The 144,179-nt window shown below is 46.2% G+C and overlaps 2 protein-coding genes across 8 annotated transcripts in view; both read left to right on the top strand.

The window, feature by feature from the left end:
* The first annotated feature begins 6,929 nt into the window (after positions 1 to 6,929).
* Positions 6,930 to 83,789, top strand: MFSD2B (MFSD2 lysolipid transporter B, sphingolipid). The gene is made up of 14 exons (XM_073674060.1): positions 6,930 to 7,062; positions 10,963 to 11,085; positions 32,528 to 32,652; positions 40,640 to 40,763; positions 44,200 to 44,278; positions 47,782 to 47,969; positions 48,169 to 48,259; positions 48,563 to 48,684; positions 49,637 to 49,723; positions 67,219 to 67,299; positions 68,681 to 68,790; positions 78,062 to 78,205; positions 78,858 to 79,034; positions 82,437 to 83,789. Exons 1-14 carry the CDS (start codon positions 6,994 to 6,996, stop codon positions 82,471 to 82,473), a joined length of 1,557 nt encoding a protein of 518 aa, XP_073530161.1. The 5' UTR covers positions 6,930 to 6,993; the 3' UTR covers positions 82,474 to 83,789.
* A 30,077-nt stretch (positions 83,790 to 113,866) lies between these two features.
* ITSN2 (intersectin 2) overlaps positions 113,867 to 144,179 on the top strand; it is a 122,171-nt gene continuing 91,858 nt past the window's right edge. For 2 of the 7 annotated variants that reach the window (XM_073674061.1, XM_073674065.1), the window contains exons 1-5: positions 113,868 to 114,008; positions 129,974 to 130,037; positions 135,183 to 135,275; positions 138,884 to 138,947; positions 141,369 to 141,532. In XM_073674061.1, coding sequence (XP_073530162.1) covers positions 129,995 to 130,037; positions 135,183 to 135,275; positions 138,884 to 138,947; positions 141,369 to 141,532 — 364 coding nt within the window. In that variant the 5' untranslated portion in view covers positions 113,868 to 114,008; positions 129,974 to 129,994. The other 5 variants (XM_073674069.1, XM_073674066.1, XM_073674068.1 and 2 more) reach the window with 5 other exon arrangements.

The following is a 144,179-nucleotide window of genomic DNA, read 5'->3' on the forward strand; positions in this document are numbered from 1 at the left end:
AGCAATTTACTACCCATGGCACTGTAGCTAATCTCCCTGGATGTGGATGGCAGAGAAAAAATTGATGAAATGTTGCAACACAGGTGTCACGACTGCTAGAGCACATTCACACGGGTAGTGTACTAATCAGGGGGACACATACCTGAACCTGACAGGTACCTGTTCAGACTAGGAAAAGCCCTTCTCTGACCCTGGTCATTCCCTGCCTGACCGTAGAGGTTGGCACTCTAAAATAACGCAATGGCGCCTCCACTTGACCCTGAAGGTCCTTAGCAGCTCCTACAATCGCTAGAGTAGCAATTCGCTAAAGAATAAAGGAATCAAACACGAAACAACTGCAACCAAGTTAAGCTATAGCAAAGTGATTGAATCCAACAAGGACTATCACCAGCAGGAAATTAAACAGAGTAAATGAAAAAAACATGTAACCCAAAATCGACAGAAACAAACCTAACAGAACTAAAACACCCAAAGAAAAGGTGTATCTGCTGTGGCTCAGCGGAAAGAGATGCCGACCACAGAACACGGGATCAAGGGTTTGAATCCAAATACATGACAGCAGGATAATCCAGATGGTGGATAAGCATCAAGTTCCAAAGAAATTCAAGCTGTCCTGCAGGCTCAGGGTGCATCAGTGTCAGCGCAAACTATGCGTCAACCTTTGAATGAAAGGAAACGCTATGGCAGAAGACCCAGGAGGACCACACTGCTGAGACACAGATATAAAAGAGCTAGACTGCAGTTTGCCAAAAGATACTTGAGTAATCCTTCTGTGATAGCATCTTGTGGACCGATGAGACCAAGATAGAGCTTTTTGGTAAAGCACATCATTCTACTGTTTACCGAAAATGGAATGAGGCCTCCAAAGGAAAGGACATAGTACCTATGTAAAGTGATCGCGAGCGTTGGCCATGACTGAGCTGCTGCTTTACATCGCCCTAGCAGTTTAGAGGAAAATTGTGTCCCAGTATGAATGTGCTGCCCGTGTGGGTGCATCACACTCACGTGTAGGCCACAGGCCTCCTCGGTTTCCAGGCATACATCTTCTGAAGTCGCCGCACATAACTCAGGGGACACAGTATTCGTATTAACCAACAACAGTTTACTAGACTAGTTCAAGTTCATTAGATTGTAACACACAGTATCAGGCACACAGGTTTCCTTCATGCAGTCTGTTTCCAGCATTACTATCCTTTCCTTCTGGATTATCCCTACGTTTGCTATTCCTATCTGCCACTGGGATTTCCTGTCCGGTCCCGAAGTGCACCCGGGATCCGTTACCTTCACTTCTCGCGGTTCCGCGTCCATAGTCCCCTGTACGCCAGAGGATAAGGAATTCCTCCTAGTACCCATACTGAGACCTGATATCGGGACATTGCAGGAATGACCACAAGGGATTCTAGTAAGGCCTCCCACTGCCATGAACGATAGATCTTTCCTGCCGCCGGCAGCTCACTGCACATGAACTTGACCTTGGTTACTGCACGTCCCTATCTGACTGACCATCAGCCTGCTTTTCACTAGCACTAGTCCCCTCCCATTGTGGGCTAGTCCCAAATATTAACTATCTTATCCTATACTTTCAGCTAACTACAGTTACTATCCTATAACAGTATATACTAAGCCTATTGCCTTTCTCTTATGTCCTAGATCCTAATCTATATCTTACCCTATGCTGTATACTACCATAACACAGTATACATGTTACACTTATGTATAACCTCTACATTACTCATGCAAAATACATTATCGAATCACAATACATTACACAAGATATAGAAAAGATGCATAACACTATATAGATGACGCGATTGGAACGCGTTAGTACAGTCCACCACTCTTAGACCTACAGTCAAATATAGTGGAGGTTCAAAGATGTTTTGACTGTGTGGAAGGCATCACGAAATCTGAAGATTACCAAAGGATTTTGGGTCGCAATGTAGTGCCCAGTGTCAGAAAGCTGGGTTTGTGTCCTAGGTCATGGGTCTTCCAGCAGGACAATGACCCCAAACATAATTCAAGAAGCCGCCAGAAATGGATGGAAACAAAGAGCTGGAGAGTTCTGAAGTGGCAGCAATGAGTCCGGATCTAAATCCCATTGAGCACCTGTGGAGAGATCCTAAAATTGCTGTTGGGAGAAGATGCCTTCAAATATGAGGGACCTGGAGCAGTTTACAAAAGAAGAGTCCAAAATTCCAGCTGAGAGGTGTAAGAAGCTGATGGTTATAGGAAGAGATTGATTGCAGGTATTTATTCCAAAGGGTGTGCAACCAAATATTACGCTGAGGGTGCCAACAATTTTTCCGACCCATTTTTGGGGTTTTGTGTGAACTTATGTCAAATTTGCCCTTTTTTTCTCTGTGTTTTTTTTTTCTTGTGTTGTTCCAATACACACAATGGAAATAAACATGCGTATAACAAAACATGTACTTTGCAATAATTTTCTGGGAGAAATACTTCATTTTTTAGAACAATTTCAAGGGTGCCAACATTTTCGGCCATGACGACTGTATGTGACTGAACGTGTGAATGTGGCCTTAGAGGAACTTTGGATCATCTTACACTCGGACCCAGTCCTGCATGACTGAGCCTGCTCCATGCAGCGTGGTGCCGGCTGCGTTATACAGCTGGCACCTTAGTCTATTTGCTCTGATCATAGAAGTTTAACCTCTTAGGTTACGTTCCCACAATGAGTTTTTGGTGATTTTTGATGTTGCAGATTTTCTGCACCCTTTACATAAAATAAGTTACTTGCATTTTTTTAAAAAATATGCGGGGTAAAAAAACTCACCAAAAAACTCATCCTGGGAACGTAGCCTTAGATGCTGCTGTCAATTGTGGCAGAGGTATTTAACAAGTTGGAAATGGTGGAATGAGTCCCTTCATAGGAGTTTTAATTGGTGGAGAATGGGAGTGATAGTCTGCGTGTAATGCACACGCCCGGGCTGAGTGGCATGTGTGTGTATATGTAGTGATTCCACTGGACCGTGCCGGAGAGTGAATGCCTGGAGGGGCGTAACTAAGTATCCACCCGATCCGACCAGGGTCGCACGACGGCATACGACGCCAGTGCACCAAGGAGGAACCGAGCAGAGGGACCAGGTGCTACTCCAGGACAGACCCCGGACACGGCTGTTGACCCACACAGGGGAATACAGGAACAGGCCGGTTAGGCTGGCACACAGACTGCTGGGTATAGGCAGACATGGCTGGTATGCAGACTGGCGGATGCTGGTAAGCACGACTGGTATGTGACGCGCCCCCTGGGCCTGTGTTGTGTAGCGTTGCGCACGCGGGGAATACCCGGAGCCGGATCTGTCGGAGTTAGTAGTCCTCGTGGCGGTGACCCGGTCCGTGCCCAGGGTGTCAAACTAAGTGGCGGAATTTAACAGAAGATGTTATAGTGTTCGACTACGCCACCCGTTGAATGCGGTTATGAAGCCGCCGCTGCAGGGCAGACCGCTGAGGCCGGTGGTACAGTTGTGCAGCGTGGGTAGTATAACCCCCAACGGGAGGGGTATGGCCTCAGGGCAGCAGACGTGGATGATGGGGATAGCAGAATTGCACGCAGGCACCAGGAACCACTCAGAGACGGTGCGGTGTAGTTCAGGGTCTTTACTGGTGGCAAAGGTAGACCCTCCCGGGAGTACTGGCTAGCGATCGGGGCCTGGTCAGTCCGTGAGCAGATAGGATCTCCCCCGGCCAGGCGGAGTTGTAGGCCTCCCCAACTAATTGTACTCTTCCTGGCTACCTTGCTAGAAGCGGGTAAAAGTAGCCCACGTCCCTGAGTGTACCGTGTGGTGCTCACCCGTATGGCCGGTGACTCGGGGCCTTCTGGTAGCCTCCGCTCCACGACGGCGGTGCTGGTCCCTTGCGTGTGACCGTGCCTTCGGGTTTCTTGGCCAGAGGACCTGAAATCCCCTGCCGGACGGTTTCTGCTGCTGGGTATGGAACAGTCCCCACAGCCTCGGACTCCGTGTCCGGTGAGATCTCTTCAGTCAGGACGAGCTCTACAGCTTCCAGTCCTGGACCCCTTTTATCACTGCTCCCACAGAGCTCCTGATCTTGCTCTCCCTGCATCTGCTCCACTCCAGACCAGACTGTGTCTCTGTCTGGGACTCCTCTTCTTCTCTTCTTTTTTCTCTCTAACCCCACCTCAGCCCCAGTTTATATAGGGGAAGTTCTTCCCCTCCCAGGACTGGGCAGGAGGTGTGGCATGCTTAGGGTTCCTGACCAGGAGACCTCCCACCTGCTCACAGACGTAATATTGCTATTACTGTGGTAACCAGAACCCTGGGGTGCCACATATGCAGGCAGGGAGGTACTGGCAGGTACGACAGGTTGGAGCACCGAGTGGATAGGACCCAGTACAGACTGGGACACAGGAACAGAACCGCAGATGCGGTGGACAAACACAGCAGAGTGAGGCCGCCCAGAGCGGCGAGCAAGAGCAGAACAAGACGAGACCGCCTGGAGCGGTGAGCTAGAGAAGAGCAGGACAAGGTCGCCTGGTGCGGTGAGCGAGAGGAGCAGGACGAGACTGCCGGAGCAGCGAGCAAAGGGTCAGAGCAGAGCGAGACTGCCGGAGCGGCGAGCAAAGGGTCAGAGCAGAGCGAGACTGCCGGAGCGGCGAGCAAAGGGTCAGAGCAGAGCGAGACTGCTGGAGCGGCGAGCAAAGGGTCAGAGCAGAGCGAGACTGCCGGAGCGGCGAGCAAAGGGTCAGAGCAGAGCGAGACTGCCGGAGCTGCGAGCAAAGGGTCAGAGCAGAGCGAGACTGCCGGAGCGGCGAGCAAAGGGTCAGAGCAGAGTGAGACTGCCGGAGCGGCGAGCAAAGGGTCAGAGCAGAGCGAGACTGCCGGAGCGGCGAGCAAAGGGTCAGAGCAGATCGAGAGTGCCGGAGCGGCGAGCAAAGGGTCAGAGCAGATCGAGACTGCCGGAGCGGCGAGCAAAGGGTCAGAGCAGATCGAGACTGCCGGAGCGGCGAGCAAAGGGTCAGAGCAGATCGAGACCGCCGGAGCGGCGAGCAAAGGGTCAGAGCAGAGCGAGACCGCCGGAGCGGCGAGCAAAGGGTCAGAGCAGAGCGAGACCGCCGGAGCGGCGAGCAAAGGGTCAGAGCAGAGCGAGACTGCCGGAGCAGCGAGCAAAGGGTCAGAGCAGAGCGGAAACCGCAGGAGCAGTGAGCAAGACAGAGCAGAGCGGAAACCGCAGGAGCGGTGAGCAAGGCAGTGCAGGCAAGAACCGCCGGAGCGGTGAGCAAGGCAGAGCAGAGGGAACAGGGCTCTGTTCACACGGAACAGACTGGAAGGGAGAGGCAGAACCTGGTACACACAAGATACTTGAAATGAAGTAGTGAGTAGACTCTAAACTCACAAACGGGAGTACAGGGACAACGAGTAGGAGTTAGGTACGGGATCAGATTCTGCAGGAAAAGGGAAGGTACGGACATAGAGAAAAACAGGTAACAGGCTAGGAGAGTATTCAGACAAGAACAGACACAGCAGCAAGATACAGGAGCGGTTCTAGGTATGCGGCCCCTAGAAGGTGGAACGAACAGGCTAGGAGCGTGTTCAGACAGGAACAGGCAAGATACAGGAACGGGTCTAGGTATGCGGCCCCTAGAAGGCGGAAAGAACAGGCTAGGAGCAAGTTCACACTGGCCTGGAAATACAGCCTCCAGGATAGGCAGAAGACAACAGGCTAGAAGATAGTTCAGACAGGACACAGTTCAGACACGGGAACTGATACCGCAAGGCAGGAAACATAGACAGGACCTGGCACATTAGTGACTAGAAGCCAACTGACAGAACACAATGCTCAGGCAAGGATTCCAGGAAAGAGCTGGGTTAAATACCAGGTGACAGACAGCAATAGGCTGAGGACGCACAAGGGGTGTGCCCGCAGCAGCTACAAGAAGCAGGAAGTGATCGGGCGCCGCCCTTAAGCAGAAGAAACAGAGGAAAGCAGACAGCATGGAGGAAAGCCAGAGTGATAGTCTGGACTGGAAATCAAGTGCGCCCTCTTGCAGAGTGGGAGATGGACCACTATGCAAGGACGCCGCCAGGTATGTTACACTGCGCTGTTGTGCCAGATTCAAGAAATCCAGAAGATGTGATAAGGTATTAGATCATGCGGTTTATTCCCAACGCGTTTCGAAGTTTAACCATCTTTTTCATCAGGAGAACTACAATGTACTTTACCTCTCCCCTAGACAAATTTCTCCACCAGATAAGACCCTATGGTGCGTGTTGTCTCCCCCTCTTTCATAGGAGTTATGTAATTTTACAATACCCTGCAATAATACAGTATTGGAAGGCCTAATACATGGGATTGTGTGTTCAAATCACTTATTATTATTATTGTTATTATTATTACTTAGGATGATTAATAAAAAATAATAAAGTAAATGTAGTAATTTTTTTTTTAATTGATAAAAGATCATACGGCATCACCACCCTTTTTCTGAAAAATAAATAAAATCTAAAAGAAAAAAAAAATACATATGTGGTTTCGCTACGTGCGTAACTGTCTGATATATTAAAATTATATTTAGCTCATATGATGAATGTTAAAATGGGTTTTGGTCCATCCCAAACCATTAAAAAAGTAATAAAGTTGAATAAAAAATGCATTTGTTAGTAGTATGCAGCCATTGTAAACCGGGTTGGGATCCTTTAAAAAATAAACCAAAAAATAAACAAAAAACTTGTAAATTATGAATAGGAGACAACAGAAGGTGTAAATGCAGCAGAAGTGTTTATATTGTGTGCACATGCAGCAGCAAGGGCATAATTCCTATATAGCTATATGCAAGTGATAAGATTGTTATATACAGAATATATTGCATGTGATGTCTCCTGTGATCCCAGCAGTGTGTGCAGCTGTCAATCATCACAGCCCTGCACAGGAGCAGCAGCTTCTAGAGAAAGCGCCTCCTCCCCGCCGTCTGGTGGCTGCAGGGCGCACTGCACCTGTCCTGCTCACTTCGCTCCTGACATGGAAGAGAGAGCCCCTGATCTGAGTGCACTGACCCCCAACACCAAGAGGCTGCTGCCCCGGAGACAGGTGAGTGTCACATCTTCCCTCTATGTCCTCACACCTGGGTAAAAGAGTGAGGTGCAAGCAGAGGTCATAAAAATGTTAAAAAGTTGTAAAAGTTGCAGAACTTTTTGCAGGAGCCTTCTCTTGTTCTGTAGGACTAGATGTTTTCATATATGGTCACTTAATTTATTTCGATGCAAGAAGCCCCTAAAAAAAATTGAAGTGCACCCCCAGTGATCCACCTGATCACTTAAAGGGATAGTCTAGTTTTATTCTCTGACTAATAAAAAAATGACAAGTTTCCAATATACTTTAAAAAAAAAAAAAAAATCTTTTTCCATCATGGTTTATTCTTCTTCCTAATTTGCTCCATTTTTTGTATTTGCCTGTTGCTGTTTTTTTTTTTTTTTTTATGTTCGCCATTGTGGGCAGAATTTGGGGTTTCCAGAATTTTTTTCAACTGATTCGTCAATTGCTACTTTTTTTTTAAAAAAAAATCACCAAATTTTGGTGCAAATATGCCCCACTCCCCCCACCTGGAGTGATTTTATGAATGCCTGAATTTTTTTTTTTGCACAAATCGTGAGACATTTTGTAGCAGAAACATGTGACTTTATGCTCTAAAAAGGCACAAAGCAAAAGGTAAAATACAAAAATAAAAGAGCATTTTATTTTAAAAGTCATGAACATCGGGCGCAATTTTCAAGAATTTGGCATAAAAAAAACCTGCAATAAATACCTAGGCAAAAAAAGGGAAAGTGATTATTAATAATAATAATAATAATAATAACAATAAAAAATGCAATTGATGAATTTGGTCCATTGGCTCCAACTCATCACATTTTGGCAGAGTTTTGGAGTAATTCTGTTTGACATGTCGCCAGACTTTTGCAGAAAAAAAATAGCGACTTTTGGCATTTTTATGCAAATTTCAACAACTTTTTAGAAAAGTGAGTGCAACTCAGCCAGAGGGGGGCGACTGGCAAATTCATCATAATTTACAGCACAAAAGTGGCATAAATTACAAAAGAAATATATGCTGGTCTCTGTCTTACGTTTCTGACGCTTGCACCCCCTTCATTAACCCATTATCTACCAATGTCCTTTTTTTGGGACGCCTAATTTTTTGCTTCTAGCAACTAAGATTTTCTAATTAGGTCCAATTAGGTCCAAAAAATGAAAATTGCTAATTTGGCAAGTAATGGGTTAAGACTGGTGCGAAGAACGACCTTCTATGGATCTGTACATCACTCCCTCCACTCTCTCACAAGAGTTGATTAGAATCCAAGGGGACCAGCCATGTGGGGTGATATTATGGAAAGGGGCAATGTGGGGGGATATTTTGGAAAGGGGCAGTGTGGGGTGATATTATGGAAAGGGGCAATGTGGGGGGATATTTTGGAAAGGGGCAGTGTGGGGGGATATTATGAAAAGGGGCAATGTGGGGGGATATGATGAAAAGGGGCAGTGTGGGGGGATATTATGGAAATGGGAAATGTAGGGGGATATTATGGAAAGGGGCAATGTGGGGGGATATATGAAAAGGGGCAGTGTGGGGGGATATTATGGAAAGGGGCAGTGTGGGGTGATATGGAAAGGGGCAGTGTGCGGGGATATTATGGAAAGGGGCAGTGTAGGGGGATAATATGGAAAGGGAAAATGTGGGGGATATTATGGAAAGGGGCAATGTGGGGGGATATTATGGAAAGGGGCAGTGTGGGGGGTTATTATGAAAAGGGGCAATGTGGGGGGATATTATGGAAAGGGGCAGTGTAGGGTGATATTATAGAAAGGGGCAGTGTGGGGGGATATTATGAAAAGGGGCAATGTGGGGGGATATTATGGAAAGGGGCAGTGTGGGGTGATATTATAGAAAGGGGCAGTGTGGGGGGATATTATGAAAAGGGGCAGTGTGGGGGGATATTATGGAGAGGGGCAGTGTGGGGGGATATTATGGAAAGGGGCAGTGTGGGGTGATATTATGGAAAGGGGCAGTGTGGGGGGATATTATGGAAAGGGGCAGTGTGGGGGGATATTATGGGGAGGGGCAGTGGGGGAGATAATATGGGGAGGGGCAGTGTGTGGGGGAGATGATATGGAGAGGGGCAGGGTAGGGTAGATAATATGGAGAGGGGGAGTGTGTCGGCAATGTTACGGAGAGGGGCAGTATGGAGGGACACGCAGTTTTTATTTGCACCGTTTTCAGTGATACAGAAAATATTGACACAGGAAAAAAAATAATAGACACTTTTTTTTTTCTACAACATACACTCTAAAGTCTAAATAATAGAACTTTATTCTTTCCTTTGTATATTTTATTAAATACGGTAGATTAGCCAACTTTTTAAAACTTTTTAACTTTTCTAAAACTCTTTTAATTAGTCTGCAAATGTTAAAAAAATCAATAAAAGTAAACAATACTTACCTCTTCGCTCATCCAGTTCTTGATGCTTCCAACTGGACTTAGTTTACAAGCAGCAAGCGTGTGACCCCTGCAGACAGTCGCCCTATGGGAGTTTTGTGCTGTAGCACTGGCATCACTATTCAGCATTAGGAACCATGATGGCAGTAATATTTATTTATTTTACTCAATTATTTAGTACCATTAATTCCACAGCCCTTTACATATATAATCAGCACTGTCTCCATTGGGACTCACAACCTATATTCCCTATCAGTATGTCTTTGGAGTGTGGGAGGAAACCGGAGAACCCGGAGGAAACCCACGAGAACACGGGGAGAACATACAAACTCCTTGCAGATATTGTCTTTGGTGGGATTTGAACCTAGGACCCCAGAGCTGCAGTGCTAACCACTGAGCCACCGTGCTGCCCTAATATGCCACATTACTGCTTAGGCCATTGATTGGCTGCAGCGGTAAAATTACTTTATAGTTATTATTTTATTTTAGTTTTCTAACATTTGTAGAAGTTTAAAAAGTATTTTACAAGTTGGACCCCTAGTAGCCTCCATTTTTTTAATGCCTGGTGGAGCACTAGCTGCTACGTCACATGGAGTAAGCGGTAATGTGACCGGCCGCGCTGCTGACCCCCATGTGGGTATGTAGTGACTTTGCTTACTAAACACCATTACTATATATTCGGGGAAGCGCAGGCAGCAGATATGTCGCGTCCTCCTCTTATCTGTCTTCTGCACCTTCCCATACGCTGACCTCGAGAGGAAATCTTCCCGTCTCTTTCTGTGAATTGACTCCATGGGGCAGACAGATAACGGCATCACCCCCACAGCTCCTCCTGGTCCCAGAGCTGGCGTGGTCATGCTACTGTCACGTAAAGAGCACAGGACGCTTTAAATTACTGTCTTCATAATAGCCGCAGTGGGTATTTTTTTCATTATTTTTGGGTAGATGCTTGTGTATATGTTAGTGCCCCTTCCAAAAAAAAATAAAAAATTGTCAGGTTTACATTGAAAGGGTATGACCAATGTCACTGGATAAGTATAAACTAGCCTACATTGCCCATAGACAGTCATGATAAAAAAAAGTTTATAGTTATGTTTCCGATTCATTGCACAAACAATCCAATAATTTTTAACATTTTTCCCATGGAATTGATTACTCACTGCTCCATTATTCGCTTTCTTTCCATCATCTGTGCTGGAGGTAGAATATCAAATATTGCTATTTGGACTAATCCATAAACTTTATTGCTACTAAAAGTGGATCAAATATATTGGGTTCTTTACACTTCCAGCATTGTTTTGCCATTCTTTTCTTCTTTTCTTCTTTTTTTTTGTTCCCATAGTCTCTGATTTGGCCCTTCAGATCTGTACCTAGATTACGCTGCCTCTTCTACTGATTTTTTATCCATTACTACTTTTATGGATTTGCGCCATTTGACTTCTCTTACTGTAAAGAACTCTTTCCTATATCTTTTCTTCTATTTTTACTTTTTTAACTTCCAGGTCAAGCACTACAAACTCTCCATCTTCAGGAAGGTTTCTTATGCCATAGGCGGAGCCCCCAACCAGGTAGCAGGGAGTGCAGCAGCGTTTTTCCTGCAGATTTACCTCTTGGATGTAGCTCAGGTAAGATATTAACCAGTTTAAGACTAGGCTATTTTCCGCCATTCTTGACCCAGCACATTATAGTCTTTTTTTTCCCCTCATGCAGCTATTTTTCTCATTCATTCAACTCTTATTTGTGTCTTTTTTCCATGATACGCTCGGCCTAATTTTTATATTAGGGGTTTTTTTGTGCTAATATTGGGGGTAAATGTAAAGATAAAAAAGGGAAAAACATGTATTTTTCACAGTTTTTTAACACCCACCACAGAGGACTATTAAAATTCATTTTAAATTATGCTCCCCTTTCCATAAAAATCATTTTTATATATTGAATATATGTTTTCATTTTTATCAGGCTAGAAATAGTGGCTCAGACTGGCAGTAGATTTTTTTCATTTATTTAACACCCCCCCCCCCCAACAAATAAGGTAATTAAAATCTTTTGGGGGGCATTTCAATAATAAAATACACATATATTAATTTCTGATATCTGAAATATATGAGCCCCAGTTACAGGGCAAATTCAGCCTCCTCCCTGCACTGCATATCTGATTTGTGTCTGCTAAGACCCCACAGCTACTACTCTCTCCCTACACCCGGCAATTACATGATCGCTTGTTCAGTGCTGTGTACACAGCAGGGGTGCATAACACTTTTTGGTCCAAGGGCCACTTTGCCATACTGAACCAATCCCAAGGGCTGCAATTTTTTTTTAAAGGGGTATTTACATGAATATATCACTAGAACCATCATCAGTACATTACTACATCACCAGAACCAAGTTTTGAGTATTTGAGGAAAATTTGAAGAGTTCTAAAAAACTGCTCCAAAAAAAAGAACAGCATGAACATACGCTAACTTAAACTGAGTTTTTGGAGCAGAAACACACCAAATCCTCCTCATAATCTCACATCTCTAATTTTTGAGGATTTGTAAGTTTTAACATAGCCATGATCACATTATATATTGCTACATGTGTACAAGATCAGAACCACTGTCAGCACATGAATGTAGCACCAGAACCACGTCAGTACATGAATGCAGCGCCAGAACCACCATCAGTACATGAATTCAGTGCCAGAACCACCGTAGGTACATGAATGCAGTGCTAGAACCACCGTCAGTACATAAATGCAGTACTAAAACCATCGTTCGCATATGATTGTAGCGCCAGGATCAGCGTCAGTACATGTATACAGCACCAAGATCAGTACTGTGAGTAATTGTAATGTTAGGTTAGCCCTATATATAATTATATTGCCTGAACCTACCATTCCCGGTATGTCCTTAACAATGGTAAGGAGATCCTGGGAATTGTTGTTACACGCCATCATCAAACTGCGGACCATGCATAAAGCACAGTACTGATGAGACGTAGTCAGTATTACAAATAAACATTGTAATGCAGCGACTTGCTGGCATTACGGTAATGGTCTAGGATGTGTTTTACCTGACCATATACCTTTCCCCTCAGGTGACTGGTCACATGACTGTGACATCACACAGGTCCTGTATGCACAGTAAAGGTCTGTACACATGACTGGGACAGCACACAGGACCTATACACACAGCTGACTGATCACATGACTGTGACATCAGCAAGGTCCTGTCAGTATGTGTGTGTGTGTGCACAGGATATATAAACCCTGGTAATTTGAGACAGGTGTGTTCGGTGTGAGGCGTGAGGCCTGTGCTCCGTGTGTGTGGGACACCGTTTGTGAGAGGCCTAGGGAGGCCGAGAGTGAAGCCTGGCAGCCTGAAAGGCGGAGCCTGGATCCTGTGCGTGGATGTCAGTGGCCTTTGAGGGAGAGCCGGCTTGGTGAAGAATCCTGAAAGGCGCAGGCTGGATGTCAAGAGTGGAAGACATACCAGTAGCCTACGAGGGGACGACGGCTAGAGACCCCCACCTGGGAAAGCCGCAAAGCCACAGTGGTGGCGGAATAAACGGACTGTAGCAGCCAAAACCCGCTAAAGGTAAAATGCTGCGTTATATGGACATTTATGTTGTTGCCTAGCCGAGGGCTATAACGGGAGTCAAGTGGACGTATCTGTCACTGGAAAGGCTCCCGAGTGTGATGTGTGTAATATGCCGGTCTGCCACTTGAGAAGCTCCCGGAGGTGATGGGTGTAAACATGCCGGGCGTATACTAAGATGGACTGTGTGATTAGCGGTTTATGACGAAATAATAAACTGCATTGTGAAATATCGGAAGGACATTGTTTATGTGCCTTAATTGACCCGGTGCAGCGAGTATCCCCCATTATGATGACTAGCGCTGCCTTACAACATTTACATCCAGTTACCTTATAGTTGAAATCTTCTCTGATTGGAGTCGTTCCCCTGATGCCATGATGAGATTTCATGGCCAGAGTTCATCTCTGCAGATTTCCCTCTTCCCTGTCTTCAGCAGCACATCGTGACATGTTGCCATTACAAATAAAAGTATCATTGTACTGCCCCATAAATAAAAATATCTCCCATGCTGTGCCCCTGAATAAATAATTGCCCCTTCACTGTGCTTCCTGCTCAAAACCCCCCTAAACTGCCCATCTCCATAGTGTCCCCCACACACTGCCCCTCTCTGTAATGTCCCCTCACACTGCCCCTCTCTGTAGTGTCCCCCCACACTGCTCCCACACTGCCCCCACACTGCCCCTCTTCATAATATCCCTCTACAATGCCCCTCTCTGTAACATGCCCCACACACTACTCCTCCCTGTAACGTCCCCCACACACTGCCCCTCTCCTTAATGTCCCCCACACAGCCCTTATCCATATTATCTCCCCAACACTGTCCATCTCTATAATATCTCCATTACACACCTCCCTTCTCCATAATAACTCCCCTACACACTGCTCCTCTCCATAATATCTCCCCCACACACTGCCCCTCTCCATAATATCTCCCCTACACACTGCCCCTCTCCATAATATCTCCCCCACACACTGCCCCTTTCCATAATATCTCCCCTACACACTGACCCTCTCGATATTATCTCCCCCACAAACTGCCCCTATCCATAATTTCTCATCCACACACTGCCCTTCTCAATAATACCTCCCCCACACACTGCCCCTCTCCATAATATCTCCCTCACACACACTGCCCTTTTCCATAATGTCCCCTGCCATAATATCTCCCCCACATTGTCTCTCTGCATAAAGTCTACCCACCTACACTATACTATGCCCCCTTTCACAATCCCCCCTAATTGCCCCATAATGTTCCTATAATGTCCCCCATTGCTCCATATTGTGCCTCATAATGTCCCCTATTGCTCCATAATGTCTCCCATAATGGCCTACATTACTCCATAATGTTACCTCAAACTTACCAGTAATCCTGAAAAACATTTCACCTTCGGCTCCTCCTAGAGCACTTACCATCATCCGCCGCTTTCTCACCACCTTTATGGCCCGGCAGCTGCAGTAGTGTGATGAGGTCTGGAGTATTCTGATCTCATCATGCTGATGCACGTCGGGGCGGGGGTTAACTATCTCTGCTCTGCTTCAGTCCCGGCACCACACTGTTCAAATGTATTCGCATCTGTAAGGCACAAATACAGTTGAATATAGGAAGAAAGGAGCGGTATCTCCTGGACAGCGCCACCGGCCGCAGCGAACCATTTGGCGGGCCGCATGCGGCCCATGTACCATATGCTGTGCAGGCCTGGTATACAGTGATCAGGAAGGCAGAATTGGTAAGAAACTATCTCTGCCTTCCACATGGGGAGTTCAGCTGTGTCTTGACAGCCAAATTCCCGCTCCTACAGCTATATGATCTGTGTGCGGACTGCAGACTCTGCAATACGTTCTAAGACGTTCTGGCATTGTCATGTTGAAAAATGGCTCCCAGGACACTTTGGAGAAATTTCCGCACCACTGGTTCCATAACTGAGCTATTTTGTACTGCAAGTGAAATCAGACGTCACATACCGAGCCTAAGGCATCACACCTTGTCTACAAAAACCATCAGAAGGCATCTGCTCAACATTGGGCTATGAGCCAGACGTTCGGCTACAGGTGCTCCATTGACCTCACACCACCACTTTCAAAAGCGCTCAAGGGGCAGAGAAAGACAGCAATGGAGGTCAGAATGGAGGTCTATCCTCATCAGCGATAATTCTTGATTTTGTCTTGGACACAATGATAGCTGGAGATTGGTCTGAAGGCCACATGGGCAACGCCATGAAGAGGCCTTCATAAGGGAACGTCACACCAGTCCTACTCCTGGGATTATGATATGTCGTGGCATAGTGTATGGTAGTCTGATCCCTCTAGTCTTCATTCCAGGTACCCTAACAGCTCGGCGTTATATTGATTTGGTGGTGGAACCTGTTACGCTCACGCCCGGACTGACTGGTGCGAGCGTGATTAGTGATCCCACTGTACCATGAACCGAGGAGTGCCTGGAGGGGCGTAACTAAGTATCAACCCGATCTGACCAAGGTTGCACGGCGGCTTAGTCGACTCCGTGAACCAAGGAGGAACCGAGCAGAGGGACCAGGTGCCACTCCAGGTCAGACCCCGGTCACAGTTGTTGACCCACACCGGGGAATGCAGGAACAGGCAGGTTAGACTGGCATACAGGCAGGTGGGTATTGGCAGGCACGGCTGGTATGCAGACAGGTGGATACTGGTAAGCATGGCCGGTATGCAGACAGGTGGGTACTGGCAAGTACGGCTGGTATGCAGACAGGTGGGTACTAGCAAGTACGGCTGGTATGCAGACAGGTGGGCACTGGCAAGCACGGCTGGTATGCAGACAGGTGGGTACTGGCAAGCACGGCTGGAGTGCAGACAGGGAGATACTGGCAAGCACGGCTGGAGTGCAGACAGGGAGATACTGGCAAGCACGGCTGGAGTGCAGACAGGGAGGTACTAGCAGGTTGGAGCGCAGGCTGGATAGGGTCCAGTACAGACTGGGAGACAGGAACAGAGCTGCAGATGCGGTAGACAAGCAGAGTAAAGCGAAACCGCCGGAGGACAAGGCAGAGCAGAGAGGAACCGCCGGTGCGGTGGGCAAGGCAGAGCAGAGCGGAACGGCTGGAGCAGTGGTCAAGGCAGAGCAGAGAGGAACCGCCGGAGCGGTGGTCAAGGCAGAGCAGAGAGGAACTGCCGGAGCAGTGGTCAAGGCAGAGCAGAGAGGAACCGCCGGAGCGGTGGTCAAGGCAGAGCAGAGCGGAACCGCCGGAGCGGTGGTCAAGGCAGAGCAGAGCGAAACCGCCGGTGCGGTGGACAAGGCAGAGCAGAGCGAAACCGCAGGTGCGGTGGACAAGGCAGAGCAGAGCGGAACCGCCGGAGCGGTGGGCAAGGCAGAGCAGAGGGAAACCGCTGGCGCGGTGACCAAGCAGAGCCGAACAGTGCTGAAGGTGCAGGCAGAGAGGACAGGACTCTGTTCACATGGAACAGACTGGAAAATACAGGAAGATGGCTAGAACACAGGAGGTAGATACGGAGGAAGGGAAAAGGGACAAGCAGAACCAGATACACACAAGGTACTTACTATGAAGCTGGGGACGCATTAGGAGTGCGCCCACAGCAGCTATAAGAATCAGGAAGTAACCGGGCCGCCGCCCTAAACAATCAGACAAGAGACATGCACACAGCATGAACTGGAGCAAGGTTTGCTTGCTGGACTGACAGGTAAGATTGCGGTCTTGCATAGTGGGAGGTGGTGCACTATGCAAGCACACCGCCAGGGATGTTACAGAACCATTGGTGCGGCCATTTATCCAAAGTATCCCTAGAGCCGTTTTCATGGTCTGCAGCATCTCCAGACTTGTTTCACCTCGAGCACATCTGGGACATCATTGGTCGGCAATTGCACAAGGAGCTGCCAGCCGCGGATCTTTATGATTTGCCCAAATGCATTCAGTGTGGCAGAACATTCCTCAGACGACCATTAATATCCTCACTGATAGCAGCCGAGATGTGTAAGTGCGGAGAATTCTGCACGTGGCCCATACTCCATACTGAATAAATCGAGATGTTTTGAAAATATTTCCATTTTTTCCATCATTTGCAGATCAGTAACATTTCTATCCATCCTGTGATTTCCATCATTCCATGACCTTTCTTTCTTGGTGTTGCGATTTCAATGTTAAAGAGTTTATGTACCTTAAACTCGTCATCAAAACCCTCTTGTAGAAAACCTGACGATGCCATTTTTGCAAAACAATCTAAAAACAAAAGGCAAAAAAAATAAAAAATTTTTTTTGGCCAAAAATAAGCAAAAAGGCAATAAAACTATTTGCGTGTGATGGAAAAGAATAAAAATAAGAATCTGGATAAATATTATTAAGATTATGACAACAATTAAAAACAATTCTCGGTATGACGCTTCTGCTGTAAGTCACAGGGAAATTTTTTTATATTTGGACAAACTTTCCAGAGAGATAACTCAGCAAATTATCCAAACATTGGAGAAGTCACAGCCAAAACTAAAGTTTTCTACGTTCGTACAATTAAAGGATTCAAAATACTTTACATTAAAGTTACGCAGGATCGGACAATGATCTGAAGTATATTGGTGGTCTGCGGCTCCCCCTATTCCGCCGACAGATGATGTAAGAAGGACCAGGCATTGATGAACCGAACATTCATGTGTAGGAGGGTAGTCAAGAGACATACAATGTATGGATAAAAGTATGTGCCCCCTCTAAATTCTACGTACAGGAGCTTTTATAAACCTCAATTACAAATGCATAGACATTAATATTGAATCGCCCGTTCTGCAGTTAACACATCTTCCTCTCTTCTCGGAAGACTTTTTCCAAGATTTTGGAGGTGTCTTTGGGAATTTTTGCCCCTTCATCCAGAAGAGCATTTGTGAGGTCAGACCCTGATGTTGGGGAGAGGCCAGGCTCACAATCTCCGTAATACTTCATCCCAAAGGTGTTGGATGGGTTGAGCTCGGGGCTCTGAGTGGATCCTATTTTTCCCGCCAAACTCCCTCGAACAATGTCTTTATGGACCTCGTGTATTGGGCACAGTCATGGGGAACAGAAAAGTTTTTCCTTAGCTGGAACTAAGCTGCCGAAGCCGACCCCTGAAATTCAAGCCCATAGTATTATCCCTCCTCCACCTAACTGTACAGCAGGCACAATGTGGACAGCCGGGTAACATTCTCCTTCGCCAGACTCGTCCATCAGACGCCAGTTAGAAAATTGCGATCAATCACTGCACAGAACATGTTTCCTCCAGAGTCCAGTGTTGGCTTTACACCACTCCATCCGACGCTCGGCATTGTGCTTGGTGATGTACGGCTGCATGCAGTTGCTCGGCCATGAAGCTCCCGACGGGGGCGCAGTGTTTGTGCTGATGTTAATACCAGAGGAGGACTGGACTCTGCAGTTATGGAGTCAGCAGAGCATTGATTACTTTTCTGCCCTCTACTCCTCTGCACTCGGCCCCCCGCTCTGTAATGTTACAGGGTCTTCCCTTCGTGGCTGAGTTGCTGCAGTTCCTTCCATTTCTAAATCTTCCCCATCACCTGTGAGCAATATTGTTGAGGAGGGAAGAAATGCCATGAACAGACTTGTTCCCTCGGTGGCTCCTATTACAGGACGGCGCTGGTATCAGGGAGCTCTGCACCGACGGCCGATCTGTCACCTTAGTAAATAAAGATGGCATGGGGGTGGGCATAACCTATGAGAGTTATGCGCTAGTGGCGAGGGGTCAGAGGCTATCCACCGGGGAAGATGGGGCCAGATGTCATACACTGTGAGCGAGAGGGCCTGATGTCACACAGTTGGTGTGACTATGGGACTAAAAGAAAAACCTTAAAACTGATCAAGATGTCTGTCCCAATACTTTTCTCCATACAGTGTGGCTGTCGACCATACAAGCCAAGGGCAATCTAAGGTGTATGCGCAACTTTACTTTTGCGAGAAAACTCAGACACTGAAAATTTAGGATCAAGGCTGGTTCTAGTTGGTAGTAATATGCTCATCGAAAAAATGTACCATATCAAAAATAACTTTTATTCTCAAAATTTAAAAAAGTCTATATCAAACATTTACAGATATTTTTCCTCTGATTGTTCCACTCCTGATTTTGGCTTATAAATACTGATGTAAAATACTGAACATGTGAATGTGGTCCATACAGTCATTATGGGTAAAAGTGTTGGCATCCTTGCAGTTGTTCCAGAAAATGAAGTATTTCGCCCAGAAAATTATTGCAATTACAGGATTTGTTATGCATAGGTTTATTTCCTTCATGTGTATTGGACCAACACAAAAAAAACTGAGAAAAAGAGGCAAATTGGACATAATTTTACACAAAACCCCAAAAATGGGCTGGACAAAATCGTTGACACCAACTTAATATTTGGTTGCACACCCATTGGAATAAATAACTGCAATCAGTCGCTTCCTACAGTGGCTTGTGAAAGTATTCACCCCTCTTGGCTTTTTACCTATTTTGTTACATATAACGTGTGTTTAAATATTTTTGTAATCCAATTTGTGTGTGATGTATCAGCACTAAACAGTCTAAGTTGGTGAAGTGAGAAAAATACAGGCATAAATTAATTTTATGGGATTAAATAACTAAAAATTGGCATGTGCATACAGTATGTATTCACCCCTTTGCCTATGAAGCCCCTAAAAATTTGTGGTGCAAGCAATTTCCTTCATAAGTCACATGCTTAGTGACAGGACGTCCCCCTGTGTCCAATCAAAGTGTCACATGTCTGTCACTATATACACTTTACCTATTCTGAAAGGCCACAGAGGCTGCAACACCATTAAGCAAGAGGCACCACTGACCAAACAACACCATGAAGACCAAGGAGATCTCCAAACAACACCATAAAGACCAAGGAGATCACCAAACAAGTCAGGGACAGAGTTGTTGAAAAGTACAAGTCAGGGTTGGATTATAAAAAAATATCCCAGTCTGTGATGATCCCCCAGAGCACCATCAAATCCATTATCATCAAAACGAAAGAACATGGTACCACAACAAACCTGCCAAGAGATGGCGCCCAACAAAACTCTCAGCCCAGGAAAGGAGGGCATTTATCATAGCGGCAGCACAGAGACCAAAGTTAAACCTGAAGGAGCTGCAGAGTTCCCAAGCACAGACTGGAGTATCCGTCCATACGACCACAATAAGCCGTACACTCCATAGAGGTGGCCTTTATGAAACAGCGGGCAGAAAAAAGCCTTTACTTACACACAAAAATTGTAAGGCTCGTTTTGATTTTGACAAAAGACATGTGGAAGAATCCCCAAATAAATGGAGGAAGATGCTGTGGTCAGATGAGACCTAAATTTAACTTTTTGCCATGAAGGTAAACTCTGTATTTGGCGGCAAGCCAACACAGCTCATCACCCCAAGAACACCATCCCCACAGTGAAACATGGTGGTGGCAGCATCATGCTGTGGGGATGTTTTTCAGCAGCAGGGACAAGGAAAATGGTCCAAGTCAAGGGGAACATGGATGGTGCGAAATAAATGGATATTCTTCAGCAAAAGCTGTTTGTCTGTCGGTTATTTGAGACTGGGACAGAGGTTCACCTTCCAATAAGACAATGATCCAAAGCATGCTGCTAAAGCAACACTCGAGTGGTTTAAGGGGAAACGTGGAAATGTTTTGGAGTGGCCTAGTCAAAGCCCAGACTGTAATCCAGTTGAGAATCTGTGGTCAGACTTGAAGATTGCTGTTCACCAGAGGAAACCATCTAACTTGAAGGAGCTGGAGCAGTTTTGCCTTGAGGAACGGGCCACAATCCCAGTGGCAAAATGTGGAAACCTCCGAGAATTATCCAAAGCAACTTGTAGCTGTAATAGTGGCAAAAAAGGCAGTACAAAGTACTGACTGTAGGGGGGTAAATAGTTATGCACACTGAAGTTTTCAATTATTTTGTCCTATTTGTTGTTTGCTTCACAATAAAAAGAAAACAAAATGTTCAATGGTCACAGTTGTAGGCATGTTCTTTACATCAACTAATGCAAAGCCTGGAAAAAACAGTGATATTCCAGGTTGTTAGGTGGCAAAACACAAAAATGCCAAGGGGGTGAATACTTTTGCAAGTCACTGTATAACCATCAACAAGTTTCTTTCACCTCTCAATTGGAATTTTGGACCTCTCGTCTAATGCAAACTGCTCCAGGTCTCTCATATTTGAAGGCACCTTCTCCGAACAGCAATGTTAAGTTCTCTCCACAAGTGTTCAATGGGATTTAGATCCGGACTCATTGCTGGCCACTTCAGAACTCTTCAACTCTTTGTTTCTATCCATTTCTGGGTGCTTCTTGAAGTATGTTTGGAGTCATTGTCCTGCTGGCAGACCCACGACCTAGGATTCAAACCCAGCTTTGATACTGGCCACTACATTGCGACCCAAAATCCTTTGGTAATCTTCAGATTTCATGATGCATTGCAAATAGTCAAGACATCCAGTGCCAGAGGCAGCAAAACAACCCCAAAACATCTTTGAACCTCCACCTTATTTGACTGTTGGTACTTTGTTCTTTTCTTTGTAGGCCTCATTTCGTTTTTGGTAAGCAGTAGAATGATGTGCTTTACCAAAAAGCTCTATCTTGCTCTCATCTGTACAACCAACACTTTCCCAGAAAAGCATCAAGCTTTTTTATGTTTCTGTGTCAGCAGTGGGGTCCTCCTGGGTCTCAGGCCATAGTGTCTCATTTAATTTAAATGTGGACGGATAGTTTGCGCTGACACTGATGCACCCTGAGCCTGCAGGATAGCTTGAATTGGGGCTGATTATCCACCATCCGGACTATCCTGCGTTGTGAAGGGTGAAGGGTGAAGGGGCGGGGTTGCAGGGCTTGGTGCTGTGGGCCGGAACGGAGTTCTCTTTGACCTAAAACCCTCTCTTCTAAATAGGAATCTTACAGGTATGTGCTGTGCTGTGGGATTCGTTCTGTACTCACTTCCTTTTTGGGAGACCTTATAAACTCCTCGTCTTTAGGACCGGATACAACAGCACATATAACAGGAGACTTTAGGCCCTGTTTAACAGGTACAGCTATACTGTGCAATTTGGATACATGTGGTATCTGGAGAGTCCCCTCTGGTTGATGTTCACTTCGCCCAGTGCCCAACTTTCCTGAGGCCCACCATCTTTCGCTGTGTCCTGGCTAGCCTCTTCCTGTCAGGAGAGACAAAACCATGGAATCCAATGTCTCTTCTGGGCCCTAGGCCCAAGACAGCCCCGGGATCTGCGCAAAATTTTGGATGTCTCCTCGCATTGTTTTCGATACTTGTAACTGACAGGACCCTTCACTGCATCCACTGAACATGGACCTGTCACACCTGTAACTGTCTGAGACTTCCTAACTTCACTCCTCAAGCAGGAAGTGCTTCCCCTTTTTATCTGATATAACCCTTCCAAATATGAGGGTATTCCCAAGCTTTTTAACTTTACCTTACCTTAACTGCTGCTAAATGTATCCCTATGCCTTCAACTGGTTCCCCTATGGACAGCCCTCCCCAATCCCCTGGGAGGGCCTTGAGGTAAAACCTCAAAAAAAAAAAAACGAGGCACAAACCGGCCATAAGGATAAAATGCAGATTTATATAAAACACATAACAGCCCAGTATCCAGAGCGCACTTTCCCTCTCTCCTCTGCTTTCATTGGCCGGGGTTGCAGCCGGGGTCACGTGATGCGGACCGAGCGAGCAGCGATAGCGCCACTCACAGGCACATATGGCAAATAGAGGTACAAGGTTTAAATTAATGGGCAAATTAATATATTAGAATGGACCACCTCTTTAAGTCTATATGTTTATCATTTAATAAATCTTTTGTGGTAGGTGAGTATATTAATAGACTCACAGTACATTACATCCACATACATACACATTTAATAAAAAAAAATACAATATACATAGGAGTGCTTGTTACACACGAGGTTGTGGAACCACTGTGCCGCGATTCGGAGAGAGCCTGAAGGGGCGTAACTAAGCGACCACCTGGTTCTTCACTAGAGCCCCTGATTGTGTGGTTAGACTTTAACCCAGGTGGACGCCAGGTGCTACTCTTAAAAGACTCTAAAGAAGCAGCAGCCGACTCCCAAAGGGGCAGGAAGGCAGGACCGGCCGGGAACTGGATAACAGGAGAACGTGCGACTGGTTCAGGAACAGGACTGCATGGCCGGTAGGCAGAACAGGTTTTGGACCAGGAAAGGACAGGATAGGTTCAGGAACACAGGGCAGACTCGGGTGCAGGAACACAGGTGCAGGTTCATACAGGACAGTTGAGGATAGCGGTACAGGTGTGGTCAAGGTGCAGCAGGCACAGGAATGGGTAGCGTCAGGATGGACTCGGGAATGGGTTACAGCAGGACGAACAGAATCAAGTTCAGACAGGGCGGACAGCATCAGGTTCAGGGAGCACAGGTACAAAGACCTTATAATTAGGTAGCAGGAAACACGCTTATAACTAAAGTTGCTAAGGCACCTCCCAATAGGGGAAGGTGCACTAAATAACAGGCATGTCCAAGCTATTGGATGGGAACGTTTTACAGAAGTGCGCACACCTTAAATACACTCCCAGGAGACCTGCGTGCCATGCGCAGGTCCTGTTGGGATTAAACAGACGCCGCAGGAGCGCGGGCGGGTAAGTGAACACACCGAGTGTCCCTGCTGGGATGAGGAAGGGGGCTCATGCAGGGGTGCTGGCGCTGTTCTAACAGTGCTTCTTCAATCTAGGGATCATTACCAAAAAATAACAGGAGTATCTGTGTGTACAGGACCCTACTGATCATATCTTTCATTCACTTCCCAAATTAAATATGAACCCATTGCTGCCACCCATGAGACATATTGTAGCAGGAATCAATTCTTTAAATGAAAATCTTTGTCACAGGGTTGATTCTTTATTACGGGCACTATTCCCACTATATCCTGGCTAGATCCATGACACTTTGCTCCCTAGCCCAAATACCATAGTTTAACTTGTGACATAGAGCCCTTATATTCCAGTATACCACATGATAAAGGCATACAAGCGGTTACCATTTTTTGGGGATAAATATTCAGTTTACAGTAGAGATCTTGAAATGTTCATCAGTATGACTTCAGAATATTTATTTTCTCACAATTATTTCATGTTTGATAAAGAATATTTTCTTCAATTAATTGCTGCATCTATTGGGCTAAATATTCACCTTCATTTGCAAATATTGTTGTTTCTGCTTGGGAGGACATTTTTATTTTTTCACATAAACCCTTTTTACAGCATGTGATGTGGTATGGCCGCTACATAGATGATGTGATTGCCACCTGGTCAGGTGATGTTGTGGCCGTACCACGCTTTATGGAATATATTAACTGTAACTCCTGTAATTTAAGATTCACACATGCATGGGATCCAAAAAGCATTCCTTTCTTAGACTTGTGTATAAAAGGGGATGTTAGCTTTGGTGTTATTAGCACCAGTACATACTGCAATCCCATTGTTGGCAAAACCATTTTAAATGGCTCATCTTGTCATCCAAAGCATAGAGTCACAAACATCTCTTGTAGGAGAGCTAAATATCCACCTTCGTTTGGAGCTGTGCTGTGCTGGAACTGCTGTGCTGGAACAGCTCCGCAACTGAGCAGTTCCAGTTGGCATCGGGAACAGCTGATCGGTGGAGGTGTCGGGTGTCACACCCCCATCGATTAGACACTGAAGACTTATCCTAAGGATAAGCCATAGGCAGATTATAATGAGGGCAATCTGGGCTACCGCCCGGGGCTTGGGGGAGGCCCATGGCCAGATTGCCCTCATTATATTGAGTGCAGCGCCAATGCGGCACACACCGGCAGGCAGAGGCGGGGAGCCCCCGGACCACTCCCCCAGAAGCTGCGCAGGGCCCCTGCTTCTTATTCAGCCACGCCAGCACTGCACCTGTTAACGTCCCTGTGTGCTGGACCGGCCGCGTCACAGCTAAGAGACATGGCCCTGTGCGCAGCCATGTCCACTAGCATGACGTCACGTAGTGTGCGTCCTGCACTGCTGCTTACTAACGGATAGGAGCTGGACTACTGGTGCCGAGTCGGGGGATGGTGAGTGAGTGTGTGTGTGTGTGTATGTGTGTCACAGTGTGTCTGTGTGTTCGGATATCATTGTGTGATATTTGTTTATATGTATTTTTGTGTTTCAAATATACATATGCGTGTATGTATATAACTATATATGTTTGTGTGTGTGTGCGTGACTGCATGCGGCCTCCCGCTGTATCTGGGGGGCGCCGTGTGGCCTCCTGCTGTGTATAGATGCCTACATGCGACCTCCTGCTGTGTATAGATGGCTCCGTGCGACCTCCCGCTGTGTATAGATGGCGCCATGCGGCCTCCTGCAGTGTATAGATGGCTATGTGCGGCTTCCCGCTGTGTATAGATGGCTACATGCGGCCTCCCGCTGTGTATAGATGGCTACGTGCAGCCTCCTGCTATGCGTAGATGGCGCCATGCGGCCTCCTGCTGTGTATAGATGGCTACGTGCGGCCTCCTGCTGTGTATAGATGGCTACCTGCGGCCCCCTGCTGTGTATAGATGGTGCCATGCGGCCTCCCGCTGTGTATAGATGGCTATGTGCGGCCTCCTGCTGTGTATAGATGGCTATGTGCGGCCTCCTGCTGTGTATAGATGGCACCATGCGGCCTCCTGCTGTGTATAGATGGCTACGTGCAGCCTCCTGCTGTGTATAGATGGCTACGTGCGGTATCCCGCTGTGTATAGATGGCTACGTGCAGCCTCCTGCTGTGTATAGATGACGCCATGTGGCCTCCCGCTGTGTATAGATGGCTACGTGCGGCCTCCAGCTGTGTATAGATGGCTACCTGCGGCCTCCCGCTGTGTATAGATGGCTACGTGCAGCCTCCCGCTGTGTATAGATGGCTACGTGAGGCGTCTCGCTGTGTATAGATGGCTATGTGTGGCCTCCCGCTGTGTATAGATGGCTATGTGCGGCCTCCTACTGTGTATAGATAGCTACGTGCGGCCTCCCGCTGTGTATAGATAGCTACATGCGGCCCCCTGCTGTGTATAAATGGCTACGTGTGGCCTCTCGCTGTGTATAGATGGCTATGTGTGGCCTCCTGCTGTGTATAGATGGCACCATGCGGCCTCTTGCTGTGCATAGATGGCTACGTGCAGCCTCCCGCTGTGTATAGATGGCGCCATGCGGCCTCCCGCTGTGTATAGATGGCTACGTGCAGCCTCCAGCTGTGTATAGATGGCTACGTGCGGCCTCCCACTGTGTATAGATGGCGCCGTGCGGCCTCCTGCCGTGTATAGGAGGATTATGCGGTAGCTCATATTGTATGTAGGGTCTCATACTGTATATAGGGGATGTCAGCATACTTAATTGTGCTCAATATTAAGTCATGCAATTAATGTAATAAAATTATTATAATTAATATATTAATATTGTGCCAAATTCATTTCACGTGAACTATCACATGATCTATCAAAGGGGATCATGTGACATGTCACGTGATACATCAGGTCTGTGTGTGTAGGGGGGCCCACGCCTTCTAAACTGCCCGGGGCCCTTGCTACTCTTAATCCACCCCTGTGTGTGCGTGACTGCGTACGGCCTCCCGCTGCATCTAGGGGGCACCGTTCGGCCTCCCGCTGTATCTGGGGGGCACCGTGTGGTCTCCCTGCTGTGTATAGATGGCTACATGTGGCCCCCTGCTGTGTATAGATGGCGCCGTTCGGCCCCCTGCTGTGTATAGATGGCACCGTGCAGCCTCCCGCTGTGTATAGATGGCTATGTGCGGCCTCCCGCTGTGTATAGATGGCGCCGTGCGGCCTCCTGCCATGTATAGATGGCTACGTGCGGCCCCCTGCTATGTATAGGAGGATTATGTGCAGGCTCACATTGTATGTAGGGTCTCATACTGTATATAGGGAATGTCAGCATACTTATTTGTGCTCAATATTAAGTCATACAATTAATGTAAAAAAATTATTAGAATTAATATTGTGCAAAATTAATTTCTCGTGAACTATCACATGATCTATCAAAGGGGATCATGTGACATGTCACGTGATACATCAGGTGTGTGTGTGGGGTGGGGGGGCCCACGCCTTCTAAACTGCCCGGGGGCCCTTGCTACTCTTAATCCACCCCTGTGTGTGCGTGACTGCGTGCGGCCTCCCGCTGCATCTTGGGGGCACCGTGCGGCCTCCTGCTGTAACTGGGGGGCGCCATGCGGCCTCCCGCTGTATCTGGGGGCCACCGTGCGGCCTCCTGCTGTGTATAGATGGCTACATGTGGCCCTCTGCTGTGTATAGATGGCGCCGTGCGGCCCCCTGCTGTATATAGATGGCATCGTCCGGCCTCCCGCTGTGTATAGATGGCGAGATGGCGCCGTGCGGCCTCCCGCTGTGTATAGATGACTACATGTGGCCCCCTGCTGTGTATAGATGGTGCCGTGCGGCCCCCTGATGTGTATAGATGGCAACGTCTGGCCTCCCGATGTGTATAGATGGCTACGTGGGGCCTCCTGCTGTGTATAGATGGCTACGTGCGGCCTCCTGCTGTGTATAGATGGCGCCGTGCGGCCTCCTACTGTGTATAGATAGCTACGTGCGGCCTCCCGCTGTGTATAGATGGCTACATGCGGGCTCCTGCTGTGTATAGATGGCTACGTGCAGCCTCCTGTTGTGTATAGATGGCGACGTGTGGCCTCCCGCTGTGTATAGATGGCTACGTGCGGCCTCCTGCTGTGTATAGGAGGATTATGTGGCAGCTCATATTGTGTGTTGGGTCTCATACTGTATATAGGGGATGTCAGCATACTTAATTGTGCTCAATATTAAGTCATACAATTAATATAAAAAAAATATTATAATTAATATATTGTGCCAAATTAATTTCACGTGAACTATCACAGGGGATCATGTGACATGTCACGTGATACATCAGGTAGGGGGGGGGCCCACGCATTCTAAACTGCCCGGGCCCTTGCTACTCTTAATCCACCCCTGGGATAAACCATCAATGTTCAAGTTTAGTCAATGTTTATAACCACTTTAACGAAGAATCGCAGATATGCTGTAGATTATTCAACAGAGGATACAATGGATTCTCAGTTGAGCAAAAATCATTGGAGGTGATTTATTAAGACTAGCATAGGGCACACGAGTCTTAATGAATCGCTCGCTGTAGTACACTGACCTGATTTATTTATGAATCTGTTGCATCTGATACCAAGTGTGCACCATCACCAGAAATGTATGTTAGCTGGGGTTGGTGTAACTTATGTTGAATTTGACGGGTGGGCGCAGCTACGCCCCATTCGGCCCGCACCACGCCCATATTACCGTATCTGGCCAGAACTGGAGTTCTTGTATAGTTCTTGTGGAGAACTTTGTGTAGTTGCCAATTTGTGCAAAATTTTGCGACTTATTAAGGTATTTACTCCAGATTTCTGACCTTAATGAATCGCCCCCAATGTTTATCAGAAAGACAGAAATGATCTTCTATAGAACCCTCATAATAAAAATGCAAAATACAGTAGTGACATATGAGAACGTGAAACCTACATTTGTAACTACATTCAGTAGAAAATTCCCCCAAATTAAAAATATAAGAAACAGGTTCCATAATTACAACAAGATGATAAATGACAGCACATCATCCGAAATGGATGTCGTTTCTCAACTGAAAAAAACGCCTACCCTGGCGAATGTTTTATCTCCGAGTTTAATAAATAAAAGAAATTTTACTAAACAATGATTTTGTTTAAATGTGGTGGTGACCCAAGATGTGTATGTTGCAAGTTTGCAGTCACAATTAAAACCATCAATTCTACTACCGGTGACGATGCTCGTAAATTGTAACACCACAGATGTCAGTTACGGAGTTCATGGCAACCTGTGTAACTTGTCCTATATAGTTGTCCTATATTGCACCCCTGCAATTCTGTCATATAATACTCAGTTTCTTCCTGAAAATGATTGCAATCACAAATTCTTTGGTATTATTCTCTTCATTTAATTTGTCTTCAATGAAAAAACACAAAAAGAATTGTCCTAAAGCCAAATTGGATACAATTCCACACCAAACCTAAAAAGGGGGTGGACAAAAGTATTGGCACTGTTTGAAAAATCATGTGATGCTTCTCTAATTTGTGTAATTAACAGCACCTGTAACTTACCTGTGGCACCTAACAGGTGTTGGCAATAACTAAATCACACTTGCAGCCAGTTAACATGGATTAAAGTTGACTCAACCTCTGTCCTGTGTCCTTGTGTGTACCACATTGAGCATGGAGAAAAGAAAGAAGACCAAAGAACTGTCTGAGGACTTGAGAAACCAAATTGTGAGGAAGCATGAGCAATCTCAAGGCTACAAGTCCATCTCCAAAGACCTGAATGTTCCTGTGTCTTCCGTGCGCAGTGTCATCAAGAAGTTTAAAGCCCATGGCACTGTGGCTAACCGCCCTAGATGTGGACGGAAAAGAAAAATTGACGAGAGATTTCAACGCAAGATTGTGCGGATGGTGGATAAAGAACCTCAACTAACATCCAAACAAGTTCAAGCTGCCCTGCAGTCCGAGGGTACAACAGTGTCAACCCGTACTATCCGTCGGCACCTGAATGAAAAGGGACTGTATGGTAGGATACCCAGGAAGACCCCACTTCTTACCCCAAGACATAAAAAAGCCAGGCTGGAGTTTGCCAAAACTTACCTGAGAAAGCCTAAAACGTTTTGGAAGAATGTTCTCTGGTCAGATGAGACAAAAGTAGAGCTTTTTGGCAAAAAGCATCAACATAGAGTGTACAGGAAAAAAAAAGGCATTCAAAGAAAAGAACACGGTCCCTACAGTCAAACATGGCGGAGGTTCCTTGATGTTTTGGGGTTGCTTTGCTGCCTCTGGCACTGGACTGCTTGACCGTGTGCATGGCATTATGAAGTCTGAAGACTACCAACAAATTTTGCAGCATAATGTAGGGCCCAGTGTGAGAAAGCTGGGTCTCCCTCAGAGGTCATGGGTCTTCCAGCAGGACAATGACCCAAAACACACTTCCAAAAGCACTATAAAATGGTTTGAGAGAAAGCACTGGAGACTTCTAAGGTGGCCAGCAATGCGTCCAGACCTGAATCCCATAGAACACCTGTGGAGAGATCTCAAAATGGCAGTTTGGAGAAGGCACCCTTCAAATATCAGGGACCTGGAGCAGTTTGCCAAAGAAGAATGGTCTACAATTCCAGCAGAGCATTGTAAGAAACTCATTGATGGTTACCGGAAGCGGTTGTTCGCAGTTATTTTGGCTAAAGGTTGTGCAACCAAGTATTAGGCTGAGGGTGCCAATACTTTTGTCTGGCCCATTTCTGGAGTTTTGTGTGAAATGATCAATGATTTGATTTTTGCTTCATTCTCTTTTGTGTTTTTTACTTGCAAGCAAATTAAATGAAGATAATAAGAATTTGTGATTGCAATCATTTTCAGGAAGAAACTGAGTATTATCTGACAGAATTGCAGGGGTGCCAATACTTTTGGCCACCACTGTATCTGTAAAAATCGGTTGCCACTCTGATGATCCGTGTGCGATACGATTTTCTTTCTTCTCGCACCCATAGACTTGAATGGTTGAGTTTCTCTAGAGACTTGGAAGAAAGTAGTGCATGCTGAAATTTTTCTTTTCTCGTGGACAGTCGGGCCGAGAGAAAAAATCGTTCATCTGAACAGCCCTGTGTGAGTGTGCTGTCTGATGAAAAATCTTATAGCACATGTCTGATTTATACGCTCGTCTGCATGAGCCCTTAATATAAGTCTATCAGAACCTCTTTCTGAATCACATGGACTTAAATTGAGAAGTGACTTTCGGTCCGCCCCCAAAAAATAGCTGAAGTAATCCAGCCAGTCACAACTCCGGCCATGTGGTTCTGAACAGAACCGGAGCGGCACTGGGAACAGCAGAAGACAGCAACTGGTAATTATATTACTACACAAAGGGATCATACATTAGTGATACCACCCTGGGGAATTTGGGGGGTAAATAAAACAAAGTAAACTTACCATACAATATCAAAATGTAATGCAAAATGGAGGAGCTTAGCATAAAGTAAACAGCACCTAAACTCCAAACAGGTGGCTTTTTCACTTCTCATAAGGGAATCATTTCTGCCTCACCTTCTTGTCATCCTGTGGAAAACATAGATATTACAAGCCAAGAGCCCACAACCGTGAAGGACCGCAAGAACCGAGCTGGTTTTTATAAAGTATCGTTAAAAACAGCTTTAAAAATATACATCAAACCAAATCTGACTTGAGTTTCATCACTTCGGCTTCATCTGGGAGGTGGCTGCCTAATTCTCCCCCAATACCATTTATTCCAGTCATCTGTGTCCATCTTAAATGAATAATTAAAACATAGACTAAAAAAAAATAGCATTTTCGATAAATGACCACTGTTTTGCAAGTATTTTTAGACTATGTTCACACCCAGCGTTTTTAATGCTTTTTTTTCTGCTGCCAAACCTGGTCTCTTAACCGTTAACCGTATGTGCACACGTTAAGTATTTGGTGCAGAAATATCTGCACCATTTCTGAAACACTTGGCAGGAAAAATGCGCTTTTTTTACTTGCATTTTTGGTGCAGATTTTTGCCCACTCATTAGTACGGGTGAAATCTGCAGCAAAAATGCATAAAGAATTGACATGCTGCAGATTTTAAAAAGTTTCAGTTTTCCAGTTCAGTCAGGAAAAGAATACAAGTGTGTGCATGAGACTTCTGAAATCTCATAGATTTTGCTGGTACCGTAAAAAGCAGCTTTTAATTTGCTTTAAAGAAAACACAGCCAAAATATGCAGCAAAAACACGTCTGAGTATAGCCTTACACTGAGCGCCACCAGAAAAAAATAAAATAAATCTAAACCAATGGATAAGATGGCAGTAATGAAAACTTTTCCCTGTGGTGTTCAAAAGGTTTAAGGAGCTCAAAATAGCTGATTGTGGCCACAAAGAAATGGACTGATTCCTAGAATGGAGCACACTTTAGTTTACCTTACAATGCTCACCACGATGCACTGTTTCTCCTTTACTCCTGAGTCCTGTAGTTTGTGCATGTTACAGATGGCACAATGATGTGACGTCATCACGCTGCCTAACATACTACATTGCTCTGCATCTTCGGCAGACCACAGTTCTAAAAAACCCTCTGGTGTCAGGGATACGTGGCTCTCTGCTCCGCCATACACATTATGTACAGGAGATTTGCCAACTCATTCGGGACGTTTCGCCTGTCTCCCTCCCGTGTCGCATAAGAAGCCACCAATATTATTTGCCTACTCTTTCAGAAGGTTTCGCCTGTCTCCCTCCTGTGTCACAGAAGAGGCCACCAATATTATATAAAAGGTATATGGTAGATATGGGCCCTGTTCCAAATTTTGAATTGGGGCCAAAGAGTTTCAAGTTACACCCCTGAATAATGAGAAGTTTGATAATTTGCCCCTTTTCTCGTCTCTCTCTTCTTCTAGATTACTCCTTTTGAGGCCTCTTTGGTGCTGAGTATCGGGAAAATCTGTGGCGGAATCACAGATCCTATAGTCGGATTTTGCATTAACAAAAGCAAATGGACCATAATTGGACGACTGATGCCATGGTGGGTGAGATCTTACATTATTCTTCATTAGGTTCTGCAACCACTCTCCTAGTCAGGTCTTTGCTCTTGACTGGATGTAGATGGCAATGAACATAGTTTATAACGACCGGACTCATATTGTCGTTATCTAACTGATAAGAAAAGAGAAAACGCAGGGGATGCCCAGGACATGGAGGCTTGCTGGGCACCATACAGTGGATACGGAAAGTATTCAGACCCCTTTAAATTTTTCACTCTTTGTTTCATTGCAGCCATTTGGTAAATTCTAAAAAGTTCATTTTTTTTCTCATTAAAGTACACCCTGCACCCCATCTTGACTGAAAAAAAAACAGAAATGTAGAAATTTTTGCAATTTATTAAAAAAGAAAAATATCACATGGTCATAAGTATTCAGACCCTTTGCTCAGTATTGAGTAGAAGCCCCCTTTTGAGCTAGTACAGCCATGAGTCTTCTTGGGAATGATGCAACAAGTTTTTCACACCTGGATTTGGGGATCCTCTGCCATTCTTCCTTGCAGATCCTCTCCAGTTCCGTCAGGTTGGTCACAGATTTGTTCTGAAGCCACTCCTTTGTTATTTTAGCTGTGCGCTTAGGGTCATTGTCTTGTTGGAAGGTGAACCTTCGGCCAAGTCTGAGGTCCAGAGCACTCTGGAAGAGATTTTCATCCAGGATATCTCTGTACTTGGCTGCATTCATGTTTTCTTCAATTGCAACCAATCGTCCTGTCCCTGAAGCTGAAAAACACCCCCATAGCATGATGCTGCCACCACCATGTTTCACTGTTGGTATTGTATTGTGCAGGTGATATAATATATAATAATATATAATAAGAATATTTGTTATTTTTATAGCGCCAACATATTCCGCAGCACTTCACAATTTTAGGTGGGGGGCTTGAACAGACAAAAAGACATTACCAAATAAGCTTAACTCAGATATTAAAAGGAGTGAGGGCCCTGCTCGCAAGCTTACAGTCTATGAGGAAATAGGGGGAGACACAAAAGGTAATATGTACAAATATTGTATGTAGGTGATGAGCAGTGCCTGTTTTTCTCCACACATACCACTTAGAATTATCACCAAAAAGTTCTATCTTCATCTCATCAGACCAGAGAATCTTATTTCTCATAGTCTGGGAGTCCTTCCTGTGTTTTTGAGCAAACTCTATGCGGGCTTTCATATGTCTTGCACTGAGGAGAGGCTTCCATCGGGCCACTCTGTCATAAAAGCCCGACTTGTGGAGGGCTGCAGTGATAGTTTACTTTGTGGAACTTTTTCCCATCTCACTACTTCATCTCAGCTCAGTCACAGTGTTCTTGGGGTTCTTCTTTACCTCTCTCACCAAGGCTCTTCTCCTACGATTGATCAGTTTGGCTGCTCTGCCAGGTCTAGGAAGACTTCTGGTGGTCCCAAACTTCTTCCATTTAAGGATTATGGAGGCCACTGTGCTCTTAGGAACCTTGAGTAATGCAGAAATTCTTTTGTAACCTTGGCCAGATGTGTGCCTTGCCACGATTCTGTCTCTGAGCTCCTTAGGCAGTTCCTTTGAGCTCATTTGGTCTGACATGCACTGTGAGCTGTGAGGTTTTATATAGACAGGTGTGCGCCTGTCCAAATCAAGTCCTATCAGTTTAATTAAACACAGCTGGACTCCAGTGAAGGAGTAGAACCATCTCAAGGAGGATCACAAGGAAATGGACAGCATGTGACTTAAATATGAGTGTCTGAGCAAAGGGTCTGAATACTTATGACCATGTGATATTTCAGTTTTTCTTTTTTAATAAATTTGCAAACATTTCTACATTTCTGTTTTTTTCAGTCAAGATGGGGTGCAGAGTGGACTTTAATGAGAAAAAAATGAACTTTTTAAAATTTACCAAATGGCTGCAATGAAACAAAGAGTGAAAAATGTAAAGGGGTGTGAATACTTTCTGTGCCTACAGAGGTCAATTACATCCTTAAAGGGTAACAAAACTTTTACGAGTTTTCATTTATGTTTTATAGTATAATATGTCCTGTAGATCAGTGGGGGGGGGGGTTCAGGGTCCTGAGACCCCCACTGATCGATCAGAACCCTGCTCTGAAGCAGTCACTTCGACCTCGGCTCCTATATGATCGCGTGCCCAGAGCAGTATAGGCACCCAGACCTCCTATTGAGCCCATACACCACTTTGTGCCACTTCAGCTTCTGATTGCTGAATTGAGCACTTCAGAGCAGCGGTTTAAGCGATCAATGTGTTTCTCAGTACCCGGACCCCTGCCAATCTACCGGATATTTAATACCATACAACATATTAAAAAACTCTCAAAAGTTTAGTTACACTTTTACTGGAATATTTTTGTCCCCCAAAGGTAGTGTGAATGTAGTCTAAGGATCCATCACCTGTCCTATAATTTCCAAGTCATCAGAAGTACCCCTCCTGACCAAAAAGAGGCGTGCAGAACCTCTGGTTGTGATCATTGTACAAATCCATACCTTGCTGATCGCCAAGGACTACAGCGATCCGAAGAACGTGGCTGTGCGGCCCGGTCTTCAATGGAGCCGAGGTGCCCATGCTTGACTTCCACTCCACTCATTGTCTATGGGACTGCTGGAGAAAGAGGACAACAGGGATCAGCTCTCTCCACCAGTCCTATAGACAATGAATGGAGCATTGGTCAAGCAGAACCCCGTTCTAGAGATGTACAACCCCTGGCAAAAATTATGGAATCACTGGGCTCGGAGGATGTTCATTCAGTTGTTTAATGTTGTTGAAAAAAAGCAGATCACAGACATGGCACAAAACTAAAGTCATTTCAAATGGCAACTTTAGGGCTTTAAGAAACACTAAAAGAAATCAAGAAAAAAAATGTGGTACTCAGTAAGGGTAATTTTTTTCAGACCAAGCAGAGGGAAAAAATTATGGAATCACTCAATTCTGAGGAAAAAATTTTGGAATCACCCTGTAAATTTTCATTTCCAAAACTAACACGTGCATCAAATTAGATCTGCTCGTTAGTCTGCATCTAAAAAGGAGTGATCACACCTTGGAGCGCTGTTGCACCAAGTGGACTGACATGAATCATGGCTCCAACACGAGAGATGTCAATTGAAACAAAGGAGAGGATTATCAAACTCTTAAAAGAAGGTAAATCATCACGCAATGTTGCAAAAGATGTTGGTTGTTCATAGTCAGCTGTGTCTAAAATCTGGACCAAATGCAAACAACATGGGAAGGTTGTTAAAGGCAAACATACTGGGAGACCAAGGAAGACATCAAAGCGTCAAGGCCGGAAACTTAAAGCAATATGTCTCCAAAACAGGAAATGCACAAAACAAATGAGGAACGAATGGGAGGAAACTGGAGTCAATGTCTGTGACCGAACTGTAAGAAACCGCCTAAATGGGATTTACATACAGAAAAGCTAAACATAAGCCATCATTAACACCTAAACAGAAAAAAACAAGGTTACAATGGGCTAAGGAAAAGCAATCGTGGACTGTGGATGACTGGATGAAAGTCATATTCAGTGATGAATCGCGAATCTGCATTGGGCAAGGTGATGATGCTGGAACTTTTGTTTGGTGCCGTCCCAATGAGATTTACAAAGATGACTGCATGAAGAGAACATGCAAATTTCCACAGTCATTGATGATATGGGGCTGCATGTCAGGTAAATGCACTGGGGAGATGGCTGTCATTACATCTTCAATAAATGCCCAAGTTTACATTGATATTTTAGACAGTTTTCTTATCCCATCAATTGAAAGGATGTTTGGGGATGATGACATAATTTTTCAAGATGATAATGCATCCTGCCATAGAGCAAAAGCTGTGAAAACTTTCCTTGAAAGAAGACACATAAGGTCAATGTCATGGCCTGCAAATAGTCCAGATCTCAATCCAATTGAAAATCTTTGGTGGAAGTTGAAGAAAAATGGTCCATGACAAGGCTCCAACCTGCAAAGCTGATCTGGCAACAGCAATCAGAGAAAGTTGGAGCCAGATTGATGAAGAGTACTGTTTGTCACTCATTAATCCATGCCTCAGAGACTGCAAGCTGTTATTAAAGCCAGTGATGTATTGGAGTGTTCTTTTGTATGTTTGTTTTTCATGATTCCATAATTTTTTCCTCAGAATTGAGTTATTCCATAATTTTTTCCCTCTGCTTAGTCTGAAAAAAATTACCCTTACCGAGTACCACATTTTTTATCTTGATTTCTTTTAGTGTTTCTTAAAGCCCTAAAGTTGCCATTTGAAATGACTTTAGTTTTGTGCCATGTCTGTGATCTGCTTTTTTTCAACAACATTAAACAACTGAATGAACATCTTCTGAGCCCGGTGATTCCATAATTTTTGCCAGGGGTTGTATGTGGCCACCTACTATAGGGAGGTGGTCCTTATAGAGCAGGGAAGACTGAATCCGCTTGGCTGTAGTCTGAGCTCCAGGTTTCGGCAGTTTCAGCACCAGGTGGGTGGAAAGCGATGAAGACAGATTCTTTTTACACAAGTCCATACAGACTGACAAATTATGGACCCGACATAACCTCATCTTTATAAAGCTTAGTGCACCTATCACATAAGGTGGCTCAGTGGTCAGTCTGTTATCTTACAATCAACCTGGGCAGAACGATAGCACGGAGTCATTATGTTCTCCATTAGCAAGAATAAGTTTCCTCCAAACACCAAATATGTGCCTGACCCATGTTAGAAATATGCCCGGAACTACCGGGATTGAAAAAAGAAAAAATACATTAGGGAAAAAAAAAAAAAAAAAAATTATATATATATATATATATATATATATATATATATATATATATTACTTTTAGGCGAGTAATACATTCTGTAAAAAAATACAGAATTATATTTTTTTAATTGCATTTTCCTCCAAAATTAAAAGGGTTGTTCAGTATTACAGTGCCACACCTATTCACAGGGCAAAAGTGGTATTGCAGCTCAACCCCCATACACATCAATGGAGATGCACTGCAAGTATTTGACATTGATAATCCATGGCTGGAGACAGCCATGTTTTTCTAAGGATGGACAAACCCTTTAAAATAATTGAAAAAAAATATTACTTGTTTAAATACATACATTAAAGTGGTGCTAATAGGCTTTACAGCTTGTCCTACAATGCACTACATTATTACAATATTGCAGTGTATTATGCAAGTGATTGCAGGTTAAAAGGACAAATAAAAACAAGGGTACAAAAATATAAAAAAAGAAGAAATACTGGAGAATGATAGCGTGCATCACTTGTTCTGAGGTCGCCTGTTGCGTCGGTGGTGTCCGGCTAATACAGGTGCTGTAGTGCTCGGCTCCCGGTGCCTGTCCTGACAGTAGGGAGCAGACGTGGCACCGGCTGACCCCGAACAGACACTGCGAGAACATCCTGTTTTCATGATCACTGCACAATCATCCGAGGTGAAACCCCCGCAGCCCATTATCCCGCAGAGGGCCGTAGAACCTCTCTCACAGCTTCACCATTGTCACACACAACATGACCTGCATTGTCTCTTTGTTTTGGATTATTTTTAAACTGCTCCTCATTGGGAAAATAATTAACTCCACAGTGATCAAACACAAAGTCATGATTGCTATGAATCAGGTTCCTGGCACTCAACTCTGTTACCTCGTACCTGGTGTCCATCTCTGTCTTCCCTGTTCCTGGCATCCATCTCTGTTGCCCCTGTCCCATACATTCATTTCTGTGTCCTCTGTACTTGGCGTCTATCTATGTGTTCCCTTTACCTGGTGTCCATCTCTTTATTCCCCTTGTCCCTGGTGTCCATCTGGTTCCACCATTTGCCCCTATCCCTGGATCCATTTCTGTGTCCCCTATCCCTGGTATCTATCTCTATTTCACCTTTCTCTGGCATCCATCTCTGTTGCCCCTATCCCTGGTGTCCATCTCTGTGTCCTCTGTTAGTGACATCCATCTCTGTTGCCTCTGGCGTCATTCTCTGTTTTTCCTTTGTCCCTAGCGTCCACCTCTATTGCCCTTGTTTCCAGCATCCATCTCTGTTGCCCTTATCTCTAGCATCCATCTTTGTTTCCCCTGTTCCTGGCGTCCATCTCTGTTGCCCTCATGCCTGGCGTCTATCTCTGTAGCCCGTGTCCCTGGCGTCCATCTCTGTTGCCCCTGTCCATGGCATCCATCTCTGTAGCCCCTGTCCCAGGCATACATCTCTGTAGCCCCTGTCCCTGGCATACATCTCTGTTGCCCCTGTCCCTGGCGTCCATCTCTGTAGCCCGTGTCCCTGGCATCCATCTCTGTAGCCCGTGTCCCTGGCGTCCATCTCTGTAGCCCGTGTCCCTGGCGTCCATCTCTGTAGCCCGTGTCCCTGGCGTCCATCTCTGTAGCCCGTGTCCCTGGCGTCCATCTCTGTAGCCCGTGTCCCTGGCGTCCATCTCTGTAGCCCGTGTCCCTGGCGTCCATCTCTGTAGCCCGTGTCCCTGGCGTCCATCTCTGTAGCCCGTGTCCCTGGCGTCCATCTCTGTAGCCCGTGTCTCTGGCGTCCGTCTCTGTAGCCCGTGTCCCTGGCGTCCGTCTCTGTAGCCTGTGTCCCTGGCGTCCGTCTCTGTAGCCTGTGTCCCTGGCGTCCGTCTCTGTAGCCTGTGTCCCTGGCGTCCGTCTCTGTAGCCTGTGTCCCTGGCGTCCGTCTCTGTAGCCTGTGTCTCTGGCGTCCGTCTCTGTAGCCTGTGTCCCTGGCGTCCGTCTCTGTAGCCTGTGTCCCTGGCGTCCGTCTCTGTAGCCTGTGTCCCTGGCGTCCGTCTCTGTTGCCCCTGTCCCTGGCGTCCGTCTCTGTAGCCTGTGTCCCTGGCGTCCGTCTCTGTAGCCTGTGTCTCTGGCGTCCGTCTCTGTAGCCTGTGTCCCTGGCGTCCGTCTCTGTAGCCTGTGTCCCTGGCGTCCGTCTCTGTAGCCTGTGTCCCTGGCGTCCGTCTCTGTAGCCTGTGTCCCTGGCGTCCGTCTCTGTTGCCCCTGTCCCTGGCGTCCATCTCTGTTGCCCCTGTCCCTGGCGTCCGTCTCTGTTGCCCCTGTCCCTGGCGTCCGTCTCTGTTGCCCGTGTCCATGGCGTCCATCTCTGTTGCCTCTGTCCATGGCGTCCATCTCTGTTGCCCCTGTCCCTGGCGTCCGTCTCTGTTGCCCCTGTCCCTGGCGTCCGTCTCTGTTGCCCCTGTCCCTGGCGTCTGTCTCTGTTGCCCGTGTCCATGGCGTCCATCTCTGTCACCCCTATCAGTGATGTGTGTCTCTGCTGTCCCGCCCTTGGTGTCCAACTTCAAATCCCTCTTCCTAATCCTCATCTTTGTTACTCATGTCTCTTGTGTCTTTGTGGCTCTGTCTCTGGTGATCAGTTCTCTTTACCCTGTGACTCGAGCCCCTGTAATCCTTCACTGTTGCCCCTGTTACCTTACTCTCTTGTTTCTAGAATCCATCTTTGCTGCCTAGTTTCATGTCCTAATCTCTGTGCCTCTGTTCCTGTTTTGAGTCTCTGTTGACCCGTCCTTAGTCTCCATCTTTGTTACCTCTGTCCCCAGTCTTCACCTTTATCTCTGTTTGCAGTATTTGTGTCTGTCTCGTGTCTGTCTTTGTTGCTCCTGTCCCCTGTATCCTTTTTGCCCCAGTCATTCATGTTTTTCTTAGTTAGCCACTTCCCAGTCTTCTTTATTCCCCCGTCCCTTGTGTCTACCTTTGTCGCCTTTGTCCCTGGTGTCCATCTTTTGCCCCAGTTTTTATCATTCTTCTTTGTTATCCCATCCCTTGTGTCTGCCTTTGTCTCCCCTATCCCTGGTGTCCATTTTTTGCCCAAGTTTCTGCCATTCTTCTTTGTTGCACTTTGTCCCTAGAATTCAGCTTTCCTACTCCATCTATTGTCTGTGCTATCCTTGGCCCAGAGTCATTTAATGATGAGTGGTCATAGGTAGCAGATTATAACTAGCGTGTTTTTATCAGGTGGTTACATGCTGTCTCATCCATTATCTCTCTGTGTTTCAGGATTTTGGGATCCACTCCATTTCTCGTGGTCTCTTATTTCTTCTTGTGGTTTGTTCCTCCCTTTGTGACCGGGACGGTCCTGTGGTATTTGCTGTTTTATTGCTCCTTCCAAGCACTGAGCACGGTGAGCATCCTACGTACCGGTCCTGTCACATGACTTTGCCGCTAAGACTGACTCCACCCACTGATACATTTTCTTAGCTCCAAGAAGAGACATAAAATCCAGACATCACTCCTTGCAAGTAGCTGAATGCAGACTGTGCAGTACTTTGGTGCCATCTAGTGGTGATTTTCCTGAATTACATGTGTAAATGTGAAGATACTTGTTTAATTTTCTTCAGTGATGGTTTTTGTGGTATGTGCCCATGTGGACATACCAGGCTGATCAGCCACCGCTGCAGGAGGCTTACCAATTGATCATGTGATCATAAATCTTAAAATTATTGGCTTCCTCTTAGCGGTGTGTAATTGTACACGCTGTTAGGATTTGACTGCACTTGCCGGTCCCAGTGGTCGTCACACAACCGCAACCTTTCTTAAAAATATACACTATATAGATAAAGTATGTGTCGCCTCCATATTACACCTACAGGGGCTATTATGACCTCCCACTCTACATCCATAGACTTTATGGAGCCGGCCTCACTACAAATATAACAGTTCCCGATCTTCTGGGAAGACTTTTTTACAAGATTTTGGAGGGGTCTGTAGGAATTTTTGCCCCTTCTTCCAGAAGATCATTTGTGAGGTCAAACCCTGATGTTGGGTTGAGGTCGGGCTCACAATCTCCATTGTAGTTCATCTCAAAGATGTTGGATGAGGCTGAGGTCGGGGCTTCGGCCGGCCGGTCATGTTCTTCCACCAATCTCACACAACCATATCTTTATGGATCTTGCTTTGTGCGCTGGGTACAGTCCTGGGTAACAGAACAGGCCCTTTCCCAAACTTTCCACAAAGCGTGCAGCTACAATTGTCCACAATGTCTTGTGCTGAAGGATTAAGATTTGTCATCACTGGAACTAAGGGGCTGAGACAAACCCCTGAAACATACCTCCATAGCATTATCTGTACAGTGGGCTCAACGCATTCAGGCGGGTAACATTCTCCTGGAATCACGAAACCCAGACTTCTTCATCAGACGCCAGATAGAAGTGCGATCCGTCACTGCACAGATCACGTTTCCTCCAGAGTCCAATGACAACAGCTTTACACCACTCCATCCAACGCTCGGCATTGTGCTTGGTGATGTACGGTTGCATGCAGCTACTCAACCAATAAGCTCCTTGTGGGGGCGCAGTGTTTGTGCTGATGTTTATACCAGAGGAGGACTGAACTCTACAGTTATGGAGTCAGCACATTGTTGGTGACTTTTCTGCTCTCTGCTCCTCAGCACTCAGCCCCCCACTCTGTAACGTTACGGGGTCTTCACTGCACTGGTATCAGTGAGCTCTGCACCACCAGCCGATCTGTCACATGTTAGTAAAGGCAGATGACATGGCGGGGAGCCGGAGGTAATACACTGGGGGAGAGGGGCTGGATGTTATACACCGGGGAAGAAGGGCCGGATGTTATACACCGGGGGAGAGGGGCCAGGTGTTATACACTGGGGATGAGGGGCCGGATGTTATACACCGGGGAAGAGGGGCCGGATGTTATACACTGGGGGAGAGGGGCTGGATGTTATACACCGGGGAAGAGGGGCCGGATGTTATACACCGGGGGAGACGGGCCAGGTGTTATACACTGGGGAAGAGGGGCTGGATGTTATACACCGGGGGAGAGGGGCCAGGTGTTATACACTGGGGGAGAGGGGCTGGATGTTATACACCGGGGAAGAGGGGCCGGATGTTATACACCGGGGGAGAGGGGCCAGGTGTTATACACTGGGGGTGAGGGGCCGGATGTTATACACTGGGGGAGAGGGGCTGGATGTTATACACCGGGGAAGAGGGGCCGGATGTTATACACCGGGGAAGAGGAGCCAGATGTTATACACTGGGGGTGAGGGGCCGGATGTTATACACTGGGGGAGAGGGGCTGGATGTTATACACCGGGGAAGAGGGGCCGGATGTTATACACCGGGGGAGAGGGGCCGGGTGTTATACACAGGGGGGAGAGGGGCCAGATGTTATACACCGGGGGAGAGGGCCCGGATGCTATACACCGGGGAAGAGGGGCCGGATGTTATACACCGGGGAAGAGGAGCCAGATGTTATACACTGGGGGTGAGGGGCCGGATGTTATACACTGGGGGAGAGGGGCTGGATGTTATACACCGGGGAAGAGGGGCCGGATGTTATACACCGGGGGAGAGGGGCCGGGTGTTATACACAGGGGGGAGAGGGGCCAGATGTTATACACAGGGGGAGAGGGGCTGGATGTTATACACCGGGGAAGAGGGGCCGAATGTTATACACCGGGGGAGAGGGCCCGGATGTTATACACAGGGGAGCGGTGTCGGATGTTATACACAGGGGCGAGGGACCGGATGTTATACACTGGGGGAGAGGGGCCAGATGTTATACACCGGGGGCGGGGGGCCGGATGTTATACACCGGGGGAGAGGGCCTGGATGTTATACACCGGGGGAGAGGGCCCGGATGCTATACACAGGGGAGCGGTGTCGGATGTTATACACAGGGGCGAGGGACCGGATGTTATACACTGGGGGAGAGGGGCCGGATGTTATACACAGGGGCGAGGGACCGGATGTTATACACTGGGGGAGAGGGGCTGGATGTTATACACTGGGGATGAGGGGCTGGATGTTATACACCGGGGAAGAGGGGCCGGATGTTATACACCAGAGACGAGGGGCTGGATGTTATACACTGGGGGAGAGGGGCTGGATGTTATACAGCAGGGGCGAGGGACCGGATGTTATACACTGGGGGAGAGGGGCCGGATGTTATACACCGGGGGCGAGGGACCGGATGTTATACACTACAGGCAAAAGGACTGAATGATAAACCTGAATTCAATGATTACGACACGTGTCCCAATACTTTTCTCCATACAGTGTACTGTATGTCTATACACTATAAAATAACAAATGTCTTGCAGATCTAAATTCTTAAAGGACTTGTTTGGTTTAGAAACCCACTTCTAAGGCAACAATGCAGGATAATAGAACTCTTGCTGCTTGGATCCCGCACAGATTATAGCTAATTGCTGGTACCAGTGATGGTGATCAGGTTATTATACGGGGACGCTTTTATATAAAAAAGATTCTTTATAAATTACAATCCAGGTAATATTTTAGGGACTGTAGCTCTGTTTAGTAGCACTATCATAAGAAAATAATCGTAGATGTTTACTGTGCATTTATTCAGTGCTTTCATCTGCCAGTAGAGGGAGCTAACTGCATATTATCTATACATTGAACTTCATAATAAAACAGTACACAGCTGTTAGCGCCCTCTAGTGGTGACTGGACAGCCAGCATGTAGGAGTGAATGAATAATCATCACCCCATAATAAATAAGGCAATTTTTCTGCTATAGGAATCGCACATCTGTCTCTTGGCATCTTAACGCTTGATTTTTTTTATTTCTGTCAGATTTATCACGTCCCATACACCACTCTGACCATGTTTCTTAGCACGGACCAGTCAGAAAGGGATTCAGCAACCGCGTACCGTAAGTGTCATATATATTTATTTTAAGGCTGATTTTACTATTTTAGCTTTGCGATAGCCATTTCGTCTAGCAGATCCCAGAGGATGACCTGGCCTTCACACTTTAACCCCTATACAGAAACTTGACCTTACTCAGGGGCCCCTGGGTTGGGTCCATGGAATGGCTGCTGGCCGATGCAGCGGGCTGGCAGAAAACGGTTAGAAAGGTGAGTCAATGTCAGGAGGTTGAGGACAGAATAATCAGGCAGAATAGTCTAAAAACACAAGTAGAGTTCAGAAACGGGCAATGCAGAGTGTGCACAAGGGTCAGGATAAACCTTATAGCTGGCAGTGGAGACGGAGCTGGGGATTTCTATAGAGAGAGGCCCACCCAAGGCTCTGATAAAGTTGTTAATGAGAACCATGTTGAGAGTTTAACCCCCCATGCTGTCTGCCTAAACGGCACAAATAGTCCCAGAAATCAAACAGCTACGACACTGTCGTCATACTTAGTGTCTATCAGACAGTGCCACCATACTCAGTGTCTACCAGACAGTGCCACTGTGGCGCCCAGCTGCGCTTGGTACCACAGATCCTGGAAGGGTGGATGAACGGATTCCTCCACAAGATGCCCCCACAGCATACACACACCTCCACCTTCCACCTCAGACCACCAGAGGGAGCCCGTTAGGGATATAAATAGGGAAGGTGGAGCTAGGCAGTCTGGAGTCAACGGAGAGTCAAGTCTGTTGAGAGAGTTCCTGCAGTAGTTAAGCCTGAGAGAGGTCAGCCTGCAGTGGAGCCCAGTCCAGTCTCAGTTGTAGCTCAGCATAGTGAGCTTAAGGTGTGCTGACGCCATAAGAGCGGTGAAGCGCGGCAAGCTGCCGCTAGTGTGTATAGCCTAGTGAGGGCCCCGAGTAGGCCGAAGGCTAGAGGAGTGAGTAGCATTGGGGGCAGAGGAGCTGTACAAGCTCTCCGCAGAAAACATATACCGGACACCGGGTCCGCGTCTACAGGGTCGTATACCCCCCTGTAGAGACAACCGGCGACCCCTGGAAGACTTCAAGTCCCAGGATCACCCAAGAGCTGATACGTAACAGAGCCAGGAGTCACGGAGGCCCCGCAAGCTGGGAGCGCGTACTCCAAGAGAAGGCCCTACCACAAAGTCAGCCGGTGCAGAGCAGAAACCAAGTTAGGCCTAGCTTCAGGCAGGTCAGAAACTTACTACACTAAGGCAAGAAACGGGAGGTCCTATACCCGCTCACTGGGGAGGATCCTGAAATGCACCCTTCACCCTACAGTGCTCCGGAGTGTGCCTGAACTTCCATCAGTAAAAGGTACTGAAGTGACTATCGTCTCTGTCCCTGTTCTTGTTCCGACCCGGCTGGGTCATATCTGTCCTGCATCCTTACATCCCCGCTGCCCTGAGGCCTAGCCCCACCTGTGGGGAGCTATACCACGCAAGCTGCCCTAACACCGGCCTCAGTGGGCTGCCGCAGCGCTGGTGATTCTCACCAGACACCACAGGTGGTGTCACGAACTTATATCTATAATTATCCACCCTTTTAAAAGAGAGGCCCAGAGTACGGGCCCGGGAGCCGACTACCGCGACATCCCCTGAAACTATCAACGAGGCCCGGGCGCCGAGTCCTCCCCATCCCCTGGGCGCGTCACCACCATACTCTGTGTCTACCAGACAGTGCCGCCATACTCCGTGCCTGCCAGACAGTACCACCATACTCCGTGTCTGCCAGACAGTGCCACCATACTCCGTGTCTGCCAGACAGTGCCACCATACTCCGTGTCTGCCAGACAGTGTCGCCATACTCCGTGTCTGCCAGACAGTGTCGCCATACTCCGTGTCTGCCAGACAGTGCCGCCATACTCAGTGCCTGCCAGACAGTGCCGCCATACTCAGTGCCTGCCAGACAATGCCACCATACTCAGTGCCTGCCAGACAGTGCCGCCATACTCAGTGTCTGCCAGACAGTACCACCATACTCCGTGCCTGCCAGACAGTACCACCATACTCAGTGCCTGCCAGACAATGCCGCCATACTCCGTGTCTGCCAGACAGTACCACCATACTCCGTGCCTGCCAGACATTGCCGCCATACTCCGTGTCTGCCAGACAGTACCACCATACTCCGTGTCTGCCAGACAGTACCACCATACTCCGTGCCTGCCAGACAGTACCACCATACTCAGTGCCTGCCAGACAGTACCACCATACTCAGTGCCTGCCAGACAGTACCACCATACTCCGTGTCTGCCAGACAGTGCCACCATACTCCGTGTCTGCCAGACAGTGCCGCCATACTCCGTGTCTGCCAGACAGTGTCGCCATACTCCGTGTCTGCCAGACAGTGTCGCCATACTCCGTGTCTGCCAGACAGTGCTGCCATACTCCGTGTCTGCCAGACAGTGTCGCCATACTCAGTGCCTGCCAGACAGTGCCGCCATACTCAGTGCCTGCCAGACAGTGCCGCCATACTCAGTGCCTGCCAGACAATGCCACCATACTCAGTGTCTGCCAGACAATGCCGCCATACTCAGTGCCTGCCAGACAGTGCCGCCATACTCAGTGCCTGCCAGACAGTGCCGCCATACTCAGTGCCTGCCAGACAGTGCCGCCATACTCAGTGCCTGCCAGACAGTGCCGCCATACTCAGTGCCTGCCAGACAGTGCCGCCATACTCAGTGCCTGCCAGACAGTGCCGCCATACTCAGTGCCTGCCAGACAATGCCACCATACTCAGTATCTGCCAGACAGTGCCGCCATACTCAGTGCCTGCCAGACAGTGCCACCATACTCAGTGCCTGCCAGACAGTGCCGCCATACTCAGTGCCTGCCAGACAGTGCCGCCATACTCAGTGCCTGCCAGACAATGCCACCATACTCAGTGTCTGCCAGACAATGCCGCCATACTCAGTGCCTGCCAGACAGTGCCGCCATACTCAGTGCCTGCCAGACAGTGCCGCCATACTCAGTGCCTGCCAGACAGTGCCGCCATACTCAGTGCCTGCCAGACAGTGCCGCCATACTCAGTGCCTGCCAGACAGTGCCGCCATACTCAGTGCCTGCCAGACAGTGCCGCCATACTCAGTGCCTGCCAGACAATGCCACCATACTCAGTATCTGCCAGACAGTGCCGCCATACTCAGTGCCTGCCAGACAATGCCACCATACTCAGTATCTGCCAGACAGTGCCGCCATACTCAGTGCCTGCCAGACAGTGCCACCATACTCAGTGCCTGCCAGACAGTGCCACCATACTCAGTGTCTGCCAGACAGTATGGTGGCAATAGCTGGTGTGCACTGAGTATGGTGGCCCTAAGTGCCTTCCAGACAGGCAGTGCTACTATATACAGTGCCTGCCGGTGACACCATGTAGAGTGCCACCACACACAATGCCTACCAGTCTGTGCCTTAATACGGAGCGTATGCCCCAGGAAAGTATTGGCCATATGCTGGGAACACCATGTAGCCATTGATTCCTAACCCCCTCATTCGTTCTTCTCCAGGAATGACCATGGAGGTGCTTGGGACTCTGATCGGAGCGGCTCTACAAGGGCAGATAGTGGCGAGCGCCCACACGTCTCATCACTGTCAGGTGGATTATGGCACCGTGAACATTTCCATGAATGCCACATACTCCCTGGTGAACAGCACCATCTTAGTGCCAGGAACAGCAGATTACAAGCTGCACGCTGTAAGTATCGGAGGGATGAATAATATCCACGGAGGGCGGAATATCCTAGATATTGTCACAAAAAACAGCGAGGACGGGTCGTCCCGGTCTCTGTAATCCTTCACTGTACAAAGAAAAGCATTTACTCGCTGACACTAGAATACCCCTTTAATAAATGGTCGCCAGTGCACGGTCTGATCGGTGTAACATTTATGCCTAGAGGAACGTCTACATGATCGCTGCTGGCGTGATCGGCTGCATATACCTGCTCTGCACTGCCATTCTGTTTTTGGGAGTCAAAGAGAGGAATGGTGAGATGTGATCTAAAATGTCATTTACTCATTGATTACATTAGAAAAACTTGGCCGCTCTCTTAGCAAACAGCGCCACACCTGTGGGCAGGTTGTGTGCGGTATTGCAGTTCAGTTCAATTTACTCTGAGCTGCAATACCAGATGCGACCATTGAACAGGGGGTGGCGCTATTTCTTAAAGAAGGCAGCTCTGTTTCTATAACCGTGTGTAAAGTATAGCTTTGCCTGACTTTGCTGTAGGACCACTGATTTGGTGCAGGACTGTGGATCTTTTCCTATTAATAATTTCAGATATTTTCCAGATCCGTACGCCATGTCTTCAGGGAAGGTCTTGCCATTTTTTAGCGGCTTCAAAAAATCCATGAGGCACCGTCCATACTGTTATCTTATAGCGTCATTCCTGCTGATTTCTGCTGCTGTCCAGGTATTGTGCTGTTTGGGGGGTCTTCTGATTCCTTAAGTTTTCATTAGACCCTTATTCTACATTTATTTATTTTTTTACTTAAATACATGTATTTTCACCTAAAAATAAATGTTGCAATTAGGGTTTATTAAAAATTGTTCCCTTGTTTGGGTTTTTGCAGGCTTTTTTTCCCCTTTTTGCAAGCAGAGTTAACTGGCAATCTCTCAGTGAGCTCATTCTGTTTTTTTTTCATGTATGAGTTCTATCCACGTTTTTCACAGATAGCACTTGTTATCGTCTATGGGGCTGTTCACATGTAGGTGTATGTTTGGTCCGAACCAAAACACTGAGACATGTCAAAGAAATATACGAGGCTCTCTTGCTCGGGTCAGGAGAGCCGCGGGCAGTCTGTGTATTGTGTCTGAAATTCATGGACATCTGCATCAGCCCTAAAACTGGTAAAAATTGATCTAAAACCCAAAAAATCACAGAGATGAAAACGAGGCCTAACAAGGAGTTTATCACTCTTTTATCCGTTTCCTCTCAGCTGATTTATGATCACATCAGAGATCACCTCAACTTTGATGTGGTCTGTGGTTATGAAACAGTTCAGAGAAGCTCAGCAAAAGACAGATAAAAAGTTACAAACTGACATCAGAATGAGCTCTTTGATGGATTCTCAGTTAACTCATTCCGCAGCCGGGAATTTGCAGGAAAACAAAGATGCTATAAAAGCCAAATGGTGGAAAATTATTAATAAAACCCAATTGTGAATATTATTTTTTAGCCCAAAACACCTGCGCTCTTCCGCCTGTAACTTTGGGGGTTACGTCAGATTCAGTTCCCCCACACAGCCATTGACTTCAATGGTTATTGCACTAATTTATCAGACAGTGGCAGTGACTTTGTAGCCCGATGAGGTGTATGGTGCTCAGCTACACTCACATGTAAACCTTTCTCTCCAATCTGTCAGCTTCAGCAGAGCAATTTCGTCCTGTTTTGCACACACGCTGCGGGAGACTTGCGGGATCACTTCCAGAACGTGGTGCTGACCATCTTGGTGAGTTGTCTAACAATCGTCCTGGGCTCGATGCGACTCTGGCAGTCTAATCTGTGCACGTCAATATTGGTGCCCCCGACCCAGCATTAGTGCCGTTACTCAATATTGGTGCCCCCGACCCAGCATTAGTGCCGTTACTCAATATTGGTGCCCCCGACCCAGCATTAGTGCCGTTACTCAATATTGGTGCCCCCGACCCAGCATTAGTGCCATTACTCAATCTTAGTGCCCCCGACCCAGCATTAGTGCCGTTACTCAATATTGGTGCCCCCGACCCAGCATTAGTGCCGTTACTCAATATTGGTGCCCCCGACCCAGCATTAGTGCCGTTACTCAATATTGGTGCCCCCGACCCAGCATTAGTGCCATTACTCAATCTTAGTGCCCCCGACCCAGCACTAGTGCCGTTACTCAATATTAGTGTCCCCGACCCAGCATTAGTGCCGTTACTCAATATTAGTGCCCCCGACCCAGCATTAGTGCCGTTACTCAATATTAGTGCCCCCGACCCAGCATTAGTGCCATTACCCAATCTTAGTGCCCCCAACCCAGCATTAGTGCCTTTACTCAATATTAGTGCCCTCCAACCCAGTATTAGTGCCTTTACTCAATATTAGTGTCCCCGACCCAGCATTAGTGCCTTTACTCAATATTAGTGCCCCCAACCCAGCATTAGTGCCTTTACTCAATATTAGTGCCCCCAACCCAGTATTAGTGCCATTACCCAATCTTAGTGCCCCCGACCCAGCATTAGTGCCGTTACTCAATATTAGTGTCCCCGACCCAGCATTAGTGCCTTTACTCAATATTGGTGCCCCCGACCCAGCATTAGAGCCTTTACTCAATATTGGTGCCCCCGACCCAGCATTAGTGCCTTTACTCAATATTAGTGCCCCCGACCCAGCATTAGTGCCGTTACTCAATATTAGTGTCCCCGACCCAGCATTAGAGCCTTTACTCAATATTGGTGCCCCCGACCCAGCGTTAGTGCCGTTACTCAGTATTAGTGTCCCCGACCCAGCATTAGAGCCTTTACTCAATATTGGTGCCCCCGACCCAGCGTTAGTGCCGTTACTCAATATTAGTGTCCGCGACCCAGCATTAGTGCCTTTACTCAATATTGGTGTCCCCGACCCAGCATTAGTGCCGTTACTCAGTATTAGTGTCCCCGACCCAGCATTAGAGCCTTTACTCAATATTGGTGCCCCCGACCCAGCGTTAGTGCCGTTACTCAATATTAGTGCCCCCGACCCAGCATCAGTGCCTTTACTCAATATTGGTGCCCCCGACCCAGCATTAGTGCCGTTACTCAATATTAGTGCCTGCACCCAGCATTAGTGCCATTACTCAATATTAGTGCCCCCGACCCAGCATTAGTGCCTTTATTCAATATTGGTGCCCCCGACCCAGCATTAGTGCCAGTACTCAATATTAGTGCCCCCAACCGAACATTAGGGCCTTTACTCAATATTGGTGCCCCCGACCCAGCATTAGTGCCGTTACTCAATCTTAGTGCCCCCGACCCAGCATTAGTGCCGTTACTCAATATTAGTGCCCCCGACCCAGCATTAGTGCCTTTACTCAATATTGGTGCCCCCGACCCAGCATTAGTGCCTTTACTCAATATTGGTGCCCCGACCCAGCATTAGTGCCTTTACTCAATATTGGTGCCCCCGACCCAGCATTAGTGCCTTTACTCAATATTGGTGCCCCGACCCAGCATTAGTGCCTTTACTCAATATTGGTGCCCCCGACCCAGCATTAGTGCCTTTACTCAATATTGGTGCCCCCGACCCAGCATTAGTGCCTTTACTCAATATTAGTGCCCCCGACCCAGCATTAGTGCCGTTACTCAATATTAGTGCCTCCACCCAGCATTAGTGCCATTACTCAATATTAGTGCCCCCGACCCAGCATTAGTGCCATTACTCAATATTGGTGCCCCCGACCCAGCATTAGTGCCAATACTCAATATTAGTGCCCCCAACCCAACATTAGTGCCTTTACTCAATATTGGTGCCCCCGACCCCGCATTAGTGCCGTTACTCAATCTTAGTGCCCCCGACCCAGCATTAGTGCCGTTACTCAGTATTAGTGTCCCCGACCCAGCATTAGTGCCGTTACTCAATATTAGTGTCCCCGACCCAGCATTAGAGCCTTTACTCAATATTGGTGCCCCCGACCCAGCGTTAGTGCCGTTACTCAGTATTAGTGTCCCCGACCCAGCATTAGAGCCTTTACTCAATATTGGTGCCCCCGACCCAGCGTTAGTGCCGTTACTCAATATTAGTGTCCCCGACCCAGCATTAGTGCCTTTACTCAATATTGGTGTCCCCGACCCAGCATTAGTGCCGTTACTCAATATTAGTGCCCCCGACCCAGCATTAGTGCCATTACTCAATATTAGTGCCCTCGACCCAGCATTAGAGTGTTTACTCAATATTGGTGCCCCCGACCCAGCATTAGTGCCTTTACTCAATATTGGTGCCCCCGACCCAGCATTAGTGCCGTTACTCAATATTAGTGTCCCCGACCCAGCATTAGTGACATTACTCAATATTAGTGCCCCCGACCCAGCATTAGTGCCTTTACTCAATATTGGTGCCCCCGACCCAGCATTAGTGCCTTTACTCAATATTGGTGCCCCGACCCAGCATTAGTGCCTTTACTCAATATTGGTGCCCCCGACCCAGCATTAGTGCCTTTACTCAATATTAGTGCCCCCGACCCAGCATTAGTGCCGTTACTCAATATTAGTGCCTCCACCCAGCATTAGTGCCATTACTCAATATTAGTGCCCCCGACCCAGCATTAGTGCCTTTACTCAATATTGGTGCCCTCCAACCCAGCATTAGTGCCTTTACTCAATATTAGTGCCCTCCAACCCAGTATTAGTGCCTTTACTCAATATTAGTGTCCCCGACCCAGCATTAGTGCCTTTACTCAATATTAGTGCCCCCAACCCAGCATTAGTGCCTTTACTCAATATTAGTGCCCTCCAACCCAGTATTAGTGCCATTACCCAATCTTAGTGCCCCCGACCCAGCATTAGTGCCGTTACTCAATATTAGTGTCCCCGACCCAGCATTAGTGCCTTTACTCAATATTGGTGCCCCCGACCCAGCATTAGAGCCTTTACTCAATATTGGTGCCCCCGACCCAGCGTTAGTGCCTTTACTCAATATTAGTGCCCCCGACCCAGCATTAGTGCCGTTACTCAATATTAGTGTCCCCGACCCAGCATTAGAGCCTTTACTCAATATTGGTGCCCCCGACCCAGCGTTAGTGCCGTTACTCAGTATTAGTGTCCCCGACCCAGCATTAGAGCCTTTACTCAATATTGGTGCCCCCGACCCAGCGTTAGTGCCGTTACTCAATATTAGTGTCCCCGACCCAGCATTAGTGCCTTTACTCAATATTGGTGTCCCCAACCCAGCATTAGTGCCGTTACTCAATATTAGTGCCCCCGACCCAGCATTAGTGCCATTACTCAATATTAGTGCCCTCGACCCAGCATTAGAGTGTTTACTCAATATTGGTGCCCCCGACCCAGCATTAGTGCCTTTACTCAATATTGGTGCCCCCGACCCAGCATTAGTGCCGTTACTCAATATTAGTGCCTGCACCCAGCATTAGTGCCATTACTCAATATTAGTGCCCCCGACCCAGCATTAGTGCCTTTATTCAATATTGGTGCCCCCGACCCAGCATTAGTGCCAGTACTCAATATTAGTGCCCCCAACCGAACATTAGGGCCTTTACTCAATATTGGTGCCCCCGACCCAGCATTAGTGCCGTTACTCAATCTTAGTGCCCCCGACCCAGCATTAGTGCCGTTACTCAATATTAGTGCCCCCGACCCAGCATTAGTGCCTTTACTCAATATTGGTGCCCCCGACCCAGCATTAGTGCCTTTACTCAATATTGGTGCCCCGACCCAGCATTAGTGCCTTTACTCAATATTGGTGCCCCCGACCCAGCATTAGTGCCTTTACTCAATATTGGTGCCCCCGACCCAGCATTAGTGCCTTTACTCAATATTAGTGCCCCCGACCCAGCATTAGTGCCGTTACTCAATATTAGTGCCTCCACCCAGCATTAGTGCCATTACTCAATATTAGTGCCCCCGACCCAGCATTAGTGCCTTTACTCAATATTGGTGCCCCCGACCCAGCATTAGTGCCAATACTCAATATTAGTGCCCCCAACCCAACATTAGTGCCTTTACTCAATATTGGTGCCCCCGACCCAGCATTAGTGCCGTTACTCAATCTTAGTGCCCCCGACCCAGCATTAGTGCCGTTACTCAGTATTAGTGTCCCCGACCCAGCATTAGTGCCGTTACTCAATATTAGTGTCCCCGACCTAGCATTAGTGCCATTACTCAATATTAGTGCCCTCGACCCAGCATTAGAGTGTTTACTCAATATTGGTGCCCCCGACCCAGCATTAGTGCCTTTACTCAATATTGGTGCCCCCGACCCAGCATTAGTGCCGTTACTCAATATTAGTGCCTGCACCCAGCATTAGTGCCATTACTCAATATTAGTGCCCCCGACCCAGCATTAGTGCCTTTATTCAATATTGGTGCCCCCGACCCAGCATTAGTGCCAGTACTCAATATTAGTGCCCCCAACCGAACATTAGGGCCTTTACTCAATATTGGTGCCCCCGACCCAGCATTAGTGCCGTTACTCAATCTTAGTGCCCCCGACCCAGCATTAGTGCCGTTACTCAATATTAGTGCCCCCGACCCAGCATTAGTGCCTTTACTCAATATTGGTGCCCCCGACCCAGCATTAGTGCCTTTACTCAATATTGGTGCCCCGACCCAGCATTAGTGCCTTTACTCAATATTGGTGCCCCCGACCCAGCATTAGTGCCTTTACTCAATATTGGTGCCCCGACCCAGCATTAGTGCCTTTACTCAATATTGGTGCCCCCGACCCAGCATTAGTGCCTTTACTCAATATTGGTGCCCCCGACCCAGCATTAGTGCCTTTACTCAATATTAGTGCCCCCGACCCAGCATTAGTGCCGTTACTCAATATTAGTGCCTCCACCCAGCATTAGTGCCATTACTCAATATTAGTGCCCCCGACCCAGCATTAGTGCCTTTACTCAATATTGGTGCCCCCGACCCAGCATTAGTGCCAATACTCAATATTAGTGCCCCCAACCCAACATTAGTGCCTTTACTCAATATTGGTGCCCCCGACCCAGCATTAGTGCCGTTACTCAATCTTAGTGCCCCCGACCTAGCATTAGAGCCTTTACTCAATATTGGTGCCCCCGACCCAGCGTTAGTGCCGTTACTCAGTATTAGTGTCCCCGACCCAGCATTAGAGCCTTTACTCAATATTGGTGCCCCCGACCCAGCGTTAGTGCCGTTACTCAATATTAGTGTCCCCGACCCAGCATTAGTGCCTTTACTCAATATTGGTGTCCCCGACCCAGCATTAATGCCGTTACTCAATATTAGTGCCCCCGACCCAGCATTAGTGCCATTACTCAATATTAGTGCCCTCGACCCAGCATTAGAGTGTTTACTCAATATTGGTGCCCCCGACCCAGCATTAGTGCCTTTACTCAATATTGGTGCCCCCGACCCAGCATTAGTGCCGTTACTCAATATTAGTGTCCCCGACCCAGCATTAGTGCCATTACTCAATATTAGTGCCCCCGACCCAGCATTAGTGCCTTTACTCAATATTGGTGCCCCCGACCCAGCATTAGTGCCTTTACTCAATATTGGTGCCCCGACCCAGCATTAGTGCCTTTACTCAATATTGGTGCCCCCGACCCAGCATTAGTGCCTTTACTCAATATTAGTGCCCCCGACCCAGCATTAGTGCCGTTACTCAATATTAGTGCCTCCACCCAGCATTAGTGCCATTACTCAATATTAGTGCCCCCGACCCAGCATTAGTGCCTTTACTCAATATTGGTGCCCCCGACCCAGCATTAGTGCCAATACTCAATATTAGTGCCCCCAACCCAACATTAGTGCCTTTACTCAATATTGGTGCCCCCGACCCAGCATTAGTGTCGTTACTCAATCTTAGTGCCCCCGACCCAGCATTAGTGCCGTTACTCAGTATTAGTGTCCCCGACCCAGCATTAGTGCCATTACTCAATATTAGTGCCCCCCACCCAGCATTAGTGCCTTTACTTAATATTGGTGCCCCCGACCCAGCATTAGTGCCGTTACTCAATATTAGTGCCCCCGACCCAGCATTAGTGCCATTACTCAATATTAGTGCCCCCGACCCAGCATTAGAGCCTTTACTCAATATTGGTGCCCCTGACCCAGCATTAGTGCCTTCACTCAATATTGGTGCCCCCGACCCAGCATTAGTGCCGTTACTCAATATTAGTGCCTCCACCCAGCATTAGTGCTATTACTCAATATTAGTGCCCATGACCCAGCATTAGTGCCTTTACTCAATATTGGTGCCCTCGACCCAGCATTAGTGCCAATACTCAATATTAGTGCCTCCAACCCAACATTAGGGCCTTTACTCAATATTGGTGCTCCCGACCCAGCATTAGTGCCGTTACTCAATCTTAGTGCCCCCAACCCAGCATTAGTGCCGTTACTCAATATTAGTGTCCCCGACCCAGCATTAGTGCCATTACTCAATATTAGTGCCCCCGACCCAGCATTAGTGCCGTTACTCAATATTAGTGCCTCCACCCAGCATTAGTGCCGTTACTCAATATTAGTGCCCCCGACCCAGCATTAGTGCCTTTACTCAATATTGGTGCCCCCGACCCATCATTAGTGCCAATACTCAATATTAGTGCCCCCAACCCAACATTAGTGCCTTTACTCAATATTGGTGAACCCAACCCAGAATTAGTGCCTTTACTCAGTATTGGTGAACCCAACCCAGAATTAGTGCCTTTACTCAATATGGGTGACCCCAACCCAGCATTAGTGCCATTACTCAATATTGGTGCCCCCGACCCAGCATTAGTGCCTTTACTCAATATTGGTGCCCCCGACCCTGCATTAGTGCCATTACTCAATATTAATGCCCCCAACCCAGCAGTAGTGCCTTTTCTCAATATTCGTGCCCCGAACCCAGCATTAGTGCCGTTACTCAATATTAGTGCCCCCCAACCCAGCATTAGTGCCTTTACTCAATATTGGTGCCCCCAACCCAGCATTAGTGCCTTTACTCAATATTAGTGCCCCCAACCCAGCATTAGTGCCTTTACTCAATAGTAGTGCCCTCAACCCAGCATTAGTGCCTTTACTCAATATTAGTGCCCCCCATCCTAGCATTAGTGGCATTACTCAATATTAGTGCCCCCAACCCAGCATTAGTGCCTTTACTCAATATTAGTGCCCCCAACCCAGCATTAGTGCCATTATTCAATATTAGTGCCCTCCAACCCAGCATTAGTGCCTTTACTCAATATTAGTGCCCCCAACCCAGCATTAGTGCCTTTACTCAATATTAGTGCCCCGAACCCAGCATTAGTGCCGTTACTCAATATTAGTGCCCCCCAACCCAGCATTAGTGCTTTTACTCAATATTAGTGCCCCCAACCCAGCATTAGTGCCTTTACTCAATATTAGTGCCCCCAACCCAGCATTAGTGCCTTTACTCAATATTAGTGCCCCCAACCCAGCATTAGTGCCTTTACTCAATATTAGTGCCCTCCAAGCCAGCATTAGTGCCATTACTCAATATTAGTGCCCCCAACCCAGCATTAGTGCCTTTACTCAATATTACTGCCCTCCAACTCAGCATTAGTGCCATTACTCAATATTAGTGCCCCCAACCCAGCATTAGTGCCTTTACTCAATATTAGTGCCCCCAACCCAGCATTAGTGCCTTTACTCAATATTAGTGCCCCCAACCCAGCATTAGTGCCATTACTCAATATTAGTGCCCCCAACCCAGCATTAGTGCCTTTACTCAATATTAGTGCCCCCAACCCAGCATTAGTGCCTTTACTCAATATTAGTACCCCCAACCCAGCATTAGTGTCATTACTCAATATTAGTGCCCTCCAACCCAGTATTAGTGCCTTTACTCAACATTAGTGCCCCCAACCCAGCATTAGTGCCTTTACTCAATATTAGTGCCCCCAACCTAGCATTAGTGTCTTTACTCCATATTAGTGCCCCCAACCTTGCATTAGTGCCTTTACTCAATATTAGTACCCCCAACCTAGCATTAGTGCCATTACTCAATATTAGTGCCCTCCAACCCAGCATTAGTGCCTTTACTCAATATTAGTGCCCCCAACCCAGCATTAGTGCCTTTACTCAATATTAGTACCCCCAACCCAGCATTAGTGTCATTACTCAATATTAGTGCCCTCCAACCCAGTATTATTGCCTTTACTCAATATTAGTGCCCCCAACCCAGCATTAGTGCCTTTACTCAATATTAGTGCCCCCAACCTAGCATTAGTGCCTTTACTCAATATTAGTGCCCCCAACCCAGCATTAGTGCCTTTACTCAATATTAGTGCCCCCAACCTAGCATTAATGCCTTTACTCAATATTAGTGCCCCCAACCTAGCATTAGTGCCTTTACTCAATATTAGTACCCCCAACCTAGCATTAGTGCCATTACTCAATATTAGTGCCCTACAACCCAGCATTAGTGCCTTTACTCAATATTAGTGCCCCCAACCCAGCATTAGTGCCTTTACTCAATATTAGTGCCCCCAACCCAGCATTAGTGCCCTTCAACCCAGAATTAGTGCCTTTACTCAATATTAGTGCCCCCAACCCAGCATTAGTGCCTTTACTCAATATTAGTGCCCCCAACCCAGCATTAGTGTCCTTCCAGCCAGAATTAGTGCCTTTACTCAATATTAGTGCCCCCAACCTAGCATTAGTGCCATTACTCAATATTAGTACCCCCAACCTAGCATTAGTGCCATTACTCAATATTAGTGCCCTCCAACCCAGCATTAGTGCCTTTACTCAATATTAGTGCCCTCAACCCAGCATTAGTGCCTTTACTCAACATTAGTGCCCCCAACCCAGCATTAGTGCCATTACTAAATATTGGTGCCCCCAACCCAGCATTAGTGCCGTTACTCAATATTAGTGCCCCCAACCCAGCATTAGTGCCTTTACTCAATATTAGTGCCCCCAACCTAGCATTAGTGCCTTTACTCAATATTAGTGCCCCCAACCCAGCATTAATGCCTTTACTCAATATTAGTGCCCCCAACCTAGCATTAGTGCCTTTACTCAATATTAGTACCCCCAACCTAGCATTAGTGCCATTACTCAATATTAGTGCCCTACAACCCAGCATTAGTGCCTTTACTCAATATTAATGCCCCCAACCCAGCATTAGTGCCTTTACTCAATATTAGTGCCCCCAACCCAGCATTAGTGCCCTTCAACCCAGAATTAGTGCCTTTACTCAATATTAGTGCCCCCAACCCAGCATTAGTGCCTTTACTCAATATTAGTGCCCCCAACCCAGCATTAGTGCCCTTCAACCCAGAATTAGTGCCTTTACTCAATATTAGTGCCCCCAACCTAGCATTAGTGCCATTACTCAATATTAGTACCCCCAACCTAGCATTAGTGCCATTACTCAATATTAGTGCCCTCCAACCCAGCATTAGTGCCTTTACTCAATATTAGTGCCCCCAACCCAGCATTAGTGCCTTTACTCAATATTAGTGCCCCCAACCCAGCATTAGTGCCATTACTAAATATTGGTGCCCCCAACCCAGCATTAGTGCCATTACTCGGCACAATTCTGTAGTTGTTTTTTTATTTACAGCATTCATTTTACGGTAAAAATCACCTGGCAATATGATTCTCCAGGTCAGTACGATTACGCAGAGAGAGGTGAAAAAAATTCAGAAATTTGTAAAAAATAAATAAATAATGTTTTTGCTTGTGTCTGCAATATCCGAGAGCCATAACAGTTTCAAGTTTGCGATATGGGCCTGTGGGATGGCTTGTTTTTTGTGTCCTGAGTTTTTATTCATATCACTTTGGGGTAGATACGATGTTCTGATTGCCTATTATTACATCTTTTTGTGCTGTTGCAGTGGCCGAAAAACCGCAGTTATGGCGTTTTGATTGTTTTTCTCGTTATGCCGTTTACTGACAGGATTAATTTATTTTATATTTTGAAGGATTAGAGTTTTACTAACGAAGCGATACCAAATATGTGTATTGTTTTTTTTTAAAAAAAATATTTCTTCATTTTTAATGGTGGAAAGTGGGGGGGTGATTTGTAATTTTATATTTTTTTCAACATTTTTTTCACTGCATTTGTTAGTCCATTTGTTAGGGGACTTGATGTTGCGATCGTCTGATTTCTTTACTATACATCAGCACTGCTATGTACAGTGGTGTGAAAAAGTGTTTGCCCCCTTACTGATTTCTTATTCTTTTGCATGTTTGTCACACTAAAATGTTTCAGGTCACAAAACAAATTGTAATATTAGACAAAGATAACACAAATAACCACAAAATACAGTTTTTACAGTTTTTAAATGAAGGACTTTATTATTAAGGGGAAAAGAAATCCAAACCTAGAGGGCCCTGTTTAAAAAAGTGATTGCTCCCCCCCCCTTAAAACATAAATTAACTGTGGTTTATCACATCTTTTGGAACCTGAATTCAATTTAATTAGCCACACACAGGCCTGATTACTGCCACACATGTTCTCAATCAAGAACTCACTTGCATAGGACCTGCCTGACAAAGTGAAGTAGACCAAAAGATCCTTAAAAGTTAGACATCTTCAAAGAAATTCAGGAACCAATGAGAAACAAAGTAATTGAGATCTAACAGTCTGGAAAAGGTTATAAAGCCATTTCTAAAGGTTTGGGACGCCAGTGAAGCACAGTGAGAGCCATTATCCACAAATGGTGAAAACATGGAACAGTGGTGAACCTTCCAGGAGTGGCTGGCCGACCAAAATTACCCCAAGAGCGCAGCGAAAACTCATCCAATAGGTAACAAAAATCTCCACAACAACATCCAAAGAACTGCAGGCCTCACTTGCCTCAGTTAAGGTCAGTGTTCATCTTCCACCATAAGAAAGAGACTGGGCAAAAATGGCATGCTTGGCAGAGTTCCAAGACGAAAACGACTGCTGAGCAAAAAGAACATAAAGGCTCATCTCAGTTTTGATAGAAAACATCTTGATGATTGCCAAGACTTTTGGGAGAATACTCAGTGGACTGCTGAAACAAAAGTTGAACTTTTTGGTAGGTGTAGGTCCCATTCCATCTGGCGTACAAGTAACACAGCATTTTAGAAAAGGAAGACCATACCAACAGTAAAATATGGTGGTGGTAGTGTGATGGTCTGGGGCTGTTTTGCTGCTTCAGGACCTAGAAGACTTGCTGTGGTAAATGGAACCATGAATTCTGCTGTCTACCAAAAAATCCTGAAGGAAAATGTCCTTCCATCTGTTTAAAACCTCAAGCTGAAGCACACTTGGGTCATAATGATCCAAAACACACCAGCAAGTCCACCTCTGAATGGCTTAAGAAAAACAAAATTTAGACTTTGGAGTGGCCTAGTCAAATTCCTGACCGTCATCAGATTGAGATGCTGTGACATGACCTTAATAAGGCGGTTCATGCTCGTAAACCCTCCATTGTGGCTGAATTACAACAGTTTTGCAAAGATGAGTGGTCAAAATTCCTCCAGAACATTTTAAAAGACTCATTGCCAGTTATCCCAAACTCTTGAGTGCCGTTGTTGCTGCTAAGGGCCCAACCAGTTATTAGGTTTAGGGGGCAACCACTTTTTCACACAGGGCCCCCTAGGTCTGGATTTCTTTTTCCATTAATAATAACTTCATTTAAAAACTGCATTTTGTGTTTACTTGTGTTATCTTTGTCTAATATTTAAATTTGTTTTGTGATCTGAAACATTTAAGTGTGACAAACATGCAAAAGAATAAGAAATCAGTAAGGGAAACATTTTTTCACACCACTGTATAGCAAAAATGATGATTTTCTATGAACACCAGCTAAACGCTGGCTTTCACAGGAGGATTGTAATGGCAGACCCCCGGCTGTCATGGGAATTCATTGGCGTCGCGTGGAATGACGCGGCTTCCCTTCCAGCACATGTTAAATGCTGTTGTCAGAGCACCACCTGTGGCTGTTAGACGAAGATGATGGCTAAATAACACAGCCATCATCTGCCAGGAAAGATGCAGGCTCGCATGCCAATTCAGGGAGCCGACATATGACATACCAATACTGGTCTACCATAATTATGTATTTTATCGCCATCACTCAGTATTGGCTCCCCCATGCAATATTAATCTTCTTGATTCCTGAAGTCAGCAATGGTGCCCCCCTTAGTGTTCTCCCTACTAAATAAAGTTGCACCTTAATAACCTAAGTAATAGTGCCCCCCCCTTAGTGCCCCTATGTAGTAATAGTGCCCCCTTAGTGTCCCTATGTAGTAATAATACCTCCTTAGTGCCCCTATGTAGTAATAGTACCCCCTTAGTGCCCCTATGTAGTAATAGTACCCCTTTAGTGCCCCTATGTAGTAATAGTACCCCCTTAGTGCCCTTATGTAGTAATAGTACCCCCTAAAGTGCCCTTATGTAGTAATAGTACCCCCTTAGTGCCCTTATGTAGTAATAGTACCCCCTTAGTGCCCCTATGTAGTAATAGTACCCCCTTAGTGCCCTTATGTAGTAATAGTACCCCCTTAGTGCCCCTATGTAGTAATAATACCCCCTTAGTGCTGGTATGTAGTAATAGTACCCCCTTAGTGCCCTTATGTAGTAATAGTACCCCCTTAGTGCCGCTATGTAGTAATAGTACCCCCTTAGTGCCCTTATGTAGTAATAGTACCCCCTTAGTGCCGCTATGTAGTAATAGTACCCCCTTAGTGCCCTTATGTAGTAATAGTACCCCCTTAGTGCCCTTATGTAGTAATAGTACCCCCTTAGTGCCGCTATGTAGTAATAGTACCCACTTAGCGCCTCTATGCAGTGATGGTGTCACCTTAGTGTCTTCAATAATCTTCAATAAGTAATGGTGTCCTCATGACACAGAAATACTGTTCTAACGAAAAATAAAACTCATACTCCTTTATCACCATTGCCACAATGAACAGAGCTGCCCAGTCGCCTTAGACTTGCAGCATATAAAACACCAAGATGTCATAGTTCTGCCCTGCACAGGAGCCCGGCTCCAGCATCATACAGTGGGTACAGAAAGTATTCAGACCCCTTTTAAATTTTTCACTCTTTGTTTCATTGCAGCCATTTGGTAAATTCTAAAAAGTTCATTTTTTTCTCACTCTGCACCCCATCTTGACTGAAAAAAAAAAAAAAATTAGGAACCTTGAGTAATGCAGAAATTCTTTTGTAACCTTGGCCAGATCTGTGCCTTTCCACAATTCTGTCTCTGAGCTTCTTGGGCAGTTCCTTTGAGCTCATGATTCTCATTTGGTCTGACATGCACTGTGAGCTGTGAGATCTTATATAGACAGGTGTGTGCCTTTCCAAAGTCCTATCAGTTTAATTAAACACAGCTGGACTCCAATACAGGAGTAGAACCATCTCAAGGAGGATCAAAAGGAAATGGACAGCATGTGACTTAAATATAAGTGTCTGAGCAAAGGGTCTGAATACTTATGACTAGTGTTGAGCATTCCGATACTGAAATATCGGGTATCGGCCAATATTCGCGGTATCGGAATTCCGATACTTAATTCCGATACTTTTAGAATATCGAATACCGGAATCGGAAGTTCCCATAATGCCTGCGCTCTGCAGTGTCTCTGAACGATGACAAGATGGATGGCAGCGCTCAGCTGAGATCCAGCCTGTCATCAGAATGCCATCGCAGCGTGGGAGAATTCTCCTGATTGTTTAAAAGCCGGCGGGTGGTAAAAAGCCGCCGGCTTTTAAACAATCACACAGCCCCATACTGCTTCCCCGCAGCCTCCCACCCCGATCCTCCGCTCCCCTCGCCACCTCTCATCCCGATCGTAAGTTAGGACCGGGCGGGGAGCGCAGCACCAAGGAGCGGGGAGCGAAGGACCCGGGCGGGGAAGCCAGCAGTGAAAAGACTTCACCGCCGGCTTTCCCGTTCTGTGCTGCGCTTTCCCGCCGGTTATTTCAAATGAACAGCTGAGGTATCAATTGATGCTGATCAGCTGTTCATTTGAAGTCGCCGCGGTGCCCTCAGAGGGTTCATGTGAGTTCATGCTTGACTGCATTGCATGAACTCGCATGAACTTTCCCACGGTCGCACAGGTCAGCCTCACCTCCCAGACCGGTCATGATTGGTGTGTGTGGGTGTCTGTGCGCGGTGTGTGTGCGGGTGTGCGCGGTGTCTGTGCGATGTCTGCGGGTGTGTGCGGTGTCTGTGCGATGTCTGCGAGTGTGTGCGGTGTCTGTGCGATGTCTGCGAGTGTGTGCGGTGTCTGTGCGATGTGTGCGGGATGTGTGCGGGTGTGTGACTGCAGGCAGACATAGGCCGATGTGACACTACTACTCCCATCGGCCTATGTCTGTCCCCCGTCCACTCGTGCCAGCAGGATCAGCTCGATGGGAGCAGTAGTTCCCATCAGCCTGATCCTGCTATTTAAATTGCCCTACTGTGTCCCCAATAAATTTTAAATACATGTCATTGGTGGCCAGTGGTTGCCTACAATAAATTAGTTTATACATTACCTGTCCCCGCCGATCGCCACCTAAAATAAAGTAAAAAATAAAAAACTACACCTATATTCACCTAGACACCTAATTCCCCGAAGCCATCAATCTCCTGTAATAAAATATAAAATAATAAACCACAACCTTATCCTTACCCCTCCATAGTAGTCCACGAGTGTCCCACGATGATCTTCAGTTTAGAGCAGCCACATAGAATGTGACCGCTCTGAACCGCTGCCGCCGCTAGAATGACGGGGCCGTAAAGCAGCCCCATCATTGCATAAGCGGGTTCGCCGGAGTTCAGGCAGCGCTACTCCGGTTAGCTCCTTTACGGCCCTGCTGTATCGTGAGAAATTCCCACGGTACAGCAGTGCCGTAAAGGAGGTCTCCGGAGCTGCGCTGCCTGAATGCACTCCGGTGACCTCAGTCAGGGGCTCCCGCTGCCGGGAGCGGACGTGTTCCCGGCAGTGTGAGCTTACAGCAGCCATGCACAGCTGTCACCATCTCCAGATGTGACAGCTGTGCATGGGAGATCAGCGCAGGAACGTGGAAAGGTAACTATTTTTTTTTAGTAAACTAAGAATTAAATAAAATGGTGTGTTTTATTTCAAATAAATTATTTTTTTCTGGGTGTAGTGTGTTTTTCCTTTTTAACACTTTGTAGGTTAGTAATGGGGGTGTCTTATAGATGCCCATCATTACTAACCTGGGCTTCATGGCAGCTGGCGCTGACATGAACCCCACCACTATTACCCCCTGCCACCGCACCAGGGCAGCGTGGAAGAGCGAGGCCAAGTGCCAGAATTGGCGCATCCGATGGATGCGCCATTTCTGGGGCGGCTGACGGCTGGTGTTTCTAGCCTGGGAGGGGGCCAATATTCATGGCACCCTTCCTGGGCTATTAATATCAGCCCCCAGCTGTCTGCCTAGCCTTTGCTAGCTATTAAAATAGGGGGCACCCCACGTCATTTTTTTTGGGGGTCCCCCATTTTAATAGCTAGTAAAGGCTAGGTATTCAGCTGGGGGCTGATATTAGTAGCCTGGGAAGCTCCGTGGGTATTACCCCCTTCCCAGGCTTCAAACATCTGCCCCAGCCGTCTGCTTAACCTCCGCTAGAGACTAAAATTACGGGGAACCCCACGCCAATTTTTTTTTAAATAAATCCTTTATTTTAACACTAAATGACAAGTACAGTAATCAACACTGTCACTGTACTTCATATATATATGACTGACATGTTTCTATCTATCTAATCTATGTATGATTCTCTATTCCTTCTATTCTAAATTGTCTGGTGCAGATGCTGAAATGCCGGCCGGCTTTCTTAAAGAGACGGTGCATGAAAACACTATTATTTTTTTAAATAAATCCTTTACACTAAATGACAAGTACAGTAAGCAACACTGTCACTGTACTTCATATATATGTGACTGACATGTTTCTATCTATCTAATCTATGTATGATTCTCTATTCCTTCTATTCTAAATTGTCTGGTGCAGATGCTGAAATGCCGGCCGGCTTTCTTAAAGAGACGGTGCATGAAAACACTATTATTTTTTTAAATAAATCCTTTACACTAAATGACAAGTACAGTAAGCAACACTGTCACTGTACTTCATATATATGTGACTGACATGTTTCTATCTATCTAATCTATGTGTGATGCTCTATTCTTTCTGTTGTAAATTGTCGGGTACCGGTGTATGCCGCTGATGAATTGCCGGCTTTTCGCATAATACATTCTACATTATTCTTATTTGTTTTCCTTCATGTAGAATTAACCTACAAGGAAAGAAAGGGTTTATTTTCATTCCGATATTAGTGTCCCATTGACTTGCATTGGTTTCCGGTATCGGAATCGGCGATATCCGATACTTTTTGAGTATCGGTCCGATCCAATCCGATACGATATTTCCTGATATCGGAAAGTATCGCTCAACACTACTTATGACCATGTGATATTTCAGTTTTTCTTTTTTAATAAATTTGCAAACATTTCTACATTTCTGTTTTTTATCAGTCAAGATGGGGTGCAGGGTGTACTTTAATGAGAAAAAAATGAACTTTTTAAAATTTACCAAATGGCTGCAATGAAACAAAGAGTGAAAAATTTAAAGGGGTCTGAATACTTTCCGTACCCACCATATATCTGCCCCTACAGAGGTCAATTACATCCTTAAAGGGTAACAAAACGTTTACGAGTTTTCATTTATGTTTTATAGTATAATATGTCCTGCAGATCTGTGGGGTGGGGGTGGGTTCAGGGTCCTGAGACCCCCACTGATTGATCAGAACACTGCTCTGAAGCAGTCACTTCACCCTCGGCTCCTATATGATCACGTGCACAGAGCAGTATAGGTACCCAGACCTCCTATTGAGCCCATACACCACTTTGTGCCACTTCAGCTTCTGATTGCTGAATTGAGCACTTCAGAGCAGCGGTTTAAGCGATCAATGCGTTTCTCAGGACTCGGACCTCCTCGTTTTTCTTTTTTAATAAATTGGCAAAAATTTCTACATTTCTGTTTTTTCAGTCGAGATGGGGTGCAGAGTGTACTTTTATGAGAAAAAAATGAACTTTTTAGAATTTACCCAATGGCTGCAATGAAACAAAGAGTGAAAAATTTAAAGGGGTCTGAATACTTTCCGTACCCACTGTATATGGCTGTAGTTAGCTGTACCCTATGAGAAGGGGATGTTAGCTGTAGCCTATGACGAATCTGGGGCACCAAGCATAAATTGTGGGATTTGGGCTCAAATGTCCAGTTCTAGTGATACTTCAGATAGCTAAATATGAAATAATATAATAATGATTTTGCATTTTTTCTTTTTTTCCATTTTTCCAGATTTCCGCTGTCTTGAGCATCCCATTCTGGCAGTGGTTTCTACAAAGATTTGGCAAGAAGACAGCAGCTTTTGGAATTTCTGTAGGTATCACTGAAGAATATGTGATAATCTTAGAATCCTAGAATGTTAGAGTTGGAAGGGAGCTCCAGGGTCATCGTGTCCAACACCCTGCTTAATGCAGGATTCACTAAACCATCTCAGACAGATGTCTATCCAGCCTCTGTTTGGAGACTTCCATTGAAGGAGAACTCACCACCTCTCATGGCCGCCTGTTCCACTCATTGATCGCCCTCACTGTCAAAAAGTTTTTTCTAATATCTAATCTGTATCTTCTCCATTTCAGTTTCATTTCATTGCTTCATGTTTTTCCATATTCTTCAGATATTTGTAGACAGCTATTAAGTCTCCTCTTAGTCTTCTTTTTTGCAAGCTAAACATTCCCAGATCTTTTAACCGTTCCTTGTAGGACATACTTTGCATTCCGCTCACTATCCTGGTAGCTCTTCTATGAACTTGCCCTAGTTTTTCAATGTCTTTTTTAAAATGTGGTGCCCAGAACTGGTCACAGTATTCCAGATGTGGTCTGACCAAGGAGCAGTAGAGGGGGATAATTACTTCACGTGATCTAGACTCTATGCTTCTCTTAATACATCCCAGAACTGTATTTGCCTTGTTTGCTGCTGCATCACACTGTTGACTCATGTGCGGATTGTGATCTATTACTATACCCAAGTCTTTTTCACACATGCTGTTGCTTAGTTCTATTCCTCCCATTCTGTAGATGTAATTTTCGTTTTTCTTGCCCAGATGTAGAATCTTGCATTTCTCCCTGTTAAATATCATTCTATTAGTCACAGCCCATTGTTCAAGCTTATCTGGATCCTTCTGAATCCTTTCTCTGTCTTCTCTAGTGTTAGCTATCTCACCTAGCTTTGCATAATCTGCAAATTTGATTAGTTCACCTTCAGTTCCCTTATCTAGATCATTTATAAAAATGTTGAACAACACTGGGGCAAGGACAGAGCCTTGTGGTACCCCACTTCAAACACTCTTCCAATTGGATATGCAACCATTTATTACCACTCTTTGAGTACGATCACTGAGCCATTTATGAATCCCCCTAACCGTAGCCTTGTCAATCCCATACTTGGCCATTTTTTTCAATAAGGATAGTATGAGATAATTTATCAAATGCTTTCTGAAGTTGAGATATACTATATCTACTGCATTTCCCTGATCCACCCAGTCAGTGATTCCATCATAGAAGGATAATAAAATATGTGCTAAATCTGGTGTCGCTGTCTTCACCATATTATGGTATATAGAGTGAAGTCCACTGCTGAAGACCCCCTTTATGAGCCAGAGCATAGGGCTGCTAAGTGGATTCACTATTTGTGACATCCTTTCAGAAGGGTGTGAGGACTTGCTCATTCTCAATACTGGCATGTGTCTGTTTTGCAGTGGATGATCCCATTTGCCATCATGCTGGTCACCATACCAAATGTGATTGTAGGATATCTGGTGGCCGTGTCATCAGGATTCAGCATTGCGGCATCTCTTCTCCTTCCATGGTTTGTACAGTTTAACCTGCGACATAACAGAACTGCTGAGATTTGCAAAGAAAAATATAATCTAGCAATTGCAAAAATGTTGGCACCTTTCAGATTTTATACAATAGGTCTCGGAATATAAACAACTTAATTCGGTATTTCCATATCAGTAAATGATGCCATATGCCATCACTAGAGTTGGTGGGAATCAATTCTCAGAACCCATTCCATCGGCCACACCAGTAATCTGTGGCCACTGGACAGGAGCCCTGAGGACTGCCTCCTAACATCTGCGACTCTTCTGGTGCAACATCACGTCACTCTGCAACGATGACGTTTGCACCAGGCCTGCTAATCAAAAGTAGATCTGCAGATGCATATAAGTAAGAAGCGGTTCTCAGGGCTCTCGTCCAGCGGCCACAGATTGCCTGCCGTGGTTGATGAAAGAGTCTTTTGAACTGATTTGGACCAACTCTAGCCATCACCGAATGGAAAATTAACTTGAAGGGGTTATTCAAGAATGTAATAAAATTGTAATTCAATAAGCAGCTTGTCCTAGTCACGTGTCAAGACGGACTGCAGTCTGAATGAGCACTGCTCCTGAGATCTGTGTCTAAACTGACAGGAGCTGTACCGTAACAACACGTATTGGTGAGCAGCCAAAGAAGCCCTGTGACAGGAGAAGAAATAAATCTTCTCCTCAGCTGACTGAGCTTGGGGGACTGAGGCTTATTCAGCCAAGTCGAAAATGTATTTCTTCTGATGTCACAGCCCTTCTCTCCTATGTGTGTGACTCGCCCCCTGGGCCGTGGGGCACTCGGATCCGGGCAGTAGCGGAACGATGGGAGTAGAAGTGGCAACCCGGTTCCGTGGCTCAGGGTGGTCAGGCCAGTGGTAGTCCGCTATGTGCTGTTGATTATGTCCGACTACGCCACCCGTGGATTTGTGGTCATTAGGAACCGCCGCTGCAAGGCAGACCGCTGGGGCTGATGATGTATGCAGCTGGGATGGTGTGACTCCCCACGGGAAGAGTGCGGCCCCAGGGTAGTGTAGTGGATGGTGGGAGTGATGGTAGTGAGAGTCCGAGTGCTGATAGTGCTGGAGGAGCAAGGAGCACACAGACGACAGGTTGCAGTCCAGGGTCTTTACTAGAACAGGTAAATTGACCCACAAACAGTCCCGGCTAGGAGGGGACCTGGATGTCTGAGAGCAACGGGGAAATTGGCCCTGGTCAGGGTGAGGGTGTAGGCCTACCGTGCATTCTGTGCTCCTTCTGGCTATCTCCTCCTTATAGGGTAACAGCCCACGTTTCCGAGCTTTCCGTGTATTCTCACCTGTATGGCCTGCAACGTGGGTTCTTTTCTGCTCCCAGCCTTGTACGGCTTTGCTGGTCCCTTCTGTTGTGGCAGGGCCTCCAGGCTTCTTAGGCCAAGGAATATACAGTCCCCTGCGGACTGGTTATCTGCTGGGGGATGTGGAATCCTCCCAGCCTCAGACACCAAAGTCTGGTAAATTAAGTCCGTTATCTGCCAAGACAGGCTCTTTTCGTCTCTTGTCTCTGGCTTGTGGCTCTCCTCCTGCCACACTTCCTCTTAGGTGCAATAGAACTTTCTGTCCCTGCTCTGCTCCGGGACACGTCTCAGTACTGAGACAGGTCATCCAGTTCTCTCTAACCCTGCCCCCAGTACCAGCTTTTATAGGGGCAGCCTGCTCCCCCTACTGGCCTGAGACAGGAGGTACTGCATGCTAATGTTCCCCTGACTAGAGAACCTCCCCCTTGCTCTCAGACACAGCTTTATTACACTTGTGGCATCCAGGCCAGGGTGACACATTCCCCCCTAGTTGAATTTTAGTACTCCGGGACTAAACAATAAACAAAGACAATATACATGACTATAAAACATTAACAGACAGAAGGCGCACAGATTGAGTTCTTACGGTCACAGTGTGGTCTGTGACCGGGTGTCCATATCACCAATACAACGGGGAGCCTTAACCAGGTGGGGGTCTGTCCTACCCCAAGTCCTTTACAGTCTTAGTTCATTCCTGGGTTAGGCTCCAAACGCAGTCCATACAAGGTCCCGGTTATAAAAAGTCCATAACCTTTGAGTCCTTACGGTAGCTGCAAGAAACTGAAACACAGAATTACCAAACATGCATGTAACTTTGCAAACATTTCAACATTTGGCAACAGGGTTATTTACAATTTTAGTACACTCTATATTCTCCAGCGAGCGGGTATCTGCCCCTTTGTGCTCCTGGTTGACCTCTTTAACCCACTGTTTGGTGGTGGACTTACTTGGCTTTCCCCACTAGCGTTAGGGGTGCAGCTACCAGCTGGGTGTACAGGTAGGGCAGGCAGCTGTCTGCGGGTCCTTTGGCTTACCACAGGCATGGCAGGCTCACTGTCAGCAGAGGGTTGACTCTCCTGGGCTGCTGGTACAGGCTCTTCTGCCTCTGGAACCGCTTGCTCCTCTTCACCTTCCGGCTCTGGTGTTGGTTGTTGCTGTGCCGGTTGCAGGAAATGCAGGACGGGTACCACTATGGCATCATTTATGCGAGTCCAGGACTGAGGGAACTCTCCGAGAATGGTGCTGATTGTTTCTTCCTTGTCCTCTGCGGGTTCAAGGTCACTCTGATCCTCTTCTGCACTACGGAGTTGCTCGGGGCATCTTTTGAGGTGGTCTCTGGAGACGGTGCTAGTGGTTTCTCCTCCGTCCTTGGTGATCACGCACGCCTTCGGGTTGTCGTGATCAGACTGCAGTACGGAGTAGGGTTCCCTTTCCCACTGGTCGTCCAACTTATGTAGCCTTCTCTTCCGCTTCAGGACTTGCTCACCAGGTTCTAGGGGACAAGCAGGGGCTTGTTGGTTGAAGAGTTTTTCTTGCCTCTCTCTCACCTGGGCCAGGCTCTTCTCCACACTCTCCTGTACCTTCTTGTACTGCAGTTGCCTTTCCGTATCCCAGTCCGCATCCGGGGAGGTGTCCTCAGGTGTTAGGACTCCCATCTCCAGGTCTACGGGCAGCTTACCTGGTCTAGCTCGCATCAGGTAAGCCGGGGTGCAGTTTGTAGCATTCACCGGGATATGATTGTATAAGTCTATCAGATCCGGCAGTTTTTCTGGCCACAGGCTGCGTTCCTCCAGGGGCAACGTCTTCAGGAGATCAATGACTATGTTGTTCATTTTCTCACACATCCCGTTAGTTTGTGGGTGGTAAGGCGTTGTCCGAATCTTCTTACAGCCATAGAGGTTGCAGAACTCTTGGAAGATTTCAGCCTCGAACGCTGGACCCTGGTCTGTCAAGACCTGTTCCGGATACCCGTGTGGACGGCAGAAGTATTGCTGGAAGGCTCTGGCCGCCGTTTGGGCTGTCAAGTCTTTTACTGGGACCACCACTAGAAAACGGGAATAGTGGTCCACGATTGTCAGGGCGTAGATGTATCCTGACCGGCTTGGAGCCAATTTGACGTGGTCTAGAGCTACCAGCTCAAGAGGCTGCTGGGTGACGATGGGCCTCAAGGGTGTCTTCTGGCTGTCACGGTCCTTCCTCCTTAGGTGACAAGGGCCACAGTCCCTGCACCACTTTTCTACAGCCCCTCTCATGCCGACCCAAAAGAACCGTCCTCTTAGTAGGAACTCCAGTTTCTTCCAACCGAAGTGCCCCGCTCTGTCATGGTAAGCCCCCAGGACCATAGCTGCATCCTGCCTTGGGACCACGATTTGCCAGGTCAGCTCATGTGTCCGGTGGTTGACAATCCTTCTACACAGCTTGCCTTCGTAGAGGAACAGCTTGCTCTTCTCTTTCCATAGCTGCTTGGCTTCCTCTGGAGCATCCGGATCTATGCGGGCATCTTCCTGGGTCAGCAGATCTTTCACCAGGTGGACTGCAGGGTCACTATCTTGGGTCTCGGCCCAGCTGTGGTGAGGTAGAGGATTGATCATAACGGTGGTTAGATCTTCCTCCTTCACACGGTGGGAGTATTGAGCGGCTCCGTACCGGTGAAACGCGGGGAGTTCTACCTCCTCCAGCTCTTCTGGGTCTTCGTCACCTTCAGGTAAGTGAGGCATTCTCGATAGGGCGTCAGCGTTGGCACTGGTTTTGCCTGCCCGGTACTTGATCACGAAGTCATAATTGGAGAGACGGGCCATCCACCGCTGTTCCAGGGCACCAAGTCTTGCATTGTCTAGGTGTGTTAACGGGTTGTTATCCGTATACACAGTGAATTTTGCGGAGGCCAGGTAATGCTTGAAGCGTTCCGTCACGGCCCACACCACCGCCAAGAATTCTAGCTTGAAGGAGCTGTAATTCTCTGGGTTCCTCTCGGTAGGTCTCAGCTTCCAGCTGGCGTACGCGATCACCCTTTCTCTGCCCTGTTGGTTTTGGGACTGTACGGCTCCCAGTCCCACATTACTGGCGTCTGTGTGGAGAATAAAAGGCTGGCCATAGTCAGGGTAGGCCAGGATCTCATCACCCGTGAGGGCCATCTTCAACTGGCGGAAGGACTCCTCTTCCAGTTTATCCCACTTGAAGGGTGGCTTTTGACTTCTGGACTTAGACTGTCCGATCAGGAGGTCCTGCATAGGAGTTGCCATCTTAGTGAACCCGGAGATGAACCTTCGGTAGTAGCCTACCAACCCGAGGAACTGTCTCACCTCTTTGATGTTCGAGGGGCTTGGCCAGCTCTTGATTGCCGTGACCTTGTCAGGGTCGGGGGCTACTCCTTCCGCACTTACCACGTGCCCTAGGTACTGGACCTTTGGTTTCAGCAGGTGACACTTCGATGGTTTCACCTTCAGGCCGTAGCCTGCCAGGGCTTCGAACACCTTGGCCAGGTGCTTTAGATGGTCCTCGTAAGTCTTCGAGTAGACTATCACGTCGTCCAGGTAAAGGAGGACCGTCTCGAAGTTTCGGTGCCCTAGACAGCATTCCATCAGCCTCTGGAAGGTCCCTGGTGCGTTGCAGAGCCCGAAGGACATACAGTTGAACTCACTCAGTCCCATCGGGGTGGTGAAGGCGGTCTTCTCCTTGTCAGCCTCTGCCACAGGAACCTGCCAGTACCCGCTAGTAAGGTCCAAAGTAGAAAAGAAGTTAGCTGATTTTAGTGCGGCTAAAGACTCCTCTATTCTAGGCAGCGGATATGCGTCTTTGTGGGTGATACGGTTGATTTGTCTATAGTCCACGCACATTCTCATGGTGCCGTTTTTTTTTTTTACCAGAACCAGGGGGGCTGCCCAGGGGCTACAGCTATCTCTAATGACCCCAGCTTCTTTCATTTCCCACAGCATACCCTTGGCGTTCTGATAATGTGCAGGGGGTACAGGCCTGTGTCTCTCTTTTGTTGGTGGGTGGCTCCCCGTGGGGATATGGTTTTCTATCCCTTTTACTCTGCCGAAGTCTAGCGGGTGCTTACTAAAGACTCTCTCGTACTCCTGTACCACCCGGTAGACTCCTTGTTTTTGGTGCAGGGGAGTGGAGTCAGCACCCACATGGAGTTTCTGGCACCAGTCCTCCTTTTGTTTCTGGGAGCCATTACCCTCCGCCTGTGGAGATGGAGGCAAGGGTTCCACGGCCCTGATAGCTTTGTGTTCGACAACAAACAGTTTGGCGAGTGTAGCGTACCTGGGTAAGTGTACCTCCCTCTCCCCAATGTTGAGAATGCGAACGGGCACCCTCCCATGACGGACATCAACCACCCCCGGGCTGTCAAAATGGTGGGCCTGCTGTCTGAGTACACGGGTTCTACCATGGCTTGGTAGTCTCTACCTCTCAACCCGATTGCAGTCCGACACCAGATCATCATTTCACTCTTGGGAGGCATGGAAATGGGGAATGGGTCACTCAGTCTTACGCTACCGATCTCGCCACCAGACAGTTCTACCTGCTGCCGTCTCATCAGGGCTTTTATCTCCTAGTTGAGGACTCTCTGTTGGCTGGAACTAGCATTCACCGCCACCTGTTGTAAAATTACAATTACCTCTGAAAGACAATTTTCAATCACGTTAGTACCCACAGTTATTTTAGGGTGACTTTCACGACGGTCAATGTCCACAATAATTACTCCCTGTGCCGGCAGTTCAACTTTACCAATTTTAATGGTCATCTCCTTGAACCCCATCTGCGGCACGGGTAAGCCATTACTGGCGATGATGCTCAAGTTACTGTCTGGATACCGTGTGATATCAGCATCAGTCCAATACTGCTTAAAAAGTACATAAGGGATAGTGGTTACTTGCGACCCAGTATCCAGAAAGGCGCTCATGGGGATACCGTCCAGCACCACGGGTAAAACCGGGCGCCCCCCAACGTACTTATCACGCCAATTATAAGGGCCTGGTGATCTTATGTCTGGGGGTTGGCCCTCTGCCCCAGGTTGGACCCGTTTAAATTACAGTACCTGGAAATGTGTCCGGGCTGGTTGCATCGACGGCAAATGGGCTGTCCATCCTCTGCGTAGCGGTCTGTGGGCCTCCCTCGGAATGACGGGATCCTCCTCTGTCGACGCCACGGGACATCCTCCGGACTTGAAGCCAACTCGATGGGTCTTGACGGGTCCACTTGCAACGCCTGGACGGTCCTGGTCAACGCTGCGACGCTCCTGGTCAGCTCCTGGACTTGGTGGTGCAGGTCTTTCGACGGGGCTTGGTTCAGGGCCTGTGCATCAGCCCCTACGGAGTCCATAGAGGAGGGCGCCGCCTCCTGGTGGTAGGTGAGAGCAGGGCGCCGGGGGTTTATAGCGCCACTTGTTGCGGATTCACGGAGCACCCTTATGGCCCTGTCCTTAAATTGGGCAAAGGTCAGATCAGGGTTCTGAAAGAACATGAGGCGCAGTTGGGCCCTGTGGGCGCTGGACAGCAGACCTTCTATGAATTGTTCTGTTAGTAGTTTATCCGTTTCCTGCACACTGCCAGGGTCAGTTTGTTGGATAGCCCTTAGGGCTTCCTGCAGATTTAGGGCATAGTCTCTGATGCTGTCCTGTGCCCTCTGCTTACATCCATAGAACCTCATTTTAATTTCAGCGGAGGTACGTGTGTCAAAGGTACCCCGCAGCAGGGCCAGAATACCCTTCACGGTTCTTTTCTCCTCAGTGGGCCATGATTTTACCTCCCTTTGGGCTGCCCCAGTTAACTGCCCTGTTAATATGCTGACCTTCTGTTCCTCTGTCAGGGGGTAGACTTGGAACAAACTGTACAGCCTTTCGTTAAAGTCAGTTAGGGCATGGGGCTCCCCTGAGTACTTGGGCAGCCAGGCCGCTCCAGGGATGTAGGGCAGGGAAAAGGGCATCACCGCTGCTGCAGCTGCGTTGGTGGTAGTGGGCGCTTCTGTGTCCGACATCTTCCTCCCCCCTAGTTAAGCGTGGCCTACCTTCCAACAATCCTCTTCTGTAGGCAGCGGCTCCGCTGATGCTGCTCTGGACGAGGACCTTGTGTCGCGTCCTGATGACGTCAGCGTCGCTCTCTCTCCCTTCCAGGACCTTGCGCAGCGTCGGTGCATGGGGCGGAGCTTCGGGTCTCACGCGGTTTGGACGTCCACGCCCCTCTTCTTCCCGTGCGGCGTCCTGAAGATGGCGTCCGATGGCGGGAAATCGGCGGAAGATGGCGGGAGACGGCTGGAAATAGCGGGAAACGGCTCCAAATGGCGGGAAACCTCTTTTCAGGTAAGTGCAAAGTCTTTTCTAGGCACGCAATACCCGTTTGTGGTGGGTTGGTTTCAATCCTGCCGACTACGCCAAAGCTGACTCGCCCCCTGGGCCGTGGGGCACTCGGATCCGGGCAGTAGGGGAACGATGGGAGTAGTAGTGGCAACCCGGTTCCGTGGCTCAGGGTGGTCAGGCCAGTGGTAGTCCGTTATGTGCTGTTGATTATGTCCGACTACGCCACCCGTGGATTTGCGGTCATTAGGAACCGCCGCTGCAAGGCAGACCGCTGGGGCTGATGATGTATGCAGCTGGGATGGTGTGACTCCCCACGGGAAGAGTGCGGCCCCAGGGCAGTGTAGTGGATGGTGGGAGTGATGGTAGTGAGAGTCCCAGTGCTGATAGTGCTGGAGGAGCAAGGAGCACACAGACAACAGGTTGCAGTCCTTGGTCTTTACTAGAACAGGTAAATTGACCCACAAACAGTCCCGGCTAGGAGGGGACCTGGATGTCTGAGAGCAACGGGGAAATTGGCCCTGGTCAGGGTGAGGGTGTAGGCCTACCGTGCTTTCTGTGCTCCTTCTGGCCATCTCCTCCTTATAGGGTAACAGCCCACGTTTCCGAGCTTTCCGTGTATTCTCGCCTGTATGGCCTGCAACGTGGGTTCCTTTCTGCTCCCAGCCTTGTACGGCTTTGCTGGTCCCTTCTGTTGTGGCAGGGCCTCCAGGCTTCTTAGGCCAAGGAATATACAGTTCCCTGCGGACTGGTTATCTGCGGGGGGATGTGGAATCCTCCCAGCCTCAGACACCAAAGTCTGGTAAATTAAGTCCGTTATCTGCCAAGACAGGCTCTCTTCGTCTCTTGTCTCTGGCTTGTGGCTCTCCTCCTGCCACACTTCCTCTTAGGTGCAATAGAACTTTCTGTCCCTGCTCTGCTCCGGGACACGTCTCAGTGCTGAGACAGGTCATCCAGTTCTCTCTAACCCTGCCCCCAGTACCAGCTTTTATAGGGGCAGCCTGCTCCCCCTACTGGCCTGTGACAGGAGGTACTGCATGCTAATGTTCCCCTGACTAGAGAACCTCCCCCTTGCTCTCAGAAACGGCTTTATTACACTTGTGGCATCCAGGCCAGGGTGACACATGTGCTTACAATACAGCTCCTCAGTTAGTTGAGACACAGGGCTCGGGAGATATGTTTTTTCAGACTGCATGCTATTCTGACACGTGACTAGGATTGGCTGCCATTTGGGTAAGAAAACCCTTTTTAAGGCAGAAGTGTTATATGTAAAAATGTGCTAAATTCATTAAATAATAGGCAACACTTAGATAAATTTGGCGCACGGTTTCTAGAGGCCAAGTGTTTCTGCCACTGTGATATCACTATTCCCTACAGCAATGATTGTCAACACTCCAGCAAAACTACCACTCGCAGTATGTTCAGACCGCCTGCAGCTCCCATGCAGTTTGTTGAAGATCCCTTCTTAATAGCATTGCAAGGAATTGACATATGTAGCAGAGCTGAATGTGCCAAATGCAAAACAGTTTATGCAATAGGTTCAGATAATGCACAAACAAAACAAACAAAAAAGTGGTATCTGTAAAAATTATTTTTAAGTGTCGCGTTCGGGATATTTTGTGTTCTTGTCTAATCCCTTCAGGTCCATGCTTCCTGACGTAGTGGATAATTTCCGTCAAAAAAATCCTCGTGCAAATGGACTGGAGGCCATTTTCTATTCCTCATTTGTCTTCTTCACCAAGTTATCCGCAGGGATCGCACTAGGAATTTCTACCCTGAGCCTGCAGTAAGTGATAAATGTATAACAGACGTTTCGCCATTTATCCCCGACACCCCTGAATGGGTGATTTAGGACCATGACGCATTGCATCCCCTTCATTTTTTACTGTACGAGAACCCCAATTTTTTTATATAGATACCCAGGTAGTGCAATACTTACGACCCATCATGAATCTTGAAAAATAATAAAGACAAGTAAAGCCTTCAATTGATCACAGACCTTAAAGAATACATGAGCGCCACTCTTGACTACAGGTCGGGATTGGTAATGTACTTCAGCTCCATTGAAGTGAACGGGGTCTGAGCTGCAATATCACACAGGGATCTTGGAATTAAAACAGAACACAGACCCCAAAATGAATTAACGATTGACCCCAGATTCAGACTTGCCTGCTGACAGATTCAATGAGGCTCCAATTTTGATGATAATGAGAGGTGTGCAAATGTGTTGGGCAATCCGGCCACCTCAGGTCATGTCACATGGAAGTGTCCTTTATTGGCAGTCATGGACGTCACGTCCCTGTACTTGGATATATCACCCTGGTCTACTCGTATTGGAGGAAGCAGCCCTGTCATGAGCAATGGAGACCGGTCCAGGGTATTGTAGGGTTCGTGATGGCGTATTACCTTTGTTAGATGCTGACTAGTGTTGCTGACAGATTTGCAGGTTACAGCAGTGGAGCGTGCAGACAATCCTACCACGTGGTGCTGACGTTGCAGATACTCATTGGCGGGGTCCCGGCGGTCCTCATTATTCTAGGACTAATCATCCTCATCTTCTACCCAATCACAGAAGACACACGGAGGCAAACGGAGCTAGCACTCAATCATATAAGGTACAAATGATAATATTAGCTCAGCATGATGCCATAAAACTCATGCAATAAGATGCCCACAGCAAAGGAAGGAGTTGCCACTGTCACTCAGTGGTACAGTGTCCATTTTAGGACATGATCAGATATCAAAATCAAACATCAGAATGATGAGGCTAAATACCCTGTTTGAGAACTGATTCTGACGAGTGATTCTGACGAGTGATTCTGACGAGTGATTTTGACAAATGATTTTAACGAGTGATTTTGATGAGCGATTCTGACAAGTGATTCTGACAAGTGATTTGTTATGATCTGCAACATGAACTAAGGAAAGATAGGGGAAAGCTGTCCCTACAGTAAGACTAAGCTGAATCCCTACGATGTAGCGGGATGCCTGTTCCTAGCGAACAGACCCGCCTTAGTCCTCGGCTAGTCTGAACGAAGACCTATAGCATTAAGGGAGGGGTCCCTAAAAGAACTAAGGACTGGGACAAAAATGGGACACCTCCTAAACAGAAAAGTAGTTGCAGAACACAAAAAGACAAACTGACAAAATAGTACTAGAGGTCTCAGAAGGACCAAGCGAACTGACAGAGAAAGGCACAGAAGCACCTGGCTAGAGGAACAGTCAAACACTGAAGTCCAGCACAGCCAAAAGGGCGGAGCTGGAATATAAAGGCAGATGGTCACATGACCGCAAAACACAAGATGGAAAAAACAAACAGGAGGGTTCTAACATGATTTTGACGAGTGATTTTGACGAGTGATTTTGACGAGTGATTCTGACGAGTGATTCTGACAAGTGACTTTGACTTTTACAACTGTAATAATAATAATAATAATAAAAAAAAGTAACTGTTCGCTGATGGGACTTGAACCCAAAATTCTGTGTCCCAAAACCAGCGCACTAACCACTGAGCTATAAACTCAGTTGTAAAACTTGGGAGCTCTATTTGTTTATATGATTTTCAGTGCAAAATTGTCTAAAACTCATTGGGACGTATGTACAGACTGCAAGCAATACAAATTCAAATGATGTTTGATTTTGATGTGTGAGTCTGATGTGTGTCTTTCTTCAAACATCAGAATCAGAATCACAATGACCTTTAGTCACCCTGAGTATGTTCCTGGTTGATCTCATAAGACAAGAAAAGCTACTAGTTACTTTCACTTGACTGGATAGCTCAATGGTAAGGCATCAGCCTTTGAAACTACAGTGTTAAGAGTTCAAATCCTGATAGGAATAATATTTTTTAATTATGACTATTTAGCACACAAACTACAGGGGTGTTTACTGCCCACATAATAATTGGCCATTTTTGCCTGGTAATCATATCAGTTATGGCAAAATTCCTGATGACACAATTTTTGGCTATGTTTATATAGCATTTTTCAAGTGGAAACAACTTCAAGAATTGCTCTTTTTTTGGGGAGTTTTTATTGATGCCATTTTGGAAGAGGGATTTTTGCAGTCTTTTGATTAGACAATACCTAGTTTGATCGTTTTTTTTGCACTTTTTTACCCCCTCTTGAAAAAAAATGGCTAAAAAAATCTCTTCATATAAACAACAAAATGGATTTCTCATCCAAATGAATAGGAAGAATGTTGCTTTTTTTTAAGAAGGATTTTGAAATAAATCAGCTCCAAAAAGCTCTGTCTGAATATAGCCAGTAGCTATAAGATATTTTGAGGAGGTCAAAAACTATTTTTTTTTTTCAAGCAGAAACTGCTTCAGTAGACACTCCTTTTTTGATTATTTTTTTCCTGAAGAGGTTTTAAAGCATTTTGGAAGAGTATTTTCCTGAAGCATTCTTTGCAGCCTTTTGATTGGACAGTGCCTAGTTAGGAGTAAATTCTATCAGGATCTGTTTTAAAGTCGTGCACTTTTTTTTCCTTGCTGGATTTTTTTTTTTTTTTAAAACTCTTCAAGAAAAAAACCCTAAAAAACAAAAACTTCTGATATGAACAGCAAAGTAGATTTCCCATAGAAATGGATAGGAAGAGTTTTGCAAGCATTTTTGAAGCTGGTTTTGCTGAAGATTTTGGAGCAAATCCACGAAAAAAACCTCAGTTTGAACATAGCCTTAAAGGGGTTTTCCCATCCCCAAGAACCTATACCAATATATACTAGGTATAATAATAATATTAGCAATTACCTCCAATTAGAAATGTTGTATAGTTCTTCTGATTCACTATGTCGCTTATCCCATGTGCAGGGCATTGTAGTAGCTTAGTTAGTTGTCATAACCATGGATATGTCACTATATGACTGGGCGTAACCATGGATATCTAACTGTCACTATATAAGTAGGCGTAACCATGGATATCTAACTGTCACTATATGAGTGGGCGTAACCATGGATATCTAACTGTCACTATATGAGTGGGCGTAACCATGGATATCTAACTGTCACTATATGAGTGGGCATAACCATAGATATCTAACTGTCACTATATGAGTGAGCGTAACCATGGATATCTAACCTAGTAGGAGTAACCATGGATATTTAGCTGACAATATATGAGTGGGCGTAACCATGGATCACGGATACTGAAGATACTGCAATGCCCTGCACATGGGGTAAGCAACATAGTGAATCAGAAGAACTATACTACATTTCTAATTGGAGGTATTTGCTAATATTAATATTATTATATCTACGACATATTGGGATAGGATCTTGGAGATGGGAATACCCCTTTATTATTACTCAATGGAAGAAAACTGAAATCATGAAGGATTTTCTCTGACAGTTTCATAGTTTATTGTAATTTTTTTATAATAAAATATGGAGGTTGCATTGCCATAGTCTTGAGATTTTATGGTGACTAAGGATAACTGTGTGGAGACCTGGTTAAAGGGGTTGTCCGGTGAAAACAAGCGATCACCTATCCACAAAAGTGGCTATAACTTGCTGATCAGTTGAAGTCTGACCGCTGCGACCCGAATGGGGAATTTCTATCATGGACGGAGCACTTTTATCCTCATTATAGAATGGAGCAGCAGGTCAGACGCCTAAAGGCCGCGCCATTCATTTTCAATGGAGCAGCAGAAATGCTCCATTAATTCCCTATAGGACTGCGCTTAACTTTTCCCAGAAACCCCATAGGGAATGAGTGTAGCAGCAGTCAAGCATGGATGGGCACCATACTAACGGGGATAAAAGTTCCCTGTTCTACTGCCCAGTAGTCGGACCCCCACCATTCAATAAGTTTTCATTTGTCCTATCCACTAGGCAACCCCTTTAAGAAATGGAAAAAAAACTAAAAATTCCCTTTCCTTCAAACATGTAGTTCCTTAGTGTGAGCAGTAGGTGGCGTAATGTGGCGTTTTATCCTCATCTCTGTAGGCTGCTGATCCCCATCATTCTGTCATGTAAAATATTGTCACGTCCATAACTTCTCACAATCCATTTCCCCAGGTTGCAGACTCGACGCTCGACCCTAATTGTCATCTAAACTGAATTTCCAGCTCTGAAGGGACAAGTCTACTCCATCTGCTCCACCATTGGTGTATGCGGAGTATGAGAACCGGCAGCGGCCGCACGCTATCACCACCCTCCGGGGTACAGCCCGAGGCCGGTGTGAGAACTGTATCGAGACCCTTCCGACCAGCAATGCCTTGTATCTGGCTACACATCACTATTATTCACCCAAAATATGGGTGATGGTATTATTTATCACAGACACAAAACTGTTATTTTTGTAAAATTTATGTGAAAAAAATGTTATTATAATAAGGTATAATAATAATTATATATTAGACATGCAGGTGTGAGCGTTCAGAGGACTAACAATGCAGTAACTATGGAAAATGAGCCTTAGCAACCATGGCTACCCATAGCAACCAACCAGGGTTTGTCCTAAACTCTGGCAGGAAAATGAAACAAGCAAGTGTGCGAGTGTGCAGATGATTGACAGTGCAGTAACTATGGAAAATGGTCCTTAACAACCATAGTTACCCATAGCGATCAATTAGGGTTTGTCCTAAAATGTCTAAACCCTGGCAGGAAAATTAAACATGTAGGCGTGTGAGTGTTCAGATGATTGACAAAGCCGCAACTATGGAACATTGGCCTTAGCAACCATGGTCACCTATAGCAACCAATCAGGGTTTGTCCTAAACTCTGGCAGGAAAATTAAATATGCAAGTGTGTGAGTGTACAGATGATTGACAATGCAGTAACTATGGAAAATGGGCCCTAGCAACCATGGCTTCCCATAGTAACCAATCAGGGTTTGTCCTAAACTTTGGCAGGAAAATGAAACATGCAAGTGTGTGAGTGTACAGATGATTGATAATGCATTAACTATGGAAAATGGGCCTTAGCAACCATGGTTATCCATAGCAACCAATCAGGGTTTGTCCTAAAATGTCTACACTCTGGCAGGAAAATGAAGCCTGGACTTGAGTTGAGGTTCTGAGTCAGGGCAGGGCTGTGACAAGATGTAATAAGAGTGATGTCTGCAACATATTCATCATAGTGTCTCACGGCCCATGATAAATGTCTCTAATACTACAGACGGGTATATAGCAGATACAAGCGCTGAGCTGTCACCTGTCACACAAGAGTTTCTGTATGTAGGTAACCGGCCATGTCCCCTCATTAGGGGCGCCAGGTGACACTCCTAATCGTCAGCATGTGCTCAGCGGATGCGGCCATTTTATGGGCAAAACCCGTTTTGTTATATGATGTGAAATGATTGCCTGTAATACACATTCTGAAATAAAACAACAAGGCCATGACTTTTATTATCAGAAGGAACAAAGAAAAACGTGCAGTTATATGTATATATCATTTATAGACATTTTATTTCCAAATAAATTATCTAATGATTTCATTTGTTATTTCTTTTTTTTCTCTTCTCAAAAACTGATCAAATTATATCGTCTGATTATATTTTGTTTAGCCCCTTCACAACCTTTGACATACATGTAGTACTATGTACAGTACAAGCAATCAGACGATCGCAGCTTCAAGTCCCCCTCAGTAAAAATGTCAGTTCAGGGCACAAAAATGTAGCTCCCACCCAGCCCCAAATCCCCAAAATTAAAAACATTACGAGTTTTAGAAAATGGCAACAGAAGCAAAAAAAAATGTAATTTTTTTTTTTTTTTTTACAAATTTTTTAAAAAGTTTTACCGTATAGTAAAAATAAAATAAATATTTAAATAAAAAGTTAAATAATAATAAAAAAGAAACAATTGTGGAATTGCACTATTTTTTGCAACTTCAACGCACTATGAATTTTTTTTCTACTTTCTAGCACATGATAAAATCAACAGTGTCATTCAAAAGTACAACTTGTCCCCCAAAAACAGCCCTCATGCAGCTATGTGGGCCTAAAGATATAAAAAGCTTTGGCTCTTGGTAGAAGGAGAGGGTAAAAGAAAAACACAAAAAAAATCGCTCGGACTAACTGGGCTCCTCTGGGGCAGGGCACGTTCCTGAATAGACTCTGGTGCATGGCTCAAGTAGGAGGAGACTTAGCTGACGATAAAGGGATTTTTTTCACAATAACATACCATCATGGTAAAAAGGGATGAGGTTTTAGCAGAGTGGCCAAACACGATTTTACACTTTTGTTTGTCGTGACCAGGGATGTCAAACTCAAACACACAGAGGGCCAAAATTAAAAACCTGGACAAAGTCACGGGCCAATCAGTATACAGTATAATGGGCCCCACACAGTCCTCCATACGGCATAATGGGCCCCACACAGTCCTCCATACGGCATAATGGGCCCCACATAGTCCTCCATACAGTATAATGGGCCCACATAGTCCTCCATACAGTATAATGGCCCCACATAGCTTTCCATTCAGTATAATGGCCCCACAAAGTCCTCCATTCAGAATAATGGGCCTCACATAGTCCTCCATACAGAATAATGAGCCACACAGTTCTCCATATCGTCTAACGGGCCCCACATAGTCCTCCATACAGAATAATGGGTCCCATATAGTCCTCCATTCAGAATAATGGGCCCCATATAGTCCTCCATACAGAATAATGGCCCCACATAGTCCTCCATACAGTATAATGGGCCCCACACAGTCCTCCATACGGCATAATGGGCCCCACATAGTCCTTTATACAGTATAATGGGCCCACATAGTCCTCCATACAGTATAATGGCCCCACATAGCTTTCCATTCAGTATAATGGGCCTCACAAAGTCCTCCATTCAGAATAATGGGCCTCACATAGTCCTCCATACAGAATAATGAGCCACACAGTTCTCCATATCGTCTAATGGGCCCCACATAGTCCTCCATACAGAATAATGGGTCCCATATAGTCCTCCATTCAGAATAATGGGCCCCACATAGTCCTCCATACAGAATAATGGGCCCCACATAGTCCTCCATACAGTATTATGGACCCACATAGTCCTCCATACAGTCTAATGGCCCCACATAGGGGTGGTGGTTCTGGTGTCGAGGGCCAAATAAAACCACCCCACAGGCCATATTTGGCCCACGGCCAGAGTTTGACATGTATGGTCTAGACTACTCACAGTTACTTTACATATGTTTTCAAGGAATAAATAATAATACTCAGCCCTGACATCTTATCTTTAATTAGTACTGTATTGTACATAGACTATAAACATCTGGGTTCAGTCCACACTTTGCATGGATGTCACTGCATATTAAACAGCTTGCACAAGATTGTGTAGCTGTGGGGGTGGGAAGCTGGCTGTCAGACACAGCCAGACTCCCTCCAGAAAAGACAAACATAGTTGATTACTATGTTTACCTTTCCCTCTTTGTATAGGCAGAATAAACCATCTAATCACTTTTACCACATGGTGAAAAACATAAATAAAACAACAAAAAAAAATCCCGAAATTGCTGCTTTTTGTTCACTCTGCCTCCCAAAAATCAGAATAGAAAGCGAGCAAAAAAATGTTGCACTCCCCAAAATGATAACAATAAAATTTACAACTAATACCACAAAAAAAAAAGCTTTCAATTACTCTATCGGAAGAAAAATTATAAAAGATATGGTGATGCAAAAACCTAATAAAAAAAATAATATAATTCTGGCATCGCTGTAATCGTACTGAACATAAGAATAAAGTCGTCTAATCACATATACCGCACGAGGAACAGCGTAAAAACAACAATTCTTGACCTGCTGTTGATTTGTTAATTTTACCTCCCAAAGATCGCAGTAAGGCTGAGTTCACACGATGCGTTTTTCATGCGTTTCCGCGGCGTTTTTGCAGTTGCGTAAACGCCGCGGAAACGCATGAAAAACGCATGGTAGAAGGGCAGCAATGTTCCCCAATGGAAATCCGCATGTGCTGTGCCCATGATGCGGATTTTTCCGCAGCGTAAACGCTGCGGTCAAAAATCCGCAGCATGTCAATTAATTTTGCGGAAACGCTGCTCTTTTGCCGCCATTGACTTGCATTAGACCGCATGGAATCCGCATCACTGTATATGTTGATGCGCTTTTCATGCGGTCTAATGTGCGGATGGTACCCGGGTGTGGATGAGAGGACTCTCATCCAGACCCAGGTACCATTAAAATAAAAAATATATATATTCTCACCTTCTGACGGCCCGCGCTGCGTCCTGCCGGCTTCCCGGGCACTTCGGGGTTGAATGAAGAAGGACCTTCGCTGACGTCAGAGTCATGTGACGGGTCACGTGACGCTGACGTCGGAAGGTCCTAAAGTCTTCACTGCCGGCAGCCGGGACCGATGAAGCAGGACACCGGGGGCCATCAGAGGGTAAAGTATAGATTTATTTTTTATTTTTTGACATTCACACACTATATAAATCCATGCCGGTTGCATGGATTTATATAGTGTAAAGTTGTCAAGCACTTTTCCAAGTGATGCTAAAATCGCTTGGGAAGCGCTTGTCAACCCGCATGCAGAAATGAAAGTGAAGAATGCTTCACATCCGCATGTCCCTGGCAGGAAACCGCATGTACAATCCGCATGCGTTTTTTCCTGCCAGAGAGATGCAGAAACGCTCAGGAAAAAATCCTGAGCATTTCTGCATCGTGTGCACATACCCTAAGGCTCGGCTCACATTTATCCTGTGGTCTACGCTGAGCGCTTACACCGGGGCTTCTGTGTGAATCTCTGAAATACGTGATTCAGATGACACCCCTGATGGAAAATTCACTGTAATGAGGCAGATGGAGGCACTGCGGATGCCGTCTGGCCTATGATCCAGCGGTGTCTGTCATTTCAGTGCTGCACAGTAAGGCTATGTGCCCACGTTGCATTTATGAAGCAGAAAATTTCTGCTGCATAAATGCAAGTCTTCTCCTGGAAAAACGCATGCGGAATTCCGCACGCGTTTATCGCGCATTTTTCGCGCGTTTATCACGCGTTTTCCACATGCGGAATTGCCTTGCGTTTTTTATGCATTGGACAAAGGCAATTCAGCTTGCGGAAACGCAAAATTAAATGACATGCTGCGGATTTTTGAACGCGGCATAAACGCTGCGGAAAAATCCGCAGCATGTGCATAGAACTTGCGGAATCCCATTGGGGACCATGGGGTGCGGATATACATGCGTTTTTCAAGCGTTTACGCTGCGGAAATTCCGCAGCATATACGCTTGAAAAATGCTACGTGGGCACACAGCCTAACTCTGCTGCCTCATTATAGTGAATGGATCCATCAGGGTTTCATCTGAATCACATCATTCGAGATGTATATGGAAACCCTGATGTAGGTGTTCAGCACCGAGAACAGGATAAATGTGAAACGAGCCTTAAGCATGACCCATATGATATGTACCACAAAATGCTACCAATAAAAGCTTCAACTCATCCCACCAAAAACAAGTCCTCACTCAGGTCCGTCATCTGAAATATAGGGAGTGTCCATATCATTGGTAGCACAAAGCATCATGGCTCCACCAAAAGAAAGCCAGTTACAGTGGGTACGGAAAGTATTCAGACCCTTGTAAATTTTTCACTCTTTGTTTCATTGCAGCCATTTGGTAAATTCAAAATAGTTCATTTTTTTTCTCATTAATGTACACTCTGCACCCCATCTTGACTGAAAAAAAACAGAAATGTAGAAATTTTTGCAAATTTATTAAAAAAGAAAAACTGAAATATCACATGGTCATAAGTATTCAGACCCTTTGCTCAGTATTGAGTAGAAGCCCCCTTTTGAGCTAGTACAGCCATGAGTCTTCTTAGGAATGGTGCAAAAAGTTTTTCACACCTGGATTTGGGGATCCTCTGCCATTTTTCCTTGCAGATCCTTTCCAGTTCCATCAGGTTGGATGATGAACGTTGATGGACAGCTATTTTCAGATCTCTCCAGAGATGCTCAATTGGATTTAGGTCAGGGCTCTGGCTGGGCCAGTCAAGAATGGTCACAGAGTTGTTCTGAAGCCACTCCTTTGTTATTTTAGCTGTATGCTTAGGGTCATTGTCTTGCTGGAAGGTGAACCTTCGGCCAAGTCTGAGATCCAGAGCACTCTGGAAGAGGTTTTCATCCAGGATATCTCTGTACTTGGCCACATTCATGTTTCCTTCAATTGCAACCAGTTGTCCTGTCCCCAGCTGAAAAACACCCCCACAACATGATGCTACCACCACCATGTTTCACTGTTGGGATTGTATTGGGCAGGTGATGAGCAGTGCCTGGTTTTCTCCACACATACCGCTTAGAATTATCACCAAAAAGTTCTATCTTCATGTCATCAGACCAGAGAATCTTATTTCTCATAGTCTGGGAGTCCTTCATGTGTTTTTGAGCAAACTCTATGCTGGCTTTCAAATGTCTTGCACTGAGTAGAGGCTTCCGTTGGGCCACTCTGCCATAAAGGCCCCACTGGTGGAGGGCTGCAGGGATAGTTGACTTTGTGGAACTTTCTCCCATCTCCCTACTCCATCTCTGGAGCTCAACCACAGTGATCTTGGGGTTGTTCTTCTTTACCAGGGCTGGCGTCAGCACCCGGCGCACCCGGGCAAGTGCCGGGGCCCTGAGCAGGCAGAGGGGCCCACTGGCGGTCGCGCACCCTGCTGGGCTATGGGCGGAGGAGAGCGGTGTCAGCGCTTGCCCTTCTCCGCTTGCTCAGGGCCCCGGCAGCCGGATACTTACCTCTCCCTGTGCCTCCGCAGATCCGCTGTCTTCCTGCTGTGCACTCCCTGTGACTTCTCAGGTCAGAGGGTGCGGTGACGTCTTTTCACCGCGCGCTCCCCTGAGCCGTCGCAGGGAGCGCAGAGCGGGAAGACGCCAGCAACACTGGAGACCGGACCCGAGCAGCTGCAGCAGGTGAGGAGGAGTGAGGTGAGTATTTAATTTTTTTTTTTAATGTATGGAGGCATGGGGCATAATATGGGGGGGGGGGTGACATCCTGCATGGGACATTATAAAGGGGGGGTGACATCCTGCATGGGGCCTTATAAAGAGAGGGGGTGACATCCTGCATGGGGCATTATAAAGAGTTGGGGGGGTGACAACCTGCATGGGGCATTATAAAGAGAGGGGGGGTGACATTCTGCATGGGGCATTATAAAGAGAGGGGGGGTGACATCCTGCATGGGGCATTATAAAGAGAGGGGGTGACATCCTGCATGGGGCATTATAAAGAGAGGGGGGTGACATCCTGCATGGGGCATTATAAAGAGGCGGGGGTGGCATCCTGCATGGGGCCTTATAAAGAGGGGGGGGTACATCCTGCATGGGGCATTATAAAGAGGAGGGATGACAGCCTGCATGGGGCATTATAAGGGAGGGAACAGCCTGCATGGGGCATTATAAGGGGGGAACAGCCTGCATGGGGCATTATAAGGGAGGGGGGACAGCCTGCATAGTGCTTTATGTGGGGGGAACAGCCAGCATGGAGCATTATAAGGGGGGTGGGGGACAGCCTGTATGGGGCATTATGTGGGGGGTAACAGCCTGCATGGAGCATTATAAGGGGGGGACAGCCTGTATGGGGCATTATGTGGGGGGTAACAGCCTGCATGGAGCATTATATGGGGGCCAGTATCCTGTATGGAGCGTTATAAGGGGGCCAGTATCCTGTATGGAGCGTTATATGGGGGCCAGTATCCTGTATGGAGCCTTATATGGGGGCCAGTATTCTGTATGGAGCCTTATATGGGGGCCAGTATTCCGTATGGAGCCTTATATGGGGACCTGTATCTTGTATGGAGCATTATATGGGGGCCTGTATTCCGTATGGAGCCTTATATGGGGGCCAGTATTCTGTATGGAGCCTTATATGGGGGCCAGTATTCCGTATGGAGCCTTATATGGGGGCCAGTATTCCGTATGGAACCTTATATGGGGGCCAGTATTCCGTATGGAGCCTTATATGGGGGCCAGTATTCCGTATGGAGCCTTATATGGGGGCCAGTATTCCGTATGGGGCTTATATGGGGGCCAGTATTCCGTATGGGGCCTTATATGGGGGCCAGTATTCCGTATGGGGCCTTATATGGGGGCCAGTATTCCGTATGGAGCCTTATATGGGGACCAGTATTCCGTATGGAGCCTTATATGGGGACCAGTATTCCGTATGGAGCGTTATATGGGGGCCAGTATTCCGTATGGAGCCTTATATGGGGACCAGTATTCCGTATGGAGCCTTATATGGGGACCAGTATTCCGTATGGAGCGTTATATGGGGGCCAGTATTCCGTATGGAGCCTTATATGGGGGCCAGTATTCTGTGTAGAGCGATTCGCCGGTTTCTGAGCTATTGTGGAATTTACAATAGATATCACTCATGTAATGTAAGAAGTGAAATCTTTGCATTGTACTATATATATATATATATATATATATATTTCTCTGCGGTATCTGTGCATCATGAATTGTGGTATGTGTTATAGGGGCCCACTGAGACTCTTTCGCCCGGGGCCCAGAAAAACCTGGAGCCGGTCCTGTTCTTTACCTCTCTCACCAAGGCCCTTCTCCCATGATTGCTCAGTTTGGCTGGACGGCCAGGTCTAGGAAGACTTCTGGTGGTGTGATCCATTTTCTCCTGTTACCCTGGTGAAAATAAAAATTTGTAACATTTTTGCAGAAAATAACCAATTTTTCAAGTTTGCCTTTCACTTTGTTTTAATTCCTGTGAAGCACCTAAAAGGTTAAATACATTTCTAAATGTGGTTTTGAATACCTTGATGGGTGCAGATTTTATACTGGGGTCACTTTTGGAGCGTATTCTGACATAAAGGCCCTTAAAAGTCACTTCAAATGTGAAATGGTCCCTAACAAAATGAGTTTTATAAATTTTGTTGGAAAAATGAAAAATTGCAAATAAACTTTTAACCCTTCTACATTTCTAACAAAAAAAAAAAAATGTTTAAAAAATGATGTAGATGTAAAGTAGACATATGGTAAATGTTATTTATTATCTACTTTGCGTGGTATAAATACCTGGTTTGAAGGCATAATAATTCAACTTTCAAAAATTGCAAATTTTTCCAAAATGTTGTCAAATTTTCAATATTTTCATAAAAACTCAAATCATATCGACCTAAATTTACCTCTAATATGAAAAACAATGTGTCACGAAAAAAAAACAACAATCTCAGAATCTCCTGGGTAAGTTGAAGCGTACTATAGTTATTACCACATAAAGAGACACTGGTCAGAATTGAAAAATTTGGCTTTGTCAGGAAGGTGAAAACAGACTTCAGCGGTAAGGGGTTAAGCAAAGAACAAAATACTAGCATTTTTGGCAACAGAAACGCTAAAAAAAATATGCTCAAAAGTTTTTCAGCCCTCTTTTCTTCCTCCCTATTGACTTGCAATGTAAAGTTTCCTTGCATCTTCCTAGCGAAAAATAGCCTGAAGAATCGTCAGGTCACTTCTTTTAACCACTTTGCGTCTTACGAACAGCAAGTCGTTTTTACATAAAAATGAATATGTTCATTCTATTGAGCGTTTTTACGTAGTTTTCCGCACAGAAATGGGTTCAGAAAGACGCAATGTGAACATACCCTTAGGCTACGTTCCGAAGATGAGTTTTTACACTGTGTATTTTCAAATAAATGCAAGTAAATAATTTTACTTAATGGGTGCAGAAAATCTGCAACATCAAAAACTCACCAAAAGCTCATCATGGGAAAGCAGCCAATTAGAGTGTAAAACTAAATTCATTCACACGTTTCCATTTCTACACTAATAAAAACGGATCATTTTTCCCCCATATCAGCCCATGTTTTTTTTCTCATTCATTTTTAAAAACTGGAGGTAAATTTTTTCATCCAGTGACTCTTAGGCCACATTCACACAGTGAGTATTTGGTCAGTATTTTACATCAGTATTTGTAAGCCAAAACCAGGAGTGGGTGAAAAAATACAGAAGTGGTGACGTGTTTCTATTATACCTTTTCTCTGATTGTTCCACTCCTGGTTTTGGCTTACAAATACTGATGTAAAATACTGACCAAATACTGATAGTGTGAACGTGGCCCTTAGAAATGGATCGGTTAAAAACAGATGAAAAAATAAATGATGGCAGATGGATGTAAAATTCATTGATTTTGGTTGGCTCAGACTGCAAAAACTGATGAGAACCGGACATGCGCTGATTTTTAATGTAATGGACACACGGATCCATTAAAAAATGGACATTTAAATGGTTCCATGAAACTCTCTGAGACAGTGTGCTGTCTGTCTTAAAAATGGAGAGCAAATGGATGGAAAAAAAATGTAGGTGTGAATGAAGCCTAACATGGCACTAGATATTTTTTTTACCATTATTGGTATGGGCCTATTTTTAGTATGTGTCAGATTTCTGGACCACTATGTGACTATTTAATATGCAAATTGTGTCTTCTGAGAGGAAGAGGACTTAAACTCTAGTGCCACCTATTGGAAGCAGTGATCCTAAAAGTCAATATTGACCCTTTAACGAGCCTTGCAATATGATTTGGGGTAAAAGCCAAACCAGAATCTCAGTTTGCAGACACGGTGTTTCAGGATGTTGCCCCTCATCAGTGCAAAATATGAGATCTGATTTGGCTAGGTGAGAGGCTCTGGACTGGGAACTTAAGGGGTAATGTTTCTTCTTGTGGAGAGTGACAAGCCAGGCTTGGCATGTCAGAGTGAGGAGACTTATAAACCATACCATGTTCCTCTGGAAAATGAAATATGCAAATTGTCTCTTCAGAGAGGAAGAGGACTACAACTCTAGCGCCACCTATTGGAAGCAGCGATCCTGAAAGTCAATATCGACTCTTTAACGAGCCTTTTAGGCCAAATTATATTAAATTGATCTATAAGGGAATTGCCTAATGATGTATTCTATTTACAGAGTATCTTTCCTTGGTGTATATTTCTAGCCTTTCATATTCCACCATTGTAAATGCGTCTCTTATGCTGTAGTGTAAATATAGATATCACATGTGTTATTTCTGGAACTACAATGTCTTCTGCTCTCTTTGTGTAAAAGAATGACTGAGCCCAGGAATGTCATTATTCACGTTCACCAGGGACAAAAAGAAAAACTATTACATACAATGTATTACACACAGCAGTCATCAAGATAATTATAAGATCAGGAAAGACCGGTCAGACAATCTGAAGATTACATACATCAGTTAGAAATTAAAAGCTGTTTCCCATAGAACACCCTGGACGGGGGGTCCAGTGCTATAGATCAACCGGTTACATGTTGGCTCTTTTAGGCTCTGTTCACATGCAGCTGAACTTTGCCCTAAAGTAACAGGAGTTTTTGGAATACTCTGATGCAAAATAACTTCATTTTGCAGCTGAAACAGTTCTTTCCCTGCAAGGTGAGGGATACAAGGTGACATGTGTCGCAAAATACTGAGATCGCCATCCAATGATTTCCTATCGTGTTGGATAGCGATGTGTAACTTTTTGTTATCGTGAAACAGTCGGAAATGTTTCCAAATGTGTTCAATTTTCTGATCTTGGTCCCACGTGATTCTCTTACCATAGGCTTAATGTCACCGGTTTATCAGGTTTGACAGACAATCATTCTGGATCCAGCTGAAGAGGGTCGCTGCGCTTGGCTTTGCAGATACCTTCTTGATCATCTTTCTCTCACTAGGACCTAGCAGTGATCTCCACCTTCTGCTGCTAATTAACACACCCTTGCTTGATATTTAAACCCCTCAGTGTCTCCAGAGAGTTGCCGGTGATAGAAATATATTCCTCTGTTCAGGTCTGGAGTTCTAGCAGTCGGCTAGTTTCTTTTTGGAGTTCTTTTGTGGATTGTTGTCGTGATCTTTCTGGTGTCTTCTCAAAGCTAAGTGTATCCCCTTGTCGGTTTGCCTTGTTTGTCTTTAGTTGCAGTGGGGCTGACTAGTGCACATCCCTTTCCCTCCCTACCTAGGGCCTAGCTCTAGGGACAGCCAGGGGTAAGGTATCCTGCTCCGCGATAGGTGCTGAACCTATTTAGGGATGATAGCTGCTGGGCTTCCCCCCTTTTCCCATCGTCGTACACTGGGTCCTTCCCATGCCTAGCATGACACTTAAATACAATTTGTCTGCAATTTAGCTTTTTTTTAGGTTGGGGCTATTTATGCAACTCCAATTTTTAAACAAATCGTGAGACCAAAAATGGTTTAGAGTCACAGGATTATTTTAGAGCTGCGATTCAGCTGTATAGAATACAAACAAACAAAAAAAAAAACAAAACAGCAAGTCGCAACAAAGAATCAAACAGGTCTGGAAACATTTGAGAAGTCACTCTGTACGAGCTTAGAGAAAACTATCATTGATTTTAATCAATAAGCGGGAGCTCCAGCTAGGGCATGTTGTTGTGTATTTCTATAGCTGTGTAAATCTTCCACGCTTTGGATTCTGGTAAGTGATATTACAGGATGAAGAGAAAGGAATATTGTGGTCGGCCATTGCCAGTACACAAATAAATTCATCTTCTAGGAGAAATGAGAGTCTATTCTTCAAATCAATGAAAACGACCAGGACAAACAGGCTTATCTCTTTCCTCTCCTCCTGTAAGATTCAACCGCACGTCACAACATTGAGCAAATACACATATGGGAAACATATACTGGCCATGCTGGAGAAATATTACATGCAGACTAGAAGTGGCCTGGGGCCAGTTTGGACCATTGAACGTCATACTCTTAGCTAAGCCAGAAATTGAGAACGCAGTCCTATTGTTATTTATCGTCCTCCCTCCTGAGTCCTTGTACATTTTGTACTTCCCTCCAGCTAATGTAGGAGACATAGCCGTCTCGCTGGCACAGAACTGGAGCCTGTAAATGATATAATTGTATCAAGCTATCACAAATTTTTACTATGTTAAGTTCCTGTAAAAAAACAAACAAACCTTCAGTCCTATGACCTAAATGTATCTATTTTTATTGGTACTGTGGCTTGCTATTAGGAGCAAGTGACTCCCCTGCCTCCTGGCTTTCTGAATGTGGGGGGCCGGTGCAATGAATGATTGACAGCTCAGACCAGCAGCTCAGTCTGTAGTGTGCCGTCTCCGATGTTGCGGGCAGAGGCAGCGTTGCCACCGCAGCAGCAGAGGAGTACAAGTTCATGGAAGCTGGCAATATCCAGCGATCTGGCTGGCTCTTGCAAGCTGTATAACAAACTGGTTAGCGCATGTTCTTTACCTATAAAACATGCCACTTTCGATAGACTGTAGAGGTGGCCGGTAACCTAAGCAACAACCTGTACACAACAGAATAAAAAGTTCACCATTTTGAGAACAGAGAGGGTTTTTTAACAACAAGTAGAGGGCAAAGTTCCTTGTTTTAACTTTTTTTTCCAGCATTTATGGAAATAAGAAGCCTTTTTAGTGCTCGTTCACACGACCATATTTTCAATCCAAGTGCTGTCTGTGAAAAAAAAAAGGGAGCACTCGGACCAATGTGTTTTAATGGGGCAAGGCAGATGAGCGATTTTTTTTTGACTAACCGAACCTGTGTATGAAAAAAATGTCAGCAAGCATGAGTTTCTTCCATCAATCTGATGAGACTCAGACATTCAAGTCTGCAAAAAAACCTGATGTATATGGGCCCTAAAGCGGACCATTAGTTGGTGGAAAATATATGATAAAATGTAAAGTTTTCTTTGCAGTGCCCCATTTACTTTGTTTCACGCATTTGTAACATCTTATGAGATTTGGTCAGTTACAGTATCTCTATACTTATTCACTTGACAGATTAATGGTATATATCATCTTTAGGTGAGGTCATCAATATTAAATTGCAGGGGGTCCAACACCCCCACCAATCAGCTGATACCAGGTCAGGCATTGCAGTTCAGCTTCTATAGAAGTGAATGTGAGCTGAGCAGCAGTACACGAGATCGGCCACTACACAGTGTATGGCGCTGTGAAAACACTATGTACTTTTGGCAGCCGTGGAACCTGGTAATAGCTGATCAATGGGGGGATGACAGGTATCTGATGCCCTCCAATCTGTTATTGATGACCTATCAAAGAAAGGTCATTAAACCAATTAACCCCTACCCAACGAATCCATTTTTGGCATCGCTCCTGAGCAAGCTCATTGAAGCATGGTGTACTCTCAAGGGCTTCATCCGGGGACAGCACTTGCTCGGAAAGGCATAGCGATGCCGTTCCTGAGATTACACGGCCAGTGGGGACGATGTTGCACCTAGAGAGATGTGATTACAGCATCTGAAATGGACTAGTCTGTGTGAAGCTACACCCACCAGGTCTAGTCCTATCTAATTAGCATAAAACAATAACAATTATTTTACTACAGAAGTAAACCAGAAATGCAGGATTAAAGCTATGCAACTTAATGGTATGGGTTTTGTGAGGCTTAGTGGACCTAACAGGTTCCCTATATGCACTGTTCACAATTAGGGATAATTTATTTTTTGTGCAATAAGAGCAAAACATAAAAAAAAATGTAAATCTGGTATTATTGTAATCATATCCAGCCGCAGAATAAAAATAACGTAAATTAATTATATATATATATATATATATATATATATATATATATATATATATATACACTGCTCAAAAAAATAAAGGGAACACTCAAATAACACATCCTAGATCTGAATGAATGAAATATTCTCAGTGAATACTTTGTTGTGTAAAAGTTGAATGTGCTGACAACAAAATCACACAAAAATCATCAATGGAAATCAAATTTATTAACCAATGGAGGCCTGGATTTGGAGTCACCCCCAAAATTAAAGTGGAAAAACACACTACAGGCTGATCCAACTTTGATGTAATGTCCTTAAAACAAGTCAAAATGAGGCTCAGTATTGTGTGTGGCCTCCACGTGCCTGTATGACCTCCCTACAACGCCTGGGCATGCTCCTGATGAGGTTGCGGATGGTCTCCTGTGGGATCTCCTCCCAGACCTGGACTAAAGCATCCGCCAACTCCTGGACAGTCTGTGGTGCAATGTGACATTGGTGGATGGAGCGAGACATGATGTCCCAGATGTGCTCAATCGGATTCAGGTCTGGGGAACGGGTGGGCCAGTCCATAGCTTCAATGTCTTCATCTTGCAGGAACTGCTGACACACTCCAGCCACATGAGGTCTGGCATTGTCCTGCATTAGGAGGAACCCAGGGCCTACCGCACCAGCATATGGTCTCACATGGGGTCTGAGGATCTCATCTCGGTACCGAATGTCAGTCAGGCTACCTCTGGCGAGCACATGGAGGGCTGTGCGGCCCTCCAAAGAAATGACACCCCACACCATTACTGACCCACTGCCAAACCGGTCATGCTGAAGGATGTTGCAGGCAGCAGATCGCTCTCCATGGCGTCTCCAGACTCTGTCACGTCTGTTACACGTGCTCAGTGTGAACCTGCTTTCATCTGTGAAGAGCACAGGGCGCCAGTGGCGACTTTGACAATCCTGGTGTTCAGTGGCAAATGCCAAGCGTCCTGCACGGTGTTGGGCTGTGAGCATAACCCCCATCTTTGTGCAGACACATGCACATTTGCGGCCTGCTGGAAGTCATTTTGCCGGGCTCTGGCAGTGCTCCTCTTGTTCCTCCTTGCACAAAGGCGGAGGTAGCGGTCCTGCTGCTGGGTTGTTGCCCTCCTACGGCCCCCTCCACGTCTCCTGGTGTACTGGCCCTTCTCCAGCCTCTGGACACTGCGCTGACAGACACAGCAAACCTTTTTGCCACAGCTCGCATTGATGTGCCATCCTGGATGAGCTGCACTACCTGAGTAACTTCTGTGGGTTGTAGAGTCCTTCTCATGCTACCACGAGTGTGAAAGCACAACCAACATTCAAAAGTGACCAAAACATCAGCCAGAAAGCATTGATACAGAGATGTGGTCTGTGGTCCCCACCTGCAGAACCACTCCTTTATTGTGTGGGTCTTGATAATTGCCAATAATTTCCATCTATTGTCTATTCCATTTGCACAACAGCATGTGAAATTGATTGTCAATCAGTGTTACTTCCTAAGTGGACAGTTTGATTTCACCGAAGTTTGATTTACTTGGAGTTATATTCTTTTGTTTCAGTGCTCCCTTCATTTTTTTGAGCAGTGTATATATTGTGGTAAAGCGACTTGCTCGGCTCGCCAGAGGCAGACACAGGACACACGGTTTGGGTTAACTTCCTGCTGGTTTATTCAGTGTTTTTGAACCGTCTGTGATACCATATCAGATGTGTCTTTATTTGGACATTGCTTAATTATTAACTAGATATATATGGGCCTTTTCTGTGTCTACCTGCTTTTCCCCTTTTCCCTCACCTAATCTAGTCCAGGTTATTATTCATTGCCCCAAACAAATTTGCTGCCTAATTTTATATTGGTTTATTACTCTATGTTTCCACCCTCTAGGACCTGCCACCGGATTATGTGCACATCTGCGCTCCACTACTGACTAAGGTTGTGAGTGGAATCTTGTATAGGATGTGACGTTTGTTTGGGGCAGAATTTCTCACTCCCCCCCCCCAACGATAGTGATGTCGCTGGGGCGCATCTGCGTTCCATTGGTGGTGTTGAGCAGCACATTGGTCCACGCCAGTTGGGGGTGTGACCGGAAGCTGTGTCATTGGCACGTGTCGCTGGAAGTCGCGTCACTGGAGCGCAGCTGCGTTCCACCAGGATGCGGCGGTAATACCGAGCAGCATATTGGCTCACGCTAGTGACGCGCCCCCTGGGCCGTGGGGTACTCGGTGCCGGGCCAGTCATTGCTAGGGGAGATATCACAGTGGCGGTGACCCGGTCCGTGACCCAGTGCGGTCAATCAAAAGGGGAATTTTTATAGGGGATTTATGTACAAAGTTCATGACGCCACCTGTGGTATGCGGCTAAAGGGAGTCGCCGCTGCGGAGCAGGTCCTCTGGAGCTGATGTTAGTGCAGCAAAGCTGGTGTGGCTCTCCACAGGTAGAGCTTAGCTCCAGGGCTGTGTAGATGTTAAAGATGGTATAGGTGATGCTTGGCGTTGTAGTGCAGGGGTGATGGCGAAGATAATAATCACAGAGACAGTGGGGTGCAGTCTTCCGAGTTTACTCACAGTTGTTAAGTTCCTCAGGTTACAGGTTCCGGACTACAACCTCCCACGTCGTGCTGCGTTCACCAGACAGGGGTTCAGCAATCCCTCAGGTAATGCAAGAGTGCCTAACAGGACCCCTTTCTGTGTGCCTTCCTCAGTCGTCTTCCTGCGCTGGCTCTCGCCCTCCTGCCCTGCGCCTCGCAATCAGTGTCCCAATCCGGTAGCCTCGGGTCTTGTCGGGCCATCTGCAGTCCCCTGGACCCTCTGTGGCCACCTTCTCGGTGATATAATTGCGGATGTGGCCACTGCACCTTACAAGTACAGCAGCCTCCGGTTCCTAGCTGAGCCTTGTAGTTCTCCACTAGTTTAGGGGCCGGTCCCCTCTGCGGCTCGATCCCTCCACCGCCTGGCAGATTCGGGCCTGGCAGATTCGGGCATATGGGTGGCCTCCTGCACTTCCGGTACCCCTGGGATCCCTTCTGTTGTGGGAGCCTTTCTCCTGCTCCCTCTCTTCTCCTCTTTCAGTCCTTCTCCTGGGCCACTCACTAGGCCCGCCTCTGGAGCAGAGCTCCTGCAGAGCCATTGCTCCTTTCACTTCTCCTTCTCTGACTGGCTTGTCTTTCTAAGATGGTTCCCTCTTTTATATCACTCCCTCACAAGTGCTCCCCTGATCTACGTCTTCCACCCACACCCACTACATGGTTCCCCCTCACTAGGTTCCCCTCCACTCCAGCCAGGGACCAGAGACTGTGCTCTCCCTTAGGAACAATCTCGCCCTGCCCTACTGAAGTGGATGTGTTGGATGCAGGTGTTAGGGTCCCGGGCAGCACTCTATCCTTACCTGAGAGTGGGATACCACACCTCTGGGTGAGATGCAGTACCCCTGTGGCGACTGAACCCGCAGGGGCGCCACACTAGTTTGGGGCGTTACCGGAAGCCACGTCACTGACACTTGTGACCGGAAGTCGCATCATTGGAGCGCAGCTGCGTTCCACCAGGACGCGGCGGCAATACGTTAAATGCCTTATTGGGTACAGGAGCATGATGGCTCCTCCCGGATATGACCTTTAGATTCCTGGTTCTAATTGGTGGGTGTTTTTTTTTTTTGGCGCGCTATTGCGACTATATGAATGGGGGTATCTGCTATAATGGTGAATCAGGCATTCACTCTGATGGTTCATGGCGAATACATTGCTATTGCCGATGCTCCTACTATAGTGTATCTCCTAATCTGTCCCCTGATGAACCCTGAATGAGGAGAGGGTGAAACATGTTGGGATAGCTGCTGGCATCATCGATGCCTGAATTTTTGGGACCTTTTCCTATGCACTGGTACATCCTACAGGACTATGTCTGAATTGAATTATTCGGCCTTTATCTGCAAGCAATATACTACCTACTTCAGATAAGTTCTGTAATGCACACGCCCGGACTGACTGGCGTGTGCGTGTATATGTAGTGATTCCACTGGACCGTACCGGAGAGTGAATGCCTGGAGGGGCGTAACTAAGTATCCACCCAATCCGACAAGGTCGCACGACGGCATACGAAGCCAGTGCACCAAGGAGGAACCGAGCAGAGGGACCAGGTGCTACTCCAGGACAGACCCCGGACACGGCTTTTGACCCACACCGGGGAATACAGGAACAGGCAGGTTAGGCTGGCACACAGACTGGTGGGTATAGGCAGACACGGCTGGTATGCAGACGGGTGGATGCTGGCAAGCACGACTGGTATGCAAACAGGGAGGTACTGGCAGGTACGGCCGGTATGCAGGCAGGTGGATGCTGGTAAGCACGACTGGTATGCAGGCAGGGAGGTACTGGCAGGTACGACAGGTTGGAGCACAGAGTGGATAGGACCCAGTACAGACTGGGACTCAGGAACAGAACCGCAGATGCGGTGGACAAACACAGCAGAGTGAGGCCGCCCGGAGCGGCGAGCAAGAGCAGAGCAAGACGAGACTGCCAGGAGCGGTGAGCGAGAGTAGAGCAGGACGAGGCCGCCTGGAGCGGTGAGCGAGAGTCAGAGCAGAGCGAGACTGCCGGAGCAGTGAGCAAAGGGTCAGAGCAGAGCGAGACTGCCGGAGCAGTGAGCAAAGGGGCAGAGCGAGACTGCCGGAGCAGTGAGCAAAGGGGCAGAGCAGAGAGAGACTGCCGGAGCAGTGAGCAAGGCAGGGCAGGCAAGAACCGCCGGAGTGGTGAGCAAGGCAGAGCAGGCAAGAACCACCGGATCGGTGAGCAAGGCAGAGCAGGCAAGAACCACCGGAGCGGTGAGCAAGGCAGAGCAGGCAAGAACCGCCGGAGCGGTGAGCAAGGCAGAGCAGGCAAGAACCGCCGGAGCGGTGAGCAAGGCAGAGCAGGCAAGAACCGCCAGAGCGGTGAACAAGGCAGAGCAGGCAAGAACCGCCAGAGCGGTGAACAAGGCAGAGCGGGCAGAAACTGCCGGAGCGGCGAGCAAGGCAGGGCAGAGGGGACAGGGCTCTGTTCACACGGAACAGACTGGAAGGGAAAGGCAGAACCAGATACACACAAGATACTTGCAGTGAAGTAGCGAGTGGACCACAAACTCACAAACGGAAGTACAGTGACAACGAGCAGGAGTTAGGTACGAGATCAGACTCTGCAGAAAAATGGAAGATATGGGCGTAGAGAGAAACGGGAAACAGGCTGGAAGATAGTTAGGGCAGGAACAGACACTGGGAATAGACACAGACAACAGATCTAGGTATGCAGCCCCTAGAGGGCAGAAGGAACAGGCTAAGAGCGTGGTCACACGGGCCTGGAATTACAGCCTCCAGGAAAGGCAGAAAGACAGCTGGCTAGAGTGCACAGACAGGACACAGTTCAGACACGGGAACTGATACCGCAAGGCAGGAGACATAGACAGGACCTGGCACATCAGTGACTAGAAGCCAACTGACAGAACAAGATGCTCAGGCATGGATTCCAAAGAAGAGCTGGTTTAAATACCAGGTGACAGACAGCAATAGGCTGAGGACGCATTAGGGGTGTGTCTGCAGCAGCTACAAGAAACAGGAAGTTCAGCGGGCGTCGCCCTAAGCAGCCAGAGCAGAGCAAAGCAGACAGTATGGAAAGAAGCCAGAGTGGCAGTCTGGACTGGAAATCAAGTGCGCGCTCTTGCACAGTGGGAGATGGACCACTATGCAAGGACGCTGCCAGGTATGTTACAAGTTCATTTTTTCTCTTATAGTATTCTTGAGTGTGTCTTTCTCTTTTTTTGAGATTATTGATTATCTCTTCATGTATATCTTTTGACAGAGACCAGAGTATATGCAGCATTTGGAGTATATGCAGCATTAACTATATGCATATAGACAATTTATTTTTTGATCTGGGCAGTACCACTGCATAGGATAAATAATTTTTATTAAAAATATTTCTATGTTAATGTATGTTTGGTGCAAGGGCCTAATAGGGCAAATAAGGGACAGCCGACATGGAGTGGGGACACCAAATCGTCTCGCTAGGGTGATAAACGCCCGCTGTTAGGCAGGGTCCTACTTTATTTAGGGATACCTAGGGCCAGCCTGAATGACATGATCTGGATATACTCTTGATAAATACCCTCTGTTGCACGAACATTTTTATGCTTTTTGTCCATTTTGTGACCATAAAAATAAACAGTCCCTCTCGGCGTTAACGGGAGAAACAAAAAGATAAGGTATGACAGAGTTCAATATTAAGCGAGGCTCTGCCCGCTGCAGGTAGCACAGTGAAGTCTTCAGCAACACCAGTCCTCCGGTGTTGCTCTCTGGTTTCACCCAAACACAGCCTGGAGACTTCACTCTCCAGACCACACACTCCAGAGAAACAAAGCTGACTGACTATTTAACCCTGCTCAGCCACGCCCTGAGGGGAGGTAGGGGAATGACTTCCCTCCCATCTCTACATCATTCCCATAAAACCACACCCTTTAAAAGAGTTAACTCCCAGCATATAACATGCTGGCAGAAAGTTTATTGGTTTTAGTTCACACAGGCTAGCAACCTGCGTGATACATACCTCCCCTCATATATTATACCAGTGACTCTGTCACATATTCCCCCCCTCTGCCCAAAGCCAGGGGTTTGGGCACCTTTCGATACCAGACAGGGAATTCTAGACATGGCATCAGTGTTCCCGTGTAACCTCCCAGGCCTATGCTCCACGTAATAGTTGAAGTCCCGAAGAACTAGGAACCATCTAGTTAGGCTGGCATTTTTGCCCCTCTTTTCCCTCCACCATATCAACGGGGCATGGTCTGACACCAACTTAAACTTCCGGCCTAGTAGGTAGTATCTAAGTGTATCTACGGCCCACTTTATGGCTAGACACTCCTTCTCTACTATTGTGTAGTTCTTCTCGTATGATGAAAGTTTCCGGCTCAGATAGAGAATGGGATGCTCTTCCCCATTTATCTCTTGAGAAAGTATGGCTCCTAGACAAACCTCTGAAGTGTCCGTCTGGACCACGAACTCTTTCTTAAAGTCTGGTGCGACCAGGACCGGCTGCTTACACAGTGCTGACTTCATCTGTTGGAACGTGGTCTCTGTTTCCTCCGTCCACTTCATCATAGTTGATCTGGTGCCTTTTAGGAGATCCGTCAACGGCGCAGCCATCATGGCAAACTTCGGGATAAACCACCAGTAATATCCCACCATTCCCAGGATACTTGCTTCTTGGATAGCGGTTGCGGCCAGGTCTGGATTGCTTCCACTTTATTTGCTTGCGGCTTTATTTCGCCTCTTCCGACGACATTGCCCAAGTACCTGGCCTCATCTTTTCCGACGGCACATTTTCTCAGATTTATGGTAAATCCCGCCTTCCTTAGAGCATCCAAAACGGCCTGTAATTTAGGTAGGTGACTAGCCCATGTCATCAAGGTAGGCTGCGGCATACATTTTATATGGGGCTAGGATCCGATCCATAGCCCTCTGAAAGGTGGCTGGGGCCCCCTGTAGTCCATACGGCATCCGAGTGTATTGAAAGAACCCATGAGGTGTGGAGAAAGCCATCTTCTCCTTGGCCGTCTGGGACATGGGGATCTTCCAGTAGCCCTTCATCAGGTCCAGAGTGGTGATGTAACTCGCCGGTCCAAGCCTCTCGATGAGTTCGTCGACACAGGGCATCGGGTATGCGTCACACTTGGACACCTCATTCAGCCGGCAGTAGTCATTACAAAACCTCCACTCTCCGTTGGGTTTTGGTATGAGGACAATTGGGCTCGACCACCCACTCTTTGACTCCTCTATCACCCCGAGGTCTAACATCCTCTTTACCTCGGCCGAGATCACCTCCCGGAGTGCTTCCCGAATCCGGTATGGCTTCAGATTCACTCTTACATGTGGCTCTGTTAGCATGCCATGCTCTACCACCTGAGTATGCCCCGGCAACTCTGAGAACAGCTCCCGATTCTGCTGAAGCAGTTCTTGACACTGTTGCTTCTGGGCCTGCGATAGAGTCTGCAATAGTGACCTCCTCCACCATGCCTTCGGGAGCGGCTCCCAGGCAAGGAGTTTCCACCGCTTCCCGGTCCCGCCGCGGCTTGAGCAAGTTCACATGGTATATTTGGTGCGGCTTTCTTCGGCCAGGCTGGTGGACTTTATAATTAACCTCGCTGACTTTCGCCATCACCTCGTATGGACCTTGCCATTTCGCCAGGAACTTGCTCTCGACTGTAGGGATTAGCACCAAAACATGGTCCCCAGGCTGGAACTGCCTCTGCCTTGCCGATCGGTCATAGACCCTTGCCTGGGCTTCCTGCACCTGGAGGAGATGCGCTTTCACGATTGGCATCACTCTCGCTATTCTTTCCTGCATCTGGGCGACATGTTCAATGATGCTCCGGTGTGGCGTAACCTCGGCTTCCCAGGTTTCCTTAGCGATGTCCAGGAGCCCTTGCGGATGTAGTCCATACAGCAGCTCAAACGGAGAAAAGCCGGTAGAGGCTTGCGGAATCTCCCTTACCGAGAAGAGCAGGAATGGCAGTAGGTAGTCCCAGTCACGTCCATTCTTCTCTACGACCTTCTTGAGCATCGCTTTCAGAATTTTAATAAAGTGCTCTACTAAGCCGTCGGTCTGCGGATGGTAAATGGAGGTTCGCAGCTGGGTAATCTGGAGGACCTTGAACAGCTCCTTCATTACCTTGCTCATGAATGGGGTCCCTTGATCCGTTAGGATTTCCTTCGGCAGCCCGGTCCTGGCAAATATATGAACCAGTTCCCTGGCTATTCATTTGCTCGAAGAGTTCCTTAGCGGTACCGGTTCTGGATACTGGGTCGCACAGTCCATGATTACTAGAATGTGTTGGTGGCTTTGGGCTGATTTGACTAAAGGCCCTAGTAGGTTCATAGCAATCCTCTCAAAGGGGACCTCTATCACTGGTAGTGGAACTAGCGGACTACGGAAGTGGGAGGAGGGAGCTGTTATTTGGCAGGTGGGACAGGACCTACAATAGTTCAGAACTTCTCAGTAACATCCTGGCCAATAAAACCTTCTTAATATCCTCTCCTGAGTTTTCTCGACCCCTAGGTGTCCCCCCAGAACATGTGAATGGGCCATATCTAGCATCCTCCGTCTATACGACCCCGGGACAAGCAGCTGTTCCACTATCTCACCTCCCCTTAGTTTTGCCACCCGATATTACAACTCCCCCTGAACTGCAAAATGGCGGAACCTGGTGTCGGCCCCCGGCTTTTGGGCAACCCCATTACATACAGTAACCTGGTCAAACGCCCCCTTTAAGGTCAGGTCCCGAACTTGAGCAGTTCCAAAGTTCTCTCCGGACACATCTAACTCAGGGAGGTCGACCTCCTCGGTCACCGTCTCGCCTTCATCGCCGGCAAGGACGCACAGTGGGAACTCATCCATTTGAGACTTTGCTGCGGGTTCTTCTCCAGGGACCTGGCTTTTGCTCACACTATTTAGTCCGGTTCCCTTCCCCTAGAAGTCCCAAAACAAAGAAATATCACGGCCCAGTATGATGGGATGTATCAGGTCCTTAACCACCCCGACCTCGTGGGACTGGGCACCACAGTCTGTTCCCACTGTCACTGTGGCCATGGGGTAGCCCTTGACGTCCCCATGGATGCACCGAACGCCCACAGTTTTGGAAGGGACCAACTGGTGGGGAAGGGTAGCTCTGATTAAAGTCACCAGACTTCCAGAGTCTATCAGCCCAAGCACCTTTACTCCATTTATGGACACGGCACACACCTGCGGCCCCTCGCTGGGTCGACAGTCCACACTGCAGGCTGTATACGCATAATAGGAACCTCGTCTGCCTTGGCTGCAGTCCATGGGTTCAGGGGACATATCACACCGGGCGGCTACGTGTCCATTGTTGTGACACCGCCAACAGACTATATCATTAACAACAGTCCTTGTGGCACCTTCAGTGGAAGTGGGATGCCCCCAAGTGGTGGCTCTAAACCCCTTCCGTGGTGAACCCACCCCCTTTTGGGTACCCCAGTAAGGAGTAGTGATTATATATGGTTTCCCAAGGGATTTCTCAACCACCTGGTACCTCTCTATCAGGCCAATGAAGTCATCTGGGCTCTGGGGCTTGCCCTGGGCAACCCAAGTCTGTACCGATTTGGAAAGGGAGTGCATGAATCTATCAATCACCACCTGCTCGACCATCTGGGCCGGAGTGGAGGACTCTGGCTGCAACCACTTCTGAACAAGATGCAGTAGGTCAAACATCTGCGAGAGAGGGGGGTGTTGTTGCTGGCGTATGCCCAGTGGTGGACTCGTTAGGATCTCACCGCCATATTCACTCCCAGGCATGCTAAGATCTCTGTCTTTTGTTTGGCATATTCCTTTGCATCCTGCAGTGCCAAGTCGTAATATGCCTTTTGGGGTTCTCCCGACAAATATGGCGCCAGAACCTCTGCCCACTGTTCTGGTGGAAGTCTCTCCCGATCAACCACCCTCTCAAAGACTATCAGAAAGGCTTCTACATCATCCTCGGGGGTCATGCTCTGCATGGCTTGCCTTACCGCCTTCCTGACGTGTGAGTTATCAGTCGGTCCTGGGGGTGGGGCGGTCGCTCTGCCCTGGATGGCGTCCGCCAGAAGCTGTATCTGATGTTGCTGCTCCTGCTGTGCCTTTTGCTGCAACTGGATCTGTTGTAGTAACAGTTTGGTCGTCTCTTATTGAGCTTGCTGCTGGTGCAGGATCTGCTGCTGCTGTAGCTCCCGGTGCTGCTGTAATTGCTGCAGGTGGTGCTGATGTTGCTGCTGCTGGCTCTGGACTAAATGCTTAATAAGCTCCTCCATGTTGCCAGACATCTCTGGCTGGCTGACGGCCTTCACCCAGGACATCCACCGTTCTCTGTGGCAGGTACACGTGTTCCTGGATCTTTGCCAGCACTCTCACACCAACTGTGGTAAAGTGATTTGCTCGGCTCCCCAGAGGCAAACACAGGACACACGGTTTGGGTTAACTTCCTGCTGGTTTATTCAGTGACATAAACTCCAGCAGTGTCCCATAAAAATTAACAGTCCCTCTCGGGGTTAACGGGAGAAACAAAAAGATAAGGTATGACAGAGTCCAATATTAAGCGAGGCTCTGCTCGCTGCAGGTAGCACAGTGAAGTTTTCAGCAACACCAGTCATCTGGTGTTGCTCTCTGGTTTCACCCTAACACAGCCTGGAGACTTCAGTCTCCAGACCACACACTCCAGAGACACAAAGCTGACTGAGCATTTAACCCTGCTCAGCCACACCCTGAGGGGAGGTAGGGGGAATGACTTCCCTCCCATCTCTAAGTCATTCCCATAAAACCACACCCTTTAAAAGAGTTAATCCCCAGCATATAACATGCTGGCAGAAAGTGTATCGGTTTTAGTTCACACAGGCTAGCAACCTGCGTGACACATACCTCCCCTCATATATTATACCAGTGACTCTGTCACAATATATATATATGATTACAATAATACCAAATGTAATTTTTTTTACTGTTTTGCTCCTATTGCACACAAAAAAAAGATCGTCATATTCTGATACCCATAAGCTTTTTTTTTAATTTTTTTTTTCTACACAGACCTGTGATAGCTTTTTTTTGCATCACAAGTTGTAGTTTTCACTGGTACCATTGTTGGGTAGATAGAGCTTTTTGATCACTTTTTAATTATTTTATTTTTTTTGCAGGAGGCATGAACACATAAATATAGAAGTTTTTCAATTATAGTCACTCTAACAGTTAGAGTCTAACTTTATTCTGCACGTTGATAGCATTACACAAATACCTATTTTTTTTTTTAAAGTGGTTGCCCGAGTAGTGGACAACCCCATTAATGTTTTACTACTTTTGCACAAAAAAAATCACTTAAAAAATATATTTTTTTGTGTTCGTCATACTCTGAAAGCTCTAAATTATTCTGAGTACAGAGCTGTGATGGTTTTTCTTTTTTTTGGGGGGTGGGGGGGAGTAGTTTTTTATTCGTACCTTAGCACGAACCATTATGGATGCTGCAATACAAAGTGTGTAATTTTTGCAGAGGGTTGTTTGCTTTTTACCAATAAACACTTTAGTGTATTGCTAATATTTTTATACCGTTTTTTTTTATTTTACAATATTTATTATTCCCTCAGGGAGATGTGATCTTTGATGGCATCAATATTACACTGCACTACTTATGTATTGCAGAACGACCTGTCATTGATTGGCCAGATTCACATATCCTTTTTGGAAACTGGACCAGTCGCGTCTATAAATTGCGGATGTGACCGGATCCGTGTGCTCGTCCGTGATGCAGATGCTGCCTTTAGATTACTTGCTCCGTAAAACAAACCCGAGTCGTGCACCCTGTGATTTTTTTTTCCACGCACACCATCGGTTTACATGGAAAATAAGCAGTGTACACTGGCTATAATACACCCGTTACACGCAGAATCAATTATGAGCGAGCCAACAGACAGGTAGCCTACGTATCAGGATCGGACAGGCTGATCCAAGGCCATTTTTAAGCTTCTGGTTGCCATAGCATCCCATGATCGCACTATGGGGGGTGAAGATAGAGGGAGATAAGTGATAAGTTACCGATCGGTTGGCGCTGGGACCTACAATTTTTATTCTCGTTACAAAATGGCGAGGAAAAAGTCTGGAGCACAGGACACAGAGTAATAATAAATATCATGTATATGTTCAAGACGCGGGATAATGAATAAATATCATGTATGCACTTAGGATGAGGGGTAATGATAAATATCATGTATGTGCTCAGGACACGGGGTAAAAATAAGCAAAAGGTGGCTACTTTGAAGAACCTAGAATATAAGACATATTCAGAGCACATACATGATAATTATTATTTCCTCATGTCCTGAGGACATATATACTATTGCCCCGTGTCCAGAGCACATACGTGATATTACCCAGTGTCCTGAGCACATACAGTACAGACCAAAAGTTTGGACACACCTTCTCATTTAAAGATTTTTCTGTATTTTCATGACTTTGAAAATTGTACATTCACACTGAAGGCATCAAAACTATGAATTAACACATGTGGAATTATATACTTAACAAAAAAGTGTGAAACAACTGAAAATATGTCTTATATTCTTGATTCTTCAAAGTTAGCCACCTTTTGCTTTGATGACTGCTTTGCATACTCTTGGCATTCTCTTGATGAGCTTCAAGAGGTAGTCACCGGAAATGGTTTTCACTTCACAGGTGTGCCCTGTCAGGTTTAATAAGTGGGATTTCTTGCCTTATAAATGGGGTTGGGACCATCAGTTGTGTTGTGCAGAAGTCAGGTGGATACACAGCTGATAGTCCTACTGAATAGACTGTTAGAATTTGTATTATGGCAAGAAAAAAGCAGCTAAGTAAAGAAAAACGAGTGGCCATCATTACTTTAAGAAATGAAGGTCAGTCAGTCCGAAAAATTGGGCACACTTAGAAAGTGTCCCCAAGTGCAGTTGCAAAAACCATCAAGCGCTACAAAGAAACTGGCTCACATGAGGACCGCCCCAGGAAAGGAAGACCAAGAGTCACCTCTGCTCCTGAGGATAAGTTTATCCGAGTCACCAGCCTCAGAAATCGTAGGTTAACAGAAGCTCAGATTAGAGACCAGGTCAATGCCACACAGAGTTCTAGCAGCAGACACATCTCTACAACAACTGTTAAGAGGAGACTTTGTGCAGCAGGCTTTCATGGTAAAATAGCTGCTAGGAAACCACTGCTAAGGACAGGCAACAAGCAGAAGAGACTTGTTTGGGCTAAAGAACACAAGGGATGGACATTAGACCAGTGGAAATCTGTGATTTGGTCTGATGAGTCCAAATTTGAGATCTTTGGCTCCAACCACCGTGTCTTTGTGCTACGCAGAAAAGGTGAACGGATGGACTCTACATGCCTGGTTCCCACCGTGAAGCATGGAGGAGGAGGTGTGATGGTGTGGGGGTGCTTTGCTGGTAACACTGTTGGGGATTTAAAATTGAAGGCATACTGGACCAGCATGGCTACCACAGCATCTTGCAGCGGCATGCTATTCCATCCGGTTTGCGTTCAGTTGGTCCATTATTTATTTTTCAACAGGACAATGACCCCAAACACACCTCCAGGCCGTGTAAGGGCTATTTGGCCAAGAAGGAGAGTGATGGGGTGCTACGCCAGATGACCTGGCCTCCACAGTCACCAGACCTGAACCCAATCGAGATGGTTTGGGGTGAGCTGGACCGCAGAGTGAAGGCAAAAGGGCCAACAAGTGCTAAGCATATCTGGGAACTCCTTCAACATTGTTGGAAGACCATTTCCGGTGACTACCTCTTGAAGCTCATCAAGAGAATGCCAAGAGTGTGCAAAGCAGTCATCAAAGCAAAAAGTGGCTACTTTGAAGAACCTAGAATATAAGACATATTTTCAGTTGTTTCACACTTTTTTGTTAAGTGTATAATTCCACATGTGTTAATTCATAGTTTTGATGCCTTCAGTGTGAATGTACAATTCTCATAGTCATGAAAATACAGAAAAATCTTTAAATGAGGTGTGTCCAAACTTTTGGTCTGTACTGTATGTGCTCAGGACGTGGGGTAATAATATCATGTATGTGCTCAGGACATGAGGTAATAATAAATATCATGTATGTGCTCAGGATGCAGGGTAATAATAAATATCACGTATGTGCTCAGGACATGGGGTAATAATATCATATATGTCCTCAGGACACAAGGAAATAATAAATATCATGTATGTGCTCAGGACGCGGGGTAATAATAAATATCACGTATGTGCTCAGGACACGGGGTAATATCACGCATGTGCTCTGGACACCGGGTAATAATATATATGTCCTCAGGACATGAGGGAATAATAAATATCATGTATGTGCTCAGGACGCGGGGTAATAATAAATATCACGTATGTGCTCAGGACGTGGGGTAATAATAAATATCACGTATGTGCTCATGGCATGGGGTAATAATATCATATATGTCCTCAGGACACGAGGAAATAATAAATATCATGTATGTGCTCAGGATGCGGGGTAATAATAAATATCACGTATGTGCTCAGGACACGGGGTAATATCACGTATGTGCTCTGGACACAGGGTAATATATATGTCCTCAGGACATGAGGGAATAATAAATATCATGTATGTGCTCAGGACGCGGGGTAATAATAAATATCACGTATGTGCTCAGGACGTGGGGTAATAATAAATATCACGTATGTGCTCAGGACACAGGGTATTAATAAGTCTGGAGCACTCGGCAGCCCCACAGGGAATGAATGGTGCGCATGCTGCCAAACAACAAGTTAGCCCCTATCCTATGGATAAGTGATAAAGGGGTTGTCCGGTGACGTATGCGCTAGGCACCAACACCCCCTTCACCAGCATTATTCATTTTTGGATGATTTGCGTGTTTTTACCACTATTAGCCCTAAATTGTCATTTCTGCTAGGAGCAATTAAATAAAATGTCTGTATAAATCACAACTTTCTCCTACTACCTATGTCTTTGTCTCTAAAATCCAAAAATCAAGCATCATTGTCTTTTTCTTGGTGTTATAACATATGTCTACCTCCGTCTCCCTCCCTCTCTGAGGCTGTGTGCCCACTATGCATTTTTTAAGCGTTTCCGCAGCAGCAATTCCGCTGCAGAAACGCTTAAAAACGCATGGTAGAAGGTCTGCAATGTTCCCCAATAATAATCCGCATGTGCTGTGCACATGCTGCGGAAATTTCTGCTGCGGATTATCATTGTGGAAAAATCTGCAGCACTACCAATTATTTTGCCTTAACGCGGCGTTTTCGCCGCCATTGACTTGCATTAGAACACATGTCATCCCCATCACTGGATCTGTACATGCGGATAACATACGGTTCAATGTGCGGATGGTACCCGGGTTTTGAGAAGAGGAGACTCTCCTCCAGACTCGGGTACCATGGTACCTGTAAAAAAAAGAATAAAATAAAAAATAAAGATTATACTTACCTTCTGATGGCCCCCGGAGTTTTCTCCGCTCCGTCTGGTCTGTCTTATGGGTCGTGGTGGTGTGAAAGGACCTGCCATGACGTCATTTAGTCATAGGACAGGTCACGCGACCGCTGACGTCGACGGTCGCGTGACCTGTCACATGACTCTATTATGTCACCGTAGGTCCTTTCACACCACCGTGACCGATACAACAGACCGGACGCATCGCTGAGGAGACCGGGGGCCATCGGAAGGTAAGTATAATCTTTATTTTTTATCATTTTTATGCTTTTTTTTTTTAAATATTACTATATATGCCAGTTGCATGGATTTATATAGTGTGAACAAGTTGTCAAGCACTTTTCCAAAAATCACTTGGAAAGCGCTTGATATCCCGCATGCAGAAACGCACGTGAAGAACGCTTGACAAACTCTTCTACCTGGCAGGAAAAAACGCATGTAAAATCTGCATGTGTTTTTCCTGCCAGGGAGAAGCGGAAAAAATCTGCAGCATTTCTGCATCGTGGGCACTTAGCCTGACAGTAAAATGGCTGCCCAGCCTCCCTCGAGCGCTATTTATACCGCCGCGCCTACTGTTCCCACAATACACCCTGTCACCGTGTGGGTGGAGCACTCAAATATGGCCGCCACTCTCCAGGGAGGAGTAGGCGGGGCCTGTTGAGTACTAGGCAGGGCCTAGAGTGACCGACGTTGGTTAGGCCACACCCCCTTCTTCATACATAATCGTTATATGAGTAAATCATCAGTTTTATTGACTTTTGTAGTGTGGTAATGATGGTCTGGAGTGCATAGCCGGTGCCCAGTCTATAGGGGGCGCCTTTTATTCTTCCCCGCTGGACACCTGTTGCCCAAGGAAAAATTTCTCACGCCGCCCGGCTGCACAACTATTCTCACAGTGCCTTGCCGCTAACCTCTAGATCAACACTGCACCTGCCCGCGCCCGCCCGCCCGCCTTCTCTGTCAGCGCAGCACCTTGTCATTGGGCCGCTGTAACGAGTGCGCGCTCGGAGCTGGTTTGTCCTGTGGGGCTTGCTGTAGTGGGAGGTAGCGACAGGGCACGGAGAGACTGGCAGCGGCAGGAAGAGAAGCAGTGGGACAGACGGCGGCGGCCGGAGGTCAGTACTGGGGGAAGGAAGGACGGGTGACGGTTCATGTATGTGCTCGGCCATGTCCTGTGTCTGTGCAGTGTATGACGGCAGGTGACATGTTACATGCATGTAGTAAACGCCTTATGTGCACGGGGGCGGACATATTCTATGTATTCAGGGGCTCGTTCAATCTTTGAGGATGTTGTGTTATTTTTTTATCCCTTAAATTAAGGTGTTTGGGGCTAAAAATAATTTTTGCAATTGGGTATGATGACAAATTTTACACCATTTATGCATTAACAGCAGAAAAATACCTAAAAGTACAAACTCTCAGCTCACTGCTGGGTTCTCAATTGGCTCATTCTGCAACACTGAGGATATAGGAGGCAAACGGCTAAAAGCTTTATTGAAACCGAAGTCCAAAAATGATTTTTTAGTCCTGTGTACATGTATGTAAAAAAATATTAAAGGGGGTAAACTTTAACTTATAAAGAGCAGAGGACATCGGTGAGCAGACCGGTGACATGTTATATGTGGAGCATGGGGTTCTAATCAATATCATGTATGTGCTCTGGACACGGGGGAATAGTGAATGTCACGTATGTGCTCTGGACGCGGGGGAATAGTGAATGTCACGTATGTGCTCTGGACGCGGGGGAATAGTGAATGTCACGTATGTGCTCTGGACGCGGGGGAATAGTGAATGTCACGTATGTGCTCTGGACAGCGGGGGAATATGGTGAGCGATGGATGACATCTATGTGTACAGTGCATGGGTTCGGACCTGTACTGTGTATAGGTATATGTGACAGGTGTGCGCTGATCACCTCCCCTCCTCCAGTGTGCACTCCTGTATGATACGTGCAGTGCAGACGCCAGGAAAGAACATCTGCTACTGACAAGTCCATAATTTATTCCAACATTGCCTAATCCACAGCGTCTGATAATTTCTCAATCCAGAACATCTGAAAATATGTAATTTAGTAATTGAGAGCATCTGGTACTACGGCGCTTCCTATTCCGTGGCGTCTTTATGGTTTCCCTTGTGTAATAATAATAATAATCATAATAATAATATTATTTTATATTTTTTTTGCTCAGACCCAGTGATGCTCTTTAGCCTTAAAGGAGTTTTCCTGGTAAATACAATTTTTGCCTGAGTTCTGGAATTCTCTTACAAGCTTTTCCTTATTCACCAGCTCGACACAACCTCTGGATCCTGCAAAGCAGCAGTGATGATGTCACTGGTCAAAGGACCAATGCGGCTGTGATTGTCAGTGACTTGAACAGCGCTCCTGACTGCTGCAGCCAATCACAGGCCACTCAGGTCTTGTGACAGGTGACCGGTCACAGAAGTTGAATGGATGTCTGAACCCAGGGATAGGGAAAGGCAAGCATCATTGCAGCAGTGTTTGACCTATCTGACGGCGTACAAGGGGTGTCCGGTGCATGGAGCTGCTGGAAGGTATTGTTGCAGCCCGGTTGCTCCATTACGTAGGTTACTACAGGCGTGTTCAGACAATGTGGTAATTAGGACACGTGTGAGTCATTGTGAATTTCTCTTAAAGTCAGGGAAAGGGTGTATCTGTAGCTACAGTAAATAAGCCAGAAATGTGCCAGCAACATTATAAATTGTGACAATGTCAGGAGGAGGGGAGACCTGGTTCCCCTGTGGAGAGGATACCTGGCGCTCCGGTGTTGGGAGGAGGGGAGACCTGGTGTCCCGGTGATGGATATGGGAGACCTGGTGCGCCGTTGATGAGGTGGGGAGACCTAGTGCTCCAATGTTGGGAGGGAAGACCTGGCGCCCCGATGCTGTGAGACTTCGTGCCCTGGTGCAAAGGAGACCTGGTGCACCAATGTTGGGAGGGGGAGACCTGGCGCCCCTTTGTCGACGGGAGGGGGGGGAGACCTGGCGCCCCTGTGTCGACGGGAGGGGGGGGAGACCTGGCGCCCCTGTGTCGACGGGAGGGGGGGGAGACCTGGCGCCCCTGTGTCGACGGGAGGGGGGGAGACCTGACGCCCCTGTGTCGACGGGAGGGGGGGAGACCTGACGCCCCTGTGTCGACGGGAGGGGGGGAGACCTGGCGCCCCTGTGTTGATGGGGGAGGGGGGGAGACCTGGCGCCCCTGTGTTGATGGGGGAGGGGGGGGAGACCTGGCGCCCCTGTGTCGACGGGAGGGGGGGAGACCTGGCGCCCCTGTGTTGACGGGGGAGGGGGGGAGACCTGGCGCCCCTGTGTTGACGGGGGAGGGGGGGAGACCTGGCGCCCCTGTGTCGACGGGGGGGGGGGGGGAGACCTGGCGCCCCTGTGTCGACGGGAGGGGGGGAGACCTGGCGCCCCTGTGTCGACGGGGGGGGGGGGGGAGACCTGGCGCCCCTGTGTCGACGGGGGAGGGGGGGAAAGACCTGGCGCCCCTGTGTCGACGGGGGAGGGGGGGAAAGACCTGGCGCCCCTGTGTCGACGGGGGAGGGGGGGAAAGACCTGGCGCCCCTGTGTCGACGGGGGAGGGGGGGAAAGACCTGGCGCCCCTGTGTCGACGGGGGAGGGGGGGAAAGACCTGGCGCCCCTGTGTCGACGGGGGAGGGGGGGAAAGACCTGGCGCCCCTGTGTCGACGGGGGAGGGGTGGAAAGACCTGGCTCCCCTGTGTCGACGGGGGAGGGGTGGAAAGACCTGGCTCCCCTGTGTCGACGGGGGAGGGGGGGAAAGACCTGGCGCCCCTGTGTCGACGGGGGAGGGGGGGAAAGACCTGGCGCCCCTGTGTCGACGGGGGAGGGGGGGAAAGACCTGGCGCCCCTGTGTCGACGGGGGAGGGGGGGAAAGACCTGGCGCCCCTGTGTCGACGGGGGAGGGGGGGAAAGACCTGGCGCCCCTGTGTCGACGGGGGAGGGGGGGAAAGACCTGGCGCCCCTGTGTCGACGGGGGAGGGGGGGAAAGACCTGGCGCCCCTGTGTCGACGGGGGAGGGGGGGAAAGACCTGGCGCCCCTGTGTCGACGGGGGAGGGGGGGAAAGACCTGGCGCCCCTGTGTCGACGGGGGAGGGGGGGGAAGAAAGACCTGGCGCCCCTGTGTCGACGGGGGGGGGGGGGGAGACAAGACCTGGCGCCCCTGTGTCGACGGGGGGGGGGGGGAGACCTGGCGCCCCTGTGTCGACGGGAGGGGGGGGGGGAGACCTGGCGCCCCTGTGTCGACGGGAGGGGGGGGGGAGACCTGGCGCCCCTGTGTCGACGGGAGGGGGGGGGGGGAGACCTGGCGCCCCTGTGTCGACGGAAGGGGGGGAGACCTGGCGCCCCTGTGTCGACGGGAGGGGGGAGACCTGATTGGCCATAGAGAATGTAGGGAGGTGACCAGTGTGAGTTTATGTGAAGCCGTTTGTCTCTGGTTGTTTATTACCTTGCATCATCACATGCGGTGGCCGGCCTATCTGTGGGGCAGTCTTCTCCGTCTGCTGACAGTGCACTGTGACTCACATCTGGGTACCAAACCTGTTTTGGATGGTGATGACGACACTTGTCCTGCAGCTTTCTCCCCTGATCTGTCCTTCTCAGGAGGTGATCACACCTTGGCTATAACCCCCGGTATATGTGCACAGCGCGTTCCGCTTCACCTCCTGCAAACTATTTCATCTCATTTCCATTCATAGCAAGTCAGGTGCTGCCCGGCCGGGGTACAACCGCTCCTTTAGGCTGTGTTCACTTGTTGCGGTCACAGTGTGTTTTTTTTTTTTTTTTTTTGCTTTTATGACATCAAATCAACTTCTTACCACGATCGCTGCGAGAGAAACTGCAGCGTGACTGTCGTTATTGGGACTCCACGACTGCAAATAATGACCACGTCCTGCAGGGAAACAACGGGGTCACTGTATTTGAGCTGTTGGAGCGTCTGGAGCTGTTGGAGCTTAGGTTTTTTTGGTGCTTTTTTTTCATCCCCATTGTTTTTTCTATTGGGAGCCCAAAAAAATGCATGTAAAAAAAATACAATTCTGTTTTTAAGTGCAAATATCTAACGCACAATTTTAAGTGTTCTGCTTAAAAACAGCATAAAAAATCACAGCAAAAATGTGAAGAACCAGAGCAGATCAGAATTGCTTTTTTTTGCCGGGGGAGAACTTGTCCTCGGGGATCCTATTCCAACCAAGAGTGCCGAAGGGAAGAATTTTTTTCGCTCTGCATCGCTAGTATTGTGGTGATGAAAGGGTTACTTGCACATTGCTAAATGCAGGATCTGTTTTCCAGGTTGGAATTGCAAATAAGTGTCATTAGTCAGATGTAAGGTACCCGGCTGAATACGCTGCTTATCCATGTGCAGGGAGCGGGCGTTCCTATGAGACGCCTAATTATAGCGTGTTACATATGTAGATGCTGAGTGCAGACGGTTTCTTTCTGTCACCAGCGTTTTTCTTGGATCCGGGCAATGAAAAAAAGTCATCTAATATATATATAATTGTCTTATCCCGTCTGTCTTTCTGGCTGTCTGTCCTTCTGTCCAGGAAATCCCGCGTCGCTGATTGGTCACGGCCAATCAGCGACGCGGGATTTCAGAAAAAGATGGCGGCTGTTGGCGGCTCATCTGCCGCACGGAGGTCAGCCGTGATGCAGCCGGGAGATGACCGGCCGTGACCTATCAGCGATATTGACGCCAAATTTAAACACCGCTCTGCTCATTGCGTCCGGGGTACCGCATACATATTCTAGAATACCCGATGCGTTTGAATCAGGCCACCATCTAGTAAAATATATTCCTAATGAGAAAGTACCGTACATGCAAACCTCTCCGCTCGCTCCTTAGCCCTCTGTGCCGTCACGTCTGTTTTTCCTGCTCTACCTAAAACAAGTCTGTGTAGTGCGAAGCGCCATTCTGTTGGCCCCCCCCCCAGAAATCATGAAACCCATTTATTGCCTATGTTGACCCCATTCTGGCGAGATTATATACCTGCGTTAGTCTTCACCTCTGGAATCAATGGGAAGGAAAAATAATTTTATCCGAAAGTGGACACTTTAACGATTGATGACTCTCCATAAGGTCTTTAGAAGGGTCTTGCCCGGGGGGTCCCTATACAGACAGATCCACTTGTGGGGGTGCCGTACACGTGGGCACCATTATTCCTGCTCCACTTACAGTTGTTTCTGTGTACCAACAACAGGAGTCGTGTTATTAACGTCTCCGGAGAACATGCAATTTATTCCCCGCGGTGCGGATGTGATATCGACTGACTCATCGCAGCTTCTTATTGTTCGGAGGAGCCGGGGCGGATCAGAAATACCAACAAATTCACTCTTTGTGGTGTCTAATTTAAAGCTACATCCACCATTGACGCCGCCTACACACGAGTGGGAATTGGTCAAGGTTTCGAGCGCAAAAGGATCTTTTACTTTTTTTGGGGTTTTATTTCAAGATTTTTTTTGTTGTACTGATCTTTAGTCTTTTACATTATTTCGAAATTCTAAAGACCTCTTATCTTTTCACAAAGAATAATTTAAAGGGATTTTCCGGGATTTTTAAATTTTTGACTTATCTGTAAAGGGGTTGCCCACTACTCCAAAATATATATATTTTTTTAAATGGGCCCATGACTGTGCTAGAATAATGCTGAACCTGGACGCCTACTGGATCCCACAGCTCCTTCAAGCGATTACCATTGCTCCTGCCATGCTCATGGCCTTTTCTTCTGACTGGGAGCAGAAAAGAAGGCATCATGTGACCGCTGCAGCCAATCACCAGCTTTGCCCTAGCTGAGCAGGAAATACGAGCAGAAGATTGTTTCTTTCATCCAGACAAAAAGTGACCACTGCAGCCAATCAGTGGCCACATGATGCATCTTCTCAGCTGAAAGAGGAAGCAGTGAGTGTGTAAAATATATATAATAATATTATTTTTTATTATTTATTTTTTTTCTTCTTTAAAGCCCCTAGCCAATCACTGACTGTATGTCACCTCTACGGTCAGTGATTGGCTGCAGTGGTGTTCACATGTCCCTAAGTCGGGATGCAGCAGGAAGCTGAGACTGTTGAGGAATCTGGCAGTGTGAGAGCTGGAGTGACGCAGAATCGGGGAGGCTATTTTTTTTATTATTTTATTAATATACGTGTTCTGAGCCCTTTGATAAGGGGGCTGCTGACATTTTTTTAATCTAATATTAAACAGCGCTCCCTATCTGATATTTTTTTTTGCTTTAGACACAAGTTAACTAATTTTCCCTTGTGGGTTTTTTTTTTTTAAAGGGAATATCAGTATTCTCGAGCAATGGCAAATCTAGAAAAAAAATGAAGTGTTGTAATGAAGGAATATGTGCGGCCAGGTTTATGGCGGGATTGGTTGTTCCTCTGCACAGTATATTACTCCATACAGCTCATGTTTGGGGTCACAGTGTAGGTAGCTGTCGTGTTAGGAGGCTCTCAGTGCAGTATATGGTATATACAGATTGGTATTGATGATGAGGTTTCCCACTAGGGCTTAGATGGAGGCCGCTTTCTCCTATTTCGTATATGGATTATTTCTCAGATCGGCTTCTTTTCCAGTAATAAACTTTCCATAATCGAGCCCCAATCTTTGATCCGCCCCGCCCCTGGTTCTTTAGTTGTACACCGGCACATCTGCTTCTGGAAAAGCTAAGTGACGGCTCGTACGGCGATGTCCTGATGGTCAGGCCTGTCCAGTTACACAGTGGCACAACCTTATGATACTAGTCTTATTTATTTATTTTTTTTGCGTTTTATTCACATGGAGATTTTTTGAACATAGTCGGGTTTCAAATCTAGCACCTAGTGCATTAAAAAAATCAAAAAACTTTTGTTAACGTTCCACCAAAAGTACAAAAATACTCCCTTGATATCTGACGCGTTTCGAGCCGCACTGACTTTAAATGCGTCTGAATATCACAAATGTTTTTCTTGTACTTTTAATGGAACTTAAAAGTACAAGCGGGGGCCCCATGCTTCAGGGGTTAATGAAAGATCTGGCAGGTGGTCTGCTGCCTATACCGGCAGGGTATGGGTGGATTTTATCATGCTGTGTAGGATGCTTTTGCAGCACTTTCATGCTCTGTGTGTAGCTCTGCACTTGCTCTTTATTACAGTATCCCCAGTCCCTGTAGTCATTTTCTTCTGACTCCATCCCCGGCCAGTAGTACAGTCAGGGGCAGGCGGGCAGCGCGGGTGAGCTGTGAAGCGTCGCCCTGCACTCTGCACTATTGATTTGTCTGTCAGGGCCACTATGACTTTCCACATAAAGCAGCCACTTCCCACCCTCCGCAAGAATGCAGCAGGCGGCTCTCTGCAGAATCCTGGGGTCCGCTAAGGCCATACTGGATTAGTAATGTCTCTGGTCCCCTATTCTGTTACTAAATAAGTGCATCGTACTGATTGTTTCCTCCTAAAAGTCCCTGAGGTGACCCACAATAAAATGGGAATCTACACTGCTGATTTCTCAGAGTTTGGGCTTTATTCATCAATCATACGTCACTTGTAGTTATATTTATTTTATCCCAGCTTTCCATGCATTGATTCCTTACTAGTGCTGGACTTGTGCCTATACTCAGTAGTCAGTCTAAGTAAGATGAGCTGTGGTGTAAAGCATGAGGGGTAAGGCAATAATCAAAATGTATTCTTCATATAAATGATTAAGATTTCTGATTTTGGTCAGAATGTGGAAGTCCATATTTAGAATCCGCAGTGTCGCCGCTCGGACGCGAAAGAATCCGCGTATGTGATAATGATTAGACCTTTATGTCGTAGAGGATGCCCCTTTATTATTGTTGCAGATCTAGTTGTAAATTTATGATTAGGAAGATGTATAATGTCAACATATATTTGTACACTGTAATAAGATCACCTCTAAGCCTTCTTTTTTCCCAGCAGAACCATCTTAAGTTTGATAACTTGTCTTGGTGCTTGAAAGAAGCAGTCCAGGTGCAGTGACACGCCCCTAGTTCACTTCCAGACTAATTTACATATGGGTTCTAATGCCAGATTTTTCATGACTGGCGCATCAGATCCCTAAAAAAAAAAAAAGGTGTTTGATTGGGGGACAAGCACCTATACAGCAATACCACTACTTTTATATGTAAAGACATGCTGACGAGGTTAAGCGAGGGCTTGTCTATACATAAATGGTCAGGATCAGGAGGTCCGCTCTGGCTATCAGATGACCTTTTGCTATCCTTATACCTTACTATAACCCTGCGCAGTATCCTGACTTTTCTGGATACAATGTAACCATTCATGCAGTAAATATAATATTTATTGTCAACATTTTTTATGATCCTCTTGTTATTGAAATAAAGCAAACACAGATCTGATTTCCTGTCTGTTTGGAAATGGGATCCGAAAATCGGGTGATAGCAGAAACCCTTTACATGTGGAAACAATCACGACCAAAATCATTATACTTGTTTTGTCAGACACAGCCAGACTCCCCATAGAGAAGGTTTTCTGTCCTTCTGATCGCAGTATACACTGTTTAGGAAGCACTGACGACGCTTCCACCTCTGTACCCCTTGATAAAGCGATCACCAGAAACCGGGGAGGGAGCAGGATCTGCGGGGTACGAGACCCTGGGGAGGGAGCAGGAGCTGCTGGGCCCTAGGAGATCCGGGGAAGGGAGCAGGAGCTGCTGGGCCCTAGGAGACCTGGGGAAGGGAGCAGGAGCTGCTGGGCCCTAGGAGACCCGGGGGAGGGAGCAGGAGCTGCTGGGCCCTAGGAGACCCGGGGGAGGGAGCGGGAGCTGCTGGGCCCTAGGAGACCCGGGGGAGGGAGCGGGAGCTGCTGGGCCCTAGGAGACCCGGGGGAGGGAGCGGGAGCTGCTGGGCCCTAGGAGACCCGGGGGAGGGAGCGGGAGCTGCTGGGCCCTAGGAGACCCGGGGGAGGGAGCGGGAGCTGCTGGGCCCTAGGAGACCCGGGGGAGGGAGCGGGAGCTGCTGGGCCCTAGGAGACCCGGGGGAGGGAGCGGGAGCTGCTGGGCCCTAGGAGACCCGGGGGAGGGAGCGGGAGCTGCTGGGCCCTAGGAGACCCGGGGTGAGGGAGCGGGAGCTGCTGGGCCCTAGGAGACCTAGACCAGCTCTGCTATGCAGCCACTCGGCTGAATTTCCCTTGTAACTGGAACTAATATACCAGCCCCAGTTACAGAGGAAATCAATAAAAAGTAAAAATGTATTAAGTTGTTAAAATTCTCCCCAAAGGTATTTTAAAAGCTCATGTATGGAAAATAACAAAAATGTGCCTGGTCAGGAAAGGGAAATATGACCTGGGCCTGAACTGATTGAATAAATGTTTACTTATAGTGCCATACACCTATCAAATTCTGAACTGGAGGACTAATTAATGTTTATAAGGATGTGTGCCCACGATACGTTTTTTTAAGCGTTTCCGCAGCTGCAAAAACGCTTCAGAAACGCTTAAAAAACACATGGTAGAAGGCCTGCCATGTTCCCCAATGATAATCCGCATGTGCTGTGTAGAAATTTCCGCTGCGGATTATCATTGCGGAAAAAAACGAAGCACTACCAATTATTTTGCGGAAGCGCGGCGTTTTCGCCGCCATTGACTTGCATTAGAACGCATGGATTCCGCTTCACTAGATAAGCACATGCAGAATCCATGCGTTCAGTGTGCGGATGGTACCCGGGTCTAGAGGAGAGAAGACTCTCCTCTGGACCCGGGTACCATAGAAAACTGTATACTTACCTTCTGACGGCCCGTGCTGCGCTTATCCTCTCATGCCGGCAGATCGCGATGGACTGAAGGACCTGTGCTGACGTCATAGTCATGTGACAGTTCACGCGACTCTGACATCGGCAGGTCCTTCAGTGTACCGCTGCCGGCAGCCAGGACGGAGCAAAGCAAGACTGCGGGGGACATCAGAAGGTAAGTATAGATTTATTTTTTTATTTTTAAACATTCTTTCGGTCACACTATATAAATGTATGCCGGCTGCATGGATTTATATAGTGTGACCAAGTTGTCAAGCACTTTCCCAATGATGCTAAAATCGCTTGGAAAGCGCTTGTCAACCCGCATGTGAAGAACGCTTCACTTCCGCATGTCCCTGGCAGGAAAACGCATCTCCAGTCCGCATCTCCAGTCCGCATCTCCAGTCCGCATCTCCAGTCCGCATCTCCAGTCCGCATCTCCAGTCCGCATCTCCAGTCCGCATCTCCAGTCCGCATGTGTTTTTTCTGCCAGGGAGATACAGAAACGCTCAGGAAAAATCCGGAGCATTTCTGCATCGTGGGCACATAGCCTTATGGTTGCTCAGGATTAAAACTGGCCATAAACGCTAGTGGAACAATGCTTCGGCCGACAGCCATCTCTGCCGACTCTCCCACACGCATGCGCTAGTTTGGCGGAGCGCTCCCGTGTTCTCTATGAGAAAGCTGTCGATTGACACGTTGGCCGGCGGCTTGTCTCGGGGAATAATGCGATCACCAGTCTGAAATCAGACATGTGCGATTGACATCTGCCCTGACCTTCAGGGCTGGCGCCACCATACACATTAGACTGTCGACCAAACCTGTCGATATTGACAGGTTCAGCCGGCTTAAAGGGGTATTCCCATCTCCAAGATCCTATCCCAATATGTAGTAGGTGTAATAATAATATTAGCAAATACCTCCAATTAGAAATGTAGTATAGTATAGTATTTTTCATTCGCTATGCCACTTGCCTCATGTGTCGGAAATACAGGACCTTGGGTATCCATGGTTACGACCACTAGCAGCTAGCTAACTAACTCTCACTATATCAGTGGTCGTAACCATGGATACTTAAGGTCCTGCAATGCCCACACATGAGGAAAAAGACATAGCAAATCAAAAATACTATACTACATTTCTAATTGGAGGTATTTGCTAATATCATTATTATTACACCTACTACATATTGGAATAGGATCTTGGAGATGGGAATAGCCCTTTAAGCCTAATATGTTAGATATGGATGACCTGTCCTTAGGATAGGTCATCTACACCAGATCTGACAACCCCACCATCAGCAGTGGTAAATCCATAGTGCCGTTCACTGTGTAGTGGCCGTTCTTGGGACTGCAGCTCAGAATACATTATTTTCAATAGAGGCATGTTGACGATATATCCTTTGGGTCTCTTAGACCACTATTTCCCAAATTCCAGTCCTTGTGGCCCCCAACACATCATGTTTTCTGGATTTCCTTAGAATTGCACAGATGAGAGAACCCGTGGCAATTTCCGGCATTTCCACATCTTTTTTAGATCCATTTATTTACCTGGGTGACCTGCGGATTCTGCCATCCCTGCAGGGCATCATGTGGATACTTTTTATTTCATCCCAGTTTTAGATAATAAAGAAGAATTTTTATAATACCTCGAAAAATGTGACTTACTAAGCAGTGCAGACCCAGCACGGTATTACTGTACAGAGGGCATTCATCCGCTATAATTAATGGAAAAAAATACATTGTGCCAAGCACGACGTTCAGCCTGAAGTTCTATGTACATTTTATTCTGTCCAGGATTAGAAATACTAATTACTGCCAGGCAAATAAAAGCACAAGGGATTTGTAGAGTGAAAACCATAGTCTCACCTGTAGTCATGATAGCCGATAACACAACCAGCGCGTGTAGGTTTATAAATGCAAATCTGCTTATAGCAGTTATATTCTTATACATAGGGGGCAGTATTATAGTAGTTATATTCTTGTACATAGGAACAGTATTATAGTAGTTATACTCTTGTACATAGGGGCAGTATTATAGTAGTTATATTCTTGTACATAGGGGGCTGTATTATAGTAGTTATATACTTGTACATAGGGGGCAGTATTATAGTAGTTATATTCTTGTAAATAGGGGGCTGTATTATAGTAGTTATATTCTTGTACATAGGGGCAGTATTATAGTAGTTATATTCTTGTACATAGGGGGCAGTATTATAGTAGTTATATTCTTATACATAGGGGGCAGTATTATAGTAGTTATATTCTTATACATAGGGGGCAGTATTATAGTAGTTATATTATTGTACATAGGGGGCAGTATTATAGTAGTTATATTCTTGTACATAGGAGCAGTATTATAGTAGTTATATTCTTGCACATAGGAGCAGTATTATAGTAGTTATATTCTTGTACATAGGGGCAGTATTATAGTAGTTATATTCTTGTACATAGGGGGCAGTATTATAGTAGTTATATTATTGTACATAGGGGGCAGTATTATAGTAGTTATATTCTTGTACATAGGAGCAGTATTATAGTAGTTATATTCTTGTACATAGGGGGCAGTATTATAGTAGTTATATTCTTATACATAGGGGGCAGTATTATAGTAGTTATATTCTTGCACATAGGAGCAGTATTATAGTAGTTATATTCTAGTACATAGGAGCAGTATTATAGTAGTTATATTCTTGTACATAGGAGCAGTATTATAGTAGTTATATTCTTGTACATAGGGGGCAGTATTATAGTAGTTATATTCTTATACATAGGGGGCAGTATTATAGTAGTTATATTCTTGTACATAGGGGGCAGTATTATAGTAGTTATATTCTTGTACATAGGGGGCAGTATTATAGTAGTTATATTCTTGTACATAGGGGGCAGTATTATAGTAGTTATATTCTTGTACATAGGGGGAAGTATTATAGTAGTTATATTCTTGTACATAGGAGCAGTATTATAGTAGTTATATTCTTGTACATAGGGGGCAGTATTATAGTAGTTATATTCTTGTACATAGGGGGCAGTATTATAGTAGTTATATTCTTGTACATAGGGGGCAGTATTATAGTAGTTATATTCTTGTACATAGGAGCAGTATTATAGTAGTTATATTCTTGTACATAGGGGGCAGTATTATAATAGTTATATTCTTATACATAGGGGGCAGTATTATAGTAGTTATATTCTTGCACATAGGAGCAGTATTATAGTAGTTATATTCTAGTACATAGGAGCAGTATTATAGTAGTTATATTCTTGTACATAGGAGCAGTATTATAGTAGTTATATTCTTGTACATAGGGGGCAGTATTATAGTAGTTATATTCTTATACATAGGGGGCAGTATTATAGTAGTTATATTCTTGTACATAGGGGGCAGTATTATAGTAGTTATATTCTTGTACATAGGGGGCAGTATTATAGTAGTTATATTCTTGTACATAGGGGGCAGTATTATAGTAGTTATATTCTTGTACATAGGGGGAAGTATTATAGTAGTTATATTCTTGTACATAGGAGCAGTATTATAGTAGTTATATTCTTGTACATAGGGAGCAGTATTATAGTAGTTATATTCTTGTACATAGGGGGCAGTATTATAGTAGTTATATTCTTGTACATAGGGGGCAGTATTATAGTAGTTATATTCTTGTACATAGGGGGCAGTATTATAGTAGTTATATTCTTGTACATAGGGGGCAGTATTATAGTAGTTATATTCTTGTACATAGGGGCAGTATTATAGTAGTTATATTCTAGTACATAGGACCAGTATTATAGTAGTTATATTCTTGTACATAGGGGGCAGTATTATCGTAGTTATATTCTTGTACATAGGAGCAGTATTATAGTAGTTATATTCTTGTACATAGGGGCAGTATTATAGTAGTTATATTCTTGTACATAGGAGCAGTATTATAGTAGCTATATTCTTGTATATAGGAGTAGTATTATAATAGTTATATTCTTGTACATAGGGGGCAGTATTATAGTAGCTATATTCTTGTATATAGGAGCAGTATTATAATAGTTATATTCTTGTACATAGAAGCAGTATTATAGTAGTTATATTGTTGCACATAGGAGCAGTATTATAGTAGTTATATTCTTGTACATAGGGGCAGTATTATAGTAGTTATATTCTGGTACATAGGGGGCAGTATTATAGTAGTTATATTCCTGTACATAGGCGGCAGTATTATAGTAGTTATATTCTTGTACATAGTGAGCAGTATTATAGTAGCTATATTCTTGTATATAGGAGCAGTATTATAGTAGTTATATTCTTGTACATAGGGGGCAGTATTATAGCAGTTATATTCTTGTACATAGGGGGCAGTATTATAGTAGCTATATTCTTGTACATAGGGGAGCAGTATTATAGTAGTTATATTCTTGTACATAGGGGAGCAGTATTATAGTAGTTATATTCTTGTACATAGGGGCAGTATTATAGTAGTGATATTCTTGTATATAGGGGGCAGTATTATCGTAGTTATATTCTTGTACATAGGAGCAGTATTATAGTAGTTATATTCTTGTACTGAGGGGGCAGTATTATAGGCGTTATATAATCACGTTTTCTTGGAGATCTGTCTGTACTCTTATATACAGGCATTAACAGTAGATGATCTGCCGTGTTATATTCTCTGGGTTTGAGCCTAAATAATGTTGTTTTTCTTTTTATATTTACATACATTCTGTCTACCATGAAGAAACTATGTGAGCCAGTAGATAAAGGTGAAGTGAGGGAAAACATATGGTTTGTCAGATATCTAAATTTGCATTTGTGATTGACTAAGTGCAAAACACATGGTCGTATGTGAGTGTTTGACTTTCGTTATGAGTTCAGCTGCTGTAAAGCTGCAAAATGCCAGAGATCCGGGATCTGTGTACTTGGATTGGACACCTGAGGGCAGGCGCTGTATAGGGAATATTCCTGACGGTAGATTCATAGAAACAGGTCCTAGGCAAGCTGAGAGCTAGTGCACATTTAAGTGCATTACGTTTAACCATTTATCCAATTAAATTATATTATCATGAATTGTAGGGAGTTTGTCATTAGATGAGGAGGCACCTCGCTCCGCTGCGAGGTATCCTGTGATGGGATGCTCCTTACAGCATTTAGGGGGAGTGCTGGATCAGGGGCTAACTTGTAATGAAAGTAAACAACCCCTTTTAAGTTGCAAAAAAAATAATAAAAACAAAAAGCAAAAATAAAATAAAAAATAATAACAAAATATATATACTGTGTGTATATATATATATATATATATATATATATATATATATATATATATATATATATATATATATATATATATATATATATATATATATATATATATAAATTTTATTATTATTTTTTTAATATTATTTAATCTAAATAAATAAACCTTTTGAGCCTCTTAGGAGCTGCAGCATCTGAAGTTCCCCAGGGATCGGTAGTCTTATAGACTTTGGCCTCTCAGTCTAAAGGTATCTTCACGGAGATTTATTTATTTTTTGAGTTTTCCAGCAAAGTCTGCGTCAGTAAACACTCCTTGGAGGAATTTTTTTTTTTTGTTTCCTTGAAGCAGTTTTGAAGAGTTTTTCAAGCACTTATGTTATGTGCGCACAGTTTACAGAGAAGAACATCCAAGGAGTTACAGTCTCTCCCGTCAGAATGGGCTCACTGATGGATTCTTATTTTATTCCCTTCCGCAAGAAGCAATCTGCTTGGAAACAAAATTAAACAGTTCCAAAATGTTTATCCCCAAGGGTTAACCTAACACACATGGATTTTTTTTTTGGAAGAGACGTTGCTTATTCCCCAAAATGTTAAAATAAAGTAAATAAAAATAATGAAAAATAAAATTATTTTGGTCACTAAAGTCATAACTTAGGATATTCGTACCTGCCGCTTGGGATGTAGTTTGCTCTTAGCTGACAGCCGCAATGTTTTGGGATATTTTTTGCCTCTTTTTATTCTATATTCTTCCCCCCACAAAGTCTTTCTGTACATATCCGTATACATAAGCAGGCAGTGTGCAGCAGCCCGGAATGAAGTCTGTGCCAGCGCCTTTTTACTACCATCCGGTGCCACTGATTCATCTCCAGACAGACAGGGTACAGTAGTGGGTGCCGTGTCTACCTTCTAATATACAGTGACCTCTCCCAGCCCCCATTCATGGACCACCGTCAGCCCCCACCATTGTCTTCTTGTCTGTCATTAAGAAGCAGCGTTGTGTGCGCACAGCGGGGCCCACACTTGGCATCATTATTAACAAGGACCGTGTTTGTGTGTTGTGTTTGCAGATGGCCTGGAGTTAACAAGACATGCTGCGGAACACCATGCCTCACTTTCCCACGGCCCTGAATGGTGAGTATGTCTCCACACACTGCTGGGGAAGGGAATATAGACTGCGATATAGGATTACTATCTGATGTGGCATGTTAGCTTCAGTTTTTTATTTGCTTTCTTTTTGTGAATCACCGTCATCTTTATCTACTATGATGCTGAGATGTAGCTTTTGCAGAATAGTGAGTGCAGCTCTGGAGTATAATACAGGATGTAAATCAGGATCAGTAATGTAATGTATGTACACAGTGACTGCACCAGCAGAATAGTGAGTGCAGCTCTGGAGTATAATACAGGATGTAACTCAGGATCAGTAATGTAATGTATGTACACAGTGACTGCACCAGCAGAATAGTGATTGCAGCTCTGGAGTATAATACAGGATGTAAATCAGGATCAGTAATGTAATGTATGTACACAGTGACTGCACCAGCAGAATAGTGAGTGCAGCTCTGGAGTACAATACAGGATGTAACTCAGGATCAGTACAGGATCAGTAATGTAATGTATGTACACAGTGACTGCACCAGCAGAATAGTGAGTGCAGCTCTGGAGTATAATACAGGAGGTAACTCAGGATCAGTACAGGATCAGTAATGTAATGTATGTACACAGTGACTGCACCAGCAGAATAGTGAGTGCAGCTCTGGAGTATAATACAGGAGGTAACTCAGTATCAGTACAGGATCAGTAATGTAATGTATGTACACAGTGAGTGCACCAGCAGAATAGTGAGTGCAGCTCTGGAGTATAATACAGGATGTAACTCAGGATCAGTACAAAATCAGTAATGTAATGTATGTACACAGTGACTGCACCAGCAGAATAGTGAGTGCAACTCTGGAGTATAATACAGTATGTAACTCAGTATCAGTACAGGATAACTAATGTAATGTATGTACACAGTGACTGCACCAGCAGAATAGTGAGTACAGCTCTGGAGTAGAATACAGGATGTAACTCAGGATCAGTAATGTAATGTATGTACACAGTGACTGCACCAGCAGAATAGTGAGTGCAGCTCTGGAGTATAATACAGGATGTAACTCCGGATCAGTAATGTAATGTATGTACACAGTGACTGCACCAGCAGAATAGTGAGTACAACTCTGGAGTATAATACAGGATGTAACTCAGTATCAGTACAGGATAACTAATGTAATGTATGTACACAGTGACTGCACCAGCAGAATAGTGAGTACAGCTCTGGAGTATAATACAGGATGTAACTCAGGATCAGTAATGTAATGTATGTACACAGTGACTGCATCAGCAGAATAGTGAGTGCAGCTCTGGAGTATAATACAGGATGCAACTCAGGATCAGTATAGGATCAGTAATGTATGTACACAGTGAGTGCACCAGCAGAATAGTGAGTGCAGCTCTGGAGTATAATACAGGATGTAACTCAGGATCCGTACAGACTCAGTATAGCTTGACTTAAGTCAGGTTTTTCTCCTGGATTTGGATTATTTCTCTTTTGATAGTCTATTCATCACCAGTTTTATAGCTAATTCCAGTAATCTGGCTGTGTGCCCGCGGTGGCTTATTAGCCGGCGTTGCAGTTTCTGTGCTGGAGACGGAGCCCCGGTTTTGGCACAGGGAAAGACAGCAGTGACTGGAGGCAGCGCTCTGGGCTCGGGGTAGCTGGGTTTTGTGACAGTGTCGTGTTTCTGCAGCACGGAGTCATTTCTCTGCCTCTGTAAATACTGATATATTACTGCCCGGAGATTATAATGTCTCTGCTCTTGATGTACAATAGACTGATATGATGTGGTGACCGATCTGTAGGACAGCTGCTCAGCCAGTAGTATACAGCTGCTCATTATATATTTGCAGTCATTTTAAACTATTTGGTTTTGTTTTATATGGCCCCAACATATTGTGCAGACGTGTACTTACTTTTTTTTATCACCTTCTGTAGTCCATGTACCAAGTTGTGCTTATAATCTATTTTCCATATTTCACAGGACCAGATCACTTTTTTATTGGAGCCAATTAAGCTGCTAATACTTTATTTGATTATACACATTACTTACCTTGTGCTGATCCTGAGTTTCATCCTGTATTATACTCCAGAGCTGCACTCACTATTCTGCTGGTGCAGTCGCTGTGTACATACATTACATTACTTACTTTGTGCTGATCCTGAGTTACATCCTGTATTCTACTCCAGAGCTGCACTCACTATTCTGCTGGTGCAGTCACTGTGTACATACATTACATTACTGATCCTGAGTTACCTCCTGTATTATACTCCAGAGCTGCACTCACTATTCTGCTAGTGCAGTCGCTGTGTACATACATTACATTACTTACTTTGTGCTGATCCTGAGTTACATCCTGTATTATACTCCAGAGCTGCACTCACTATTCTGCTGGTGCAGTCACTGTGTACGTACATTACATTACTGATCCTAAGTTACCTCCTGTATTATTCTCCAGAGCTGCAATCACTATTCTGCTAGTGCAGTCACTGTGTACATACATTACATTACTTATCCTGTACTGATCCTGAGTTACATCCTGTATTATACTCCTGAGCTGCACTCGCTATTCTGCTGGTGCAGTCACTGTGTACATACATTACATTACTGATCCTGTACTGATCCTGAGTTACATCCTGTATTATACCCCAGAGCTGCACTCACTATTCTGCTGGTGCAGTCACTGTGTACATACATTACATTACTGATCCTGTACTGATCCTGAGTTACATCCTGTATTATACCCCAGAGCTGCACTCACTATTCTGCTGGTGCAGTCACTGTGTACATACATTACATTACTGATCCTGAGGTACCTCCTGTATTATACTCCAGAGCTGCAATCACTATTCTGCTAGTGCAGTCACTGTGTACATACATTACATTACTTATCCTGTACTGATCCTGAGTTACATCCTGTATTATACTCCTGAGCTGCACTCGCTATTCTGCTGGTGCAGTCACTGTGTACATACATTACATTACTGATCCTGTACTGATCCTGAGTTACATTCTGTATTATACTCCAGAGCTGCACTCACTATTCTGCTGGTGCAGTCACTGTGTACATAAATTACTGATCCTGTACTGATCCTGAGTTACATCCTGTATTATACTCCAGAGCTGCGCTCACTATTCTGCTGGTGGAATCACTGTGTACATACATTACATTACTGATCCTGAGTTACATCCTGTATTATACCCCAAAGCTGCACTCACTATTCTGCTGCTGGAATCACTGTGTACATACATTACATTACTGATCCTGAGTTACATCCTGTATTATACTCCAGAGCTGCACTCACTATTCTGCTGGTGGAATCACTGTGTACATACATTACATTACTGATCCTGAGTTACATCCTGTATTATACCCCAGAGCTGCACTCACTATTCTGCCGGTGCATTCACTGTGTACATACATTACATTACTTATCCTGTACTGATCCGGAGTTACATCCTGTGTTATACTCCAGAGCTGCACTCACTATTCTGCTGGTGCAGTCACTGTGTACATACATTACATTGCTGATCCTGAGTTACATCCTGTATTATACTCCAGAGCTGCACTCACTATTCTGCTGGTGCAGTCACTGTGTACATACATTACATTACTGATCCTGAGTTACATTCTGTATTATACTCCAGAGCTGCACTCACTATTCTGCTGGTGCAGTCACTGTGTACATACATTACAGTACTGATCCTGAGTTACATCCTGTAATATACTCCAGAGCTGCACTCACTATTCTGCTGGTGCAGTCACTGTGTACATACATTACATTACTGATCCTGAGTTAAATCCTGTATTCTACTCCAGAGCTGCACTCACTATTCTGCTGGTGCAGTCACTGTGTACATACATTACATTACTGATCCTGAGTTACATCCTGTATTATACTCCAGAGCTGCACTCACTATTCTGCTGGTGCTGTCACTGTGTACATAAATTGCATTACTTATTACCAGTTGCAGCTGTGTATGTTTTACTCTAAAACTCTGCAGCGTTTTAGAGGACAGACTTTGGAAACCACATGCAGGCAGTGTCTCTCTGGATTTCTGCTCTGCGGCGGGTTACCAGTGCTTGCTTCCCCTCGACTGACAGATCCATGGTTGTGCCTAGGGAGAGCGCGGTGTGTCTGGGGAGTGGGGCGGCGAGTAGTCATCAGTACCTTCTTCGGACTAGTCCGCCCACAGCCGCAGTAACAGTCGGCCTCTGACTCCCGGTTCCTGCGGCTCACGCAGCGTGGTTCCACCGTCAGGTTCCCTTTAATTCTCCAGAAGCTGATTCATCTCCTCCTGAGCTTTTCCTGTTTACTGGTGACCGGTCAGAGATCGTTGTCCGGACTCATTCTGTTTGGCTGAGGTTGTAAGCTGCAGATATTTCATCAGAGCCTGGGTAAAGCTTCGGTATGTAGCAGAGCTGCGCTCTGCACAAGAAGACACCACCTTGCTTTATTGTTTCGTGTTGGCATGGTGCAGAAAAGAAACAGCCGGTGACCCATTCAGCTCTGCTATATCTGTGCGCATGAAGTCAGTGCTGTGTTTTAGGAAAAGCCTGATGATAGACAGGAGGCCTGCCACACCGTGCACCCTGCTTACACGATGGCGGAAACAGCCAGCGGGCAGCATGGTGGCACAATAATTACTACTAGGGGTGTGATTGAAATCGCTGGTAAATCTGGAAAACGCCGCTACGTCTGAAGCATCCGTCACCCATGGGCCGTTATGACACCTATTTATTAGGTACATCATGAAAATTGAGGCATTTATATATTAACGGGTCCATTTCAAGATCATTCCCCAGAGATCATTTCTGATCGACAGAGAAACCTGGCTATTAAGTGTAGACTTTCCCTGCAGTGCCTCCGCAGGAAGAATGAAGCATTACACCTTGTTTTTTAAAAATAGTCCTGAGGAAACCCAAGACAGTCTGTGAGAAGTTCTTAAATATATGAGGACCTTGGAATTTCAAGATTTAGAGGCAGCAGGAAGTTGCACAAGATGAACTGACTGCAGGAGCGACTTCCCCTGTAGACCTTGCAGGGCCGCCTTATATCGGAGCTGTGGATGTGGTGACGGGGGGAGTAAGCGGCAGCGTTTTACCTCTGAGTTTCCTGTGTGCGGTGGAAGTTTCTTTTCAGAACTTTTTATATAACTTTGCATGTTTTGCTTGCAGGAGGGCCAAACATGTGGGCGATCACTACGGAGGAGCGGGCTAAGCACGACCAGCAGTTTGCCAGCCTGAAGCCGACAGGTGGACTCATTACTGGTGAGCCTCTCCTTTATGATTTTTCCTAAGCCCCTCTATATATTTGCAGAGCACATTAATTATACGCAGCTCTAGATATTTTCAGATCCCGAGTAATTCTTTCTGCTCCGCGCCCCAGTTTTATTTATTTATGAAGTTTCTAAACATCACTTCACCATGCCGGTTACAAGCTTGTATTAAGAGAGGGCAGCAATCCTATTAATACACTGCTCAGCTACTGAAGAACCTCTTTTGGAGAAAAAAAAAAAAAGAAGCCCTTTATGGGGTTGTCTTAACATAGCACTTCAAGAGCACGCAGCTCCCTGCCTCCCGGCTCCCTGCTTTACCGGGGGACGGTGCGCTCCTGGTGATCGACAGTTCATAGCAGCAGTATACGGAGCCTGTGAACTGAATTGTGCGCACTCACAGGTGGCTAGCAGAAGTTACTTTGTCTCTCCAGCATCAGAGGAGCGCTTACAAGCTGAATGGAAAAGAGCTTGCAAGCACAGCATGCCAAATCAGTGGCCCCAGCCATCCTGTGCTGTACTCATTGCCAGCACTGAACATTGAGGCCAAAAAACGTGCATCTTTGTTGGATCGGCATGGGGACTTGAATTTTTTTATTTTTCCTCTGGAAATGTTCTATCCAAATATTTTACTTTTTAAATAATTTTTAAGTTTTCCTCACTTTATTTTTCGGGCTGTATTATGTGTTCTCACTGCAGTGCGCAGCGCGGCCCATCACCACATTATTTACCCTCTCGTGTGTGGTTGGGTTGCACTGAAGGTTTTCGCTTTGATGGCAAAGTCCCATATAAGTTCATTCACGCAGTGTGCCCGACTAATCCGCAGATTATCTCACCCAGCCGCTGAGCTGACACCAGGCAGCTATTCTGTCATGTCTGCGTATCGCTGAGCATCGGATGAGATCTGCCTGTCTGTCTCATGTCTTTTCTTTCTCCCTCTGTTATTCTTTTTCTATTTTTTCGCTGTCATGTTTTCTCTTTCTTTCATGCTCTTTTTCTTTGTTTCACCCGCCCTCTTTTTCTTTGGTTCGCCTGCCCGCCCTCTTTTTCTCTTTGGTTCGCCTGCCCGCCCTCTTTTTCTCTTTGGTTCACCCGCCCGCCCTCTTTTTCTCTTTGGTTCACCCGCCCGCCCTCTTTTTCTCTTTGGTTTGCCCGCCCGCCCTCTCTTTCTCTTTGGTTTGCCCGCGCGCCCTCTCTTTCTCTTTGGTTCGCCCGCGCGCCCTCTCTTTCTCTTTGGTTCGCCCGCGCGCCCTCTCTTTCTCTTTGGTTCGCCCGCGCGCCCTCTCTTTCTCTTTGGTTCGCCCGCCCGCCCTCTCTTTCTCTTTGGTTCGCCCGCCCGCCCTCTCTTTCTCTTTGGTTCGCCCGCCCGCCCTCTCTTTCTCTTTGGTTCGCCCGCCCGCCCTCTCTTTCTCTTTGGTTCGCCCGCCCGCCCTCTTTTTCTCTTTGGTTCGCCCGCCCGCCCTCTTTTTCTCTTTGGTTCGCCCGCCCGCCCTCTTTTTCTCTTTGGTTCGCCCGCCCGCCCTCTTTTTCTCTTTGGTTCGCCCGCCCGCCCTCTCTTTCTCTTTGGTTCGCCCGCCCGCCCTCTCTTTCTCTTTGGTTCGCCCGCCCGCCCTCTCTTTCTCTTTGGTTCGCCCGCCCGCCCTCTCTTTCTCTTTGGTTCGCCCGCCCGCCCTCTCTTTCTCTTTGGTTCGCCCGCCCGCCCTCTCTTTCTCTTTGGTTCGCCCGCCCGCCCTCTCTTTCTCTTTGGTTCGCCCGCCCGCCCTCTTTTTCTCTTTGGTTCGCCCGCCCGCCCTCTTTTTCTCTTTGGTTCGCCCGCCCGCCCTCTTTTTCTCTTTGGTTCGCCCGCCCTCTTTTTCTTTGGTTCACCCGCTTTTTCACAGCATCTTTCTGGTCCTATTCTGCACCAAATGTCAAAGCCGGGTCACAAAATGTCTTCTGTGTGGAGCAGAAGTCATTTTAATGTAATCCTCTGAGAAGCTGTGTGCTCTGGAAAGCAATGTCTCAATGTAAGCCTCTGAGACTCTTATAGGGTAGAATTGAGAAAGTGACTTCCGGTCCATATATTAGAGACTTTGTAATCTGGCTCGTTACATTGGTCGGTCACGTGGTGCAGAAGAATACCGAAAGGGTGCTGAGAACCGAGAAGGGCTGCCATAGGTAAGTATATTAATACCTGCACTGGGCGCTGTGCCTTATGGCTAAATGGGTCGCAAATTGAAAAAAAAAAAAAAGGCTTCTGTTACTTTAAATACAATTCTTCAACTATTTCTACTTTGTGTTTAAAATCTTAATTTCAGTGAATCCCTCAAATTGGGATTGTTAATAAACGAAAAAATATCAGCTTTTTAAAATGTGTATGCCTATGGCCACCACTAGAGGGAGCTAAATATCTACTACTTATACATTGAGCTCCCTCTAGTGGTGGCTGTGGGCAAGGAAAAAACCTTAGTGTTCATTTCAGTCTATGGGTCATTTCTTGCTGTATGTACAAAGATTTATTAATAAATTATTGAGCACTGAATTTTGGACCTATTTCCAACATGGCGTTAAATGGTAAAGATTTTCATTAAACTATTAGCTGTATCGCTCTGCTCCTTGCACACATTGACAGGCGGCTCGCTAAGGAAGAGTCTCATTAAATATTGATTGCGATGTGGATTTTTTTTTGTACAGGTGACTTCACAGTTCACTGACAAGCCTGAACTTTAGAATTCAGGATGCTTTATTTTTATGGTCCGTTGGGGTCATTAGCAGGTTAATGGGTTAATTATTACAATGCAACCGGTGCTCCTCTATGGCCAAATGTTGCACAAACACAGCAGAGCCAGGTACGGCGCAGGACAGCAGTGTGGAGTGTTGTCAAGCAGATGTTCTGCGCGGCGTTCCTGAGTACAGTCAATATTGTCACCTACCTGTTCGTCATTTTATACATAGGGGTACAGTTTATTTCCAAGCATCGAAAGTCATCGCAATCATTAAATGGACTATGAAGCTGTTACATGTGAGCGCGCCGATGGGACCTTCTTTGTGACCGGTGCTCACATCCTTGTAGCAGTTGATTAGACTTTGGATTACAAATACGGATGTGTGAATGCAGCTATAGAATGGCGAGGCATACTCCATTCATTCTTTGAGTTTGCCAAAAAAAGCAGAGTGTGGCTGCGCTCCAGCATGATAGAGAATGAACGGCGCAGCGGATGAGCATGCTCACTACCGCTCCATTCTAACAGGGATGAAAGTGGCCTGTTTTGTCGATCAGTGCAGGGTCTCTCACCGATCTGTAAGTTATTACCTATCCTCTGGGTAGTTGATAATTTCTTATCACTGGACATAAGCTGTGTTAACCATCCTTCACGCTTCAGAACTGCAATCTCCCAGCATTCCTTGCCAGCTCCGAACTTGAACTGGTGATTTGCATTTTTGGCAGTGGCCTTTGTACATTGCCATTGTATGTGTGTCAGATATAACTACATGTTATATAAACCTAGTGTGATTCAGCTCTTTAAATTAACTGCCAAACCCAACCAATAATGTCTGACTGGCCCAAACAGCACCAGCGGAAAAAGCTTGGATGACCCTAATGGTGTGACCTTCCTCCCATAGGGGAGCAAGCAAGAACCTTCTTCTTACAATCGGGGCTGCCGCCTGCTGTCCTAGCGGAAATATGGTAAGCTTTTTTATATTCTTATGATGTCTGGGACCCCATGGGCATATTTGGTTGCTTGGAGAATTGCGGTAAAATGATGCGTTTACCGCAGCTCGTATGCTTCAGTAATGAAGTGATGCACAATTTGTAATGGTCACTTGAATTTCACCCATGCCACGTGCAGATTAAATGAGGGTATCTAGAAATGGCCAAAATTCCTCCAGAAATGTAAAAAAAATTACTTCAGTGGTCCTCTAGCCATGTTCTGTTTAGTAAAAATTGTCACTGTGTAAGTCATTATTAAGTCCGAGTATAGGAAGTGTTGTCATAGGGTCCTGGAGTAGCTGCAGACTTAAGCCCATTTAAAATCTTGCGATTTTTTTCCTTTCTTGTTCTTTCATTTTTTTTTCTTCCTCTTTCTTTCAAGAGGCCAGAACTTTTTTTTTTTTTTATCCTTCCATCTATAAGTTGAAGTTTGTACTGAAAAATGTGGGAAAAAATTAAATATAAAAAAAAATGTATATTTTTAATTTTTGTTTTTAACACGTTCATTATACTGTAAACATGATCTAGCAGCATGATTCCTCTGGGTCAGTACAATTTACGGGAATACTAAACTTTTTTAACTATTTTTTAATTTTTTTTTTTTTTAATGTATTGTAGTGGTTCAAAAAAATGTAAAACTGACTGCGGTATTTAAATGGTTAAACAGCAGCGAATGGAGCAGGTACTGGTTGCTGCTGTTATAAGCAGAAGGCGGCTGTATAACAGCCGACAGCTGCTTGGTATGAAGTGCGACCTGCGATGCAAATGTGTCTCTGGTTATTAAGGATTAAAAGCAATTTATTGTCTGACAGTGACTTAAATCTTGCAGTTTTCTTTCCTCTCTTATGAAAGCCCTGACACTACCTGTTCTGTAGAAATCACTTGTCATTATCACATGTAGGAGAACAATAGTAATACCTATAAATAGTTATCTCAGGATCAGCCATTCACAACAGGTGAAGGGCGCAGCTCGCCTCCTCCCACTCCCTGCAGAAGGACCTCTGCACAGGTCACAGAGCATGCCCACAACACTCTACCATAGAAGTCAATGGGTCATCTCTAGACTTATTCTTTTAAATAAGTCTAAATTTCTAAATTGCCTTTAACAGAAGCCGAGACGACATAACCAAGTACAGAGAACAGAAAATAAAAATCTACAGTTAGAAAATAAAAAGAATATTAGTTAGGAAAGCTACTGAAAGCGTTATTTCCTGCTTTATCAAGAGTAGTTCTTCTTTAAGCCCCCTCAGTCCTTGCATTGATGAAACGTTCAGCTATCTCCCGTGCATCATTTAGCTGATGTTCTGCTGCTCTGTGTCAGTGTGTGACCGCTCAGAGCAAAAGCTTCAAGGCTGTAATTACGATCTGAGAACGTGATGTTAATTCTCCTCCGCTCTGCCGAATTTTTCCCAAATCTTCCCATTAATATGCATGTGTTATGACGAAGATGTTTCCCGATACTCGGTTCATACTTTAGTGCATGATTAATTCATGAATGTTCCCACATATGACGCTCTTGACACTTTCAGAACTTACCGCTGAAGTTTTCAGAAATTATCTATTTTAAAAGGGTATTCCCATCTCCGTAGTAGTAGTCGTCATCGTCGTCTCCAATTTGAAATGTAGTATCGTTCTCCTGATTCGCTATGTCGTTTACCCCCATATGCAGTGCATTGCAGTAGCTTAGGTATCCATAGTTACAACCATTAACATCTAACTGTCACTACATGAGTGACCGTAACCTTGGATACCTAAGTTACTGCAATGCCCTGCACATGGGGAAAGTGACACAGCAAATCAGAAGGACTATACTACATTTCTAATTCGAGGTATTTGCTAGTATTATTATTACTACATATTCGGATAGGATCTAGGAGATGAGAATACCACTTTAAGTTTTTCCCACTATTGAAGCCCATAATTTAAAACCGCTTCCAATAATAAAAATGTATCGCCTATCACCAATGTGATGCAAGGCTACGGAGATTTACTACCCGTGAATTGTCAGAAGATTGAGAACACCTCTATATACAGTGGATAACCCAGGATCCCCCTCTCACTTCAGGTGATGTCACAGCTCACCTCCTCCTCCTGTACAATGACTGATAACGCGTCTATATACAGTAGATAACACAGGATCCACCTTTCACAATAGGTGATGTCACAGCTCACCTCCTCCTCCTGTACAATGACTGATAACCCCTCTATATACAGCAGATAACCCAGGACCCTATGGCTCAGTCTCTCAGCGTATACAGGTGTATTCCCCTATGTATATCTGGGCACCTTGTGTAACGTCCCCCCAGACAGAAGTTGTGTCCGGTACCTACCAGATGACTCCTCTCTTGGTATGGAGGTGACGTGTTAACCATTCCCTTATGCTTGATGTCTTGGAAGGAGCCTATCAGACCTGAACAGAGATGGAAGAATGGACCAGCTGGAGTTCTCCATCGCAATGAAGCTGATCAAACTGAGGCTGCAGGGTCAGACGCTGCCAATGATCCTCCCGCCAGTCATGAAGCAGCCGCCAGTCTTCTCGCCATTAATGTCTTCCCGCTTTGGTGTGTTTTTTTTTTTGATCCTCTGATGTTATCTTTCTTTCTATTCCTAAAAATCAGATATTTCTTTGTACTCAATGCTTCATGGTATAGAGGAATTGGGGTGGAGCATAAAGAAATTGTTTGGTGGCAAAGAGAGCACACAAAATGACCGAAAGCCGCTTATTAGCGGCAGTTATCTTGTAGCTCAATGCCTGACTTATTAAAGAAACGGCATCACCTCTAAAAGGAAGACGCACTCATCTGTAGACGACAGTTTTTGGGTTCTTTCTTACTCCTCTTGTCAGTGCAGAGCGGGCTACCGTTTGGCTGGATCAGTAGCCTTTGATGAAACTTTTAATGTAAACTGTTTCTCCTGCCAGAGAGGAAGTATGTAAATTAGATCTCATCAAGAAGATCGAAAACTCTCAAAAAATCTTACCAGTTTAGGAAACCCTAATCCATCCAGCAGTTATATTGGTAGCCTGGACCACAGCCCTGCGAAACCTCTTCCTACCTGACGGCTTCTTGGCCGGACGTGACGTGTATGACATCACGTCTGGCTTATATGAAGAGGTGACGTGTATGACATCACATCCGGTTTGGTAATCGGAAGAGGGGACGTGTATGACCTTACGTCTGGTTTAGTAATTGAAAAAGGTGACGTGTATGACATTACGTCTGGTTTAGTAATTGGAAGAGGTGACATGTATGACATCACGTCTGGTTTAGTATGGAAGAGGGGACGTGTATGACATTACGTCTGGCTTAGTAATTGGAAGAGGGGACGTGTATGACCTCACGTCTGGTTTAGTAATTGGAAGAGGGGACGTGTATGACATTACATCTGGCTTAGTAATTGGAAGAGGGGACGTGTATGACATTACATCTGGCTTAGTAATTGGAAGAGGGGACGTGTATGACCTCACGTCTGGTTTAGTAACTGGAAGAGGGGACGTGTATGACATTACATCTGGCTTAGTAAATGGAAGAGGGGACGTGTATGACATTACATCTGGCTTAGTAATTGGAAGAGGGGACGTGTATGACATCACGTCTGGTTTAGTATGGAAGAGGGGACGTGTATGACCTCACGTCTGGCTTAGTAATTGGAAGAGGGGACGTGTATGACATTACGTCTGGCTTAGTAATTGGAAGAGGGGACGTGTATGACATTACGTCTGGCTTAGTAATTGGAAGAGGGGACGTGTATGACCTCACGTCTGGTTTAGTAATTGGAAGAGGGGACGTGTATGACATTACATCTGGCTTAGTAAATGGAAGAGGGGACGTGTATGACATTACATCTGGCTTAGTAATTGGAAGAGGTGACATGTATGACATCACGTCTGGTTTAGTATGGAAGAGGGGACGTGTATGACCTCACGTCTGGCTTAGTAATTGGAAGAGGGGACGTGTATGACATTACGTCTGGCTTAGTAATTGGAAGAGGGGACGTGTATGACATTACGTCTGGCTTAGTAATTGGAAGAGGGGACGTGTATGACCTCACGTCTGGTTTAGTAATTGGAAGAGGGGACGTGTATGACCTCACGTCTGGCTTAGTAATTGGAAGAGGGGACGTGTATGACCTCACGTCTGGTTTAATAATTGGAAGAGGGGACGTGTATGACCTCACGTCTGGCTTAGTAATTGGAAGAGGGAACGTGTATGACCTCACGTCTGGCTTAGTAATTGGAAGAGGGGACGTGTATGACCTCACATCTGGCTTAGTAATTGGAAGAGGGGACGTGTATGACCTCACGTCTGGCTTAGTAATTGGAAGAGGGGACGTGTATGACCTCACGTCTGGCTTAGTAATTGGAAGAGGAGACGTGTATGACATTACGTCTGGCTTAGTAATTGGAAGAGGGGACGTGTATGACCTCACATCTGGTTTAGTAACTGGAAGAGGGGACGTGTATGACATTACATCTGGCTTAGTAAATGGAAGAGGGGACGTGTATGACATTACATCTGGCTTAGTAATTGGAAGAGGGGACGTGTATGACATCACGTCTGGTTTAGTATGGAAGAGGGGACGTGTATGACCTCACGTCTGGCTTAGTAATTGGAAGAGGGGACGTGTATGACATTACGTCTGGCTTAGTAATTGGAAGAGGGGACGTGTATGACATTACGTCTGGCTTAGTAATTGGAAGAGGGGACGTGTATGACCTCACGTCTGGTTTAGTAATTGGAAGAGGGGACGTGTATGACATTACATCTGGCTTAGTAAATGGAAGAGGGGACGTGTATGACATTACATCTGGCTTAGTAATTGGAAGAGGTGACATGTATGACATCACGTCTGGTTTAGTATGGAAGAGGGGACGTGTATGACCTCACGTCTGGCTTAGTAATTGGAAGAGGGGACGTGTATGACATTACGTCTGGCTTAGTAATTGGAAGAGGGGACGTGTATGACCTCACGTCTGGCTTAGTAATTGGAAGAGGGGACGTGTATGACATTACGTCTGGCTTAGTAATTGGAAGAGGGGACGTGTATGACCTCACATCTGGCTTAGTAATTGGAAGAGGGGACGTGTATGACCTCACGTCTGGCTTAGTAATTGGAAGAGGGGACGTGTATGACCTCACGTCTGGCTTAGTAATTGGAAGAGGAGACGTGTATGACATTACGTCTGGCTTAGTAATTGGAAGAGGGGAC

Source organism: Phyllobates terribilis, unplaced genomic scaffold (genome assembly GCF_046119375.1).
Source record: "Phyllobates terribilis strain yellow unplaced genomic scaffold, ASM4611937v1 Scaffold_3__8_contigs__length_932513732, whole genome shotgun sequence".
Classification (NCBI taxonomy): Eukaryota; Metazoa; Chordata; class Amphibia; order Anura; family Dendrobatidae; genus Phyllobates; species Phyllobates terribilis.

Coding starts and splice junctions, on each gene's coding strand:
- MFSD2B (XM_073674060.1), top strand. CDS start 6,994: ATGGAAGAGAGAGCCCCTGATCTGAGTGCACTGACCCCCAACACCAAG. Junction 32,653..40,639: donor ATTGGACGACTGATGCCATG/GTGGGTGAGATC, acceptor TCTGTGTTTCAG/GATTTTGGGATCCACTCCAT. Junction 47,970..48,168: donor CAGATTACAAGCTGCACGCT/GTAAGTATCGGA, acceptor ATTTATGCCTAG/AGGAACGTCTACATGATCGC.